A 121,896-nucleotide genomic window follows, 5' to 3' on the forward strand; every position below is an offset into this window, starting at 1 on the left:
TGCTTCTGGGGAGAGAACGGCTTTGGAAGCACATAACAAGCCTTGCAGTTCCCTCACCAGTGGCAAAGATGGAGGCAGAGGTCCAAAAAAGTCTGGAAAGAGCACTGCAAGCCGAGATGTCAGTCTCATGATGCAGAGTGCAGAGTCTGCAAAAGATCTTGCCCCAAGCAAGGCATCAAGAGATGCAAAAAAGAAGACGACAACCTCAGTGACAGCAGGGGTGGGACCTAAGCAAGTGGCCACTCAGGAGCCCCCGAAGCCACTTCCTAGGAGCCATCCCACCATACAGATGACTGAGTCCCTGAACGTCTTCGACCCACTGAGGAAGGGCAAACCCCAGCTGGTGCCAGTGAAGAAACAGCGCCCTCTGGCTCCCTCCGCTCCAGAATACCCATTCCCACTGCCAGAAACATGGGCAAGACCCCTGCCTTCCCTGCCAAGGATCCCCAAAATTTCGGCATCTCACTCAGGCCCTCAGCCACCCTCGCAGCCACCAGCAAAATCTATGGCATCGTCCATTCCGGTTCTAGCCTACAGAGCCCGCAGTCTTATCCCACCCCTGCAAACCAAAGGCCTCCTCATTCCAGCTATACGAGGCCCCTGGGTGGAGACGGGCGGCCAGCCCCAAGCCAAGAAAGACATGCCCATCTCAAGACCCTCCCAAGGGAAACCATCCGAGGCACCCGACAAGCCTAAACCCAATACCAAGTCAAAGAGGGAAAAAAGCCCAGCAAGTAAAGAGGAACCAAGCAGGAAAGTGAGGAAGACAAGCAAAAGCTCAGATCCCACCACAGCTCCAAATGCTTCTGGTGAGGGAACGGCTTTGGAGGCATATAAGAAGCCCTGCAGTTCCCTTGTCAGTGGCAAAAATGGAGCCAGAGTTGGAAAAACGTCAGCAAAGGGCCCTGCAAACCGAGAGGTCAGTCTCTCGAAGCAGAGTGCAGACTCTGTAAAAGATCTTGCTCTGAGCAAGGCATTGAAAGCCGGAAAAAAGAAGACAACAACCTCAGTGACAGCAGGGGTGGGACCTAAGCAAGTGGCCACTCAGGAGCCCCCGAAGCCCATTCCTAGGAGCCATCTGGCCATCTTCGACCCACTGAGGAAGGACAAACCCCAGCTGGTGCCAGTGAAGAAACAGCGCCCTCTGGCTCCCTCCGCTCCAGAATACCCATTCCCACTGCCAGAAACATGGGCAAGACCCCTGCCTTCCCTGCCAAGGATCCCCAAAATTTCAGCAACTCACTCAAGCCCTCAGCCACCCTCGCAGCCACCAGCAAAATCTATGGCATCCTCCATTCCAGTTGTAGCCTACAGAGCCTGCAGTCTTATCCCACCCCTGGAAAACAAAGGCCTCCTCATTCCAGCTATACGAGGCCCCTGGGTGGAGACGGGCGGCCAGCCCCAAGCCAAGAAAGACATGCCCATCCCAAGACCCTCCCAAGGGAAACCATCCGAGGCACCCGACAAGCCTAAACCCAATACGAAGTCAAAGAGGGGAAAAAGCCCAGCAAGTGAAGGGGAACCAAGCAGGAAAGTGAGGAAGACAAAGTAAAGCTCAGATCCCACCACAGCTCCAAATACTTCTGGGGAGGGAACGGCTTTTGGAGCACATAAGCCGTGAAAAAGAAGATGACGACAACCTCAGTGACCAATACCCAGACACCCTTCATCATTGTGCGGCGTCCCACGGAGCCCCCTGATTCTTCCACATTCAAAGGAGACACTTTCATCCTGTGGAGAACACCCCCTCCTGACCTGGAAGAATCAAAGCCCATCACGAAAGAGCAACGACCCATTCGGGAAATGATGAAACTTCGGGCCCAGCGGGAGAGGGAGGAGGCCGCCCACTGGACCGCAGTGGGGCGGTCGAAGTACTTTGTGGAGCGGGAAAAGGAAATGGACCTCTCCATCGCCTACGGGTACCCATGGCGCTCATAAGAAGCCGGGCAAGTTCAGGAGCATGGAAAGCAATTGACGAAATACACTTTGTCTGGCTGTAGGCCAGGACTGACCATCCAAACCGTGGTCCGTTGTTGCTGATGGGCTCGCCTGCTCTCCTAGGAAACAAAGGAATTCTAACTGGCAGGCTGCGATACGACCTAATTTTACATTCAGAAAGATCAAACAGGACCATTGAATCCATTGGTCTGAAGACTTCTTTTACTCCTGGCTGCTTGCATCAAATTATTTATGTCTCTGATCCCACAGACCTCCATCAGTCATAGGTTTTAATTTTCAATGGCAACTTCTTGTATCTATATTCAAGTTTAAGGTTTTAGTTTCAGTTCCTAGTTGAAATAAATTTGATTATCATTTGTTCACATTCAGTGTTTTATTCTGGACTCTTCCCATACCATTCTTCTGGGTTGCCTCTTTCACTGTCTCCATCTTTTCTAAATTTAGATTCAAAGTTTAGAAAGGCAAGTAACCTGTTATTTCTTATATATATGGTTCCATAGAACACTCATGACATATACATTACCAGGTCTGTTAATTTTTTTGTGCCTGGCAGAGGTGAGGAGGACAAGCATTCAGAAACTGGTGTGAGGAGTCTCTCTACAGTGAGCTAGCTATAACCATGTTTATGTCTATCTCTACCATAGCACCAAAACTGGGATACCTGGTCACCTGAAGAGTGGAGGAGGAGTAAGAATACTTTGAAGCTTGCCAGTTAGTCTTAATTTGGTTTTGGAAACCTAGATGTATTAAGATCTGCCGATAGACTGCAATACCATCTTCAGTCACTAGTAGGCGGCAGTGTTTCTTAACATTCAGGAGAGAGGACGCTGCCCCCTGTGCTGGAATATTCATTCCTCAGGGAACCTCTCAGCAGCTTCAAGTGATGCTTCTCTTGCAAGGCCCCCCAAAAACTTCAAAAGGCTAAAACAGAGAGAGAGGGAGGGAGAGAGAAGGGCTGGGTTAGCTTAAAATGAGCAGAGAAGAAGACCAGCAAGAATGAAAAAAAAACAGTGGATGAGAAAAGAAGGAGCAGAATGGGTAAGAAAAATCATTTGAGTCTATGAAGGAAGACAGTGAGAGCACCAGGGTCAGTAAATGGAAAGAGCTGGGTGAACAGGCATGTCTCCTACGGCAGATTAGTGTATGTAGCCTAGAGCAGCGGTTCTTAACCTTGGGTTACTCAGGTGTTTTTGAACTACAACTCCCAGAAACCCCAGCCAGCACAGCTGGTGGTGAAGGCTTCTGGGAGTTGCAGTCCAAAAACACCTATTAAACGCCCTGGAAGTCTTTAAAACAAGAACAACAACTATAGTCAGTTCCCTGCCAGATTTGGCTGTACGCTGCCAATATATTCAATGTGCACATTCATTGAGGTAGAGGGAGGTAATCATGCCATCATGCCATTGCACCTATTTATTTTATATTTTATTTTACTTGTTTTATTTATTTTCTTGATTTGTATCCCTACTTTTCCCCAAGAGGGACCCAAGATGTTTTCAGAGTCTCTTGCTCACACAGTCTTCAGAAAATCCAGTGGTTCCAGCTGCCGGGTCCAGGCAGAAACAAAACAAGCAGGCCTTTCCCCGCTTTTAAAACCCTCATTCAAATGCAAGAATGTTTGTTGTAAAAAAGCCCATTAGCCAAGTTATTGTGTGGTCAAATCAGAACTGACGTATAGCACCCTTAATAGGGATTTCATAGTAAGTGAGATATTAAGGAGCAGTTCGACCCTCCCCACACATCCAGTGAGTTTCCAGTGAGTGGCCAAGAGAGATGCGAACCGTGGTCTCCAGAGCCCTAAGTTCTTCATTCTACTCACTGCACTGCACTAGATATCCACCATAAACTAGGCTGCCAAATTATTTTGATGGAAACCTGAAATTATCTATTAAATGCCCTGGAAGTCTTTAAAACAACAACAACAACAACAACAACAACAACAACAACAACAACAACAACAACAACAACAACAACACTTATTATTACATTTCTTGCAGCAGATTCAATTTTAATTGTGCATCTTATGAATAAAAAATAATCCATAAATAAGCTGATGAGTTTTTAAACCATTAAGTACTGTACTATCCTTTGTCTGCCTTAAAACTACAGTATTGGCATTCATTTCAGCAGGTTCCTGTAGGATTCAGATATGAGAGATGGGAACATAGAGCATCTTTAATATTAATTATTTTTAATGAGGTTTTCCCTTGTTAATCATGATGAATTCTAACTGTTCCCTTTGCCTAAGGAGGCACAAATGGGTTTCCCCTTCATAAACACTTTTTGTCTTCACTTGGAAGTTCATTGCCACATTTCAAAACCACTGTTTCTTGTTTTCTGCACACTCCCTGTGTAAGACTTTTATTAATATTTCCTTTTGAAATATCGCTCTTGTACTGCTGCTCAAACTTCCTGCACTATCATGACTGGTTTATTTCAGTCTCTTTTTTTGTTTTATACAGTGCTTGATTGTGTTAATTTTTTTAAATCTGCAGTTGTGCCCCGCTGTTTAGTGAAATCGTCGTCATGCGAAAACCCCTTTCCCCATTGGAATGCACTGAAACCTGGTTTAATGCGTTCCAATGGGGAAAATACCTCTTCGTCCAGTGAAGATCACCCATAGGGAAGCCATTTTGCGAGTGCCGATCAGCTGTAAAAATGGCTGTCCTGCAAAGCATGGGTCTGGAAAACACAGGCAGCCATCATCGGAAAAAATTGTCGTCTTGCGAACAAACGGTTCGCGAAGCACGGACCTAATCGACGTCCAGCAAAAGTCCCCCATAGGAATGACTGTTTTGCGAATCGCTATAGTGATCGCAAAAAGTCATCGTTATGCAGATTCATCATTTAGCGGGGTCGTCGTCTTGCGAGGCACCACTGTATACCCCACCCAGAATAGTGCTATGCAATATTGGGGCTGTACATACATACATACATACATACATACATACATACATACATACATACATACATACATACATACATACATACATACATAATCAGAAACGTGTATTTCTGATTATTACATAACAAAATAATGCCTCTTATTTATTTCTTTAAATACTGTGTTCAGTGGTGTGCAGAAAATTTATCCCATTAGAAATTTCAGTCAACCTGACTTAATTCGATAGAAGATAAATTATTGTAAGCCGCCCAGAGACCTCTGGGTAGAGTGGGCGGCATATAAATAAATAAATAAATAAATAAATAAATAAATAAATAAATAAATAAATAAATAAATAAATAAATAAATTCCAGGGGTAGGAGGATTGAATGGCAGAAAACAATCAGAGAAATTCTTAGGGTTATACAAATATAAAAGTGAGTGGCACCTTTTATGGGACCACTAAAAATTTTTAAAAAATGCAGGCTATGGTAGATAAAATTCCACTTCTTCAGGCTTAGCCCAACTCCCCCATGGATAGCATGAAAAAGTCAAGAAATTGACAGTACATCTCTGTGAGAAGTGATGTAAGTCTTCTTGAGGCTGCTGTCTTGAGCAAATTTGTAGTCTGGTTGCATTTTTTACACCTCTGCTTTTAAGACCAAAAGGTTGTTGGTTTCTCTGTGATTGCTCCCCACAAACACACACTGCCTGGAGTTTCTTTTTGGCTTATGTGGGTGGATCTAGAGAGAGAAGAAAGAGGCACAGCGACACAGGAGCTCCTAGTGTAGCACAAATTAGGGGATATAATTGGATTTATCCACCAAGTAGATGCAGCCAATTGTGTCAAATTAACCAAGTTAATAGTTTTACCTGGTGAGCAGAAGGAGATGTCTCTTCAGGTTGCATTCACCTCTGGCTGATGTGAAGAAACCACCACAGGGCTGGTGTGGAGAGCCCATGCTGTCTTGTAAACGGTGCTGCACGTGGTCATTAATGGTGTTTTATATAGTCCAGAAAGAGCAAACAGGCTTCTCTTTGTTCTTTTCTGGAAATTAGCAGAAAAATGGAAGAACCTTTGTCATGAAATGAAGCTTCTAACAAATGGGAGGGCTAATTATGTCACAACATTAGTTTTGCCTTTTTCTTGGAGCTGAACACGACACTGCCCTTCCTCATGTGACAGGAATTACACAGAAACTTCTGTATTATAAGCATATATGGTAAAGATATAAATGTGCATTAAAGATAGGCACCAACTGCCGCTTTGGTGGTTAGTGCTAGTTCGACCGACAGCCCAACAGGTGTCTGCGGTTAGCTTTGTTTACCGGAGGAGGAACAAACATTCTCTCTCTCTCTCTCTCTCTCCAGTTTCAGGCTTCTGATGTCATAAGGAAGGTGATTGAGGAAGAGAGTTGAAGCCATGAATGCTCCCAGTAGAAAAAAATCTGTGTCTTTAAGGCGCCACATTAATTTTATTTTGTTTTGGTGTGGTTGTACATAGAGACAGAACCAGGGGAGGAAGTGTAGGTTGCAACCATAAAAAAAAAAACACACCAGAAACCTATATACTACTCTAAGGAGGAGAAATGTGGATCATCTGGTTATGAGGCCATCTGTCTTTTGGAAGTAGATAAGTTCTTGGCCCAATCTCCTCTGATAGGCCAGAGAGGCAGCTTTAGGCTGAAAATCCTATAAAACTTTCCTGGGAAAGGGGAAGTCATGGAAATGGGGATTTCTTCTGCTGAATTTGTATAAGTTTGCACCCAGAAAGGTTTGACAGACATTTCACAGCTGGGATCTAATGGTTGTTATGGGTTTTTCGGGCTCTTTGGCCATGTTCTGAAGGTTGTTCTTCCTAGCGTTTCACCAGTCTGTGTGGACGGCATCTTCAGAGGACAGGAGTAGCACTCTGTGCTCTGGTGCAGTTTGTTTAGGAGTTGAGTATTTATGGCTGTGGGATCAGCTTTTGTCTTTTTCAGGAGATGACTGATTATGGTGATCAGTGTGTTTTTGTTGTGGGTGTATTGTTGTGATAAGGAGGAGAGATTACTGTCACTGCCATCGCCATCATCTGCCATTTCTTCCATGTCCTGAATGTTTACAAAAGTAATGGAATTGTGATTTTTTTTTAATTTAAGGGCTCAATTAAGTTTTAAAAAATCCTTCTGTTGATTTATATGCTACTTCCATTGGCCGTCATTTAAAAAAAATTGAGTTGTAATATGTGCCAAAGTTTATAAGCATCTATTTAACTATGTCTGGTAGGCCCAGATCTCCTTTTTAAGTTTCTTGATATTTTGATTCAGTGATCATGGACTTTCTATTTAGGAAAATGAATTTGTTTGTCAGCTTTTGCCAATTAAGAAAACTTTTTATTGGGGGAAGTTGGGGAACGTTTGAATGTTACTTTTGGAAGCACATTTATTTTGATCTAAGTTATTCTCCCTACCCATGACAGAGTCATTTTATTCCTGTTTACAAAATTATTTTCTAAACTAATCCATAAAGGGATACAGCTTAATCTTCTCAGTTTATTAAGGTCTTGGGGAATTATCACACCTACGTATTTTATAAATATGAACTTTATATTTAATCCTGTAGACATATTTAGGATGTTTTTTTTCTCTGGAGTGCATATTCATCAAGAGAAGTCCTGATGTGTTATAATTAATTTGCAACACAGTACTACTGCTTTTTTAAAATTTCATTTCATTTTGTGTCATTCACAAAAAGGCTGCTTTTATGTTGACTTCCCCTACCTCCATCTCCTTTAGTACTTGGTTTTGTCTATTTTTCCCCCTCAAAGAGTTCAAGTGGAACAGTAAAATGGAAAGGGCCCAGAGGGGCCCTGTTGTATTTCCCTAGTTAATGGAGATGATTTCTGTAAGACCTATATTAATCTCTCTCTTTTTAAATTAACAACTTGGGATATGGTTAAGGGTACAGAAGGTAAAGGGGGGTATGGGGGGAAAGGAGGGGGAAGAGAACAGAAAATGTAGTGACATCCAATCTATTTGTGTTGCAATATCAAATTGACTTTCCACTTTTCTACAATTTGATTGCCCTCCAGGTTTTAACTTATACAGTAGTTACATCTTAGTTTAAATATATGTTATTTAAGCACTATGTGGTGACTCAAGCCTTTTACCGTATATGATAAATCCCATCATTCAGTTGCCTTTTGTATTGGACAGTCCTTCAACATTTCTGATAAAATATCCATTTCTGCCGCTTCCCGTATCTTCTCTATGAGTTCCTCTTGTTTCGGTGTCTCCAATATCTTCCAGTTCTTAGCATAAAGAATTCTGGCTGCAGTGACTATATATATAAAACTAAGTAGTTCTTTGCCTTATCTATATTTGTCTGGTATAATGCTCTGGTAAAAACAGTTCTGGGGTTGATGGAACATTACAAAGCAGTATTTTTTTTTGTAACAGAGTATGTACTGCTATCCAATACTGTTTCGCTACTCTACAAGTCCACCACATATGGTAAAAACTTCCCTCATGTGCTTCACACTTCCAACAAACATTTGACACCTCTGTATAAATCTTTTACAATTTTTCCAGAGTAATATGCCACCCATAAAACATCTTGTATATATTCTTCTTGAAATTAACTGATTTTGTGAGCTTTATGTTATTTTTCCATATTTGCAACCAGAGTACCGCATTCACAGAACTCCGTTACCAAACCATGCCAACGGCTGGCTTAGACGGCAGGTGCATGAATGTCCCCAAGCATCTAAGGCTGTGTATTTGCGGAGCAGGTGAGATAGAGGATTTGTCCACTATTTAATCTACGGTCAGCTCTATCAAAAACCCCAGAGAAAAATTCCTGGGTAACATTTTGGCTGATCTACAGGAGGAAAGCTCCCAGACAAAGGTGGTCAGGTTACTTTTGGATTATGACCCATATATCACATACAGTACAGCGCTGTTTGCAAAAGCAGCCAGAAACATTCCTGCTAATTTCCTGAGAGCCATCTCAATCAATTGTGCAGGAGACTCCCAGATATGAAGGGTCTCTTATTATTTTATATGTCTGTGATTTTATCATGGTTTTATTTGATTATATTTGTATTTTAAACAATTGTGACGGCTTTGAGCTAATATAATAAACTTGACTTGACTATTTGCAACCATTGATCAATATCAATATTATGTCCTATACGTATTTTGTGCCCACCTAATCATACATTCTTTGACCCTCTCGTCTTGCATTTTAATTTCAAGCAAATAATCATACATTTTCTTTATCCTTTGAGCCCAGCAGAAGTTTATCGAATATCGTTTGTTCTGGGTAAAAGCCCTCTATTTTATCTTTTCTATACCTAGATTCCATTTGTGCTCTGGACCACCAGTCTAGATATATGTTTTTTCGCTCTAACTCTTCTTTAGACCTTAACTCACAATCCCTTTTTAAGTAAATCTCGATATCTTAGAAGTTTTGCTTCCATCATGAGGTTAGGTTGTGTGAAGGCCTCTATAAGTGATACCCAGACTGGTGGTTTTTTGGTAAATCTGTTGAATGATCTTTTTCCAAGTCCCTAGTAATGCTCTTCTTATCATATGTGAGTTAAAAATTTTCTGCTGTTTATCTTTTTTGTACCATAGAAAAGCATGCCAACCGAACTGCAAATCATGTCCTTCCAAACACCTATATTAATCTTAATAATCGCTTTTGTGTCAATGTATGGATTCTGTATGATTGTGCAAACTTAATGGCCGCATTAATTTTCTCCAGTGAAAAAGAAAATTCAGTTCCAGTCTGTCAAATGCTTTGTCAGCACTGAGTGACAAAATGGCTAAAGGTGTTTGAGGTTTTTTTGCACAGTAGTTAGTGTTTTAAAAGCCACTTCACTGAATTAGTCATTTGTCTGCTTGGCATTGAAGCATCTTGCTCATTATTTATATATTGAGTACACATTTATGGAGCCTCATTGACATAATAAAGATTACTAACTTGCCATCTTTATTTGTAAGAGAAATGGGTCAAGAGTTCATTGAGTTTATAATCATGTCAGCTTCTTATGAATGAGCACAAGCAGGGCTCAGGAGAAACTGATTTTGAGATACAACCCATCCAGTTATTTAAGTTGAGATAATCACTAGTATTCCCGCATAATTTTGTGTTTCTAGGTTGGAATCTTAATACTTAGATATGCCGGCATAAGTCAAAGAACAGAAATCGTGGTGGCCCATTGCCACCAGATTGAGATGCTGACACTTGTATTTCTTTTTGCATGCCAAGCCATGCAAATGGTATGTGATGCATACAAGCCTCCATTTCTGAACTTGTAGCTCAATTGCTGTGATCTACACCATTTGACTTTCACCGGCACGCTTGTGATGTGATTCTGGCTGCTGTTTGGGAGACTTTTTGGGACAAAAACTTCCAAAAATATTTATAATTTAACATTTGTAAGGTATTCAAAATATTTATATCTTGCTCAAACCTTTCCTAAGTGTTTGAAAAACAATGCACTCATATCTTCTTCAAATGGAGGAGCAGGTTTTAATTTGCAAATCACAGAATCAAGGCATTTACAGTAAATATGAGATAAATGGACAGTGTAACAACATGCAAATGTAACAACTAGGAGAGGCATGGACAATATAACAACTGTGTAAATGTAAGTGCTTATGTGAACTTTAATCTTATTGGTGTTTTTCTTAGAATCTCTTATCCCCTTCCTTGTATTCTCACCTTGAGTCTACCCCTCCTATGAATGAAGAGGCACACTTTCCTAACATCAGGGTCTTTTCCAGGGAGTCTTCTCATGAGATGGTCAAATTATTGGAGCCTCAGCTTCAGGATCTGTCCTTCCAGTGAGCACTCAGGGTTTTGGCATGCTCTGGTCCATGGGGTCACGAAGAGTCGGACATGACTAAACGACTAAACAACAACTCCTATGAATGAGTCCAATTAACACAAGCAATTAATGACTTCCACATGATGCAAAAAAGATATTTGGGATTAGCCAGCTTCCTAGTCAAATCCAATCCATGTTTCGAGCAAAGGCCCTTCTGGATTTGCTCGTAGCATTATTCAGCTGAGCTGACCATCAGCTTCTTTTGTTGCGACTCTGCTTTCTTTTGCACATTGTCAGAAGTCTATGCTGTTGCTGGAAGGTGGCAGCAAAGCCATTTCAGGCATAGGTTGAATGTGTCATTTGATAATTACAACATTGCTTCCCAGAATTCAGCCGTTGCCACTGGACAGAACCAAACATACTTTCCAAGTGCCTGAACATCTTTCACAAACATATGAGATATATCACCTTGAACATGTGGTTCAGTCCTGTTGGTGTCAGTTTCAGGCATCAACTAAGCATTTTAAAGAGAAGACCCCCTAGATTAATTGAAATAGAATGGAAATACCACATTTTTTTCTAAGACAGGATTGCTTATTTATCTGTTTTCCAAAATGATTACAAAGTGCCTGTCTAAATTACCTTGCTGGATACAATAAATGTGGATATAAGATATTCTCAAGAATCAGTAGCCAGAATCCTATTATTTTTTTCCCTAGAACTAGTGGCTAGAATCCTATTAATGTTTGCATGAGGTTTGCTGAAGTTCTGTGGCTAGTTGCTGAGGTGGGGTGGGGCACATCTGGTTTGCACAACTAGACACATGAAATGCACCCCAGCACCTTTTCAATTAACACTGTTAGCCACAGCAAGTTATGCAAAACTTACATGAATAGGATTCTGGTCATTCAAACCAAATGCAAAATTCTTCAAAATCCATTAATGTGCTGAATGCTTATTTAGCTCTCATCTGTGAAATGTCTGTTTGGTGTACTAGAAAGCTTTTTATAGGATCATTTTCTATCTGGTCTTGCATTTAAATGCTCATAAAGGATTGTGTTATATATATGGGGAAAAGCTATCTATTTGGAGTAATATTTGCTTAAAGTACTATGGTGAATTAACTCTAATCATTCAGAGATGAAAAGACATTCTGAAACTAACAATCATGCATTGCATTACTTGGTAACTTAAGCAATTTCTTCTGATAAATCTTAATATGTTTGACCATTAACAGCAGTCATCTTCTCATCCAAGACTCCTTCATTACTTCATTGTAATACAAATAAGTAATGAATGAGATTTCAGTGTCATTCTCTTTTTCACGAGAACCACAGCTTTTTTTTCTTTTCAAACTGATTAGACCAAAAACTCCATTTTGTGTATTGTCTGCAAAATGTACTGGCCACGACACTCTGTTGGAATCCCACAAAGACTATAACATACAGAGAAAAGATAATACAAGTAACATACTCACTAGAATGTTCCATATACCTAAAAAGGTGAGACACACTAGAAATCTTAAAAGAAGCAACTATTCGTACATAGATCAGTACACAGATCAGTATGAGAAGAATTGAAGAGAAATTCTGAAGCCAATCAGATAGTTTCATCAAAGGGTCTGAGCTATGAAACTCTGTAGTTCCGTAAATTTTTTAATAGCAGATACAGGGGACAAACAATGGAGAGTGGCCATCACCTTCATGTTCTCTTTGTGAGTATCTACAATATAGACCAGCAGTCGTAAGATCGAATCCACACAACGGAGTGAGCTCCCGTCGCTTTGTCCCAGCTCCTCGCCAACCTAGCAGTTCGAAAGCATGTAAATGCGAGTCGATAAATAGGTACCGCCTCGGTGGGAAGGTAAAACGGCGTTCCCTAGTCACGCTGCCCATGTGGCAATGGAAAATGTCTTCGGACAAGCGCTGGCTCTACGGCTTGAAAAACGGGATGAGCACCGCCCCCTAGAGTCGGACACAACTGGACTAAAAATGTCAAGGGGAACCTTTACCTTTATCTTTACAATATAGGCATCTGGCTGAGTGCCCTTACATACCGCAGTAGGCTAAACGGAGCTTGGTCATATACAGGAAAGCAATCATGTTTTTATGATTCAGGCTAATCACAAATCACAATGTTGTTCTTTGTGAACCTCTCAGGTGCCTCTGCCAGTCTCTGAAGGCCTCATTGACTTTCTTATTCCTCAAAGTGAAGATGAAAGGACTTAGAAAAGGGGTCACTATTGATGTCAACAGGGCAACCAATTTGTTCACGTCACTTGAGTAGTGTTTGCTGGGCCTTACATAAATGAAGATGGTGGTGCCATAACCGATGACCACCACAGTGAGGTGCGAGGCACAGGTAGAGAAGGTCTTCTGACGGCTAGTTGCAGATGGGATCCTCAGGATGGTGGAGATGATTGCAACGTAGGAGGCCATGGTCACAAGAAAAGAGCTTAACACAAATAGGATGGCAAGAAGGAAGTCCCAGATCTCAATAAGGTGGGTGTCCGAACAGGAGAGTCTGAGCAAGGGTGCATTGTCACAGAAGAAATGGTCAATCTGATTTAAACTGCAAAACAACAGTCGAGCCCTGAAAACTGTTGGTAGAATCATGGAAGACAAGGAAATCATCCATGACCCCAAGGCCAGCTGGATGCAGACACTATTGCTTAAGATAGTGGCATAATGCAAGGGATGGCAGATGGCCACATAGCGGTCAATTGACATTACAGTCAGTAGAAGGAATGTCGTTGTCCCCAGAGAAAAGTAGAAATAAAACTGAGCCAGGCACCCTCCAAAAGAGATAGTACTCCCTTCAGTCATGAGGTCTGCCAGCATTCTGGGAACTACTGTGGATGTGACCAGCATTTCTGCCAAGGAAAAATTACACAGGAAAAAATACATAGGGGTGTGAAGTCTTGAATTCAAACAGATCAGGGAAATAATAGCAATATTCCCAGCTACCATACACAGATAAAGTACTAGGCATGGTCCAAATAGAACATTTTGCCATTTTTTCATACTTGAGAAACCTATCAAGATGAATTCTGTGTTACTAGTATAGTTGTCCATCAGCAGTGTTTTCTACATTTCCTTCTGCAGGACAAAAATAAGGAATTAGTCTCTGTTTGATGGGAGGACGGCCACATACATTTCTCTCTATTGAAATACTTAGGGCTGATCCAGATCATTTATGTAATCTTGTAATATGTAATTGGGAAACTAACAAGGCAAAACAGAAGTAACAGGAACATAGCTGATGCCAGTTAGGAAGGTATTCTGAAAATCAGTCAGTCAGTTGCTGTAAATTGAAGGCAGCTTAAGAGCACATAACAAGATTCGTTGTCCTTTTATTCTCTACGAATTTTTAGCCAGAACTTATGGCCACCAGCCTAAGTCCAAAGTGGAAAGTTGCCACTAGTTGAGAACAGCTGGATAGCTCAGCGGTTTAGACCACTGGCTGCAGAACCAGAGGTTGGGAGTTCAATTCCCACTTGTGCGTCTTTGACAGAAGCTGGACTCGATGATCCATAGGGTCCCTTCTAGCTCTGCAGTTCTCAAATTATTATTATTATTATTATTATTATTATTATTATTATTATTATTATTATTATTATTATTATTATTAGTAGTAGTAGTAGTAGTAGTAGTAGTAGTAGTAGTAGTAGTAGTAGTAGTATTAGTAGTATTGGTATTAGTATTAGTATTAGTATTAGTATTAGTATTAGTATTATTAGTATTATATTTTTTTAAATCAGTGCTTGCATTTCTTGTCACATGTCAGTCATGTGACCTGGAGTGCAATGAGAGGTACAAGAGTGGACCTTTTAAATTAGCAGAAATTCACCACTGAAATTTATGCCATTATGCTACATAAATATCCAGTTGCATTCTGGCCAATGAATTTTCTTTGAATTTGTGATAATGAGACTTCACGAGCTTTGTAACATTTTGAAAATGTTTAACTTTCAAAAAAGAAAATTGCCCAGGCTGATGAGGTCATCAACCTTATGGCAAGGAACATAAGCAAAAGGAGTTCAACTACTGCTATATTAAAATATAAGTAATATGTTTGATATATTAAAGCAACAGTTGGATTAAAGGCAGTTTTAAAGCCTGTCATTTAAAAAAAAATACAATAAGGCAGCACACCCTTGGAAGCTCTAGCTGTCAGCAGAGAGTTGCCAAAATAGGCGGGGTATAAATCAAATAAATAAATGAATAAATAAAATAAAAAGTGCAAGCCGGTGAAAGAGCAGGACAGGGGCTTCCCTTGGATTTATACATTCCTCACAGTACTGTGACAGAGGTTATACTCAGATGGATTTCTAGGAGTGACTGGTGCTAAGGGAGATGCTGTAAACACCGAGGGCCCATCAGGTTGGTTTGTTTTTTTAAATCAACTGGAACTCATTTCACTTTTGCTAGTGGCTCAGATTTCCCAGATTATTTCTCTAACTGGTTGAAAAAAGTTAGGTGAGACAGAGGATTGCAGGAAGTCAAGCCATGATCATAGAAACATGCTTCTGAAGCGCTCACTTCTCCTTCCCCGCCCTCCTCTTCAGACTTCAACATTCAGCTTTCTTTGTGAAGGCAGGTTTGACCTTAAACTAGAATTTGGGGCTGTCATTTGTTTGAATTACAGCTCCTAGAATCTCCAAGCTAGAAAGGCCAATGGCAGCCACAATTAGCTGGGGGGTTCTGTGTGCCATTGTGCAAAAAAAATTTAAAATAAATAAAATACAACTTTTTCAGGTTCCGAAGATGGGCTCCTATGACATCTAATTTGCTACGCGGGAAGGAAAAACATAAACTGCTGCCTTTGTCTGAAGAAAGAAATAAAAAAACAAAACAGAGGAAGGAAGAAAAAGGCAGCAACTTTAACTAAAAGTGGGTTAAAAAGAAAGCACCAAGTTAAATATATAGCAAAAAGGCTTTCTTGCAATTAGAAAGTGGTGTCAGCCACCAAAGTAAATGGGACTGCTGAGTAATTTGATTTGAATGCTACATCCTGCTCCAGAACATCAGGGACTATCCCTGAGGGAAAGTACAGAGTGGCCTGGCTCTTGCTTGCAATCTTCTGAGTAAATGAGCAAGACCATTTATTCAGGACTGTACTCTCCTAATAGAGGCCCTTTTCAAATGGAACATCTATGGTTTCCTGTTCTAGTGCATTCCATATTACAGGTAATGCCTGTAGCCTTGTCAGGGCTTCTCCAGAGAGGTCACTTACACCTCTTTAAGTTCCCATTAAACTCTGACCTTAACTGGCATTCTCCTGACAGCCAGCTGACATTTCCCTTACCTGTATAAACAAGGGATTTCTGTCACGTTCCCACATTTTTTTTTTGTGGTTTATTTTGTTCCCATGTGTGATGCTTCCCTTCCCAGTCCAAAGCTTACCCGTGTCAGCATTTTAATATTTTTGGCAGTTTCCAGTATTGAAAATTAGAATTTAGAAAAGGAATTTGAAAAGGAATTGTTAGACGGCAGAGGAAGAGGTGGCAGAGCTCGTGTGGAGCTCAAGGTGATTTAGAGATTGCAGCCCAGAGCTCCAGCTGCCCCATAGAAACTTTTGAGAGCCTCTGTTCCTCAAACCCAGTTTGGTTGAGAATCCTGGCAAATCCTAGTAAACCTGGATAAATCATAGGCTCAAGCAACAAAAAAGGGGGGGGGGACCCAAAGTGGCAGAAATGGAAGGAGCCCTGAGTGGGCTTTTTGCACTGGAAAAACTGAAGAGGTGGTAGTAGCCAGAATGTTGTCATAAAAGACAGTGGAACCAATTGCCTCGAGAGGCAGTGAGTGCCTCAGCACTGCAGGCATTCAACAGAAACATAGACAGATGTGGCAGATCTGCTTTGACTTGAATTCCTGCCTTGAGGAGGGGTTTGGACTGGATGGCCTTATAGGCCCCTTCCAACTTCACTATTCACGATTCTACGATCCTGTGATTCACAGTCCACTCCCAAGAACATTTTGTCATAATTAAGAAAACTTATCAAGAATAAAAAGGCCCTTTACCTCAGCATACATTCCTCACTCCTTTCTTCTACTAACTGATTGTGTGTCTGAGGTCTTCCCAGGCATGTCTGTTTGGTCCTATTTTCAGCTATTTTCATTGCTCTTTTTGACTGAAGCTCCTTCTGCTTCAGAAAGAAAAGCATGCTGCAGATTTTCTTCAAATCCTTCCATTCTGAAGAAAATACAGTAGTTTGTTGTTTTGAAAGGTGGCAGGGGAAACAAGTTGTTCCTCACTTCATAACCTTGAAAAACTCTAGCAAAGGCTTAAAAACACAATCATTATGATGTATTTATTTTGCTAAATGCATTGAACTAATAGAGGTAGAGGAGTAAACCTGAAAAACCCCTCCTTCTAAAACATCTTCTGCTTCACAATTCCTTGTTGCTCTTTTATTTACTTTGCATTTTGCTCTCATGGTTTCTCTCCTCACATACACCTTGCAATTTGTGTCATTTGAAAACTTTCAGTAAAACAAATACAGAAAAGTAAAGGCTTTTAAAAATTTTGGATTTGGATCTTGTACAACCCTGGGTATTTAGCGATTATACCCTTAGAAATGCTTTCCCCTTTGTATTTTAACTAAACGGGCAAATTCATTGATGGATCTATGAGTGCAAAAGCACAAATTCAGGTGTTTTTGCTTTAATTTTTTTAAAAAATCTGCAACAAGAGGATATAATGTTGAAAGGACAGCCTGTTTCATCACAGGTTTTAGTGCTAGAGAGCTCAGTAAATTCCTGGTGAGATAAATGTTTTAGATCTTATAAAATTACTTACAGTGCTATAAGTCTTCAAGATAGAGGTGAAAGTGAACTGCTTCATTCTTGTAGAGAAATGAGAGAAACTGTTCTTTAGGTGTGGATCTGAGCAGAAAAAGCTTTAATTTCTACACTCTGTTTACGGTAGGAAGGTAGTGAAACAGGTCATTAGAAAGGCTAACATTTCCTTTTCTCTTCTTCTGGGTCTAAATCATTTTAAAGCAAAAGCATGTAACAAATATCTTTTTCTTCTTCAAAACAAAAATGTTCCCTTGTGCTAAATTCTTCCAGATCTAAAGTAACATACGGGCATCAGTAGTTTTAGAGAAAAAGTTGTGTATCAAATCTGCTATCTACGCTCAGGAGATTGTAGAGCAACAAGATAAGGGTGGAGGTGAGTTGTGATCCCAGATATAGTACTGGATCTTGCTTTTGAAAAAGGCCCGAAGAACCACATCTGGGAATGACAGGATTCTTTCCATATCAGGTCCTACCTTGGTATCTTGGGCATGTGTTCTGCTGCTATTTGATGCTCAAGGATCAGTCCCTCAACTTCTGGGTGCAGAACACAGAGGGAACAAATGCAAGCTGAAAATTGACTGCTCTATGTGAGCTGGATGGGCAACCCATCAGCCCTATGGAGTGCAGGAAATGGGGAGAGGGAAGCTGTTGTTAATATCTGGAGACAGCCCACCTCTGCTTGATGCAGTTTATAAAGGATTAAGGTGAGGAAAACAAATCCACCCTACTTTATTGTCAACTTCCTGACTTTTCCCTCCAAGTGAATGCTTTCCATTCCTTTGGGTTTAATTTGTATCTAAACTTAGCACCTCTCTTCAGAGCCAGGGCTTAAAGGTGGATCACCAGAAGAAAGAACAGAAGGAATTATCCTTGAGCAGGTGCGGAGTGTGTAAACTAAGTAACTTCAGAGGTTTCTGTCTTGCACATATACACATACAGTGAATTAAGCATTGATTCCCCCCCCCCCCATATTCTAGTTAAAAGAAAAGAGCCCTGGGAAATCCACCAAACATGAGAAGAGACGGAGTGGGATGTAAACCTTAGGAACATCTTTGTATTGAGTCCTAACTTGTACGAAGCTAATAATTAGTAAGATGTTAAGAATGTTAAGTATGTAAACTCACGTGACTTGGGAATTTGGATCAACAGTGTTTTGCTGGGCGTTGGGGGCTAGCAACTCATGCTGGAAGTGTGTTAAGCAACCTGTGACTTTTTTTTCATATGTGGTGGACCTGCGATAAAGTAAAAAGATTTTGGAAACAGATAAAAGATATTACACAAGAAATTATACAACAAAAAATAGCCTTTAAACCAGAAATGTTTCTACTGAACATAATGCCAGAAATTGTTGATAAAAAATTAAATACTGTACATGTTGTTACACATATTCGCAGCTGCAAAGCTGACTGGAGCCCCCAAATGGAAAAATCGGGAGAACTCGAAGGTGGAGGAATTGATTAAAAATTATTAGATACTGTACTGCAGAAACTGATAGCCTTTCAGAAGTATTACATCAGAACCCGAGAATATATGTTAAAGAAAGCTGAAAAATGTTCTATGATTGGGCCTAGAAACAAGTACGAGTAGAGAATATAGCCGCCTAGAGTGGTCATGGGACCAGATAGGTGGAGTATAAATAAATAAATAAATAAATAAATAAATAAATAAATAAATAAATAAATAAATAAATAAATAAAAACATATGTTATGGATTTTAATATTGTGACACTGCCATAGAGCCAAGATTACACTGTATTATTGTAACCGCTTCCCCCTTGTTTTCCCTTTATGTTTTTTCCTTTTTTCTCTTCTTTTCCCCTATATCTGTTTTCTTATGAGTGCTGTTCATCTGTTGTTCATGGATGTTATATGATGTTGAAAAACAACCCCCACCCAAAAAAACACACCAGTGTTTTGCTGGTTTGTCAATGGAAAGGACAGATAGAAGAAAGTCATTCTCTGGACAGATGTTGTTTGTTTTCTTATGTGGTGTCAAGTCATAGCCAACTTAGAGTGACTCCAGTAGGGCTTTCATGGTATGAGATATTTATGTTTTTATCATTGTCATTTTATCTGTTGAATTTCCATTTCTGAGTGGGCATTTGGACTCCTGGGTCCTTGTTGTCATTACACCATATTGGCTCTCATTTGGACAGATCTATCCTAATTTAAGTGGCAGAAATGATCTGTCTGTCTGTCTGTCTGTCTGTCTGTCTGTCTGTCTGTCTGTCTGTCTACATGGAAGCAAGAGATCATGTCTGCCACTTAAATTAGGAGGCCATCACCTCCAAGGCCAGAAATTTTGCATATTATAAAGAGGTTGTTGCCATTGCTGCTATTGCTGCTGCGGCGGCGCCTGCTGTGCTGACAAAGAGGGAGACAAACACCTGTGGAATTTTCTGCTTCATACACCAGGATAACTTAGCAGAGTTTAAGTACTTTACGCTTGGTGGGAAAGGACACTGGCTGCTGCCTCATCACAGGCAGCAGGACATCTTGGGCTGACCCTGTAGAATATGCTGTTAACAGATTGGTGGTTCAGGAAGACTTAAGAAGTTACACTACACAAGATGCCACCAATTTATCTATGATCCATTGCCCCTGTCTCTCTTTCCCATCTTGGCTATGCTTGCTGGGAGCTTCTAGGAAATGTAGTCTAAAAAAAGTAACATTCCCAGGTTAAGCATCACCCAGTATTCTCAAGGTTGCTTGCAACCATTCCCACCACATCTCCTTGGCTGCATGATTGGCTGGCCATCTACCATTTCTGCCTATCCAGCAGGGTGTACTGCCACTGCTTTTGTATATGTTCCCTTTGTGCTGTGTCAAAGTGACCAGAGTAACCCATCCTGTGCCTGGCTCTATGGGAGAGATCCATCCTTAAAGAAGTTCAGTGTGGTTGAAGCAGCTCTGGAGAGCACCTGCACAATCCCTTTGCCTGGGCCACAGCAAGTACTGTTTCATGTTACTTTCTTCCTCAGAGGCATAACACTGAGGGACAAGAGGGCCCTGAAAAGCCAGGAATCTTCTGCACTCTTTCTGCTGCTGTTCGTTTGGGCAGTAAGAGATTTAAAATTTCAAACTGGGCAGGCCAGAGAGAGGAAGGAGGAGCAATAATGGGGCCACCTACCCACCTCAAACCATGCAGATGTTTCTGAGGAAGATTAATTTGGGACTCACAATTTGGTCATCAATTTCCACGCGAGCTCTTATCAACCAGAGCCCTTTTTAATGACTTATATATGTCCACGTTTCCCCTTTCCAAATAACCTTCAATTTAGTAGTTAAATATCAAAATCAGTGACCTAATGGGTCAATGATTTGATGGGTTATGACTGACTGAAAATTTAAATTTTAGAAGCAAAATTATTTGAACTGTATTCATTCTGCCAAAAAATAGGAAAGATGTAACCTTTCTCAACCACCTTCTCAAGGAAACCCAGTGGGAACTTCATCATTACTTTTTAAAATCTATATTATTTCTCAGCAATATATCTATGTATCTGTGTGGCGTAGATTTTCATTGTGAATCAAATTCTCAATTTCAGTGTTTTTTGATTTTTTGGCTGCTGAGACTATTTTTGTTGATGATGGTACCACATATACAAAACCAATGGCAAATGTAATTTCTTCATTGTTCACACCAAACAATGCCATTCTGTTGTAGTCATTGTTTCTATCATCTTAATGTGAATGGTGCAGTGGTTCAGCTGCAGTACTGGAATCAAGACACTGTTCATGACCTCAATTTGATCCCAAAGGGCTCAAGTAGCAGCTGAAGGTTGACTCAACCTTCCATCCTTCTGAGGTCAGTAAACTAAGTAACCAGCTTGCTGGGGGGGGGGCAGTGTGTAGCCTGCATAATTAAATTTTAAACCACCCATAAAGTGCTTTAACAGCTATGGGGTGGTATATATGCAGCATGCTTTGGTTTGGTTTAGTTGTGTTCTAATCATACACTGCCACTTTTCTTCATTCATCTTCATCAGTATTCATTTTGTCACAGCAATTTTCAGCTAGTAATATGCTGCAATCAAAAATTATCCATAGCATAATCCACACATTAAATCTATAGAGCACAAACCAATTTTCTTCTGTAGTTGAGTGAGTGCCTTAGCAATATTTATTGAGTATCTTCTTCCATTACTATTTCTTGTTTAATTTTGAATTGTCATGTCATATAGTTTTTGAGGTATACAATATACCTCAAAATCGGCTAACTCTCAGCGTTGACCCTTCTGCCTTGGTTGAGCTGGCTAGGAGTCAACAATTGCAACAGAGCCTAGCTTCCTGATAAGGCAATGTAGTAGGGCACCCATTTTAGCCTGTTGTAGTAATATATACCATAAATACTCCTGTAGCACTACAAGATTAACAAGTTTTATTTTTCATAACCTTTTGTGTGTCTAAGCACCCTTTTTTCAGATGAATGGAATGGTCTGTGGATGAAGCATATCATGGTTGTATACAATTTTTATACTCCACTCACAGACCACTCCATTCATCTGAAGAATAGTGCTTAGACACACAAAAGGTTATGAAAAATGAAATGTAGTTAGTATTACAGGTGCTACGTCTCTACTTAAAGTATAAATAGCTTCCTGATAATATTGTTCAGGTTCCTTGAGAAACTTGACTTCACCATATTTTGCTGCATATCCAAGATGCGAAAACATATTTAAAAATAAAGTGCAGTTTAAGTAGTCACCTTATTTGCAGACTGTCAAACTAACGTTGATGATTGTCAACATGGAGCCAGTTCTTTTCTCTCTGAATGTGGAGGTCAATCTAGCCCTGAAAGAGTACAGACATATATAGTATTGTGTGTTTCTCATTTCCCAAAGAAGTAGGAAGGTCAATTTACAACTGTGATCTGTAAATTGTAATCTATAGGATTTACTATTCTTGGGGTGAGAAAGCAGTGGAGTCCTATGCTGTTTGGGGCTGTTTCTACGTGGGATTTTAACCAAACTCTTACAGAATTCTACAGAAGTTCCAGACAATGATTTCTTTAAGCTGTGGCCCTCTTGTATTTCCACCCTTCATTTGTCACCCCTTTTCTTAGCACAAGCGGCACAGTGGCTAAGGTTTTGACTAGACGCACTGAAGTCTTCCATCTGAAAACACCTTCTATAATGTTTTCTTTATTTTGAAATATGTAAGTAGAACATATTGAAATCAAACAGGTACTTATATGAAAAAAGATAATCTTAAACATATATTAGGTTGAGCAAGGTTAACTTGCCCATATAATACACTGAACGATGCTACATTTTAACACAACCAATTGGATAATCTTCAGGGAGTTGCCATTAGTTCTCGAGTCATGTACTGTATACATAGGGCAAATTATGAGAAACTGGACAAGCTGAGAGTAATTAGGAAAGCTTTCTAGAAATCTCCATGGAGCTAATTATAAAGTTGACTTCAAAAAACAATGGTAAGATATACATATGGATCCAATTTACATGGATAGGTACTAAGAATGCAACTACTGTACACGGGGAAAAATGCAAATGGATCTGCTGTGAATATGCATCCAGAAAGCTGGATTAATTCGCTTCAGGAGTCAGTAGAGAGAGGGAGAAATTGGCCTTGTTTGCAGATTGTTAACCATTTGAATTCTCTCCACACCTAGCGCTTAAGTCTGCTTGTTTCCCTCTTCCTTCCCTGTTCCATTCTGTTCCCTATTCCATTCTCTTCCTTCCTTCCTTCCTTCCTTCCTTCCTTCCTTCCTTCCTTCCAAAGACTTGCTGTCCTGGCACTAGCTAGGTGACAAGAAAGAAAGAGAAAGACTGAGAGTAGGGTGGTGGCAGCCGAATCAGCAGAGAGACAGGAGGATTTCACTTCAGCCTTGTTTCCAGCTTGCTAAGGGGAAAAATGAGTAGGGACTTGGTAGAGAGAGAGGAAGAAGTTTTAAGGTAACTCTGTCCTAATCATGCAGATTTACAGGGGGCACGGGGCACTGTGTTTCCTGACCTGGAGACATCAGTGCAAAGCAGGATTCAAGGAAAGGACACAATAATAGGTATTGTGAGGGTGAAGTCAAGGCTACCAAAGTGTGCCAGGTCTTCTTAGGAGCCAGATGAGAGGGCGCCTGCCATCCCAGAATTGAAGTCTCATGTGAAGGGTGGGTGGGAGATTTGACTCTGCTGGTGTCTAAGGGATACATGTGCAGAGGTTGGCCTGTCCTGACAACATCCCTACTATGACCAGATGAGGAGATAGAATGCATTTATTTAGAATATGTTAAAGGCTTGTCCTACTTTAGGCGAATTCAGGCAGCTGATCTTAGCTGTCATGGAAGTCCGGCCACATTCTTTTTTATCACTGCAAAGCTATGGGGAGATGTTCCATCTGGTTTTTTATTTTAGGCACCAAAAACACTTTGACCTGGCCTTGGAAAACATGTATCTTTGCTACCTGCACTTATAAATTTCAATTACAATTTACAGATCACAGTTACTATACTTTACTACGGAGGTCGTCGAAAGGAATATAATCAGACACTTAAACCCAGTTTTCAAAAGCATAGCCCTGTTAAACGGCTGTGGCAAAAAGAAGACCGTAGATTCAAGCCCAAAAGGAAACACTCCCTCTTTTCATTTTCCATCAGCTGATACAAAGATCAAATCCTATGAATGTTTCTTCCTTTATTGGCCATCGCCATTGTTCCATGGATTTACATGTGTTGAAATGATTTAGAGGAGGTAGGCTTTCGAGTCAGTAATTACAGAAGTCCGAATGCCTAGATGGGATTCATCTGGGCATAGCAGGAGGAGGAGAGCATCCCAGGAATGTAGCTGTATAGAAAAGGCAGTGTAAGGCCTATTGCACTCAAGGGTCAGTCCTGTGATTTCAAGACAATGATGCATGGAATACCCGCATAGCCTCCCCAATGATAAGTAGCCTTCACATTTTAAATATTTACTGGAAAGGTATAGCCACTGTTTTATATTTACTGTTGATGCACAAGAAATCAGAAAGAAATGGCCTTTTCTCCAACCTTAGGGCCTGGTTATATTTATAGTATACCTTGGAATATGCTGCAGTGGTAACAAAATCAGTTAATAGTCATGTAGTAATCATGTGATCTTAGAATCACTGTGTGTGTCTTCTGAGGCAACTGCTCGTTTGTTTGTTTGTTTGTTTGTTTGTTTGTTTAAATGAAAGGGCTGGCACTTTAGTGCTTGGCTAACAGCAGAATACTTTACCATAGCTTCATTCAAAGCAAAACACACAAACACAGCCTGGGCAGAGGAGGAGGCCTGGGCTGAAACTGACCAGAGACATTGCTTGCCAATAAGGGAAACAAAGAGTGGACACAGCCTAGATGAAGGGAGGCCTAGTGTCATGAGTGCTTCCGAAGACCTGGACCTAGAAGGGTTAACTGTGGCTGAAGAGAATGTGGAGAGATCAGAAACACCTGAACCGCCTCCAGATTCTCCCTCCACAGCAGACAGGCTTCGGGGCAGGCTTCGGGAAAGACTTAGAACAAGAAGATCGGAGGATCGCTCAAAGGCTTTCCACAGAGACCTACGTTCATCTAGTCCTGAGTATTAGCAGGATAGAAAGCTTTCCAGCAGCTCAAGGAGCTGTTTCATTATAAAACAAGCTTCCAGTGAAGCCAGAAACTTCGTGGAAGCAAAGAGTCAAAACCTTGGCTTGCATCCACATTTTTTGCATCTTGTTCCTGTCTCTGAACTCTGGACTTTGACCCTGGACTACGCTGGTATTGGACTCTGACCTCTGGACTCTGACCCTGAACTACACTGTGTATCGGACCCTGGACTTTGACATTGGACTTCATTCTGTAAGTTTGTTTCTGGACTTTGTCTTTGCATTCTTGATATCTCTGACCCTGGACTGGTTTATCGGACTTCGGCTATTGTAACCCCTGGGAACGTGACACCTGGGCTGAAACTGAGCAGGGAAACCTTCCCTCCTTCTCCTCCTCAGAGGTCACAAGCCTTTGCAAAGGGGAGAAAGACACCCAACCTTTCTCTCTCTGCTTTCTCTCTCTGTTTCCCTCCCCTACAGCAGGAGTGAGAGAGGCTGTGGGAGGCAACCAACGCAAGGCAGTTTATACCAACAGAGGCATCCACAATGCCAAAATGCTTACAAATAAATCAATTTTACACACATCCTAAAATAAACATCCCTCTGCCGACACAGTAAAATACCATGCTTTGGATCTAAATAACATGATATAAATAAATGTGTGCTTCCCTTAATGTTATGTAGTCACCTGGTTTTAAATCATCTTTAATTATGCTAAACCAAATTCAAGAGTGGTTCTTATTGGCAATGTAACCGCGGTCTTAGTTAGACATAAAGGATGTATGTCTGTTCTTCGCATCTGTACTTCATGTAACACTTTGTCTGGTGTTTAGGAGGTGAGGCTGAGGAGCCTAACGCCGAGGGAGGACCAGAAGGAAAAATAAGAAATCGGGCCTTCTCGGCAGTGGCTCCTCGCCTTTGGAATAGCCTCCCTTCTGAGATTCGTATGGCCCCTTTGCTGGGCATTTCCAAAGGCCAACTGAAAACCTGGCTATTTAGGCAAGCCTTCCCTCCAGCCACCTCTTGATTTATTTTGTTTTTTCATCTTGAGTCCTTGTCTATTGTTGTATTGCTTGATTTATATTTTAAATGGTTTATTTTTATATGTTGTTAGCCGCCCAGAGTAGTCAGTGGACTAAATGGGCGGGGTACAAATCAGATAGATAGATAGATAGATAGATAGATAGAAGATAAGCACAGGCGACTTTCAGTTTTGGATTGGTAATATTCATATTGTGGTTGTGCCGAAGGAAATGTAGCCAACAAGATGTCAGAAATTATTGTTTTGGTGGTTCCAGTGCAAAAAAAGGTGTGTAAAATTTACCCTTGAAAATGTAAAACACAGAAGGAGAGATAAAACAACAAACACTTAATGATGACACTGAAATGGACCTGAGCACTAAAATCTTCAATATCACCACCACTCTTTCTCTGATTCTTTATGCATCTCCATAGAGAGGTGAACAAAAAAAAGTTCAAATTATGCTTATGCTGTAATTTATAAAAGGAAAAAATGGTGTGGAAAGGAAGAAAAAAAAAAGAGGAGATCACGGCAAAGCTCTTCTGGGCTGCCATTTGCTGGCTGAGTTCCTGGCACATTGTGGCACTTTATCTGTTGAAAATAAACAGGAGATGGAAGAAGCAAAAAGACTGCAAAAAAGGTATTTGATATCCCAACCATTTGGGGGGCAAGAATGTAGATCCTTGGCTTCAGCCAGAGGAAAAGTTGGTGACTTTCACACAATAGAAAACACTGAGGCATGTAGCAAAACATTGATTGGCCATGTTGAAGAAGATTCACAGAAGGTAAACAACTTCCAGGCTGTAGAAACAGTCATACATCTCTGGAAGCATATGATGCCCAAAATAATACAACACAGAAACCACCTGTGTTAGAAATCTGGAGATGCTTAAACTAGTCAAAAGAATGTCAGAAGAGGCAATTTTCCTGTTTTTGAGTCTTCAGCACCAATTCACAGCTTTCATAACCCTAAAAGGGCAGCAATTGACAGAATTTCTAAAATGCTCCCAGAAAAGATTCAAAGTGAGCAAAGTAGCTAGCCATTATTGCCACTTCATTGGAGAAATGCCTGAGAGAAGGTGTTTTTTTTTGTTTTGTTCAGTCGTTTAGTCGTGTCCGACTCTTCGTGACCCCATGGACCAGAGCACGCCAGGCCCTCCTATCTTCCACCGCCTCCCGGAGTTGTGTCAAATTCATGTTGGTTGCTTCGATGACACTGTCCAACCATCTCATCCTCGGTCGTCCCCTTCTCCTCTTGCCTTCACACTTTCCCAACATCAAAGTCTTTTCCAAGGAGTCTTCTCTTCTCATTAGATGGCCAAAGTACTGGAGCCTCAGCTTCAGGATCTGTCCTTCCAATGAGCACTCGGGGTTGATTTCCTTTAGAATTGATAGGTTTGTTCTCTTTGCAGTCCAGGGAACTCTCAAGAGTCTCCTCCAGCACCACAATTCAAAGGCATCAATTCTTCGGTGGTCAGCTTTCTTTATGGTCCAGCTCTCACTTCCATACAACATTACAGGAAAAACCATAGCTTTGACTATTCGGACTTTTGTTGGCAAGGTGATGTCTCTGCTTTTTAAGATGCTGTCAAGGTTTGTCATTGCTTTCCTCCCAAGAAGCAGGTGTCTTTTAATTTCGGGGCTGCTGTCTCCATCTGCAGTGATCATGGAGCCCAAGAAAGTAAAATCTGTCACTGCCTCCATATCTTCCCCTTCTATTTCCCAGGAGTTGATGGGACCAGTGGCCATGATCTTAGTTTTTTTTATGTTGAGTTTCAGACCGTTTTTTGCACTCTCATCTTTCACCCTCATTACAAGGTTCTTTAGTTCCTCCTCACTTTCCGCCATCAGAGTGGTATCATCTGCATATCGGAGGTTGTTGATATTTCTTCCTGCAATCTTAATTCCAGCTTGGGATTCCACCAGTCCAGCCTTCCACATGATGTATTCTGCATATAAGTTAAATAAGCAGGGTGACAATATACAGCCTTGTCGTACTCCTTTCCCAATTTTGAACCAATCCGTTGTTCCATATCCAGTTCTAACTGTTGCTTCCTGTCCCACATATAGGTTTCTCAGGAGATGGATAAGGTGGTCAGGCACGCCCATTTCTTTTAGGACTTGCCATAGTTTGCTGTGGTCCACACAGTCAAAGGCTTTTGCATAGTCAATGAAGCAGAAGTAGATGTTTTTCTGGAACTCTCTGGCTTTCTCCATAATCCAGCGCATGTTGGCAATTTGGTCTCGAGTTCCTCTGCCCCTTTGGAATCCCGCTTGTACTTCTGGGAGTTCTCGGTCCACATACCGCTGAAGCCTACCTTGTATGTTTTTGAGCATAACCTTGCTGGCGTGTGAGATGAGTGCAATTGTCCGGTAGTTGGAGCATTCTTTGGCACTGCCCTTCTTTGGGATTGGGATGTAGACTGATCTTTTCCAGTCCTCTGGCCACTGTTGAGTTTTCCAAACTTGTTGGCATATTGAATGTAGCACCTTAACAGCATAATCCTTTAAGATTTTAAATAGTTCAACTGGAATTCCATCACCTCCACTGGCCTTGTTGTTAGCCAGGCTTTCTAAGGCCCACTTGACCTCACTCTCCAGGATGTCTGGCTCTAGGTCAGCAACTATATTGTCTGGGTTGTCCGGGATATCCAAAACTTTCTGATATAATTCCTCTTTGTATTCTTGCCACCTCTTCTTGATGTTTTCTGCTTCTGTGAGGTCCCTTCCATTTTTGTCTTTTATCATGTCCATCTTTGCACAAAATTTTCCTCTAATATCTCCAATTTTCCTGAACAGATCTCTGGTTTTTCCTTTTCTGTTATTTTCCTCTATTTCTTTGCATTGTTCATTTAAGAAGACCCTCTTGTCTCTCCTTGCTATTCTTTGGAAGTCTGCATTCAATTTTCTGTAACTTTCCCTATCTCCCCTGCATTTTGTTTCCCTTCTCTTTTCTGCTATTTGTAAGGCCTCGTTGGACAGCCACTTTGCTTTCTTGCATTTCCATTTCTTTGGGATGGTTTTTGTTGCTGCCTCCTGTACAATGTTACGAGCCTCTATCCAAAGTTCTTCAGGCACTCTGTCCACCAAATCGAGTTCCTTAAATCTGTTCTTCACTTCTACTGTGTATTCGTAAGGGATTTGGTTTAGATTATACCTGAGTGGCCCAGTGGTTTTTCCTACTCTCTTCAGTTTAAGCTTGAATTTTGCTATGAGAAGCTGATGATCAGAGCCACAATCAGCTCCAGGTCTTGTTTTTGCTGACTGTATAGAGCTTCTCCATCTTTGGCTGCAGAGAATATAGTCAATCTGATTTCGATGTTGCCCATCTGGTGATTTCCATGTGTAGAGTCGCCTCTTGTGTTGTTGGAAAAGGGTGTTTGTGTTGACCAGCTTGTTCTCTTGACAAAACTCTATTAGCCTTTGCCCTGCTTCGTTTTGAACTCCAAGGCCAAACTTCCCTGTTGTTCCTTTTATCTCTTGACTCCCTACCTTAGCATTCCAGTCCCCCAGAATGAGAAGAACACCCTTCTTCGGTGTCAGTTCTAGAAGGTGTTGTAAATCTTCATAAAAGTGTTCAATTTCAGTCTCCTCAGCAATGGAGGTTGGTGCATAAACTTGGATTATTGTGATGTTGAAAGGTCTGCCTGGGATACTGTGACGTTCCTCTTTCACGTCACAATGGTCAGGACACTCTCTCATACACACTTTATTTACGCTGCCACCAACCATTCCCTCATAAAACTCTTCAGACAAAAGTATGATTTTTAAAATAAAAACTTAAGTTTATTGATAATAACAAAAGGAATGGTAAATCACTATAATACTTAAAATAAAAAGGCAATCAGTAATAATAAAGTATCCCCTCATACACACTATCACTCAGACCTTAACTCTTCATGACTCTTAACTCCAAAACTCTTAACTCCTAACTCCTAACTAACTGACTCACATCATTCACTCCCCCCCCTTATATACACAGCTCCACCTCCTGGAGTCCCACCTCCTGCTCTGCTATAGGCAGATGGGTTCCAGCATAACCATGATAGGCAGGTGACGTCATCGTAGCCGTCACAGATACGTATTGACATCATTCTATCATTTTTGAGATTATATCCCATTACGGCTTTTCCCACTCTTTTGTTGACTATGAGGGCTACTCCATTCCTCCTACGGGATTCTTGCCCACAATAGTAGACATGATAATCATCTGAGTTGAAATCACCCATTTCCATCCATTTTAGTTCACTGATGCCCAGAATGTTGATGTTTATTCTTGCCATCTCCTGTTTGACCACCTCCAGCTTCCCAAGGTTCATAGATCTTACATTCCAGGTTCCTATGCAGTATTTTTCTTTCCAGCATTGGACTTTCCTTTCACTTCCAGGCACGTCCACAGCTGAGCGTCCTTTCGGCTTTGGCCCATCCACTTCATCAGCTCTGGAGCTACTTGTACTTGTCCTCCGCTCTTCCTCAGTAGCATGTTGGACGCCTTTTGACCTGAGGGTCCCATCTTCCAGCGTCATATCTTTTAGCCTTTTGTTTCTGATCATGGGGCGTTCTTGGCAAAGATACTGGAGTGGAATTGCCGGTTCCTACCCCAGGTGGATTGCGTTTAGTCAGAACTCTCCACTATGACCTGTCCGTCTTGGGTGGCCCTGCACGGCATAGCCCATAGCTTCTCTGAGTTACTCAAGCCCCCTCGCCATGACAAGGCAGGTATCTTGTATCCTTGCCTTGCACCAAACGTCTGTTTGATGCCTAGCGGGTTTTTTTGGTAGGTGGGTGGGTGTAAAACAAAGAGAGGAATGTAAATCTCTAGAGCACTAGCAATCATACTGTAAATATACATAAGTTAGCTACTGAAACACATCAAAGAATTTCAGAAGAACAGTCTAGGACTGTCTAGACTACAGCAAAGTCTTTGACTATGTTGATCATAAAAAGCTATGGATCTTTCTATCAAAAGACTTGATTGCCCTGATGTGTAACCTATACTATCCTATTAGGATAGAATAGAGAGAATCAGAATGGTGTCCTGTAGTAAAACTGTCAGATAAGGGTGTGTTTTATCTCCTTGTCTCTTTGATTTCTATGCAGAATATATTATACAGAAAGATGGATTACTGTATATACAGATGAAAGAGGAGTAAATATTTGTGGAAGAAATATCAATAATTCAAGATTTGCAGATGATACCATTTTATGGCAGAAAGCTATAGTAACCTGAAATCACTCTCTGAAGACATTGAAAAAAGAAAGTGCAAAAGCAGGACTTCAGTTGAATGTTAAGACAAATATCATGGCTACAGAAGGACTACATGGCTTTAATACTGACAATAAAGAAACTGAAACTGTCAAAGATGTTGTATACCTTGGTTCAAGTTATCATGATATAGTGCGACACAGCAAATCAACATTCTAGAAGGCAATTCCAAAAATAAGGCACCCAATAAAGAATTGAAACTGGATTTTGGATCAGCACCAAGTTTGGCAAAGATGTAGCAGACAGCCTGATCTTGCTCTGTGCCAAATTTGGGGAAGTTTGGGCAAAGGCTGTCAAGTTATGTTTTTTTAAAAGCACTGTCACTATCCTGGGTGGTTTCCAACAATAAAATAAACATAAAGAACATATATATTAAACATATATATATTGTTTTTGTTAATTGTATGGGGGTAGATGTTATTTATGTTTATTTTATTGTTGGAAACAATATATAAAACCTAAGCAACAAGCAAACTACAAAATATGGCTAAAATTTTGACTAAATAAGGAACAGATATAGAGGGAGGGCATTCTGAAATACAGTGGTGCCTTGCAAGACAATGTTAATTCGTTCTGTGAAAATCGCTGTTTTGCTAAAACATTGTCTTGCGAAATGCGGTTCCCCATTGGAATGCATTGGAATCCATTTAAGCTTTCCAATGGGGACAAATCACTCATAGGAAAACTGTTTTGCGAAGCGCGGATCAGCTGTTAAAATCGCTGTCTTGTGAAAAACGGTCCCGAAAAAACCCATTTTGCGAAGTGCGGATCAGCTGTCAAAATCATCTTGCAAAAAACAGTCCTGAAAAAAAAAAGTCTTGCGAAGCACGGTCCGAAACATCGTCCAGCGAAAATCGCCTATAGGAAACACTGTTTTGCGAAGCAATATAGCGATCGCAAAACTCATCGTCATGCGGATTTGTCATTTTGTGAGGTAATCTTCTAGTGGGGCACCACTGTACTCCTTGAAAAGTAATGGTTTCATGTGCTTTCAGAATATTAGGAGGGAAAGGGCCTGGCACACCTTCATAGGTAGAGTGTTTCACAAGGAAAAAGCATGCCAAGCTTGACATACCAGAGGGCAGCCTGAATATTGACAACACCCATGGCAGTAGTCAAGATGGTCTACAGGATACCTTCTTGTGATCACTACTATTCACACTTGTTGAAAAACAGTACTGACAATTGCTTTGAGTCTGAGTATGAAGTGGTTAATTCATGAAAAAAAGGGCCATGTTCTCCTTTTCGTGTGGTGTCACCTTGTAAATGGTGGTCTTTATTCACCATGGTAAACTTCAATGAACTAAGTAGTAAACATCTTTTAACAGAGGAAGATGGCAACATGGCTATAAGCAAGACTTGATATTTGCTAGTGAATTTACAGCGCACAGTCAATGAAGACGTTTGTCCCCAGTTCTGCAGTTGCAGCACCAGCCAGTAATGTCCCAGTTCATGGTGGAGGTTTGACCATTAACAGTACTGTTCCCAAGAAGAGCCAGTTGATAGATTATACAATATTGGATGGAATTATATCAAATGTTTGCTTGATTCCAGAGGCCTATTACCAGTTGCTAAAAGGATCATCCAGACTGTCTTCACCCTGAGGATGCAGGAGCTACTATCTTCAAACTTTGGCATTGGAAATAGTCACTGAAATGAATAATAATTTTTCATTATTGGAATAAAATCCTTTCACTGAAGAAACTATTTTGGCATCAGTTACCTTTTTCCATCCCAGAAACAAAAAGAGATGATTGGATAACATTAATGCAAGAAACAAACATGTCAAGAAATAGCCCAAAGGCATGAAAATGATTAAGGAGGCTTAAAGACCACCCAAATAAAGGCCCTATCCAGGCAAACTTTTCAGCAAACCAGATACTTCATCAACTCACTTACGGTAGATCCAAACATAACCAGAGGAAATCAGAACTTAAACTTGAAATTAACAAGCAACTGCAGATCAGAGACCTTACAAGACTATTCTTGTAAAGTCTCTGATAAGCAAATTAGGGTGGGTGGGTGGAGGAGTGCTATTTGTAGCTGCAAAAATGGCAAAGTTTCAGGCATAGATATCATCTACATAGAACACATCAAATGTTTTGGCACAATAACAGAAAGCTGGCTCTTTAGCCTCTTTAACAAGTGTCTCGACTCTTTTAGAAATTTTAAAATTTGGCAAAAGTCAGGGATGACTGCTGTTTTGAAACCTGGCAAAGAACCCACAGATCCAAAACATTTCAGGCTGATCTCATAACTTTATCATCTTTATAAAAATGAACTGTCTAGAGGAGTAAGTGGAAGCACTCCTCATCCCATAACAAGCTAGCTTCAGACCTGGGAAGAATGGTACAACAAATCCTGTGTTTATTGCAACATATTGAGGACAGCCTTGAAACCAGGAAAGTCATGGAAGAAGCTTTTGTTGACCTCTGATACAGTTCATCGTAAAGTATAACTGCAAAGTGTTTGTAATCTAACTAAAGATTATTATAAGATTGCTACTGTAATAGCAACCCTCTTGAAAATCACAGATTTTGAGGGTTAATTTTCAAGTCCAAAGCAGCTAATGAAGGACTGAAAAGAATGCCCTACCTCAGGGCTGCATACTGGGTCCTATCTTATTTAACATCTACACCAGTGATCAACCACTTCCCCAAGGCACCAAAAGTTTTATTTACAATGATAATCTTACCCCTGTTTCTCCGTTGGACAGTTTCCACAAGGTAGAAGCATTTTGATGGTAGAATTTGATATGCATTAGGTTTGTTTCTATCATAATATACATCAGATTTTTCTAATGCATCTGTTAAGAGTTATTCTATCATCTGAAAACCCAAGCCTGCTAAGACTCAAATATGTGACCTCCAGCTAGATCATTGTTTTCCCCCAAATACCTATGTGTTAACTTTGGATCATACATAGACCTATAAGAAACACTGCCATAATACAAAGCAAAACATTTTTGCAAGTAATAATGTTCTTTGAAAGCTATAGGGAATGGGCTGAGGCATGCAGCCACAAATATTAAGAATTACAGCCTTGGCCCTATGCGGCTCAGCAGGCAAATACACCAATCCAGTGTGGTATATTTCAGTCACTACAAAACAGATAGATGCAGAAATGAAAGAAATCTGGAGAAACATTCCTGGATGCCAGAAGCCAACCCTTATTGATAAAATCAATTATCTAGCAGGCATTGATCTCATTATTAGCAAGAAGTAGCAGCTGACCGTAAAAGTCTCAAACCACCTACATCAAATGCGCATCCACTTTTTGGTTACTCTCCCACCCCACTCAGATTAAATTCAAGGAAATTGTTGTTTTGTTTTGTTTTGATTTTAAGAACACATGTGGCAAGAAATAGGAGAGAATGCCAGAATTATAATGTGGAAAGAAAGAACTAACCATCTCTTAAAACCAGTGGTTCTTAACGTGGGCAATAATGCCCCCCAGGGGGCGATTTCATTTTTCAGGGGGGCGGTAGAACGAAAAGGGGCGGTGTGGGGGCGAAAGAACAGAAGGAGGCGGTAGGGGGGCGCTGGAGTGAGCCAAACCTGTGAAGGTGACTGCAGCCACAGTGCTGGCAGTAGATCCGGTGCTTCTGCTGCTGTCAGATGATCCAGCTCTTTCTACCTGCCACGTCTCACCTTTCTCCTTTAGGGGAGCACTGAGTGTGGATCGGGTGGAAGGAAAGGGTCTCTTGGGTCCTCATCCTTGCCCCGTGAAGCGCTGCCTCGCACCCGGCTGGGGAGGGAGACTAGGTAGGTAGGTAGGTAGGTAGGTAGGTAGGTAGGTAGGTAGGTAGGTAGGTAGGTAGGTAGGTAGGTAGGTAGGTAGGTAGGTAGGTAAGATATCATCACCTCAGGGAGGGGGGCGATGATAACTTCCTCAATGGCTCAAGGGGGCGTTTCTTTCAAAAAGGTTAAGAACCACCGTCTTAAAACGAATGGAACCCCAGGAAAGTTTAGTCCTTCATCACACAGAGAATTGCATTATTTGGAAGTAATTTAATAGGGTATGGGCCAGAGTTGGCAGAACCAAAGTTAACCTAAGAAAATGGGGGTTTCACACTGTCACAGTCCTTTGGAAGTGCCAAGAAGAACAAGTAACATTACATTCATGTCAGTGTACACTATGGCCGTCAACGGGGACTATGGAAGATTTGATTTTAACTATCTTAAAAGCTTTTAATATTTCCAATTATTAGGTAAAAAATGTCTGATATATTTAGCTAAACTTTTACTATTTTATCTTTGTAAAACAGTCTGTAGTCCATGTGTGTTTATATGCAAACAGTATACAAGACTAATTTTATTTTGCTTTCTGTTAATGGTGTTGTAGTGCTTTGGATATGTCTAAAGAAAAGATTGACCACCAGACATACAAACAAGTGGGTCATAGATCAAAGCAAGTCTGAACTCTTCCTAGAAGAAAAAGACATGAGAAAACAGAAACTGTCATACTTTGGGCACATCGGGAGAAGAAAAGGCTTGCGGGAAAAGACAATCATGCTAAGAAAAGTTGAAGGCAGAATGAAAAGAGTAAAATCACATATGTGATCGATTGACTTAATAAAAGAAGCCATGGTATATTACAAAGTTACAAGAGCTGTGCAAGGCTGTTAACCATGGGCCATTTTGGAGGTCACTCATTCATAGGGTTGCCATAATTTGGAGGTGACTTGATGGCAACATAACATCAAGAGAATGATTCTTGGAGGAGATAGAAATGCAGTGTCAAATCATAATCTGGTCTGATGCTTGGCTTTCTCAAGACCATATAGAAGAGCTACAGCCATCTCAGGATTGCTAAAGAACTGTGATTTGATCAATGATTGTAGATCCCAAGTTTGCCTCTTTGTACCAAGCAGTCAGCCACCATTCCATGGCCACTGAACGTGCTCAGCCCTCACTATACAAGCATCCCAGTTAAAGAGATGATCCCTTGTGCTCTGCTGGGTTCAAGTTATATTTCAGAGTAGATCAAATTAGATTTTGACAGTTCTTGCCAACCGGAGGAGACCCATAAACACCCAACCACCTTAATAATATGGGCTTTCCCCCTCAAACTTCATAATCTTATCCATGGAAGTTAAACTATGCTGTATGTACCAAGTAGCTCCTTATCGGCAAGATTAGAGAAAATATTGAGCATTTAACGTCTTATAGCTATTACTTTTTCCTAGTTTCTGATGCATATAGAATCCTCTTGCATGTTTTTAGATGTCCTGACTTCAGTGATTAGCTCCTTTAGTTCTCTGAGAGTTTAAAGTAAACAGCAATTTTGAATTGGCCTATTTGAAAATCTGATGTCTTTCCCTAATACTGATATCCCTGCTAAGTTCAAAAGGACAAGAGTGCATTAAAGTGTGTGGTCTTGTCTTCATTGGCTTTGCTGAATAAAATTCTTGGACATTAGCAAGACGCTGTTCCAAAACCTCTATTCATAGCACGTTACCATACTCTCTTGAGACTGAAGGATGCCTACATACATACAGCAAGTATGTGGATCAGAGAATTTTGCAGTGGAAATTATGACATCTTCACTAATCAGGGGATTTAGCAGAATTGTTTAGGTTAAAAAGAGAGAAACCATGCTGTTACTCTAGATGACCATCTTGTTATTTTACATTTCCACGATTTTAATTTTCACGTACATACCTTATCTCAAGATGGTCATCTCTCTTATCTTTGCTGCTGCCCAGCATATATATATATATGTTTAAAAATCTCACTATGTTATTGTTGTTGCTAGTGTTGCTACAGTATCTTGCAGCAGCAGCAACACTAGCAACAACAATAACATAGTGACATTTTTAAAAAAACTAGACAGATTAGAGCTAAAATATGGCAGTACCATAAAATCATTATTACATGATGACAATTATAAATACTTTGGAATTAGAGATGGGTTGGTTCATCTTGGTTCATGGGTCATCAAATTTGATGAATTACCCCCCAGTGACCCGACGAAACATGAATCAATCTGTTGGTTCGTCAACTCATTTTTAAGACAGCCTGTGGAGTTATCTAAAAATAAAAAACAAGTCCTGGCCCCCACAGCCTGCCCCCACCCCTTCCCACTGCTGCTTACCTTCCCAGCTGCCTCCACCTGCTCTGCAGTGGCTTGTGCAGAAACAGTTCCAGCAACCTAGCTTTTACAAAGAGCAGAAAGGAGGGCTTCCCTTTTGTCAAGTCTGACTGAGGCAATTCCACCGTTGTCATTGTACAGACAATGGGGCAGCGGGAAGTGGGGGATTGCTTGCATCCACCTTCCCTCCTCTTCCTATGCCCACCCGGGAAACCTGATAGACAAAGGGACGAATATGAATGGGTTATATTCGTTGCTTCATATTCATTAGGGTCTCTGGACCTCAATCTCCTGCATACAAAAGTTAAAGATATGACTGAAGGAAATACATCAAAAGACTGCAGAAAACTTTAAAAACAAAATTAAATAGTGAAAATGCAGTCAAAGCCATAAATGCACAGGCAGTTCCAATAATTATTTACCCAGCTGGAATAATAGAGTGAACCCAAAATGAATTAGAAAATTAAAAAACACAGAAATTAATGAACATGCATTACACACTACATCCAAAAGGAGGACAGATTTTATTTTATTTTTTATGTGGAAAAGTGGAGGCTATGGATTACTACAAATACATAGTCATAGAGGAATTAAAAAGAAGCTAAAGTGATCATATTAATTGAGGTAGAGATGAATTACTTAAGTTGTAAAAACAGAAAACATCTTGAAAATAACAGAAAGACTGAATATAAGAAACAACAATCTGGATATAAATTGAATAGCTGGAAATAAAAAACCATTCCATGGACAATATCTGAGAAATATTGACAGAAAACAATTAGCGGTATGTAACTCGGGCATGGCTAAAATGGGACCATCAAGAAAGAAATCGAAGCCTTGATCTTTGCTGGACAAGAACAAGCACTCCAAACACCATTAACACTAAAATTCAAGGAATGAATGTAAAGAGCTAGTGTCAACTCTGCTAAGAAAACTGTGCCATGCGTCATATGTGGATCTTAAAAGACTGTGCAGGCAGACTACAAAGCCAGACACAGTAGAGTTGCTAAATTAATGCACTGGTCATTATGCAAAAAATGTATAATCTGCTAGCATCTCAGAAACTGTGAGAACATCAGGTAGAGAAGGTGTCAGAAAACAACCAAGATCTTGTGGGACGTTCAGATCCAAACAGACTAACACCTTGAGCATAATACACCAGACATAACAAAAACAGAACCAAGAAATGTCTCAATAACTGACATTGCAATTCCAGGTGATGCTAGCATTGAAGATAAATAAGGGGAAAAATTAACAAAATACAGAGACATGACAACAGAAATAACATGCTTGTGTATAAAATGCATTTCAGTGGTACAAACCATGGACCAGATGTTTCTTTACATACATGATCCAATAAGGGCAGCTGTATATGCATTCCCACCCCCACCCCACTAGCAGGCTGTCCTTTATATGTCTGCTCCAGCACTGATTGTGAAAGCTGGTTTATAACCAACCCAACTGATCATGCACCTGATCATATAAATGAGATCCCACAGGAAGGAGGACCCTGCTGCATAAATGCTGTTCTGTGCATGTATTTTCTCCAGTTGGATTTAATTCAATATTCACTTTGCTCGTGTCCCAAAATAATTACTTGGTATTAGAAGCAATACAAAATACAACACTTTTATGACAACAAAAATAACTGCAGCAAGTTTATCTGTGCCACTACAATACTGGAAAGAATGTTATGAACAATTCTATGTCTTCTTTTTTAAAAAAAAAAAAACTTTATTTTTATCTATTGAAATCAAAAAGAAAAGAAATACAAAATTTTGAGAAAAATAAACGTAACAATATCAACGTAAGAAAAAACTGAATAAACATAAATACAAAAAAACCCTACATAAAGTACGTATACAATTATACAAACAGTTCACCCCTCCACCAGCACCATTTAGAGATATATATTAAATCAGTTTTTCCTATTTATGAATCCTTGTTTCCCCTTCCAAAACTGCACTGAATCTTGCAAAGGTGCACAACCCATCCCTTTTATTAATGTGTGATCAATAACCCTCACTTGATCTATGGCCAGCTGCATTTTCCTGCCTTGCTTTTAGGTGCGGGGCCATCGCGTTCAGAGTTGGATAAAGCACAGTTTACTTGAGAAACTGGCTTTCTTGCTGTTGTTGGATGCTGACTCCTATGTGGTCCAAGAGCATAGCCAACAGTCAAGGACACTGAATGTTATAATTCAAACCAACGTCTAGAACACCTGAGGTCCACCACGCCAAGATAAAATAATTAGGAGGAAGAGGATATTGCAGGAAAAATCCACTAGGTGACAGCAAAAGCTAAGGAGAAAGGTAAGTTTCTTCTTCACATTTCCTCTTCACCCTTCCCCTTCAGGGTTATGAGAAGCTTAACATAACAGGTTTTTAGTACCAAAACCACACCACCTTCGCCACGAGTCAGTAACCTAAGTATAGATGCTCATGCTTCTAGTAAATAGGTCTAGAGGATGATCAGTGTCTCAGAGTGGCAGAGATGTATGCTGTGTCATCAAGAAAATTCAGCAGGAATATCAGTGATTGTTAAGTGTAAGGAAGAGTAATCTGTTCCTTACACAGATGCTTAGGGTGAAACCAAATAGTACTGTACATTAATCGTGCTTTTTGAAAAGTGTGGTTAACATATTCGCAAAGGCTTTCACGGCCGGGATCTAATGGTTGTTGTGAGCTATATTCCAGGGAGAATGTAGTAAATGAAGAGGCATTAAATAACATCGAGTGCCTGCCTGTCTTGGAAGAGTTGGACAGCGAACCACCTTTAGCAGAAAGAAAAGCGGTCTTGGATTCCCTCGCCTCCAGTAAGGCACCTGGGAAGGATAACATCCCTGTTGAAGTGCTGTAAGGAGACCATCACCATTGAGCTGTATGAAATCTTTTGTCTCTGCTGGAGGGAAGGTGGAGTACCACAGGACATGAAGGATGCAAACATCGTCACATTGTACAAGAGCAAAGGTGACAGGGGTGACTGCAATAACTACTGTGGCACGTCTCTTCTCCGCATTGTAGGGAAGCTGCTTGCTTTTGTCATGCTGAAGAGGCTCCAGGTGCTTGCAGACAGTCTATCTAGAATCACAGTGTGGATTTCAATCCACCATTGACATGGTATTTTCCCTCAGACAGTTGCAGGAAAAATGTAGGGAACACCGACAGCCACTCTTTGTGGCCTTCATAGATCTTACAAAGGCCTTTGATTTGGTTAGCAGGAACAGCCTTTTTAAAGTATTTCCCAAGATTGGATGTCCATCTAGACTCCTTAACATCATCAGGTCCTTTGATGAGGAAATGAATGGGAGATGTTCCAATGATTATACACCAGGTCCTTTCATGGAGCAAGATTTTGGATTAACAATCAGCCTGAAGAAAACGCAAGGCATGGGGCAAGGCATGGACTCACCTCCCTCTATTACCATCTGTACACAAGAATTGGAGGTTGTTCACAATTTTGTGTACTTCGGCTCTCTGACACACTCTCTCTAGATGTCAAGCTGGATAAACACATTGGCAAAGCAACCACCTTGTTCTCTAGACTCACAAAGAGAGTATGGCTGAGGTTTTTGATGGCTCAGCATCAGATCCCTTTGACATCCGAAGTGCAGTGAAACAGGGCTGTGTCCTTGTGCTGACTCTGTTTGGGATCTTTTTGCTGTCATGCTGAAGCACACCTTTGGTGTCTATCTCCAGACTAGATCAGATGGAAAGCTCTTTAATCTATCTAAACTGAGAGCGAAGACCAAAGTCCAGCTGAAATGCATGCGGGACTTCCTCTTTGCTGATGATGCAGATGTTGTTGCCCATTCTGCTGAAGACCTCCAACAACTTATGAATCGTTTTAGTGAGGTGTGGCAAGATTTTGTATTAACAATCAGCCTGAACAAAACACAAGTCATGGGCCAAGGCACGGACTTACCTCCCTCTATTACCATCTCTACACAAGAATTGGAGGTTGTTCACAATTTCATGTACATTGGCTCAATAATCTCTGACACCCTCTCTCTAGATGTCGAGCTGGATAAACGCATTGGCAAAGCAGCCACCTTGTTCTCTAGACTCACAAAGAGAGTATGGCTTAATAAGTATCTGATGGCATATACCAAGATCCAGGTCTATAGAGCCTGTGTCCTGAGCACACCCCTGTACTGCAGTGAGTCCTGGACCCTTTGTGCACAGCAGGAGAGGATGTTGAACATGTTCCATATACATTGTCTCTGATGAATTTTTGGTATCACTGGGCAGGACAAAGTTCCAAATAGAGTAGTCTTAGAACGAGCTGGAATTTTTAACATGTATACATTACTGAAATAGCGACGTCTACGTTAGTTTGCACATGTCATGAGAATGGCTGACAGTTGGATTCTAAAAGATCTCCTGAATGGAGAATTAGTGCAGGGAAATTGCCTCAGAGGGAGACCACAGCTGTGATACAAGAATATCTGCAGGCGAGATCTGAAGGCCTTAGGAAAGGACCTCAACAGATGGGAAACTCTGACATCTGACTGTTCAGCCTGGAGGCAGGCGGTGCAGCATGGCCTCTCCCAATCTGAAGAGATACTTGTTCAGCAGGCCGAGGCAAAGATGCAGTCCCAAAACCAGCAAAACCAGGGAGCTGAACAGGGGACAGATTGTATTTGTCTTCAGTGTGGAAGGGATTGTCACTCCCGAATTGGCCTTCTCAGCCACACTAGACGCTGTTCGAGGACCTCTATTCAGAACAGGTCACCATAGTCTCTTGAGACTGAAGGATGCCTACTACACGGAATTCTTGTAAAGTTCAAATTTGTTTAATGTTCTCGTCCTTATAACAGAAGTTACCCTTGGGTGTTAAGTTCTTTATTTTGAGTATTTGTTCTCCCTCTGGGATTGGATGATTGGTCCAAAAGCATGTGAATGAAAAAGAAATATCAAAATTCATACATCACAAGGGATAAATATAAAGCTTCTCAACCACTCCATAACAAAATCTCCTCTGTGTGCCCTTTGGAGAAGTTTCAAGCATTTGGTTCATATTGGATGTAGCTATTTATTTATACAAAGTATTTAATCTTCTTTGAATAGTTACTAGCAAATTTGAGCTTAGAGGATCATGTCTTCTGTTCCATATCCATAATACATGTGTTCATAGGCGTCACTGTGGAGGTAGTGGTTTACCACACTTCTGATACCTTTAGTAAAATATGTTACTAATTTATTTGTTTGCTTTTGTTTATTTGTTTGGGTGATTTATATTCCACCAACAAGCAAGCAAATTATTCAAAGCAATAAAACAATAAACCCATACAAATGAAAATAATAAAACAAAAGGGAACAAAAGACAACAATTATTTTAAAAGTCAAGGAGTAAAAAAAACCCTTAAAAGTAAGATGGTAGAGCTGATCGTTGGAGCAAAGCATACAGGGAAACCCAAAGGTCTGCAAAATGTTGGTGAATTAAAAAAGAACAAAAGAACCTGAAATAACACAACCAAGTGTGTCCAGTAGCCGTAAGATATAGACCTAAGTTATATCCTGCTTCTGTCTGGAGGGAACAGTTGAAAAAGTCATACTTCTGTAAGAAAGGGGGTTTCCCTCCAAAATGTGTTCCTTCTAACAGCAAACTTCAGTGTTAGGATCTGAATTAGTTTGGAAGCAAAACAAGTAAAGCCCAGGATAGGTGCAGCTTCCAGAATCCTAAGCAGCATGCCTTATCTGCGTTGCTTTGGGCATTCTGGAAGTTGTGTTTCACAAGTAATATTTCAAATCTCTGAAAGCAAGTTAGTGCTTCCACATACGGAAGACGCTGCAAATGTCCAGAAGCAGATGCTTCAAACCAAATTAAACCAGCAGAGGAAGCAAATCTGTGAGCTTATAGGAAAGCTGTTTCTTGTCTAAAATTCACCAACAACACATCCTAAACTTAAAGTCTTCTCTTAGATGTACAAATGGTCTCAGTACTTAAAAGGAGATACGTACGGTAGATTAAATGTTGAAAATAAAAGTGCTGTAGTCCCTTAAGAGTAACGCTTTGATTTCAGAATACGCTTTGAACGATGGCCTATTTTATCAGAATATAGATGTGGGGTCCAAATATTTTAGGTATGTGGTTAAGAGTGGAGTTCTGCATTTCTTTTCCCTCCACGTTGAAACTGGAGGGAAAAGAAATGCAGAAAGTGTACTGACAGTGCCAATTACATTATCAGCATTGGCCACTCTTCAGATTGTTGCTGCTCACATAAACATCCTGCCACTCGCAAAGCCAAATAATACATGTAGCATGATACGAAAGCATTACAAATCAGTAACTATAATCAATTATACCAAGATTAGTTCGAAAAACTGGCTGGGTTGCAGTTCATTAGGAATATTCTGTCCATTATGCAAGGTCTGAATTCAGATAACGACTGTAATTCTCCCTCCAGACTCATACTGTTGTGGGAATTTGGCAAGTCCCTTACTTTTAAGTTAGTAGAGCATATGGTAAAAACAAAGCAACAGCAGCAGAAAAACATGAGAAAGAAAATTAGGCCCGGTTTTCAGCATCCACCCCTTCGTAGAAACGTATTATAGTAACAATCACTCTATAAGTGTCTTAAGTAATATCTATAAAGATTGTTATTTTTCCAACAGTACTTGGTATGTTCATCGTTATAGTATCATAGGACTCTACAGATGTTTTCTGCAAAAGACCAACATAGCTATCTTTTAGAAATTAAGATATATCACTGTAATCTGTAAAAAGGGACGTGGTGGCACTGCGGGCTAAACCGCAGAAGCCTGTGCTGCAGGGTCAGAAGACCAAGCAGTCGTAAGATCGAATCCACGCGACGGAGTGAGCGCCCGTCGCTTGTCCCAGCTCCCGCCAACCTAGCGGTTCAAAAGCATGCAAATGCAAGTAGATAAATAGGGACCACTTCGGTGGGAAGGTAACAGCGTTCCGTGTCTAAGTCGCACTGGCCATGTGACCACGGAAGATTGTCTTCGGACAAACGCTGGCTCTATGGCTTGGAAATGGGGATGAGTACCGCCCCCTAGAGTCGAACACGACTGGACAAAAATTGTCAAGGGGAACCTTTACCTTTACCACTGTAATCTGAGGCCAAACAACACAAACCATGGGTGAATTTCCAAACCTTTCTATTTTTCTTTTCCTAAAACCAGCTACTGCAAGGTGGGAAATGAGCAGTGAAACAGCAGACATACACTGAAATGGATTTTCTAGTGCAAATTCTCACCTCAAAAGCTATTAGTTCAGGAAGGAAAAGCATACAGGCAGAACCTGAGTATTTCTGCATCTTCTTAATGTTTAAGCCAAAAACAGTAGCAGCAGCAGAGAGAGAATTGTGTATGGTTTTGTAGCTTTCACAGTGTTGCCCATCCCCTGTGGAGGGGAGATATGCGGGAGGTGTTCAGTGCCATAATTACTTCTTGTATTATTTTCCCACCACAAATTGTGAAGTTGATTTGTGTGCACATTTTGTGATGCTTATCCCAGGTACCAAAACCACCAGTTATGGCTCTGGCATGGCCATTCAATTTGGAAAGTTGTTTGTTGGGGATCTGTGATCTTGTTTCTAAGGCTTGCTAGTGTCCAGAGATTCAGAAGCCTTTATTATAGATTTATAAGCATTAGTAGCAGCAGCTTTCCACAGAAACTTGAGGTTTTACCTGAAGACAGACTGATTAATGTAAAGACTATTTATGATTCAACTGTACATAGTTGGCTTTTCTCCCTCCTAACACACTTTTGCATTCTGATAATTTTTCTGTCCTATTTATGTGAAAGAATCAATCCTTTTTCTTTCTTTCTTTCTTTCTTTCTTTCTTTCTTTCTTTCTTTCTTTCTTTCTTTCTTTCTTTCTTTCTTTCTTTCTTTCTTTCTTTCTTTCTTTCTTTCTACTGAAAAAAAGCTTAGTAAACCCATACATATAACAAAATAGATCTATTTTTGAATTTTTGTGGGGGGGTGTATAGTTCAGTGGTTTAAGGATCTGGCTTCAGAACCACAAGTTAGGAATTCAATTCCACACTGTATCTACTTCTGAGTACTCTCTACTAGAAAACCCTGAAAAGGTTGATGGCACTCAATTATTAATATTGAATTTTTATGCAACTGGAAAAATCAAAGCAACTAAAAGTAATTTCTAGTTTTACAATCTGTTTCCTTGTTTGTTGGAAGTGTTCAAAATAAGGGGATGACATGACTAAAGGATTGAATTTTTCTTTGTTTCTTCTTCTTCTTCCCTTTGCCCAGAGCACTCGTCCCCAACCTTGGGGAACCCCGGTGTTCTGAGACTGCAACTTCCAGAAACCTCAGCCAGCAAAGCTGGTGATGAAGGTTTCTGGGAATAGCAATATAGTTCTGTTGACCAGCCGGCTTTGGCAATATCCTGTTCTTCCCCCAATGCTAGATAGGAGTTTTCTTTCAAAGCAGGACACTTGGGCACAGCTTGGCCTAGCTAAGCCTCAAAGGCTTCTAATTTAGCCTTACTCCCAGGTGGTTCATATGCAGGTACTTGCAAGGGACCAATAAGGTAGACAGAATTATAGCATTTGTAGCTCAGAAAATAAAATTATCTCATCCCTAACATTTAGTAAACTCCCAGAATACATACATGAACTCACATAGTCTGAGTGTACATTAGACATGAAGATGAATAAAATGCCGCTATATTTGTAGAGAATTGCTGATTCGTTTAATATTCATTGCTTTGTGTTCGTCAGTTCTGGAGACCCTGATAATAAGAAGGAATGAATGTTTACCTGTTTTTTATTCATACCTGTAGGCATAGAAGGGGTAAAGGGTAGGCTGTGGGGCCAGGGGCTCAACATTTCTTTTTTTAGATAACGACAAACCAGTTTGTGGTTTCTCGGTAAAACATTAGTAAATGTGTGGTTTGTGGTGAACCAACATGATCCACCATTTGGGTGGTTTGTCCCCATCTGTAGTGTACACCTCTGTAAAGGATTGCTGAACCTCGTCACTTAATTGATCTTGGACAGACTGGTCTCATTTACCCAGATTTATACAGAACCTTTCAGAAGGGGGGATTTTATGAAATATAGAAGAATAGAAATATATACAGTGAGTGCAGTTTGGTAACAGTAGATATTATAAAAGGCAAGCAGTCAGTTAGGAAAACAAATAAGTAGACTGTAAAATACATTCGCTCCAGAATGTGGAAATATTAGCTGAAAGAAAGCAAACCTGCAAGGGCTGAGAGGAGTCTAAGATCCTGGCTATTACTGCAAGCCCTGGAGAAAGTACAGGGAACTTTATTTAGATTCCTGGAGGTAGGGATTAAGGTTGGCCCTACTAGCTGAGCAGTTGCCAACAGGAGAAGAGGGAGAGAACATGGCTCATAAGGTGGGTGTGGCGACAAGCAATCAGATAATAAATCTAAAACATGCAAACAGGATGAGAAAGACAAGAAGGGGGGGTGTCATTATTTTTAATTTTTAAATTTCTAAAAATATCATCACCCTGTGGGTAGGCTAGCAGTGCCGTCTTGTAAGAGGTAATAAATTTGCCCTCACATGTCTTGAACACGGGGCTTTCCCAGTAAACAAACGGTGTAATTTAAATCTTTCTTTGGGGGAGGGGAACAAGGAGGCAGTGGTATGCATTTTAGCCCCACTTTGCCCATGCTAATTAATGCAAAAATAGGGAGAGACGTTTTTTTGATGTTCATTGCACTACATGATGTTGCTCTAGGCTTACAGAACTTTAAACAACTAGATAAATGAATGGAAAAATCTCTTAACAGCTATGAACCGGAGTTCTTAAATGGAACTTCCATCTATGTCACTGCACACTGGTGGCTAGATATTGGTTGGCAAGGCCAGTCCTGCCCTTAGGCGGACAGAGCATTACATGTTGCACAACCTTCCCTGTGTCCCTAAGCTAGATTGCTGTTCTCCAGTTATTTTACCATGACCTCTCTGACCACTGTATAACTCTGAGCAGTTGATAGCTATTTGTGTATACTATCAAACCCTCCTACAATGGGCCTGAAAAATGATATCTCGGTTGTCAATTGGAGCAGGACTCTACTTTACAGGTCCTGACATATGGAGAGCTCCCGTGGATAGCGAAGGATCATCCTAAAGGCTGTCAATGTAGAGCAAGGGACTGTAAGCAGATGGGTACTGAGCTCCAACATTCCCCGATCTAAGTTCAAAGATCTGCAAAAGACAATAAACTGAGGTCTTCTTACGGAAGCACCAATTATTGTTTGAGATTCCTTTTCCAAAAGAAATGCTAGTTACGAAGCAGTAAAATTTTCCCGGCTCTGGAGGCAATATTGGCATCACTCATAATCCTAAATTTAACATCTACCACCCAAGAGTGTATTTTCCATTTTGTGTCTTTGTACAGTGTTTTTGTGATTGCTGCAAATTTCTTTGAATTGTGCTAGTTTCAGTGGTTTGTAGGTGTTAATTTTTTTTTAAAAAATAACTTTTACAGTTTATCTTATTTGGAACCAATTGGCTTTTGTTCCTTTAATTAAACTCCAAGGTGCTATGCTGCTGTTGAGTGTTGGCTTTGTTTGTTTATGTGGTGGCTTTCAGCTATCACAAAATGGTCAATAAATATATACAGTACTTCCTTGCCCAACGCTAATATCTGTGAGCTCCTAGATTCAAAAAGCAGATAAATTATCCACAGGAAAAACCTGTTTGGTATGTAGCACAAATATATTATTGAACCAGGTAATTCAGACAACAGATCAGCATCCCCAACTGAAAATATGGGCCCATTTTTGACCATTGGGAATTTCCCTTTTTGGTGCACAAAAAATATAGAAAGATCTGACTGGTCTCACCTTATCTCTTGGAAAAAGAAAAATGTTTAGTCCAAATGCTTCTTGTTGAAAGGGAATAAAAGCTTTCACGTGTAGTACACATTTGTCTTCCTTTGATATAGCATGGAGCTACATTTTCACAAGCCTGTCTTCAGATCATGGAAAAATAGAGGAAAGGTGGCTAACAAAGGAACAGGAAGGAAGAGGGAAGGGGCAGTCTCACGTTCTCCAAGGCTTGGAGAAAAGCATGCTCTCCATTGACATGCTCTGAACCTGCTAAAGGAAAAATGTAGAAAGATGTATTTTTCCAACTATGATTTCTACTCCAGGTAAGCATTATTAAGAGACAGGTACAAATAAAAATATAAAATATCTAGTAAGCATTTAAACATCTAAACACAAGCTGAAGGAAAAAAACAGATACAAATATCTACATCTACATACACAGTACTCCCCCACGCAATTCTTCTGCACATTGAGCATTCCAAGGCCCTCATAGTTTTAGACATGAGGTGGCTGCCAATTCTAGCTCACTTTTTCCTTGAGAATACACTCAATCATTCATGTTCTGCAAGGTTTTAACATTCCTCAGGAGAATTGTTATCAGCAAAGTCTGGAAGGAGAAGATGAATCTTCCTTTAACTAGTTCATATTACAACAGCAATCAGACTTGCTTGCTGTTGTAACGTGAACTACCAAGGAAGATTAAGTTCTGTCCATCTGTTAATTCCTGTCTAATGTGCCCTTTTAGGGAATAAAAGTGTTGACTTCTTCAGTGTTTCCGCATTAAAGCGATTGGGTATTTGGATTCTCAGGAGTTACAGATCTGGAGCATATGGTTAATCTCGGAAGTGCCTCAAGTTGTTCTTGGCCTACTGGATTCAGCAGAGCACTCTGAGGTTTCACACAATGAACCTGGAGGCTTGCCACACATCCTGGCTCTGGAATTTATGACTTGTCTCAAGTAAAGATATTCTTGGATCTCATTGAATTAGGGTATAGATAGCAGACATCCTGATGACATGAAGGATTTAACTAAGGGTAAGTCCTTTTACCTTTGGATTACTTTGTATGTCTGTTTACTGTTGTCTCCACAATGACACTGGAAATTGTTTCTGGTTTCCACTCTGTTCCATTTTGTTACAGAATGTGAGAGTGAAGACGCAAAGAGGATACACTACATCAGTGGTCCCCAACCTTTTTAACATTGCAGACTGGTTGGGGAAGGCGGGTGTAGCATTCACCCTTTGTTAGGTATAGGTCATGAATTATTCATGTATATGCAAATGTGTTGGAGAGGCGGAGCTGAGAGAGAGGTTAAAAGGCGGAGCCTGAGAGGAGGGGTCAGTTCAGTCAGAGGGAGAGTTAGTCAGAGAGAGAAGGAACAGATACTAATAGAGTTAGAGACTGGTTAAGATAAATAGAGAAGGTGGAAATTATATGGCAAGAGAATAGTATGTACATCTGAAGAACTTCTGCGATTACTAAATTGGCTTCACTTTAATAAATAAGTTTTGTTTGGAATCACAATACAAGTGTCTGATTAAACGTCATTTATTTTGTGGATTAAGGGAATCCACTGGTGGCAGTGAAAGGAAAACACGACTGAAGCCTTTGTGAGGGCACAAAATGTAGGGGCTTCAAGGAGGTGAACGTCACAGCGTGGCATTCCCCCCCTGCTCACTCGCATGTGCGAAGGGCCAGGCATGTGCTCGCGCACATGCAGGAAAGAGCGGGGAGCAAGGGTGTGTGCACACTCATGCACATGCATGAAGGGTGGGGGTGCTCTTTTGTTTCATATCAATAATTGTCTTTTGTTTGGGGAATTCAGTCCATTTATATTTACTGAAAATACTGTTGTTGTCGTCTCCATGCTTAGTTATATGTTAGGCTGACTGCGCTGGTTTTCCTCTTTTCAGCAGTTTCGTAATCGAAATCCTTTTGTATTTCTCGTTGCATTGTCTTATGGGTTGTTAGCAGTGGTGGGATTCAAATAAATTAACAACAGGTTCTATGTCCTAATGACCGTTTTAACTATACCAAAAGATATACCGAAAGATAGTTTAATAATCCACACATTAAATACTGCAATAAGAACAGTAAAAGAAGTACAGACAACTAGATTATGTTTAAAGGGAGATTTTTAATATTAAATACCTGACAAATAGTTATTGAAGATATTTCCATATTGCTGTTTGATTGGCGTCCTCACTTGCAATTTTCTTTGCTTTTATTTGAGCATCATCAGCTGTGTGATTTTCTCTTAACCATCTTTGCACTGTAGCAGTAGGATTCCATTCCTTCAGCGGTAGGCCGATTAGACTGATAATCATTGTTTGATATATTTGAAACAGTTAGGCGACTTCTCTTCTCAGAACATATAATGTTCATCCTTGAAAAACCCCTTTCTGCTTCTGCTGAACTTACAGCAATTGATCTGACAATATTTTTAGCTCTTTGAACACTTTCAGGAATTGAATAGTTCTGGTAGTTTTAAAAAACATTTTCCACAAAATCTCGATACACATTAATATCAATTTGGTACCGGTAATTGAAAAATGTATAAAATACATGCAATTGCTCTTCAGCTGCTTTCCATGGAACTATTACTTCTTCAATATTCCAGTAATTTGGCTCCAAAAAAGTGAGAAATTGTAATGTATTACTATCATTAAATTGGCTGCAACTTGCTTTTAAATGTCCACAATCCATTAATCCATTAATCTTTTTTTCAAATTTGTTACAATGCATTTTAAAAGTGTTTCCCAAGGAAGGTCAACAAATTGATGATTTTCTACAAAATCTATATTTTTGTAGCTTTCTGAAGTAATTAATTCATTAACTTTTTTTTCGCATGGACCCTTTTCTTTTTCAAGCATTTCAAATGCTTTAACAGATCGTATCACAAGTTTTTCAGCCTTTATTATGTCTGTATTGCTTGCTTGCAGTGCATTGCAAAGCAGAGAATTTTGTTTAAAATATCAATCATCAATGCCAAATCAGTGGGAAAAAAAATAAGATGGGTAGCCATACCCAAGTACTTTGCATTTGAAAAAAAAAATAGTGATGTAGGGCAGAATAAGCGTACCACACAGCTAGGGTTGACCTTAAACTACAGGCAGCCCATCTTGGTCCCAAAACTCTACCAATATTTATAATTTCAATTCCAAGTTGTTTGGATATTTTGGTAAGTTCAATCTGGTTCTTACTGGACTGATGAAAAATAGTATATATCTTATCAATGAATATTTTGAAATGATTTACTTGCTTTATTTCCTTTATTCAGTCATCTAAAACAAGTTGGTGCAATAAGTGGCACAAAACTGACCCATATTATCAAAGAGTAACAGGAATACAGCCCAGCTGTTGTAGCCAGCTTCTTGCCCTGAGAAGTGTTCTGAGCAAATACGAATACACTCCATCACTCAACATCTACAAAGAAGTATAAAACTGTTAGCTAGTTATGTGCCATCCAGGAAGAACTGACTTATAGCAACTCTAAGAAAGCTTTCAAGGTAAGTGAGATATTTAAGGAGTGGTTTTCCCAGTTCCATACCCCCAATGAGTTTCCACGGCCAACTGGGGATTCAAATCCTAGTCTCCAGAGTCCTAGTTCATCACTCTATTCACTACATCACACCGGGTATGTATCTGGATATATAGCTATGATCACATATAATATTTGGCAACCAGGTTTCCATGAGTTATTGACTGAAGGTTCATTTTCCAAAATACATTTTGTATATGAACAGTAACATGGTAAAATCGAGTTGGTCTTCTTCTGTACGTGACAGTTTTCCTCTCCCTCCAAGTAGCAGTGGGATGCAATATACTGTAAATGCACAATGAACTAAGCTCATCTACCACACACACCAGCCTATGTGTTCGTCTCCAATACCCCATTGTGCAAAGGCTGACAGACACACCCTCATCTGTGCTTTCTCATGGTGCACATGGAAGCTGGCATGTCCTTTCTCCTTGAAACTATCTTTATCCACATTCTGTTTGGATTTAGAACACACAGAGTCTGCAGGATACCCTTCATGCCCTCCTCCTTTCTTCTCCATCCTCCCACTGGCATTTCCTTCAGCACACATACCTCATGGACATATTTCCTAAAGATCCTTAGTCTCATTGGGAAAGCTATTCACTTCCATATTTTGCAGAAATACATTCTGCCCCACCCTTTACAATACAGAAGTACTGAAGTTATATAATCTTGCTAATTCTGCTTTCTCCCTATGAATAAACAATCAAGGCATTTGAAATCACCTTTTCTTCAGATCTCCTTTTTTATATTGGAATGACAAATCCCCCTCCCCACCTGCAAGAGTCAAGTATGGATAACTGGATTGTGGATTATGTAGTCCAAAGAACACCAGTGGCCACAAGCTGCATTCACTGTGCATCACAAAAAATGTAATGAAGCAGTTATACTGACATGAGCAATACTACCTTCTTCATATTCTACTCAAACCAAATACCAGTGACATACTTAAGGCTGTCAGGCAAAAAGTAAGCAAAAATAAAGAACGCAAAAATGTTGTGGCAAGACTCACTGATAAATCTTAATGTCTCCTGGCCACAGCTTCAGCACGCCAGCGGTGCGGATGCGTGTAACCTCAAGAGGATGATGGCAGGGACGAGACACGGAGCTGAGCTAAGAGGCGGGCACGGAGCTGCGGGAAAGCTCGGCCGAGCCGGCACGATCCCCATCCCGTCCCTACCCACTGCAGTAGCGCGTGACGGGGCGAAGCGAAAGGCGTGGGATGGCGGGCTTGGCGCGGCGGACACGGGGGGATGGGGGGAGGCGGAAGGCAGCCAGCTGCCGGGGGAGTGGGATGAGGGTGCTTGGCCTTGGGCCAGAGCTGGCGGACAGGGCAGGGAGGGGGGAAGCCATCTTCAGGCCACACGCCACCGGGGAGATAGCCGAGGGCTCTGCTCGCCCAGTCATGGAGCATTTCCATCTGGGGGGCGGCTGGACGTGCCGCGCTCTCTTGGTGGGCAACTGGAGGTGATGGTATCAGATGGCAGAGGGACAGGAGCTGGCACAGACAGGGTGGAAGGAGAGGTTTCGGTGAAGGCTGAAGTGGGGAGCCGCTCGCCCACCCACTGCTTTGTAGGGGCAGTGAGCCTTCCATTAAAAAGGAGGGAGAGAAGGTCGTGCTTGCCCACCCGCCCGCCTGTGGGAAGAAGCGACACCTTCAAAAGCAGGAAAGCGATTAGCATTGGGGGGTGGGGCGATGTTGCTGTTTATTTTCCTAATATTTATCAGTCTAAACAGCTCTATGCTTTGGCACCCTAGGGCAAAGCCAGTGGTGGGATTCAGCAGGCCAGCTAATGGTTCTGCAGAACCGATAGTACATTAGGTACCGGTTCTGTAGAACCGGTGTGAACCGGCTGAACCCCACCACTGGTTGTTAGGCATTCCTTGTGTTCCTACCCATTTCATATCAATAAATGCTCTTATCCATCTTTCTTCTATCTCTGTTGAGCAACTTTGTTCTTCCCCTGTGGCTATATATTTCTCATAGAAGTCTTTCGCCTTGTCAAGACTATCTAGCCTAACTCTTCTTGACTGCCAATTTACTAAAATTCCTTCTGGTATCAGCCATCTGAAATGTATTTTCTTCTCATTTAGTTTTTTTGTTAGAAAGAAGTATTGTTTTCTAATCTCTCAAATTTTCCATGGAATCTGTTTTAAAACTTCAATTTCTTTATCTAGGATCTTTAATGGGCTGCCTCCTCAAAATATCTTCTTTAATTTTCCTCCTCAGGAAGACTATATGAACATCCCTCGGGGTCTTATTCTTTTTTTGCGAAGTTTGAGTTAATTCTAAAAATGTGGTCAGTTTCTTGACTCATCTCGGATTTCTTCATATCTAAAAGTTCCGCCAAGGCTTCTTCCATTTGGTCTGAGAGTTCAATGTCTTTATTTTCAGGAACATTATGAAATCTAAGAAAAATTTTTGGAGCTCTGTCCATTTCCAATTCCAATATTGCATCTGTATATATCTTCGAAGCGTCTTAGGTTTTTTTTCCTCTCCTCTTTCAATATTGCCAATTCTTTTTTGTTTTCTATTACTTTTCCATTAGCTTCCCAATTTACAATTTATTTTCTTGGACTTTCTGATTCGTTTCCACAATTTGATTACCTAATGTGACAATCTGCTGATTAATGTCCTCCATTTTATTTTCTAATTTAGCCTTATTTATACCAATCGTTTCTTCTATACAGTGGTGCCTCGCATAGCGAGGTTAATCCGTTCCGGATTAACCTTCGCTATAGCGAAACATCGCTGAACGGGACAAAAAAAGCCATTGGAACGCATTAAACATCGTTTAATGCGTTCCAAATTGGCCCAAAACTCACCGTTCAGCGATGCTCCCGGGATCCGGCAGCCATTTTCGCGCCCTCAGTAAGCGAGGGGAGGGCGCGAAAACGCGTGCGGCCATTTCGGGCATCCGGCAACAACCGATCACCCGAGGGCAAGAGGAGGAGGAGGAAGAGGGAAAGGAGGGCAGACACACGAGCGCGCGCCACTTCCTTTCCTCCATCTGCCTGCCTGCCTGCCTGCCTGCGTTCCTCCCCAGCGGCGGCAGAAGAGGGAGGAGGAGGAAGAGGGAAAGTGTGGGGGGAGGAGGACGAAGAAGGGGGGCGGACACACGAGCGCGCGCCACTTCCCTCCCTCTGCCTGCCTGTCTCGCCGCCTGCTTTTCTCCCCGGCCAGCACGGCCCCGCATCACTCGGCGGCGGCGGCTCCTTCCAATGGGCCCCCCACATGGAAGATCGGTAAGCGAGTTTTGCCCATTGGGGCCAACGCTATGCCTCCGCATTAGCGATCCCGGAAAAGGGATCGCTATGCGGATTCGTCGTTATACGGTGCGCTCGTAATACGAGGCACCACTGTACGTTGCTGGTTCAGTTTTATATCAGAGAACATTTCCAAAATGGTTTGCATTTCTTTGCTCTGTTGTTCTTTTTAAATAATATCTCCTATATTTTTCTGTTGGGCTGGACTTGCTGTTCTGGATGATTCGATCGAGGATGCCCATGAGGAGGGTGTAGACCCCATCTGTATGGAGCCTTTAGCTATAATGGTACTCATTTTTCTAAAGCCTCTTCTAGCTTTCCCCCTTAACCTAGTATAGCTCACAATATGTTATATGACAGAGCAATAACTAAACACTTACAATGTCAGATCAAGCTTAATAGTTCTAGAAATACCAGAATAAACTCAGAGCACTTTATACTCTCTTGGTTCCTCAATAAGTCTTTTTAAGGCAATGTCCCAAGCAGATTGTGGTTTCTCTTCTGGTCTGTTCTCTTCTTCTTACCTAGAGTCTCCCTTTTTTATTCTCAAATGTGGATGCTCTTTTCCTATAATTAATCATTTTCCTATTACAGTGGTACCTTGCAAGACGGGTGCTCTGTTTAACGACGAATCCGCATTACGACGAGGTTTTTGCAATCGCAAAACGATGTTTTGAATGGAGGAATTTCGCTGCGCGATGATCGGTTCCCTGTTTCGGGAACCGATTTTTGCTTCCCGATGATCAAAACAGCTGATTGTCGGGTTTTCAAAATGGCCGCCGGGTGCTCAAAATGGCTCCCTGCTGTGTTTGGGAGCCATTTTTTGCTGCACAGGCACCCGAAAATGGCCGCCCCTATGAAGGAACTTCACTGGATGGTGAGTTCTTAGCTGATTAGAATGCATTAACCAGGTTTGAATGCATTCCAATGGCTTTTTTATTTTCGCTTTACGATGTTTTCGTTCTACAGCGATTTCGCTGGAACGAATTAACGTCGTAATGTGAGGCACCACTGTATTTCCAATGCTTGTCTCTTCTAACTGTTAATTCCAACAAATGAAATCAAAGAAGGGAGAAAGGTAATAGCCTGGATCAACAGTCACTTAACCAAATGTTACTGCTTAACCCCAACATGCCCAAAATAGTTTATATTGTAATTCCAAAACCCGGACTGGGTATTTGAGTTGTTATGTAAGTATCCTGTTAGTAACTTGTTTATTTATACTGTTCCAGAGATCTGGACTGGATCTTAGTAAGTTTCAATCCAAGGAACTTCCCAATGTCTCTAAATTGCAAAATTTATAGCCCAAGATTAGATAAAGTTATGAAAATTTTGAAAATTAAGCCAAAACACACACACAAAAGAATGTAAAAGAAAAATATCAGGAAAAGAAAGAGACAAGGCAAAAAAGGAGAAAAGAACAAAAGAGAAAAAACAGCTGCTTCAAAAAAGAAAAAGAAGAAAAAACGTCTTCTCAGAATAAAGAAAAGAAATAAAAACATAAACAAAATACAGGGATAGGAACAAATCAAACTGGTTAAACCCAGGTTGATCATTTTAGAAAACAACCTATTGGGTAGAATGGTATTAAAAGCAGAGCTATAATCCACAAACAACAGCCTTGCATAAGTTCCCTGTTGTTCTAAGTGACTTGACACAGTATGGAGAACAATGGACATAGCATCATCAGTAGATCTATTTCTCCTGTATGCGAATTGCCATAGGTCCTAAGAAGACTAGCCTTAATGTAATCCAGCACCAATCTCTCAAAACATTTCATAATAACAGATGCTAAAGCTACTGGTCTATAATCATTGAGCACAGCTGACTGCTTGGGGACTGGCACTATAATAGATGTCTTCAGGCAAGTGGGGACAGAACACTGCAACAAGGATAGATTGAAAATATTCGTAAAAACTCCAGCTAATTTTGCAGCGCAGCCCCTAACAACTCGTCCCATGATTACATCTGGTCCAGCTGCCTTTCAAACGTTAATATTCTGGAAAGTGTGTCTCACATCTGAAATCCGCAGTAGTCATTGTTGTCTGTTGATGGTAGATTTTAGTGATGTACTAGGTGCTGGAATAATAGTTGCTCCTGTTTCCACCTCAGAATGGCTGAAAAATTGATTTAACTGCTCAGCCAAAAAAAAGAAAGAAAGAAAGAAAGAAACACTGCTGCTAAACAGACTTTTGTTATTCTGCCCCATGATTTGTCTCAGGCCATGCCATACGCGACGAGTGTCAGAGCTCTCAAGATGATGCTCAATCCTCCGGCTGTACATAGCTTTGGTGTCCTTAATACCCCTTTTCAATTTAGCTCTGGCCTCTCTATACTGTAACACATCACCAGAATAAAAGCAGCATTTCTGGCTTTTAGTAAAAGGCACTTCTCTGTTAAGCCAAGGCTTGTTATTAGAAAACACTCCTACTTGTCTGGTGGTAGTAACAACATTGATGCAGCTTTTGATATAAAACAGTACTGTTGAGGTATAAGTATCAACACTGTCCTCCTCAAGCAGTGCCCTTTCAGTGCTCCTAAAGCAATCTTGAAGTTGCTCAGATGCATCTACTGTCCACACTTGTATTTCTCTAGCTGATGGTCTCATTCTGTTAAGAAGAGGTCTGTATGATGGAATCAGAAACAGAGATACTGTATGTCATCTGACTGTCCCAAACTAGGCAATGGCTTCATCTTATATCCATGCATGATGTTACTATACACCTGATCCAAGGTATTTTTCCCTCTAGTGGGACAGTCTACATACTGATAAAACTTAGGGAGGACAGTCTTTAAATTGGCTTGATTGAAATCACCTGCTACCACCAGCAGTCCATCTGGATAAGCCTGCTGCTCTTTGCTGGTAGCAGTTAACAAATAACTCATAGCTGTGGTTATGTTAGCATCAGGAGGTATATATATTGCAGTTATAACATTAAACTCATGGGGCAGGTAAAAGGGGTGGCGTTCCCTGCCAAATACTCCAGATCAGAGAACAGTGAATGTCCATTATTTCAACATCAGTTCTCCAGTTATTGTTTGTGTAGACACCAACCCCTCCACCTCTGCTCTTCCCAGATTCAGTAGTCCTCTCTGCTCAATGTACTCTGCATCCTTGTAGTTCTATTACCTCCCCTCCGATGGAACAGCCAAGCCACGTCTCTGTAAAGATCATAACACAACAGTCCCGAATATTTTTCTGCAGGGAGATAGTAAGTTCCAACTCCTCCATCTTGTTGGGTAATGATCTAACATTTGAAACAAAAAGACTCGGCAATGCAGGCTTGTGAGAAATTTTGCCTAGCCTCACTCGGGCCCTGCAACCTCTTTTCTGCTTGCATTTTCTCCGTGTTCCTTTCTTCCTGACAGGGAGAGCAGGTGGAGTAACCCACGGATATGCAGACCGTCTAAAGAGCTCAGCTGGAATGCTGTAATTCGAGACCCTCGGTTCAAAGTTGCAGCCTTCTCTACCAATAGTTAATAATTCTTGTCAACTGTAAATTACTTGTGCCTGAGCATGCAGAGTCCATAATAACGAGTACACAATAATTAAAAGATACCGATCTCTGGAGAGCCAAGCCACTGCGAGTGCCTGCGCCGCCATCTTTCCTGGAAGGGCAAGGCTTTCTACGAGGACAGAGAACTTCTGCCTTTCTCGTGGAACTGCATTATGTTTGTATTTTCAGGATGGTGATGGAAAACCTTACCACCTTGAAAAGGATAGAGATGGGATGAAAAGAACATCTATGAATGCTTTTTGGGGAAAAAGGGAGAGCCACTAGAGGAAGCTGTCTGAGTAAAGTAGCGCCTCTCTTGCTGCTTTTTCTAGCCAGCCTCCTTCTCTGTCTCCTGATTGTGGAGGAAGAAATTCCAGAGGGCTGTTTGCCAGGGCCTGCTCAGAGATTTGGCACTGTGTCTAATTTGAACACATACACTGCCGTTACTGAATTAATAGGTTCAAAGGATGTAAATGTGTTACTCGGACACTTATTTTTGGTCCACTTTTTTAAAAGAAGCATATACAGTGGTGCCTCGCTTAGCGAGTGCACCGTATAGCGATGTTTCCGTATAGCGATCCCTTTTTCGGGATCGCTATACGGAAACATACCCGATCTTCGCAATGGGAAAATCCGCATTGCGAAGATCGGGTATTGCGGCGGCTCCAAAATGGCCGCCGGAAGCCCGGAAATGGCTGCTGGCAGCCGTTTTTACGCCCTGCCCTCGCTTAGCGAAAATGGCTGCTGGCAAGGGGAATCCTCGCTGAACGGGTAAGTAAGCAAGGTATTGGAACCTTTTCCCTACCCGTTTAGCGACGATTCCGCATAGCGAGGGTTAATCCGGAACGGATTAACCTCGCTATGCGGGGCACCACTGTACACTGTATTGGGCCTCTGGAACCATAGAAAGGAATCAAGCTATGAATCTGGGAAGAGTGATCTTGCCTTCTTCTCATGTAGTGGCTAAGCAGCTGCACGTGGTGTGCTCATAATAATGAGCACAAACACAACCGTCCTCCTCTTGGATGCTGTTAGTTATGACAGAACTGACAAAAAGCTTGGATCTTTTGTTAAGTCAAGAACTTTGGTTCATGGAAATGTATTGCAGCTGTACAGATATAATTAGAAACCACAGATGTGTCTTACTATAATGAGAGACAGGAGAGGCATTTTGGCGGCAATTAATGAAGACTCTTTGAAGATTATATTTAAAGATGAGATTATTCAATAGCCTTACCAGCTATTGGAAGATCTCCAATCAAAACATCAAGAGCTTATTTTTAACATGCCCATCTATGCATATAGATTTTCAATTACTTTTAAATGATTTTTAGCTTGATGATGTGGCCAAGATTTTTGGAGAGGCGAAATCCATCACATGGATGCTGGACCCTTGCACTTCTCGGCTTATAAAAGCAGCCAGACTCGCAGAGTTGGTAAAGGAGTGGTGAATGCCTCCTTACACTAAGGGGGGTCTCCAAACTTTTCACAGCCACGTAATATATTTTTCATATTTTTGAGGGCTGAATGAATGTCCGTGTGCATGCACGCACTCTTACCCGCCTCCCCACAATTGCTGGAAGAGGTTTTCCAGTGTTTTGGGGTTCAGTGCCTTCAGTATGGTGATGACACCCAACTTTAACACCAACTCTATCTCTCCTTCCCATCTGATTCCAAGGAAGCTGTTCTGTGCTAGTGTCTGTTGTCAATGATGGACTAGATGAGAGCGAACAAACTTATTTTTCTTATTATTCTTATTTATTTAATTTATATGCCGCCCACACTACCCAAAGGTCTCTGGGCGGCTTACAGCATTTAAAATACAATAAAGATATGTACAATTAAAATACAATTAAAATATATATAAAATTGCCATCAGACCCACAGTTAATATTATTTCAGTTAAAAGCCTTCTGGAACAGGAAGGTTTTGACCTGGCGCCGAAATGTCATCAGTGTCGGCGCCAGACGAATCACAGTCGGGAGGGCATTCCATAGTCTGGGGGCAGCTGCCGAAAAGGCCCTTTGTCTGCAAGCCATCCCTCTTACCTTCTTGAGGGATGGCTCTTTCAAAAGGGCCCCCTGGCTAGATCTTAACTGCCGGGTAGGCTCATATGGAAGGAGGCGGTCCTTCAGGTATCCAGGGCCCAAGCCGAAACTTAATTCAAGCAGGACAGAGGAGCTCCTGGTAAGTCATAAGGCAAATCTGAATTCAGCCTGAACACCCCCTGAAAAGTCAGGTCCACAACTTGGGTGTGCTCTTGGACTCAACCCTAAGCTGGGATACAGACGTTTCAGTGGTGACTAAGAGTGTATTTGTATAGTTAAAGCTAGTGTGCCAGCTGCGTCCATTCCTTCAGATGTCTGATCTGGTCATAGGGACACATGCCTTAGTTACATCCCATTTGGACTACTGCAAAGCACTCTATGTGGGGCTGCCTTTGAAAAGAGTTCGGAAACTTCAGCTGGTTCAAAATGCTGCACCTAAACTGCTACTTGGCACTAATTATAGGGAGCATGTAACTCCCTTTTTACCACAGTTTCACTAGCTGTCAGTCTGTTTCCAGACCCAATTTGAAGTGATGGTTATTACCTATAAAGCTCTAGACAGTTTGGGCCCAGGCTATTTGAAGGATCATGTCACCCCATATGAGCTCACTCAGCTTTTAAGGTCTTCTGGGGAGGCCTCTCGGTTCCACCACCTTTCCAAGCTCATTTGGTGAGAACATGAGAGAAGGCCTTCTCAGCAGCTGCTCCTAGGCTTCAGAATGCATTGCCCCAAGAAGCCATGTTGGCCCCCTTCCTCTTGTCCTTCCATTGTCAGGCAAAGACCTTCCTCTTCAGGCAGGCTTTTAAGCAGCAAGTTGTCTCAGGAATGCTGGCTTTTAACTTAGAGATTTTAATTTTTTTCTCTAAGTTTCATTTTGTTTTTTTTAATCTTAATATACAATAGGACCCCTTATCTGTGGGATCAGTATTAGCTGATTCACATATCCACAGTCTGAAAATTTAAAAAATATTAACAGAAAAAAATCCAGAAAATTTTTTTTCACATGTATTCCAGAACAGCAATTAGAGGAAGCCAGAGACTGTGCTACTAATACTTCTTAGTGAAGAACAACTATAGCAGTGCTGGCGAACCTATGGCATGTGTGCCACAGCTGGCACACAGAGACCTCTCCCTGGGCATGCTCCACACACATGCCCAGTGAGTCATCTTAAGCTAAAAAAAAAAAAATCTCTACCTAGTGGTAGAGGACGGATTAACCGGTTTTGCATTAGTTCCTATTGGAGCTAATGCTTCAACTTACAACCGGCGCCTCTACATACAACCGAAAAACAGCCAGAACCAATTAATTGGCTTTCAATGCATTTCAATGGGAATGCTGATTTGACTTACGAACATTTCGACTTGCGAACATCTTCTGGGATGGATTAAGCTCGTAAATTGAGCCACCACTGTATGTTGAAATGATTGAAAATAAATCAATTTCACAAGCAGTTTAAAATAAACAACCCCCTCAATCCTTTTGCAGCTGAATGAATATTAATTTGTGCGCAAAAAACGCATTAGGGCTTATTTTCAGGGGATGTTTTATTTTTTCATGCACAACAATCTACATATATTCAAATACAGTCATGTCATCTTCTGGTTGCTGCACAATGGTGGAGGACAGGGTTTCACTTAACTGAGGCTTATTTTCAGGGAGACAGTTTGTGTGTGTGTGTATGTGTGTGTGTGTGTGTGTGTGTACACATTGTGTGTGTATATAGATATAGAGATATAGAGATATAGAGATATAGATAGAGATAGAGATATATAGATATATATAGATAGATAGACAGATACATTGTATGTACAGTATATATAGATATAGATATAGATATAGATATAGACACACACACACAAACACACACACACACACACACACACACATACATACATACATACATACATACATACATACATACATACATACATACATACATACATACATACATACATACATATATATACACATTGATATTTGAAATCAATTTGAAACACGTTAAACTTGGTTCAAAAATAGTTTTTTCACCACATGTAACCAAGCCCTTGGTCACGTATAAATACAAAATGCAGACAGAATCTGAAATTCTCCCAAGGAGACAAAGGGTCAGTGTTTCCCATGGGGGGTGGGTGGACAAAAAACTGAAATGAACTCCATTAAACAGATTTGTCTTTGGAATCAGAAGAGTACTGTACTTCAAAGACATTTGTCATTGTAATTAGCATTTAAGTCACTGCCGATATTAATATAGATGGAACGGTGGCATCACTATCACATGCGGCAAGGCTACGATATACTGGAAAAGCTCAGGAACAGAGCTTTGGAACATTCTGAAAAACAATTTGATCAGGCACAATACCCATTTGAGTGGATCACAGAGACCACAAAGAAGAATTATTTTAAAACACTTTATGGACTTTTTCCAAAAACTGAACTCAGTTGGATAGATAAATATGTCCTTCCCTTTATGTTTGGAATTTAGAATGTTGGAATGGAATGGAGAGGACACAAGATCATTCTGGTGGCTGATATTTAATACAGTTTTCTTTGCATTTGTACTAAGGCAATCAGACTTAAATTGTTGTTTTAGAAGATCTCATCAGTATCTCGCCCATCCTTGTGACAAAGTTTTTATCAGTAAAAGTGCTCTGCCACTTAAGAGGAGGCCAAGTGAAGGATCAGTGATCAAAGTTATATACGAATGCTCATATCCCCAGCCTGGGAGACTGGAGAAAGTAACTATCATCATGTATTTGACCACAGTCTTCCCTATTCAGAAGATTCTCTTTAAATGCCGCTTAAATGATAGCAATCACCAAAACAAAACAAAATCAATTTTATGCAGCAGTATCCTTTTATATGGTGATGCTATGTCCTCTTTTCGGGTGATGTATAAGTACCATAGTCACTTTATGCCAATCATGTCAACAGACACACAGTGAGGTGAACAGGCCCCAAAACAAATAATAGATTCCCTGCCATGTGGCTGGTCAACTCCAGTCCCAGTTCAGTTACAGAAAAAGAGCAATTATTAGACTGTAGTGAGAACTGCTGTCAGAGAAGTAGTTCTGGTTCTTCTCAGCCATTCTGAGTATTGGCGAAAGACATTTTGCTGCCTAGAGGGGGCCTCAAATCTCCTTCCCACTACAGCTGTTCTTGGCTGTTCTTGGGATCTGAAAAGGCCCTGAGCTTTCATGCCACACAACTGTCATCTGCAGCTCAGTGATAAGGAAGAAGTCGACTGATAAATGTCCCTGTGACGTCCTTACAACCGCCATACATGCCAACCTCCTTAGTGGTTAATAAAAATTCCCAGGGAAAAGGAGGTTCCTAATCAATGGTTTAATGTTGTACTGCATATTCTGTCACCCACTATTATCACACACAGGCTCCAGAGCAGGAAGATTTGTAATGGGAGACTCACACTCAGCAGCATCACGTAATGATCAATGGATGCATAGGCTATCAGTTCTACATCCTCTTTTAGTTAAAGCAGCAACAATAAGAAAAGATTGGTGTCCTTCCTCTTTAAAAGATATTGCTAATGCAGAAAACAAAAAGCATAAACAGTTATGTTAGTCCATTAGGGAAAAAAAACAACTTCCTGTACGATATGGCAATACCCGTTCTAGAAATAAACAGTGTCACAAATCAGGAAATGAGTTTTAAGACCTCCAGAATTCTTAATCAAATAGGGAAGTGGGAAACAAATACTGAGAGTGGTATTATTGCTACCCAGGGCCTAAATACAATTGCTTGGTTCTGTATAGTCTATACTGGTTGTTCCCAGCCTTGGGTCCCCAGATGTTCTTGTACTAAATCTCCGAGAAACCTTCACCACTAGCTGTGCTGATCAGGATTTCTGGAAGTTGTAGTCCAAGAACATCTGGGAGCCCAAGGTTGGGAACCACTGGTCTAGAGCCATTGAATCAATGTACTTTCCATACCAGTTGACTTACCACTCAGCAGGTTATTTGACTGATGCACTCTAGCTAGTACTAACAACTGGACTTTGGCCTCAGTGTCTATTTATCACTGTAGGCAGGGAAGATTTATACAGACAAAATTGGATTAATCTCGGAAGTGCAAGGCAGATTGTAAAAGGCATCCAAAACAAACTGCAAACAAGGCTGAAGTTCCCTTTTTAAGAACATATAATTGAAAAGCTATTTAGTTGAGGAACTACACAACCATACACAAAGCTATTTAGATGGGAGTCATGGAAGAAGTGCTGTTTAAAAATCCTATCTGCTACAATTTAGAGCTATTATTCTGTGGAAAAATCTACCTGCTTAAGTCTGGAATTACTCCCTTCCTGTGACTCTTTGTTTCTGCCCCATAATGAAATTGTGTCACCCCATTATAGCCAACCCTCGAATTACAAACTTAATCTGTTCCGGAAGGAAGTTTGTAAGTCGAAAAGTTTGTAAGTCGAATCAGCATTTCCCATAGGAATGCATTGAAAACCAATTAATCCGTTCTGGCTGTTTTTGGTTCTTAGGTTGAGGGGCGGTTTGTAACTCGAATCATTAATTCCCATAGGAACTAATGCAAAGCTGGTTAATCCCTACCACTAGGGGCAGAATTTTTTTCTTTTTTCCCTTTTAACCTAAGATGACTTCGGTTTTAAAAAAAGGAAAGAAAAGAGGGAGGGAAGGAGGGAAACAGACACCTTTTCAACAGAACACCTTGAAAAACATCTTTTCAGCCAAGACAAGCACCTTCTGAGAAAAGCCAAGCACCTTTCAGACAACAGATCACCTTGAAAAGCACCTTTTCAATCAAGACAAGCCAATACAAGCACCTTTTGGGGAAAAGGGGGCAGCAAAGGAGGGAGGGAACACTATGCTTTTCATTGTTAACTCATTGTTAAATCTCATCAGGAAGGAAAATGGCAAAAATATTTGAAATAAATAAAAATGTGTTAAGTGACTGTCAGGTACTGAAACACCTGAGGTACCATGGATTGATATTGATATAACACAACTACACTGATACAAAGTCATGGGACTCAGTAATGAATCAGCTGTGTCCCAAGTCTGAGAACAGTGTTTATTCAGAAATCTTGAGACAAAAATAAGAATTAAAGATGCATCCAAAATTGCAGAAGAAACTGGGCTCTATTTTTCAAAAGTGGCCTGTAGTGTACGTACTGTTCCTTTACAAGGCAACCCCAGAAAAGCTGAAGGTTACCAAGTCTTGTGGTAGGAAGATAAGAAAGTGCCTTCACTGTGGAGTAGAAGCTAATTAGTGTTTGTCCAGACTGAGCCGTTGCTTCTGTAGAAGCACTGGGTTCCGTTTTAAAGGCTTTTCTCTGTGCTATCTCTTTGCTGCTGATGGCAGAGTTCCTTTTTTGTTTTCGACTCTTTCTGGAGGCAGAGTTTAGCATGTAAATATTGAAAATATGCCACTTTTTCCCTGAAACCTTAACATATTTTCCAAAGGATTTTAAAAGTTTCATGCAGAGAAACAGGATTCAATCATCTGACTTTTGTAAGCGCTCTTTGGACAAGAATCGTGGTAAGCCCTGCTGTCTTCGTGACGAGTTGCAGTGAAGTGGAATGGAAATTTTGCCCAGTGTGGAAGAGCCCTAAGAGTCCAGGAAAACTGTGGCCGCCCCATTCAGTTAAGTTTCCTGTTCTTCTTCTCCTTTTTTTGAAAAGTCAGATGTTTTTCTGTGTTTCAGAAGAGTTAATCGTTAATAATAGGTGGGGACATTGTCTGCCATTTTCAAAAGGCTCAACATGACTTTAAGAATTAGAGCACTTTGGCTGTAAATCTTAAAAAGATTTAAAATACATTTTTCTTTTGTGATTTGTTCAGTCTCCTTCTTCTTCTTTTAGGTATCCTCTGTCCCTGCCAGCTATCTTGTTCCCTGACACTAGGAAAAGGGCATGAATTCCTGTATAGCTAGGAAGCCACTTTCTCACAACATGTTGAACGCTCCCCAAACATGGCTTTTAACGCTGAATAGCCCTGCTTCAGTCCTAGAATTTTATGACAGTCAAGACAACAGTATCTTACATTTATAGCCCATCACTTCTTCCATCTTTTGCTTAACACAGAGAGTCTGTTAAGGAAGGAAAGTGGCACGATGCATCCTGCAGAGTGTTTTTAAGAGTCATTTTTGTAGAAGCCCTTCTAGAAGTGATGTGCTCTCACTGAACTCACCATAACTTGTTCCCAATAACACTCTGTCCCTGGTAAGCAAGCTGGTATAGTTGCATAGCTTGTAACTCTTCCCACTGCTGACGTTCCTGCTCTTCTCTATGTTATGCATAGTCCTATCATCTCAATTTGCACAATGTCATATTTATTTTTCTTTAAGGGGGGGGAGCCTTTGAATTTGTGCAAAAGATCAAAAGCACCTAAAGGAAAATGTACTCTCCAGAACTCTCTGGTTTTACACTGTCTTCACACAAAGACATTCCAGGCTATTTTCTCCCCAAGAAGGACTAGCGTCATGGACCTCAGTTAACAAGGAAGGTGTGATGCAGGACTAGCTGTTGCTGCTGATGTTCAATATTCAAATTAATACTTGCTGACCTGAGGTCAAATGGAGCTATGTGTTTTGCAAATTGTGATTTAATATTTTTTCCACTTATAAGGGAACCTCCATGGGGGTGGGGTGGGGGACAGGACAGGAAAATAGCAACAAGCATACTTGGATGAGTAGCGAAACGTTTAAACCTAGTAAGAAAGAAGTCCAGTTGCCATGATTCAACTTTCACATAACCTCACCTGGATGACTGAGAATCTTCACAGATATATACAGTGACAACAAGCATAAGTGCATGAGAAAAAAGACATATAACAGCTGAAATCCTCTTCCCATAGCTATGCCTGTGGGAGGGTGATGGCATTTCATTAACAAAATGAGAGGATTTCATTAATGAACTATCCCCTTCATTCTCACAGCTTTTCGGACTTGAAAATAATCCCTTTCATTGTGTGGGAGCCATGACACAGGAGGAGGAAGACTTTCATTAAATTAGGGATGAAACATTTGTCTTTTAATCAAAGGATGAAAAAAAACCCAAAGAGGCTCTTTTTTGTGTTCTTTTGTGGATTCTCAAAAGAGCCTTTTAAATACAAATGCTTTCTGTTAATAGAACAGAGGGGTGTAAATGTGGTTCTTTTTATTTCTCCCTCTTTTTTTGTTTAACCTTCTTTCACTTCTTGTCTGTCAAATTGCCTAGGAAATTTTTGTCCAATAGTGAATTTTGTGAATGATGTAAAAGGGCCTGGATTGGAACTCAGTGAGGATGCTCTTTCTTTGTTTCAGTCATTCCTTGTGAGTGTGTAAGTTCCTGGTGCCCTCCACCTTGTGCTACCAGCCTGCTTTAGCCTCTATATTGGGCCCCTTCCTCTCTTTTTTAGGATATTTTCCCCCTCCCCATTTCTTTGGATTATTTTTACTGCTGCTAAAAGCCAGACTATTTGTACCAGCATGTTTCCTTGGGATTTTTAAATATCTTTCTGGCTCAATTTCCTTGTGAATTTCCCTCCCTCTTGGTCCTTTCCTTTCTTGAATTAATTTTGCTGCTTTCTGTTGCAATCAATGAAAAGTAGAGAAAGGGAGGCATCAAGTAGTGTGGAAAGAGATATCGCCTCATATTCTAGTCGTTTTGGTGGGAAAGAGGCTTTGATTATATTTTTTAACCTTTATTTGCTTGCTTGGCTTTCTTGGTTTTTAGCAGAGTGGGATGTGTGATTATTTTATTCTGCTATTTTTCCTCTGTGTGAGGAGTTAGCCTTTCCTGTTTGATTGTTTTTTTTAAAAAAATGTTCTTTGGTTAATTTGCTGTGTATTCATTTTGTTAAATGGGTATATTTTGGTGAAATTTGGAGGGACCCTTTTGTTCAGTGGTGGTTTTTGGTTGTACTGCTGCCTGCTTTTGGAATAGATTCATTCTCTGTTGCCTTTCCTCTGCTTTTGGTGGTAGTTTTTGTGGTTGATTGGGGATATATTGGACCAATGGCAGAAAATATAAATAGGAAAAAGCAAAATGTAATGATCAAAAAGAGGTGGGCCCTTTTGTGTTAAACAAATGGACTGATGCATGGAAAACGTGAAAATGAAAGTGGCAGCCTCCTGAAAGAATTCAAAACAAAGCAAAAATGGAAATTTTTCTGTCCACATCCTTATTGAAAACCTCTCCCTGCCGTCACATAATCTAGTGGCTGCCATTTTCAGTAATGAAAGACCCCTTACTCCTGGTTGCAGCTCCCACAGCTTCCAAATAATGAAAGGCAATATTTGCAAGTCAGAAAAGCTGCAAGAAAGAAGGGGGACCTATTTCATTACAAATTCCCCGTGCTGATGACATCATTACTCTTCCTAGCTATACCAATAGGATTTCAGACAATATGTATGAAAGATTTGCTGTATATGGGGATCCCTCAGGGCAACAGATTTACAACAGTGTAAAATAACAGTTGCTCCAACATATGTATAAAGTATCACAGTGTTAATGGAATTGGATTGCATAAATTACTACAGGTTTGTACAAGTTTTTACTTGTTAGTTGAGCAAGCTAGAGAAAGGAAATATTAAAAGGAACTTGAAGGATTCACCCCTAAGGGAACTTTATCTCATGCCAAAAAGTTGCATATAATTTGCTTTTCTCTTTTGATGTGTTATCCATACCCAGGAGCTCTTACTGCCACACAAAAACAAAGTTATTTAAATGTTGTAGCTACATTCCAGCTAAAATGAGATATTATTAAGTCTTCTTTAAAGCCATGGAACCTGAGTCAGTGATAACTAACCTGTTCGATGGATTTCAGCTGAATCTAATAATGACTAATTGTAACTAGATGGTGGTTTAGGATTGGAGACTGACTTTCAGAAGCATTTTGCTGGCAATGTCTCTAGGTAAGGGTAGAAGTATCTTAGAAATCTGATTTACTAGATAGCTTGACAACTGATTCTTGTAATCTTGGATCTTTTGGCATAGTACGATTCAGCAGCATGATGAAAGAAATCAAAGCAACATTTCTAATTGAGGAATAAAAGCTTCTGTTTGAATACTCATTAAGTAATAATGTCACTCTTTTATTGTTAGTTGTTAAGTCGTGTCCAACTCTTTGTGACCCCATGGACCAGGGCACGCCAGGCACTCCTGTCTTCCATGGCCTCCCAGAGTTGGGTCAAATTCATGTTGGTAGCTTTGATGACACTGTCCAATCATCTCATCCTCTGTCGTCCCCTTCTCCTCTTGCCTTCACACTTTCCCAACATCAGGGTCTTTTCCAGGGAGTCTTTTCTTCTCATGAGACGGCCAAAGTATTGGAGCCTCAGCTTCAGTCTCTGTCCTTCCGGTGAACACTCAGGGTTGATTGCCACTCTAGCTGGAACCAAATGAGTTGTTCAACAGAGACCTGATATCTGGGTCGCCACCAGCTATAAAAGAAGCAGCATAGATGTACAGTGGTGCCTTGAGTTATGAACTTAATTGGTTCCAGAAGATGGTCGTAACTCAAGTTGGTCGTAACTCAGAGCATGATTTCCCATAGGAATACATTGAAACACAATTCATCCATTCAAAGCATTAGTTCCCGGTGGGGATGGGAGCGGGGAGTGGAGGGAATCTGAACCCAAGACGCCCCCTGAGCCTCTGGGCGGCGGCTGCACCTGGTGCCTTGGGAGGCTGGGCATGTTCCTGACCGCTGGGTCACACAAACACATACACCCACACACTGGTGCACGCTCTGGTGGCTCGCTGCGTGGATGGCCCCGACTGTGGAAGCCTGTGCTGCGGCAGGGAAGAGGGTGGGGGTGGGACAGCCCCGCTTGGAAGAGTTGCCGCCTTGCCCGCCTCCCGGCTGGTGCCTCACCATGAGATACAGCTGCCGGAATGAAAGTGTGGAAGGGAGAGACCTGGAGCAGCTTGCCCTCCTCCTCCTCCTCCTGTGGCGAACTTTTCCAGTGGAAACTGCTCCACCCACCATCTCTGACACCCTTTCCTTCTAGAACACGTAAAATCATACACAGTCTGTGATCCCTATGATGGTCCACTAGTACATGACTTGGAGAGAGAAGTGGGTAGGTTGGGAGGAAAGTGCTTACATCTTCCATTTCCCCACCTGTTGTTCCTACAACTGCTGCCATCACAAATGAAAACGCCGACTGGGGTAAAGTGGGTGGGGGAGGAAAATACATGAGAGAAGAAGTAGAAGAGAATATATCTTCTTCATCTCTTCCGAACTACCCTTCCTTTCTTATCCTATATTCAGCAGAAACCCTATTTTCCAAATCCAGGTATGCTGTGATCAAACATATAATCTTACCACTCATAAAACCTCATCTGGAGGACATCAAAATCAGTGTTATTCTTTCTCCTCCTAGGAGCTCATAATTTTTGAATTGCTTGCTGACTGATTTTGTATGAAAATATCTGTCACATTCAAACTGAGAAAGAATGCCATAGCTGTTAATCTTGTGGGAAGCACCTATGCTGGGAACATTAATTCTAATCTGCATACTGCTTGCATTTACAGTTTTCCCAATAACTTATATGAGCCATGTTAATCTCTTTGTTAGATCTGTATGTGCATACAAACAGCTGGTGAGAACCAAGATTTAATTACCCTTTTCCACACAACATACACAATTAAAAAAGATTATTGGAACTCTTGCATGTTATAGGGTACATCAGAGTGCATACAATGCACAAATACATATTTCTTATATCTATAGCATGTGTATACACACATGTGTATGAATTCATACTGTGTTGCATTTCTTGGTAAAAAGAAATTTGGAGTGGATCGCTGGATCAGGCTTCAAATAGAGTCTGCAAATGTGTTAACACACACACACACAAATCATAATTAGGTCAGAAAGGTTCAGCTTATTTTTTTCCCCTCAGCAGCATGATACAACCATCCTTGGCAACCTAAAGCAGTAGAGAGACTGTAAAACTCAGTTTAATTGACTATATAAGCTGGCCTACATTCAGGAGCTCTGAGTAGGAAAAACAAGTACTCTATGCTACTGAAGTGGCACAAAACAGAATTGAATCAAACTTTTTGTCTGTGTGTTTAACAAAAATGTTTTAAATGTGTGGCTAAGGTGGGCGTGGAAGCCTAGTATGCACTGTTGTAGTACACCTAGGGTTGCCAGACGTCCTTAGCCTAATGTCCTCCGTCAGGCAGGCAAAGATAAAAACCTTTAAAATGTCAGGCTTTTGTATACTGTATTTCATGTTATAATTTTGGATGGGAGGGGGAGAGGTGGAAGGACCCCCTCCCCATCTTTCCCCACCCCCACCCACCTGCCCACTGTTACCTGCCACCGGCGCTGGAGCGCAGCCTTCGCCTCCTCCTGCTGCGGCCACGGCTGCTCGGTGATCCACCATGCCCGCCCAGCCCATGTGGAGCCCAGAAAGGCAGCATGAGCGGAACACCAGGACTGTGTGTGTTCAAAGTCCCTTTCAGGGACTCCCACACCCCCCAGCCTTGAATATATGACCCTCGGAGGAAGGGGAGGCTGCCTCATTCAATTTTGCCTGGCGCCGCTTTCCGCCACCTGTGCCGGAGCCTTGTTTGGGCGTCCAGATTAGCAAGGTTGCCTCTGAGCATGTGCAGAGTGTGAGCAGCCGGGGTGGGTTCGGGTACAATTGGCTGTTTAAATAATGTTTTTTGGTATTTTGAAAAAAAAAAAATTTTAACATGACTGTTTCTTGGTCGTTTCACTAAGACAGAGGGACCTCCCACCCCCCACTCCCCTCCCCGCAGCTGATTTGCGCACACGCGTGCGTGCCAACGCCAGTGTGAGCGCTCCCCCACCCCTTCACACATGCACCCAAGTACCCATGCGAAGGGGTGGGCACGCATATGTGTGTGCATGGGCTCCTGTGCATGCACCCAAGAGAGCACCTTCCTCAGAGGCTCAGCCAGTCCACGGTCCCAAAAAGGTTGGGGACCGCTGTATTAATAGACATTTATTGGCAGCTATTGTAATAAAATTGTATTAATTGTGGGTTTAATCTTGAACAATTCAAATGAAACATTCAATACGTCCGTCCTCCTCTGTTCTCTTTTTTGTCTTTCTACGTCCTCCTTTTGGTAACCATGTATCTGGCAACTCTACGTACACCTGATGTGTGGGGAGGGGTCGTCTAGGAGTTGATACTATGGTGTGAGGGCTTATATAAATAAACAATCTTACAAATAACATTGCATCAAACTAGAATTCAGAGGGAAGGCTGCGCTTGAATCAATTTCTCTGACATCTGCTTTTCTGTGTAGACCGATGGATTAAAATGGAAGTCTCCACACCCATTTTGAAGTCACATTACCCAGGCTGTTTTATCACCACAGTGAGAAGTACGCCAGAATACGCTTGGAGCGTCTGATGCCCAGTTCTGTCTGATCTTCACTGTGCTTCACAGCATTGGCTAAATTGGTTTCATTAATAAACTGAGCCTATAGGAAAGCTGACAGTATTATCTCATGAGCATAAACACACTCTCCATGTGCACTTCAGGGATAAGGACAGACGGAGCTCTTCGGCGGGGTGTGTGTGTGTGTGTGTGTCCTGCTCTGAGGAAACTTTCAGAACAGCTTCATAGTTATTTGCCTCTAGGGACTGTAATTAGAGACACAGCCTTCGTCTGACTAACCAAGTTGCATGGAGCGGGCCAACACAACTGGGCTCCTTCCTCAGGTACAAGACTGCTCAAAGTCTGGCTTCAGCAACAGGCTTTCAGGGGTAGGCCTCCTTTTGTTGCGAAATAACTGAACTGCTCTTTCGACAGGATTCAGAGCCTCCTCTCAGATGCTTTCCAAATTATCTTCAGAGAAGAGAATATGCAGAATAAGCCTTCCTGGGTGCTAAGCTGACTGTTGTTTCCAGACAAGGAGCCAGACTGCTACACGATTGGTGGTGGGCTTCTGCTCGGTGCTACTAGAAGCTGTATCCCACGATTTAGCCGGCACTCAGTCTGTGCCCTTGTTCTGTTGACTTGTAGCCTAGCACCTTGAGTAAAATCATCTGTTTCCTCAAAATTGTCTGTGAAATGCGAGGTTCAAGTTGGCTGCTCATGGCCTACATGGCACACTTTCCTCCCTAGGTTGTGATAGAAGGTTTAAGCATTGTGTGTGTTTTAATGTGGTTATCAACTTTTGTGGGACTCTACAAAGACTAGTCTGTGGATTCCCACAAAAGCTGTAAAGACCATAGAACAGATACAATGGTTTACATCTTTCATGACAAAAGGGAGAGGTCAGCATCACCTATAGGCCGGAAACAGGTATGTAGCCCCAGGCATTTCCTTGATATTTTGGGATAATTAATTTACTTTTACTTCTGTTTTTATCTCATTTTCTCTCTGCCCCTGAAAAATCTCCCAAGGTGGTTAGCAAACTTCATTGCAATTAAATACATCAAAACCGATTAAAGGATTCAAAAAAAAATCCTTGTGGTATAAAATGCTCCGGAAAGGCTGTGTTTATAGTGTGATTGCTAATCTGATGTTTTGTGGAAGGCGAACAGATCAAGGCTCCTCTCAACAAGCGTGCCTTATGTGGTTATATCTTTTTCAGGAATGGTTTCAGTTGTCAAGAGATGATCATACGATTTAGCATTGATATATTACTTTTAAATTGAATATTACAAGCACTTTATATGGAGATTATTTTACTGTAATCTGGGCTGGTCGACTTCTAACGGTCTGTGGGCAGCATGTCTTCCTCTGGACTTCAGAGGTCCGTGCTTGTGATCACTTGCTCCTCATCTTCTGATTTTAAAATACTGTATTATGCAGCTTCTAGGAAATGTGGTGGCAATTTTGTCACACACAACCCAGCCACCCCTGTAGGCCCAAATGGGTCCAAATCGCTTTGAGCCTAAAACAGGCCGTGAAGGTGGGGAACATGATGAATGTGCCTTAGATGCTGCAAGGGGTCTTTTAGCAAAAGCAAAGGCTATGGAGGAGTGCCAGGTGGCGGCGGGAGAGAGATGGGAGCTACGTTTGGGCCTTGAGACCACACATGGCCCGCAGGGACCATATAGGGTAGGTGAGTCAGGCTTCTTAACACTCTCTACTGTGTTAGTGTCAGATTTAGTATTCCAGCCAAAGTTTATAGCTAAAGTCTTTTAGCCACTTCCTGCCAGACTGAATAATAGTGGCAGAGATTATTTTTCATTTGGCCCTGGTTTTTGCTGTTTATTATTATTATTTTTTAACTAAAGGTCTGGTGAGAGCTGATGGAGACTTTTTACCCTGTTTCACCGAAAATAAGACCTAACCTGAAAATAAGCCCTAGTATGATTTTTCAGGATGCTCGTAATATAAGCCCTACCCAAAAATAAGCCCCAGTTAAGTGAAACCCCGACCTCCACCATTGTGCAGCAACCAGAAGAAGATGACATGACTGTAAAATAAAACATCCCCTGAAAATAAGCCCTAATGTGTTTTTGGAGCGAAAATTAATATAAGACCCTGTCTTATTTTTGGGGAAACATGGTAGTAATAAATAAATCATGAGAAAACTCCTTAAAGTACAAAAGAAATCAGAATCTGAATATTGGGGGGGGGCATGCTGTCTTTATTTCCAAGCTCCCCTCAACACAAAGTATTCAGGTGAGGGGACTAACCCAGTAGTATTCAGGTGAGGGGGTTGAGGCTGAACCCGGACAAGACGGAGGTCTTGAGGGTGGGTGGCCCCTCCATTGGCGGTTTGGGAAACTCCCTCTCTATTGGGGGGTGACTCTCACCACACGGAGTGGGGTTCACAGCTTGGGGATACATCTGGACCCGGCGCTTACTATGGAAACCCAGGTAGCATCCGTGGCCCGCTCTGCCTATTTTCATCTGCTGCGGATCGCTCAGCTGCAACCCTACCTTGATGGGGGGGCCCTCACCACTCTCATCCACGCTCTCGTAATCTTGAGATTAGACCACTGTAATGCGCTCTACATGGGGCTACCTTTGAGATTGATGCAGAAGCTTCAAATGGTGCAGAATGCGGTGGCCAGACTCCTTAGTGGGGTGAGAAAACACCAGCATATCTCTCCCACTCTGGCTGCCTTACACTAGCTGCCCATTCGCTTCCGCATCGACTTCAGTGTTAATAATGATGTATAAAGCCCTAAACGGTTTAGGACCTCAGTACCTGGCAGATTGCCTTCTCCCACCCAGATCTGCCCGAATTACTTGGCATAGCTAGGAGGGACGGTTGAAAGGCCTAACGCCAAGAGAGGCCTGGAAAGAAAGAACAAGAAACCAGGCCTTCTCGGCGGTGGCCCCACGACTATAGAACAGCCTTCCACCAGAGATCTGCCTGGCTCTCTCGCTGGGTGTTTTCAAGAGCCATTTAAATATGTGGCTCTTCAGGCAGGCCTTCCCTCTTGTCAATTCTTGAAATCTATCTTTGTGTTCTTTCATTCCCCATCTTGATCACATTATATTATTGTTTAAATGTTTTATGATTGTGATGTTTTATTGTATTTAATGATATTTTATGATATTTGTAAGCCGCCCCAAGTAGACGTTGTCTAGAGGGGCGGGGTAGAAATCGAATGAATGAACGAACGAACGAACGAACAAACAAACAAACAAACAAACAAACAAACAAACAAACTTTGGTTGGAACCTGAACAGCCCCACAGAGTGGTCCTTGTGTAACTCTAGCTCTGGAAGGCTTTGGTTTTATAGGCCCCTTAAAGGAGGAACACTAGGCATGTCTACCCACGAGTAAGTTGTTGCAGCCTTGGCATTATTGTAAGTCAAAACATTTCTATAAATGACTGCCTTCCAACATTTTAAAGGTAAAAATAAGGATATTCTGTGGTACTTCCTATAGATATTTGGCTGAACATATTTTCACATTTTGTTTTCCCACTTCCACTATGCTTTATTTATTTATCTTGCCCATTATTTAAAAGCCAAGAGCATGTTTCTTCTTTTAGTTACAGACACATCAAACACATTTTCCGTATCATGTAAAAAATGTTTCAGGTTCACCTCAGCAGCTCAGTGTATAAAAATGTTGGACATGCTCTCTATATGATGCTTTAGGATTTGTGTTAGCATATACATGCACACACATGCATGTAAGGGATAGGATGTACTATCTGATTAGTCTCTAGTGATTCTACAGAGAGAGTTGAAATCTTAAGGCTAATCCCTAGCAATTCATGCTGGAACTCCTTTTGCAAAATCACTGTTTAAAAGTTTGCATTTGAAAAGTCAAAATGGCAATGGTGATTACCACACACAGATAAATGACATGTGAAACAGTTGGACCACAAATCCCTTCTGACTTCCACATGTTTGGTACATGGAAAAAGCATGCCAGATATTCAGAAATTCAAAGACAACACATATTTTGCTCTAGCCATATATAGCAATAATTTGACAGCACTAGAGTGGTAAACCTTTCCCTCCCAGCCTGCTTTCTCTCTGAAATGTCCTTCCTATAGAATGTGAATATTGCTGAAGAGGGTCATGGAGGAGAGGGGGTTTCACGGGGTAAACCTGCTAAGAGGAAATATTAAATACCTGCCTTTGCCTTGCAAAACTCTTCCAAGAACACTTACTGACAAAGAAAGAGCCCATCCAGCCAACGTCAGAGTGTAATGTGTAGTTTGACTCTTGTTTACAGCTGTGAAGTTACTGCATAGAAAATAACAACAATGTGAATATGCTAATAGCAGAAACACATTTAGTTTACTGATGTTTCTGGAGGGTGAGTGAGAAGGACAACTGTTAGAATCCTCAGCTTACATTATTTTGAGCATGAATGTTAGCAGAAGCCTGAGGGCCCCACTGCAGCAGGCTGAAACAGGCGATGTGCAGAAAACATATCAGACCAAAGCAGGCATGTGGAGTAGTGGGGGTGAGATGGGCTGGAACGAGAGACGCACAGGACTGAAAGAAAACCCTGTTGAAAGCTATGAGCTGTCATGGCACAGATGTCAGTTGTGTGTGAACACAAGACATTCTGGTCTTAAAGAGGTGTGCAACAGGTAATTCAGCATGGAAGGAGAGAGAGAGAGATGGAGAAGCAAGAAGAGGCTGTAAACTCCAGACCAGTAAGAAAGTAGTGTACCATCATAGGGATCACAGACTGTGTATGATTTTACGTGTTCTAGGAGGAAAGGGTGGTGGGTGGAGCAGTTTCCAAGTTCTGTTTTCTTGAAGGATGTTATTCTGACCAAACTCTCTGCCACTCCTCCTCTTCAGCGCCTTCAGCCAGAGTAAGAAGGGAAGGCTTTGTCTCTGATCTTAAATGATACAGTTTGCAGTTCTTTGAAGAGACGGCAGAGGGGAAAAAGAACCAACAAGAAGTTTCACAGAGAACGCTACAGTGAAAATATGAGGACTCCTCCACAGGTAGTGCAAATCCTGACTGTCTCTCTTTGCTTTTTACTCATTTAATTCTACCCCATTGTATTTCCTCTCTCTTCTCAGCTGTCACATGTCCAGGCACTTGAAAACTTTAGGACAGCTTTTGCCAGGCTTCTGAGATTAGGATTGTTATGTTGCGAGTTTCAAAATGTAAACTTTGATTTAAGTGTGTGTGTGTGTGTGTGTGTGTGTGTGTGTGTGTGTGTGTGTGTGTGTGTGTGTGTGTGTGTGTTGGTAAAATTCTCCATGCTGATCGACAGGTTAAGGCTTAATGTTATGTTATCTTTTTTCAGCACCTTGCTCAGATTCAGGATATGTGAATGAATAGTTAAGATGACCATGTCTTTGAGCATCTACAGAAATACCATTCTTTTATGGATGCTTTTCTGCAACCAGAGTGAGGATTCGGGTAACAAATTATAGACTAAAGACTGTCAATTTATGGCAACACCTTAATTTTTAGAAATTTATCACTGGGTTGTCTTATAGTAGTGGTTTCATTTACATTCTCCAAGACTGAACAGATGCTTCTTAGTTTTCTATTAATCTGTCACATTTTGATTCATTTATGCAGCCTTGGTAGAGGAGACGTATGCAGAGATGCAAACCTAAACTAGCTGATGTTCCATTTTAAGCACTACTGAATGTAATTTACTTCTCAATAGATGTGTATAGGATTACACTGTAAATATCTTTACTGGGCTAATTTTCTAAGGATTTCATTTTCATAAAGCCCATATATAGCCGTATTCCACTGACTCCGTTTACCTTGTTTTCCAATGCTAGTTTCTTATTGAGTGTTGTGTAAATTTAGCTTTATAGGAAAATGGGAAGGATACCTTTTACATGTCGACATGTACACACAGGCTGCCGAGCACTTCAGGTCCTCTTTGTGCTCCCAGATTCCTTGATGTTAGATATTTGGAACAGTGGAATTATCTTTTCAGCTCATGTAACAGGGGATACTTGGCTAAAAAATTTCAGCCTATCAGTTCTATCCACTCCCAGGAATGCCTTACTTTGATAGTAAATATGGCTAATTTTATAACTCTCACCGTCCAGTCCCTTCCAGATTGCTTTAAATATTTTTAAATTAGATTGGGTCAAAGCAACATCTGAAGGACCCTTGACAATGTGCCATTGGTAATGACAGGGAAATCAGACATCGATGTTTGGTTTGAAACTAGCACTGTTAAGAGTACATAATAGTCATAATCTCTGTTTTCTCTCAAATGCCGTCGGGAGCATGTGACAGCAATGCGACAATTTTAAACTTAGTTACCCAAAATTATGTCTGGAGGGCTGAAACATATTAAAGACTGTGGCAGGGCTTCTTAACGGTTTGCAGTCAGCTGACAGCAGTCAGGTCACTGAGACTGATTTTTTTGGGGGGGGGAGCAAAATGTTGCCACAAAACAAAACTCAACCCTGATTAATCCTCCCCACTCCACCCCCTCAGCAGGTTTCTGCTTTGGCATGTAGGATTTGGCTTTGGTGACTGTGCTGGCAAATGAGCAAATTGGCATTTGGTGAATGAAAGTAATGGTTTGGCTGATGAATGAAACAAAAAAGCCACAGTAGGTTGCAGTGCTCTCTAATCTTATCAGTGGGTTGCAGTAATTTGTCTTTTCAATCAAGTGAGTGTTTATGGAGTCCTGAAATATAAAATTTGTCACACATGGATTATAGAGTTTTCACTTGTATTTCGATGCCTCATTTCCTGCCACTTTAAATCTCCTTTGCAACAGCAGCAAAATAGTGTGTGTGTGGGAAGATAACAAACAGAGAACTACCCTGTTTCCCCGAAAATAGGACCTAACCTGAAAATAAGCCCTAGTATGATTTTTCAGGGTGCTCATAATATAAGCCCTACCCCCAAAATAAGCCCCAATTAAGTGAAATTCCGCCCTCCACCATTGTGTAGCAACCAAAAGAAGATGGCATGGCTGTATTTGAATAAACGTAGATTGTTGTACATGAAAAATAATCCCCTGAAAATAAGCCCTAATGTGTTTTTTGGAGCAAAAAATAATATAAGACCCTGTCTTATTTTCGGGGAAACAGGGTACAAAGCCAGAAGAGGCCCGTTGGATCTTTGAGTCCAACTCCCGTCAAAAAAGGCACAGTGGGGAACTGAGCGCCCAACCTCCGGCTCTACAGGCAGACAGATGACTAAACTACGTACTGAGTTATCTAGCAATTACTATTTAATTTAGATTAGTTCCAAACAGTATACATTTTATATAAAATGTAAAGGCTGATAATTGAATATCAGCTCAGTTATGTTCTCCTGTGTCTATTACCATATGACTTAATAACTCTTTAAGCTTAATGTTTTACTTTAAGTGCAGAGTTGGAGAAAAGAGCTGTGTTGGTTTTAAAGTAGGATTTTGAAAAAAGAAAGAAAAATATATTCATCTCTCTACAACTCTGGAATTCTTATCCTCTGGAGTACTGCCAAAGCCCCTATTTGTGTGATTTCCAGGAGCAGTGTGTTAAGATATTTTCATTCAAACTGGATTTTAGCAAGCAGGGGTAAGGTGGAGATGGGGGGGAAGTTTTGTGTAATTGATTAATGTACCTTTCTCTGGCTGCTAGGATAGGATAGGTCATGACATGTTTATTTGGAAGTTATGCCCAATGCATTCATGAAAGCCTATTTGCAGGCAAAAGGGTGTAGCATTGCAGCCTAAGGGTGAAACTGTACATTAGTGATAACTTGTCATTGGAAGCTGAAAGCACATTGATGTTCCAGAGACAAGATTCTGGCTGTGTTTTGTGCTGGAGGATTCATACTCTCTAATGGATCCCAGTTTTACAGTGGGGTCTTGACTTGAGAACTTAATCCGTATTGGAAGGCGGTTCTCAAGTCAAAAAGTCTGTAAGTCAAGTCTCCATTGACCTACAGTGCATTGAAAACCGATTAATCCCGTAACAGGCCGTTTTTGGTCCATTTTGGTTTTTTTCTGGTCTGTAAGTCAATTCTCAGTCTGCAAGTCAAACCTAAATTTTGCGGCCAGAGAAGTCTGTAACTCAAAAAGTCTGTAAGTCAAGCCGTCTGTAAGTCAAGGGCCCACTGTACTTCTGATGACCATTCACAAAGCAAAGCAAATCCATTTGCAAGATGTGGGAAATGTGAAATGCTCCTGTTTCATAATCAGATGTCTTTTAGTGCTTAAGGAGTTCATGGTTTGGAAGCCTACCCTAATTTGGTAGTTACAAAACAGGTTCCCTCAGATTCTCCAATGTTTTGTTGTAAAACAATGTTAGTTTTACCAGCCATGCATCTTGCATTTCTGCAGCTTTGTTGCAACCATATGAGCCTGCAATCCTGCATTTCTGTTCTGGGTCAGAGAGAGAGAGAGAGAGAGAGAGAGAGAGAGAGAGAACGGAAGAGGCACCTGAACCCCCTATATTCGTTACTGTATTGTATTTTCTAAAAAAGGATGATTCTTTCATTGATACCCAGAGAGAATAAAAGTGTGTTTTGTAGAGAATGTTGGGGTGGGTGGGGGAGAAGATGGCTAAATTCAGATTCAATTCCCACCCCCACAATTCTTAGGCAGGGTACTCTTCCTGGTTGTGCCTGCAGATCCTCCATGGGTAGAAGAGTGTCAAAAGGACCCAAGAGCTCAGGCAAAGCAGTTCCAAGGCAGGATATTTTAACATACTGTAATTAGGAAACATTGATTAGCCGTTCAAAAAGGAAACAAAAGAACTTGAATTTTACCAGTTATACTTTTTTCCTGGTTCAAGGCACCACTCACCTTTGCTTGATAGTGTCTTACCTTGGTGGGGAATGTTTCCCTTTACCCTCCCTGGGCAAAGTCCTGAGTCCAATTCAGTAGCATTAATATGCACTTAGGTCTCCATCACATTAAGGTTGGGGTCCCCAGACCTTGTTTGCTACCTGGTGCAGCTGCTCCAATTGCACTGCCAACATTCCCTCTTTGTTGTAGAGGGGTAGCTCAGAGTAGCTGCTGGCTGTTGACCCTAACACCTCTGGACCAGTTGACCAAGTCATGGAGGACTTTCTTCACGAGCTCCAGATGGGGCTATTCTGGTGTCTCTGCCCAGTCCTTGACCTGTTCCTCCACCATGCCTCCCTCTTCTGTCCAGTGGTTAGGGTTTGCCTAGATTCCTTTTCCAGGCCTTTTATCCCCTCCACTTTGGCCTCCCCTCATTACCAGTGGTCTTTGTCTCCTGAACCTTGCTTAGGTGACTTCCATTAGCAGGGAGCCATTCTTCTGGAACACCTGCTTCTCTGGTGTGAGAAATGGGCCTGTTCTTGTGGAGGATAAGAAAAGGGTGGCCCCTTTCTCCTTGGGCAGTGCCCCAGATTCCAATAACAGGGTGTCACGGCCCAGGACAAAGATGTCATGGAAGGCATGGGGATCAGCTTCTCTTCTAGCGTGTTGCTACACTGGTGGACAAGGGATTGCACTGCAGGTTTTCTTTTGCAATAGTGGTTCCCAACCTTGGGTCCCCAGATGTTCTTGGACTACAACTCTCAGAAGCCTTCACCACTCTCTGTGCTGGCCAGGGTTTCTGGAGCTGTCATCCAAGAACATTTGGAGACCCAAGGTTGTGAGCCACACTGCACAGGCTTGAGTTTACAAGAGCTGAGCATAGCTGCTGAGGACAGGACATTTTGGAAATAACTCATTTATAGGGTCGGTCACCATAAGTCAGAAGCAACTGGACAACATTTAACAGCAACAAAGTATCTGTCCTGAAGGATGCTGAAGGAAATTGAGAGCCCTCATAACATTACAGGGTTATTGCTTCCAAACCCTCAGTGCGTATTGTGGGAGAGAGGGGGGCTTAGTTCTCCCCTGCATGCCTGTAAATTTGGACAAGCACAAGACCCAGAAGATGACCCAGGAACAAACCTTATTATGTTTGAGGTGAAAGGGGGGGGACCTATTAATTTCCTTTCAGTGCCTGAAGTCCAGCCATATAATTTGTGCAATGATTTTTCAGAAATTAAAAAAAAATCTGATTCTTCCTCCCCTCCCCCTGCCAGAAGGGAGAGGGGAGCTCCCTTGGGCTCCCATTTCATCATATGGGAGATGTTGGGGACTGTGGAACGAGGGAGAGAAAGTCTAATTTCAAAAAAAAATCTGTGCTTTACTTGCTCCAGAGAGTTTGCCAGTCCCCTAGAGGAGATTCTTTAGGTTTTTAAGGTCATGGGGGAATAATATACAGTAGTATATTTGAAGGAAAATAGTTAATTAATACTGTAATTTAGTTATCTTTTCACACTTAATTTTCCTACCCATCTTTCAAAGAGGAAAGGGGTGGCACATATGGGTCATCCTGCCCGATCCTCAAAGCAGACTTGTGAGGTAAGCTTGACTGGCATATAGTGATACCTTCTTTTTCATTGTGGAGTTTTTGTGTCTTTAGGAAATGCAAGTTCATGTCTTCCACTTCTTTGTCATTGCTCAGCATAGGCTAACTAAAATTGTTTATGGCATCCTAAAGAGGAAACAAATACCATATTTTTCGCTCCATAAGATGCACCTTTCCATAAGACGCACCAATTTTTTAGGAGAAGAAAACAGGAAAATATAATCTGTTTTCTTCGCTCCATAAAACGCACAGACTTTCCACCCCCCTGTTTTTTGGGGGAAAAGTGCGTCTTATGGTGCGAAAAATACGGTGTGTGACGGTATCTGTTTTTGTGAACTGTGTGCAAGATGCTGCTTTTCCAGAAAGGAAACTTAACTCTCTGGAAGTTTCCCTTATTAGACGGCTCTCAGCTTACGGGTGCATCAATTCAAGGTGATGTTATGAAAGTTCAGCTGTGAAGCTGTTAAGAAGGCTCTGCTAAGGTCTTAGACATGATGGCCCATCCCCATATTTGAAGCATATGCTCATGGATGTGCGAACTAGCTTAGCTCTATTCAGATATTATGGAAATAATCTAAACTTGTACTGGCAGGAGTGCTGCTGCCATCACTCTCCATATGTAGAGGATCGCTTTGTAAAGAGCGGAGCTTCCTCTCTCCTTGAAGTGTTTCCATATGATGAATGCAGAGAGTTCCCTTCAGGCTGGTTCCTGCTGGGACTTGCTGCAGGTGTGTTCTGATTCTTTTTTTCCCCCCTATCTGAGCAGGAAAACACCCTAATCATCTAATAATGGTATTTAACTCAACATGGGTATTTATTTATTTATTTAAATTCTTACCCCCGCTATCTAGTGAACAGGCCACTCCTTTGGGCAGCTTACAATACACAAACATGGAAGAAAACTACATTAATAATCAAATTAAGATAACAAACAGGGAAAAACCAACCTCTTTAAAAATAACTAATATTCATTCATTCATTCATTCATTCATTCATTCATTCATTCATTCATTCATTCATTCATTCATTCATTCAACTTATCTGCTGCCTACTCTAACCAAAGGTCTCTGGGCAGCTTACAACAATTAAAACACAATAAAAATACAATAAAAAGATAAAATATTAAAGATGGCGGCCAGACAGAGACAGTTAATTCCAAAATTAATGGAATATCAATAAATCACACAGTTGGCTATTTCTGAGTGTGTACAGAAATCATCTAAACATCAAGGATCGTCTCTGACTTCACACTGGACTGACTTGCAACTCTGTTCTTTCTAATTCCAGACATCTGAGTTCTCAGGAGGGGCTGCGAAGAGATGTCAACGTGGAAAAATCCTGCTCATTTTCTCGCTGCTGCTCAGTGCTGTTGTTGGCCTTGTGCTACTCATTGTCTTCACCACACGCCGCATAGGTACAAGAAGGTTGCTTCTCTTCAGCTTCCCATTTGAAGGTTCTCCCCTTCTCATTTGTTTTCCCCCTTTCAGCCATGGGCCACTAGAAATATGGAAGTTCTCCAGGATAAAGTGGAACGCTGTACCTATTCCAGTCAATTTTTGAAATATTAGATCGAGCTACAAATAAGTTGATGATCAAATAGTGCTTTGGAACAAGGGTAGAAACTACTTTCACTCCAAGAGCTGAAGTGGGCACCAGAGGCCATAAGGGATGGTGCAGTCAGCCATGTGAGTAAGGCCAGTGCAAATTGTACTCCTCCCGCCCCCCCCCAATTGGGCACATAGGCACATTCTCTGTCCCTCATGTGTGTGCATGCGCACGCAGAGTATGCTTGCCCATATCCCAGCTCCTCAAGGGAAAATGAGGCAGAGAGGGCATTTACCCTACCCAGTTAAAGGTGGACAAAAGATTCACTCCAGCTCTGTCTTAGTTTTTCTGTATGTCGACTGCCTTTTTAGTAAATGCAAATAGTTTTAAAATGTCCTTATAAGCACATCCACTAAGAGTCCCAATGTCAGAGAGGTTTGTTATGTGGTTGTTCCGATTTATATACTTCCCCATAGTGCTAAAGCATTTGTGTGGCTAATTATGCAAAAACTACTTTGCCCCCCCCCCTCCAACAAGCTGGGTATTAATTTTACTGACCTTGGAAGGATGGAAAGCTAGATCAGCTTTGAGCTGGCTACCTGAATCTGTTAGGATCGAACTCAGGCCATGAATGGGCACTTGACTGCAGTTTAACCACTGTACCATGGGGTATACCCCCATGCAAGCCCATCACACTTTTAGCCAATCTGGAGCAGACTCATGGTCTGCATAAAGCTGTAACCTGGGGTTAATGTGACAACAAAGGAACTCTCCCCCACCTGCAATGTTTAATGGGGGTGTGTAGAGAGTTGTAGAGGCAGCAGAGATGCAACAAGGCATTTATTGACTCAGAGAATTTAGGAAGGGGGAAAGTCATCACCTCTGGACACACCTCTGTAGCATAACTCCCTCCGTTCTGGCTAGCCCTATGTGGAGAGTGGACGTCTTGGATTCAGCCCTTTTTTCCCATCTTACCAGGTAGCTAGAGAGGATTGTGCTGCCTGGTTTGGAGACTTATCCTACTTCTCTGCAGCTCAGTTTTCGTGGGCTTTCGGCTAATAATCCCACTCTGCCGATTCTCTCTGTCCTCCACTCTCTTCCTTTTCCTACTTCAGTTGCCTGATTGTCCCAAGATGTAGTTTGGATCATTCATGGAACGATCCTCTTTTAAGGAGAGGGTGTCCTTGTGCAGAACAATTACATACCCCACTCAAAGATAGAGGCACCACCTCTCCGTAGGCCTTGGACTTCTTGTTAGGAAATGCAGCCAGAGGGAAACTGTTGGAAGAATGTCATCTGCTTTGAATGTGGAAGCCTTTGGGGGGAAAAGGGTTAGGGAGAAAAATGGAAAAATCCTTGGATACTTCATAATTTAAGTGAAATAATCTACTTGACAGAAATGTTGATGAAATGTCTGCCTGTCTTCACCAAGGGTCAGTATAATATTGGTGCATTTTTTTCCAGGGGGGGGGGAATATTTTTGGGAAATCAAAGGAAGAGGCAGAACAGCAGTCCACTGTTATTTCTGTGCCTCCATTAACTGCCTCCTTTCCCTTATATATTTTTTATTTTAGATTCAAGTAATTGTTATCGCAGTGGCCCAAGCAGAAACCCCAAATATGATTTATAGCACACTTGTACTTGATTTAAAGAATTCCACTTGCTTCTATTGTTAGAGGTTTCACAAAGTTTCACATGAGTCCCAGCGTGGAAGAGTGTGGAGGACGTAGAAAATCAGCAGAGAGGGATTATTAGCAGAGAGCACATGTGGTCAGCTGTAATCATTCTAAAGGTGGCCAATAGCTCAACAAAACCAAGATTTGTGCTGTGTTTCTGGGTGATGTCTTTTTTTAAATGGTGCTTTTTCTGAGGTGCCAATGTTGTCTACTCCCTGTTCATGGCTGTCTTGCATTTTTTCCCTAGAAATCTGCAATTCACCAGCTTGCCTTTTGCTCCTGGCAAGGTTGCAGCAGGCCCACAACAATGCCATAGATCCTTGTGAGGATTTCTACAGTTACACCTGTGGCAACTGGGAAGCTAACAACACACAGGGGATGAGTATGCCAGCGCTCAATATATTTGATGTACTCTTGGAGGAAAACCAGCTGATCATGAAGAGGCTGATAGGTAGGGAGAAAAGGGAGACGGTTATTGTTTTGCCAGGCCTTCTAGACACTGATCAGGGAGGAAAACATATTTGTGCAAGACTGTCATTTGTCATGCCATTGCCAAGGCATTATCGTCTATCAATTGAAATGTATCCTGCCATCCTGTCTTAAGAAGTGGAATAATGTCCACAGCATCCTGTCTGGAAGCATACATCCAAAGTTACAGAAATCACAACATGCATCCAAAGCATTTCAAGTTTAACTCTGATCTTAATTTTTAGTGTAGTGACATCACCACTAGGTAATGCTTTCCTTTTGCTTTAATGGGATGAGCCTTTCTTTTGAGTGTGTCCAAGTGAGGGGCGGGGAGAGTTTGCTCTTTTGTTAAGTGTGAACTCTTGTAACTGCAGTGGAACATCTCACTTCTTTGTTAACCTTCCTTTTCTTCTTCCTGAAGGGAGCAGGTGGGCAGGGGCTGGCAGGTGATCCAGGCTCCTCCTCTTGCCTGTGCCAAGACTCCTCTTCCTCCTCTCCATTCCCATTTCTCCCTTCTTTCTGGTAATACGCAATTTATTCCAACGGAGGGGCTTAAATATGCCAAACTAATTGAAATAATTCAGTTTGGCGTGTGATTTAAAATATATGACCCTCTGGCAGAGGAGTATTTTGCCTCACCTTCCAGCCAAAACAACAACAACAAAAAAATCCATGCTTCCATTTCTGTCATGGACATACCTTATTTTATACTGATTTTATTTCTCTTAGTCCAAATCAACAGTAGTTCTAATTGGCAGTATAATCATGCCTTTATTCCCTCGAGAATTTCTTCAAAGCCCTCCAGTCACTTCCTCTCCTCCATCAGACCCATTCTCCACATATCCTGCTTTCAGCTTTCTTTTTTCCTGTGCTGTTCCATACTCTAAAACCTTACTCGCCCTTCCTTGTCTTTGGAGGTCTTGTCACGGTCAAACTTTAGCTAACCTATATCCTGGGAAATCTTCCCACTCCTTGTCCTCTGAGTGAAATTTTAAATCCCACTTAAACTGATTTCCCTTAGCCACCAATGTTGGACTAAAAGGTTTTTATTGTCTTCTAAGGAGTTGGACTTGTCAAAACACAACACATCAATATACCCAATCAATGTAAAAGATTTATCTCCATTATCATATGTAGTGATAACAAACAATTTGTCATGCCAGAATGGTTTTTTGAACTTCAGTAGGTCTCTGTGACACATTTTGTTTACTCTTATTCATGCCATGTCTATCCCCATTCAAAAGAAAGGTTCACCATCATATTGGATGATAAGTATGAGAATCATATCTATGTTTCTGCTTTCACGATAACATGAATGAAGTCCTCTCCCTGTGTCCAGACTTCCTAAATAGTGCCGATCTCTAGAAAACTCCTGGATCCAGGCAAGAGGACCTGTGCGTGCTAATATGCCCTGTGATGCTCCTCTGGTCCTTATTTGAGCAGAATGAATGTGTCTATGAAGGTCCCTATTTTGGGTCATGGGCTGCATGCAATGAAACAGGACAAAGGGATGGATCAGGGAGAGGAGGAACCTTCCTCTAATATCAGTTCTGTCCCTTGATCAGATTTGCGGTATTGTTATGTCACTATGCATTTTATCTTCCGCCTTCTCCAAGTTACTTTGCTCTGTGATGTGGACAGTGTTGTAACTTTTCCACCATTTTATATGTTACCTGCCTTCTCTTCCTCAGAAGAGCCACAGCTTGGGGTTAACAGCTCAGCAAAGGAGAAAGCTGTACGGTTTTATACCTCTTGCATGAATACAGAACAAATTGAAGCTCGAGGTTCTCAGCCTTTGAAGGAGCTCATAAATGAGGTGACTGCTGTACATCAATGTGTGTGTGCTCCCATACATGCACAGGCATGCCCTATTCTAGGTAGACCCATTTGATTCATATCAGCATCCACATTGTAGAATATAACAAGATGTGGTCATTAATTTATGATCAGTGGCACTAAGTGACCCTAAGATCACTCTGGTGAAATGATTTGTTTGACAGGTCATTGTATCTCCATTTCTTGTGGCCAGGTAGCCATCAAGCATTGAGGTTTCATACAGCATGCCCATTATCTTTTGTCATTTCTTCCTGTTATATTTGGAATTGAGGCTAGAACATACTGCATATGTTTTGTATCTGCTTAAATCTATCACTTGTCTCTTTCTCCCTTTTCATCCCTTCCCCTCTACTGAAATAGAGACTGCAAGACATTGGGGGGCAAAAACCTATAACTTGTTTGGCTTCCTTTCATCTTTAAAGTATTGTACTATATTGCTGCTGTTGTTGTAATGCTATTTTTTTCTCTACAACTGATAAAACAAAGTTAATTTTTATGTTTCAGCTTTCCCTGACTTTCAAATATAGACAGATGTTATTGGGGGGGATTGAAAGTTTCACTTTTTAAAAGTTCTTTGAGCTTGCTTTGTCTAATACCTACTCCAGGGTTGATCGAGCAGCTGTCCCAATCCTTCTCATATTAAAAAGATGAAACACCTTTTAAAACTTGGGGGCTGAGGGAGATCGGAGAGGGATAAACTGTGGCATAGAAAAGCACCGTGTTATGTCTTGCCACTCCTCTGTTCGAAATAGCTCCCTCTCGAAATGGTTTTTCTTTTTCAAAAAAAGAAATAACATCAGCATTGAGGCTCCATTGCACGCACTTGCTCATTATACACATTAAGAACTTAATGCATTGGATTCATGAAGTATTCATTTTTTGCTTGCATCCAAAAATCATCCCACGTCTGCTAAACACATTCATGATAATGGGGATGGCACTTCAGAGTGAAGATAAATATCTGTCCTGGGGGTATGGAAAATAATTTTCTTTGAGAGCTTAGTAATTTAGGGATTTCCTTCCTGTTTCTGCCACACAGTGCAATATACTCTTCTCATGTTCTCTTAATCTTTTACTCTTCTTTATAGTCCTTAGTATGGTACTACAAAGTTTAGTGTGAAAATTCCTGCTCTGTGGTGCACCCTTTTTGCCAGTGTACAAGATGACTTTTTGGCCCTGAAAAACATGCCTCCAAGTGGGGGGGTCATCTTGTACGCCGGGTGCATGTCCAGCAAACCCTCCCTCTCTCCCAGCGAAGTCACTTACCTGGTAGTAAGACCCAGTAGAGCCCCGCTTCTAGCCTGGGAACAGCCTGACTCTAGCACCGAACAGCTGACTGTCGGAACAGCAGAGAGGCGGCAGCCATTTTGAGATGCCACCACATGGCTGCTGCCTCTCAAAATGGCTGCCGCCTCTCCAAAATGGCTGCCGCCTCTCCAAAATGGCTGCCGCCTCTCTGCTGTTCCTTCTTCCAGCAAACCCTGGCTCTCTCCAAAAAGGAACCAAAAGGAGCAAAAGAAACTCTCCCCATGATGCAGCCAAAGCAGAATCACGCATGCGGAAGAGGGGGTAGTCTTATACAGCAAGTATATAACAAACTCTACATTCTGAGTGGGAATGTTGGGGGGTAGTGTTATACGCCTAGTCGCCTTATACACCGACAAATACGGTAAATCTTTTTCCAGACCCCTTTCTAAGATTTTCACCCATGAGTGCTCATTTCTAGATGACTGAAGCATCAAATGGTGACTTACCTTCAAGGATGATCACACATCTACCATTAAGAAATTTCATAGTACCTTATGTCACCTCATAATTTTTTATTAGGGTTACATTCAGCTGCTGCCAAGCATCCAGTGGAGAGCAGTTAGAAAAATCCAGTAATGTACATGCACATATAAACTTCATAGAAACAAATTTTCAATTGTCACATGAATTTATTATAATCTCCATTTGAGATCTAGTTGCACATTAACATGGACACATAGTAAACACAGTAAACACAGTTGATAGGGAGGCAGAAATGCATGTACATTTCCTGCAATTTGTAGCATTAATGGGTTTGCATTTGTTGATTTGCATGCAGATGTGTATTGTAACCCATCCTCCTCCAATCATATTTCCATGTCTGCATCTTCTTTACTTGCTTGGAGATATAGATACTTAGAGGCAGGATATAGAGAGAAGTACAAGTAATGTCTTATTCCACCATCTCAATGCAGTGATGCTAAAGGGTAGGCAAAGACAGAACAAGAGTCCCACCTAAACCATCAGAAGTAGAGAAGGGGATGATGACTCACCATTTTGGCAAGTCTTCCTGCTTTGTGAGTCATCAAAAGTTGACAAAAAAGGCAGAATGGAAAAGCCATAGGATGGCTTTTTAAAAAAATTGTATGGGGATGAATAAAAATGGGGAAATAGTCATTGATCTGTATTCATCGGGACTTAAAATTTGATGAATACGGATCGACGAATATACAACGAATTGGCTATATTTGTCGAAAAAAATGATCCATTTTTATATTCGTCTCCATCTCTAATCTGGAGGCATGTTCTTCAAGCATAGCAACTTGTGTTAATGTAGTACAGTACCATGGTGTTCTACAAATGAATCATCATGATCCAGTGTACCAGGTTCCATGAGTGATGGGCTTTTGCTCAACATAGGCTGGCCTTGCAGATCCTCAGTTTGCATTTCGCTTTTTTGGGGGGGTCCAGGTCCTGCTAATTTTGGACTAAAACTCTCATAAGCCACAGCCAGCAGGGACAATGGTCAGTGATCGTGGAAGTTTTATTCCAAAACTACATGTGAAGTGTACCAGGCTCCTTACCCCTTGTTTGCGTTTTGTGTCTTAAAGCACATTAAACTGAAGATGAGCTTGAGTTTTGCTAACATTTTTGACTGTTGTGAAAAGTACTTTTTTCATTGGCAGGAGTATGATTAGGTAGCATTTTTTACAGGAGTGTTCTAGTGTTCATTGTTTTTCGTCTGGAGAGCAGAGAGCTCTTGCCAAGATAATGGATGCATTCTCTCAATCCATTTTGAAAACTGAATGGTAGAAGATGAAATTATATATATAATTCCAATTGTAGCTAAAATAGGGTTAGAGGGGCTTTTCAGATAACATTTCATGCTTTCTCCCTGAAAGTGCACCTTCGACTTTGAACATATATAATGAAAATGAAACAAAAATTAAAAACTGAAAACAAATATTGTGGTATCTTAAAGGCTAACAGATTTATTTTGTTGACTAAAATTCTGTTGTGTAGATGCACTGGTGGAAGGGCAATGAAGTAACTTTCAGCAGCAAATTGCTGCTAATTAATGATTGCCCACTTGGACTCCTCACTGTGTACAAGTCACATGCCTTGACATGTAACCAGGAGCTGAAATGGGGACTCATTACTGGCAATTTGCTCCATTGTCCTTCTGCCAGCGTAATTATAGAAAAGGACCTTGATGTTGTGAGTTTTTGTGGATTCTAATCCATTTTGTGAAGCACAAAGAGTGAAATAAGGTGCCACTGTTTTTTTTTTAATTAAATTGTTATACATGATGAAATAGAATTAACATGTCTGGCTCTGAAAATGAAATTCCACATAGATAATATCCTTGGCCCAAAATTTTGTATACCGTTATTTCACATAAATCATCTTTTCTCTCTCAGTGTCTTCCTTCTAAGCATTATCACACTTTGAAAATCCTGCAGGATTCTGTATGTGCTGTCATTCATCCTGATGACAACCTAGTAAAGTACATCACTTTTCTTTTGCAATATTACTAGCTCAGCTGGAGTCTGAATTTGTGGCTTCTTTAAGGAATGCCTAAAGGCCAAGTGAAAAAAAAAACCAAATTGTTTTTTAAAAGTTAAAAGCAGAGAAGGGAGCTTCATTGGAGCAACAGGAAGAGATGACATAAATTTTCCTCCTCTGCCACAATCCTTATGACTCCACTTCCATCCTGCTGCTACTATTATTGTTATCTCCAGTTTAGGCATTTTCTTCTGGAGCAGATAGCAGCCAGAGTGTAGATTTGCACTGAGAACATAATGAAAGGGGTTACTTCTCCTGGATCCATATCTACTCTTACTATCCTTTTTAGTTTGTAGACCTGCTAAGTTATATCTCAAACGTGACCCTCAGTGAGGTCATGGTTCATAAGATTTCACTGAGGCATTTCCTAGCTCAAAATGCATGCGATGATACTATTATTGTTCTCAGGGATGATGGTCAGGTCTTTCTCATTTCATCTTTCCCCAGATTGGTGGCTGGAATATCACAGGCTCCTGGAAGGAGACGGATTTTAATGAGACACTTCAGATCCTCATGGAAAGATACAACACTTTTCCTTTCTTCAAAGCCTACATTGGGCCCAGTTCCTCTGATCCAAGCACCAATATTATCCAGGTAGGAACACTGAGAATATACTGCTAGAACAGAGGGCCTCGCCTGTCCATGGAGCAGTGACTCAGAGAGGAAGAAGAACAATGTGCAGGAACAGGCAGCCAGGCAGAATATAGTGTTAATCCTAGGGTCAGTTAAAACAAACACTAGTACTGTAATATATTTTCTACAAATATTTCTAACTTGAGAACAAGTTGCAGGGAGACTTCTCAGATGAGTCAAGCAGTGCCCTTCTTGCTTGCAGAAATCCAGGAAGATAGACAGTTTACTTCAGGTAGAAGCCTCCTGCACTGTATGTTTGTTTCTATCTCATATAACTGGTCAATCAGACTCCCAAAGCAGCTTATACCAAACAACTAGTAGGTACAATTAAAAAGACCAGTGTGCGCTAACACTGCCGATGGGGCAGCCAGCAGTGGTAGACAATGAATGACTGGCATGGACAAAATCCCCGATCTCACAGGCAGCATTGACTTGGGTCCCCGAACTGTGGCCTGTGAACCCTAGTGAGTCATGAGGCAGCTGTGGAGGCTGAAGGAAAGGGTGCAAGCAGCAAAGGTCAGTTGATGGAGTGCTCTTTTGAGCTAAGCTGTCTCTTGAGAGAGGAACAGAAATTGCAGAAGCTAGAGACAGGAGACTGAAGGTAGAGGAGAGATGGAAGGAGTGACTGAACATTCAGATGGAGAGCATGGAAGAAAGGAGAATGGACTGGGTAGTGTGTGTTTGGATCGGGTGAAAGGGACAGGATAGGACATGCAGAAGATACTTGGGATGGGAAGACGGACTTTTGCAGAGGTATGTCTTTCTATGTGCCTTGTTTGCTTTGAAGGTTTACTAAGGGCACATCTACACTAGCCCTTTTGATGTGGCCTGGTGCAGTCTAAATAGAGTTGCTTGAGCCTGAGGGGAGGAGCAGTATGCCATTTGGCATGACCCTTGTATCCAAATGGCATATTGACCTCTAGCAACTCTCCAGCTCCTTCTGCTGTCAGTTGAACACTATCCCTGTTCTCTTGCTGAGGGGCAGGGGAAATGAAATTAACGTTTTTGCTTGGGCTTCACTTATATTAAATTTTTTTATTTGTCATGTGTTTTGTGCCAATCGAGAAACTGCCTGCAACTCTGGTTTTGACTGGCACATCACACAAAGACAAAGATTTTTTAAAATTAAATCTAAGCAATTCAGTGCATCAGTGATGGTCTAGTAGACTCTCTATCTATCTATCTCTCCTCATCTTCTGCCCCTCTGCAATTCAATTTGCCAATATCCTAAAGCAACTCATTTATTAAGCCACTTCATATTACTGGAGATTCAAACCAGAAGGAGCTGGTTTACAGCTGCAAGGCTTGATTTTTGTCCATGCCCAATGATTGCACATGCTGAGAATGGACTAAACTAGAGTGCACTAACCCACACCAAAAAAGCAGAAGGCTCATAAATGTGCAAGATGGGGTGCCTAGGGGGCAAACTGGACCACTCATTTGGAAGTTGAGTCATGACAACTGTCCTTCTTTCTTGTTAGGTTGAAATGTTTCGCTACTCATCCAGGCAGCTCCTTCTGATGGATGAGTAGCGAAACATTTCAGCCTAACAAGAAAGAAGTCTATTTGCCATGACTCAACTTCCAGATAACCATGCCTGGATGACTGAAGATCTTCACAGATATCTGGACCACTCCTTATGTGGTTGCAGAAAAAAGAGTGAGACAATCCACCCTGTGCAATGCACCAAATAGGGGGACAAGTGCCCATGTGAACTAGCCCTAAGCTGTGCTCTCTTCTGGTCCTCTGTCTTCTTGGTTACTGGCTAATTGTAAAATGCATTCAGCCTGCATATTATTTCAGAGAAGACATTCTCTCTCATACAAATCCCACTGCTTTTAACAAAAGGAAAAAGTAGATATCTGTGCAGCATACCAGTGTTCCTAATCTGATCTGTCCTTACCTGGTTGCTGTAGCAGCAGAATTTTCCTTGTGTTTTAGTTCTAGTTTCCTGACCTTAACTAACCCACTACTAACACAACATAACAATTCCTGGAATTATCTTTGATTTCATTCAAAGTACTGCCTGTAAAAAACAGGAAACAAGAACTGATGGGACTATGGTGTGTGGCTTCCAGAAACATTGCCAAGGCATCTTCCCTCCCTTTCCCACATGGAAATGAAATAACATTCCCTCTGCCTTTCCTTGATGTGAAATAGGAACCCACAGACTTGCTACTGCTTTGTAAAGAAGGTGGGAAGGAAATAGCCTGTGGTATGATAATCCTATGCTTGTTTGCACAGGATACAGAAACAACGCACTCCCAACACAGTCCCAACCGTGTGTTTGTTCAATGTCGTCAGTGAAATGCACTCTCAAGATTTAATCCGAGTGTATATAGGATTGCGGCCAGAAGACAATTATCAGGTGAACAACAAGTCAAGCAGCAGGTCAAGCTATGAGACCTGGAGTGTATCTACACCACCTAATTATATTAGTTTGCTACCAATTCTAACTGTTACGGCCACCTCCTACGGAATCTTCCTACAAAGAAAGGGAGGCAGTCATTGTGTTGGCAAGCATGGTTGTTATATTCACATTGTTTACTCTGGAGCGGCAAGTGCTCTAGCAGGATTTTGCAGATGTTTACAGAAAAGAGAATACAGTATAACAGTCAGTTTCTAACATGTAGAGGGTTGGAAAGAAAGTCATACAATAATCTTCTAAAGGCAAGAGACTTATTGGAGAGCAAACTATAGTGAAAAGAGAGAGGTTGTCAGACACAGCTGTGAGACATCAAAAATTAGGGTGGCCACTAATTTCTTAGAAAGAGGAGAAAAATTGCATAAAATGTGCATGGGCTGCTTTAAATTAATATGCACAAATGCACATGCAAGACTTTATCAGTAGGTATTAAGTGTCTATGTAGAAATACAAGGCAATTCTCTGTATTACGAATGACCAAGGAGTGTATCTGCTACCAGCTTCAACTGGCAGAGCTCTGTTCTGTGACATCTTGGGTGGGGTTTGCCTTTTGTTGCAATGTTTAGAATTCTTTGCTAGACGGTGCAAGAGCCCATGGGTGACTGAGGTGTTCTCTAGCCCAGAATGCTGGGTACCTCAATACACTATAAAACCAGGATTCCATGTGGAGACGTGTAAATGTAGTGTATATAGACGTGAGTAAGTGATGTACGGTATGTCCGTGCTGTCTTAAGTGCCTGTTGTCCGGAATTGTCTCGAGCTGCTGGTTCTCTCTTGTAATGGTAAAGGTAAAGATTCCCCTTGACAATTTTTGTCCAGTCGTGTTCGACTCTAGGGGGCGGTGCTCATCCCCGTTTCCAAGCCATAGAGCCAGCGTTTGTCCGAAGACAATCTTCCGTGGTCACATGGCCAGTGCGACTTAGACACGGAACGCTGTTACCTTCCCACCGAGGTGGTCCCTATTTATCTACTCGCATTTGCATGCTTTCGAACCGCTAGGTTGGCGAGGAGCTGGGACAAACGACGGGTGCTCACTCCGTCACGTGGATTCGATCTTACGACTGCTTGGTCTTCTGACCCTGCAGCACAGGCTTCTGCGGTTTAGCCCACAGCACCACCACATCCCTTCTCTTGTAATGATTACTCTAATAATCTAAGGCAGTGGTTCCCAACCTTAGGTCCCCAGATGTTCTTGGACTGCCACTCACAGAAGCCTTCACCACTAGCTGTGCTGGTAAGGGCTTCTAGGAGTTGCAATCCAAGAACACCTGGGTTACCCAGGATTGGGAACTAGTGATTAAGTACTCACCCTAGTCACCTACTATCTTTAATTCGCCCCAAACAACCTTCAAGTTGCTCTTGTACATCTTTACCAATATACTCTGCATTTATGACCAAATAAGGAATGCATATTAAAATTCCCATTCCATTGAATTTTGCTTCTTGCAAGCCCAGGATTTCTTGCTGAGAGAATCTGAATTCTTGTGACATTCCTTGGCTGGAAGTTGAGATTGAGACAGCCTGTCTCCTCCAACACCCCCAATTAGCTTCAATATTCTCTGCAAGAAAACCACGCACCATTGCAAAAAATACCAGGTTTCCACTACTAATTTTGAAACTTTTTTTTTCAACACCAAGCAGCGCTTGGGGATCTAAGTATATAGGGATGCAGATCTCTGCTTGTTTCCTCTCCCAAAGAATTTCAAAAATTTTCTCCATGCCCTGCCACAGAGAAGATTTTTTTAAAAAACATCAATCAGCAATTATAATGTAAAATGAGGTATTTTGCACAACCCACAAGTAGCTGCTGCCTTATTGTGTGGATGTTTGAGAATCAGAAGCATCCGTGGCTTCTTTACCCTTTTAAATATTGATCAGTCCATCTGTACTTGCTGTATGTTTGTGCTTTGCTTATCGCAGGGCGTGTTTACACTCTTGTTTTTTTTATCAATTTAATTTCCAGTGTATTATAAATCAAGTGTGAGTAATGTGGGCTTAAGTTGCCGTGTATTTTTACATTTCTTCCTTTAAGACAATTGATGAAGAGAGTTTCAGTGGTGCGTGTGTGTGTGCGCGCGCGCACGTATGTGCGTATGTGTTTCATCCTTAAGGCAGAGCAACTAGCACAATAAAGGACAGTGGGTACCTGGAGCGAAAGAGTCCTTAAGCATTCCTTCTCTCTTTATTGCTGTGGCGGCTGCTTAAGAATGAAGCATGCACGCACATACCCTGCGGTGAAACATTCCAGCTCTGGTCTTTTTGCCTAGAAGCAGTGGTTGTGCAGGTTCTCCTAAAAGCACTGCCCTGCTTTGGCCCTGGAAAAGACGGGGCCCAAATAGGATTAAAAAAGAAAAAGTAGGGAGTGTAAGAAATGACCTACTGGGTGGGTGCTTTGAAAAAAACCCTTCATAGAAAACGCTGCTCACTCATTCACATATACAGAATTGATTCATTGGAATCTGCCTCAAAATAAAGAGACTTGGCAGAGGAGTAAAACAATTTGTTCGCCTAATACATTACTCCGTGCGTGCACGTATCTCATGTGTATGCCAAACTTTAAATCTTTTTTTAAAAAGCAGAACCTGGAACAACAGTGGGGTCAAGCTCAAAGAGAAAGGAGACTGGATTTATGCAGATACTGAATGGACACTTCACACAAGTGATGCATGTTGAACAGATTCCATAAATTAGTCAAAACTGCACGCTCTGTGGTCTTGTGGCTTGATTGTTTTTGATAGTCAGCCAATCCTTCCGTGATTGCTCTTTACGGGCGTTGCTTTTAAGGGGGAAAGACTACTAGCTATACAGGCTCCTACAGAGGTATTGTGCACAAGTTTTAGAAATCTTGATGAAGAAGCACTCAGTGTATTCCTCTCAGTCTGGAGGCTGGAATTTAGCAAGTATTATTCACAGCTGTACTGGGCATGTTGTGTGATAGCTAACCAGCACCGGAGGCAGAAACAAGCAACAGACCAACCAACTTAGTGCTGCCAGCCTGTCTGCAGCTGCAATTTTTGTCTGTTGGTGGTGCCTGCCTGCTTTTTCTAAACAGCCTCCCCGAACCCACTTCATATATGATTGTGTTTTGCACAACAAATAGACACATCCTGCAGTTTTTACACAAGAGGTTGTGCAAAATATGAGCAAAATCCTGCACAGCTTCCCAAAGTTTTTAAAAACAATTTTTTAGTGATAAATCTTGTTGTAAGAAGGCAGAACAACTTTTTCACTTGCCTGCCAAGAGTGCATTGTAAGAAGATTTAAAACTCCATCTTATTTAATCTCATTCTGATTTACAAATCAGAAGAAAAAAGAGGGAGAAAGATCTCATCCGAGTCTGTTTCTGTGAGTTCAGTACTGTATTCGCAGAACAGGGATGACAATTTCGATTTGGACAGGACCTCGGGGATCAAATTGCAGAAATAAGCAAAGCCAAGATTATGGGGTGGAGACCGTAAAGTGGGCAATGCCATGTGATTTCTTACCTTTCAAATGCTTTTGCAATAGATATACAAAGCATAGATCATTTTTATATCTTGTATAAACAAGCTCCAGTGTCAGAACTTCCCAGGTAACAAATCAGGGCTTACTTCCACACCTGTCTACTCTATGGTAAGCCCTAATGCAGTACCTTTCTGGGCTACAAACCAAAGCTCAGATGCTTGCAAAGTTATTGACAGTTACTGACTGGAATTGCCTCTTGTTTGGAGATAATAGCAAAAGATTGGAGATAATAGCAAAGAAACTAAAGACCAAAGGGGAACTTCTAGGATGCATACTGTCGGCTGGGTTAGGGTTCCTCGGCTATAGAGGTTTCCTATCCATAATAAGCAGCTAAGTGGTCACCACAGGTCTTCCTTAGCACATTTTCCTCATTGCACATGTCAGCACACATTTCCCAATCATTGCTGTCTTTCGTTATCCCACCTCTAATGTTGCTAGAATTCAGTCTTCCTGTTTCTTCCTTTCTTAGATCGACCATCCAGAGTTTGAGTTGCCACCAGAAACACACTTCAAGACCACAAGGAATTATCCCCAGGTAAGATATCAACTTGTGCGTGAAAGAGTCCATCGATTCACTGGTTTTAAGTAAACTTCCCCCCTAGGTGTCTTCTACTGATTACTTGGTGTTGTATGGATCTGAAATAACCATTGGCTATTTATTCGAACAAACTAAGCACACTTGATGAGAAATCAAATGATAGGTATGCATGGGCAAACTAACCTTATGTAGCAATTCTGCCCATTTTGAGCCTCTGTGTATAAATTTATATATGACTATGTACTGTATATCAAGTGTGTATATAAACAGTCTTGGGTGCCTGGGTTGTGGATGGTCATGGGCAGAGCGCTAGGGTAATACGGGGTTGAGTAGCTGAATGTTACTGGTTAATGTGATTGGAAAGTTATGGAAGGGTGGTTTGGAGGTTAAATTGAGATATGATTGTTTAGGATGAAAGATCAGAAAAGTCAGAGCAGAGAACTAAGGGAGGTAGAAGCCTGTTTGAGAGCTAGTGATAGACTGTGGTATCATTTATGAAGAGATGTTTGTTGATAATAATTAGAGTGTGTATGTCAGAATGATTGATAGTCTCTAACGTAATTATTTTGAACTTTAAATACTGAAGAAATATATTTGGATCTTGCTGTTGTTTTAATATACAGCTTGTTGCACAACCGGCACAAGATGTGTGGGGCTGTGATGGCTGCTGCTCTGTGGGGTGTTTCATCTTTTTTTTAACAATCAGCTCATCCTTCTGCTCTTGCAGGATGTGTACAGTTTTGCTCCTTCAAAGGAACAGGGCACTTGTTTTGCAAAGACTGCCACACAGATATTTTGCATATATTGCTGAAAACCTTGCCAAGAAAACAAAAAGACCCTCTTTTTCTTCATTTTGTGATTTAAAGGAACCTTACAGGGACTGGACATTTCTTGATTTGGTGCCTCATTATGCTGGGCAATCTAAATCACTTAGAACAGGACATTTAGATCGCATTCTACAAAACTCTAAATAGGAAGTCCAAAAGCAAAGCTGGAGTTAGCATCTTTATAGGATTACATGGAACTATATTGGCCCTGTGTGCCATTTGGCTATTACAGCAGCATGATTAAAGATGTAAATTCTATACTGTACTCGTCTCATTCTCATTGGTAAGAAAGAGAAACTGCAAAAATTTCTCTTGTTTTCAAACAATCCTTTGTATTTCTAGGACTGATTTTTGCATAAATTGTGCAAATTTTACCAACTGCATAATTAAAAAGCAATAGCTGCTACTTTGTTGAATTGAGTTCTAAGAAACAGAAGCACAGAATTGCTATTTTTGTATTTTTCCCCCTCAATCAGCTATTCCCTCTATGTTTTCTTGATGCATATGCTTTGTTTTATAAAGGGAAAGACTTTAGTTTTGTACAGACAGATTCTGCACAGATTACTGAAACCTTAACAAAAAAAAAAGAGAATTTGTTCTCATACTGGAAATGTGAAATATCATCAGAGTTAGTGAACCTTTAGCCTGCTGGCTTGCAATGAATCAGTAATGTTGTGAGGTTTCTTGATGTTTCTAAGTACTATCCTTGGTAGCTACAGTATCAGCTTTTGGCCATTTGCTGTAGTGGGGCTGTGTTAACCTTCCTATGGCAGGTTAACACAATGGCAAAAGACTAAGATTCTGAATTCCCACTGTCAAATATTGAGACCTCGGGTCCTTATGCCTGCACAAATTGAAATTAGCAGGGGAAGGAATTATATGTGACAGTGCTGGCTGTTGAATCTTGGTTGAGAGATAAATGTACAAATATATGTGGGTGGATATTAGAAGGATTCTTTAATGGTCTGGAGAGTTTTATACTTTGATCTGATGGAACAGATGTCTCAGAACAATATCAAACAACTCTCTTTTTTTAAAACAGGTCTTGCGTTCATACTACTTGTACCTCTTGAACCTAGGATTACTGATGGGAGGGAGTACAAATGTTACCTCTACCTACATTTCTTTGGCATTCTCCTTTATCTCAAATCTCCAGAAGGCAGTTACCCCTTTGAGAAAGCGCCAGGAAAAAAGGATGCTGTTTTATCACACCACCATCAGGGAACTCCAGGTCAGTTTATCTCCAGCAATGTGATTCAGAAATGGGGGGGGGGGGGGGAGAGAGAATGATCCAGCAAATGGTTATGATGTGGAAAAACAATCTGGACTAAATAAGTAATTGTTTTGATTTAGCAAAGCTTTTAAAAATGTTTTTCCTTACTGGAAATGGAATGGTTCCACTTTTTAAAAAAATGTCATTCATTTTAAAGAGCAGTCTTGATTTTGTAGTACATGATAGGATTTTTGAAATGTCCAGCAATGGTTAAGCTTTCCTCGTATTACAGAGTGACAGGCTAAGCAGAAAGGTCTCTGATAGCTATAGATGAACGATTTTGGATACGGGCAGAAGGAAGAAAAGGGGGGAAGCCCCAGATGAAACAGGCACTTCAGAAAGGAGCAGTTGAGAGAGGGGGGGTCAAACTCGATATGCTTAACAGGTATTATGAAGCCATTCTCCCTCAAGTGGTGAAAGATGCCCATTTGTCACCGCACGGGCTTTTCCTGACCTCCATATCTTGCCTTCTAGATGTGCTTTATTTTGTGATTGGTCATTGAAGGTAAACATTGCATTTTGTTGTTCTGATTGCTGAGGTGTGCATGCCTTGTTAAAGTCTAGTTTTACCCAAGGTTTTTGAAGAAGGCAGCAGGCCAAAAGTAGGGAGAACAGACAGAGAAGATTAGAAAGAGGAATACTCTAGAGCTAGAAAACTGGAAGAGGGAAGAGGCAGGCAGGAGAGCAATATGCGTCGGTGAGCAGAGACTGAAGAGGTTAAAAAGTGCTCTCAAGATGTGTCTACGCTGGCCCATCGGACCGGAGCAATTTGGCTTTGCTGTGGCTTGATTATCATCCTATTTTACGGTTATACTCAGGTTAGATGATCATACAAAGAGCCCAGATAATTTTGGTGCCAGGAACTACACTGGCCCTCAATCTGATGCAATTTAATATGTGCCCACAGTCCATGCCCTCCCTTCCTTTGATATCACCCACCTAGCAACCCCAGATCTCCTTTCTTATCTTCTCCCCCCCCCCCTTGGAGAGGTGATCTAGTGCTAAACTAAGGTATTAATTCAGTGATAAGGTTATCTGGCACTGAGCTAGTGATAAGGTGATCTAGCACTCAGTGGTGTGGGTTTTTTAAAAAAAATCCTTTGGGATGACTCCGGAGAAAGACTGAGAGGGTGGCTGTCCCTACTCTTACATGCTTACTGCATCACCCTAACACCACCCAGATTCACTCCTTATGTAGAACGAAGCAAACGAAAACACTGTTTGAATTGTTCCAGCTTACACGAGAGAGTGTTAGAGGAAGGACAAGGATGCCCCCTTCTGACTCTTTTGCCGTTCTCTTTCTCCATGAACATTTCACCAATTCGTTGTGTTGGATGTTGTCTTTAGGAAAAGGCCCCTGCTATTGATTGGCTGTCATGTCTCCGGGCAGCTTTCCATCCGGTGAAGCTGAACGTGTCTCAACAAATTGTGGTGCACGATATAGAATATTTAAAAGGAATGTCGCAACTGATTGAAGAATGGCAGAAGAGGAGGTAAGGAATAGCCGTGTCTGCTTCCTGGAAGGATAAAGACTAGACATGTTCATCTCCTTAGACAGTACATGAGGAGAGGGACTCCAGTCACACAATTGAAGTAACAGAGGTGGCATTACAGTGGACTGTTTGATATTACTTTAACAATTTAAACAGCTAGAAAAATAATTTCAGTGGTGGACACATAGTGTTTTTGTGTCCATTTAACTGGCCCTGCAACCCTCCTTTCTCAGCAATTCTTTGCCCAGAAAGGAAAGTTGAAGCAGTTAACTCATCTATCTCCAACAGATTATTTGTTTGCATTTATATTTCAAAGGTGTAAAATACAAAACTAAACTATCATAAAAAGGCAGGTGTTTGAATGTGCAGAACGCTTCATTAGGCAGGTTTGCAGAATTTGGAATGACAGCGACGGAAAAAGGGAGGTCCAAAAAATTAGCCTGTCTTCATACTGAAGCCAGAGGCTCTCTAAAGACAGTGAAATTTCCAAGATGGACATGGCAGATTTGAAGAACAGGTTTGTAGTGTAGAAGAATCAAGCTTCTGTGCAAGGGATGTAGAATATAATTGGTTTCCTCCATCTCTAAAGGGAAAGGATGGCAGATCAGTCTGTGAATGCTCCATTACCTTTCCTCAGGGCACATCCTTTATGGTTTGTTGCTTATTTCTTAAGCAAATACAGTAGATCATTTATTTATTAATATTATTTAATAAATAAATTATATTTCTACTTAAAAGGACCTTGTGGCCATGACATGAACAAAACAATATACATAAATTGGCTACAGCAACCCAGGTTTACCACAATCACACAAGAGAATTTGTCATAAAATGCAATACACATATAACATTATATAGTATTATAACAATTTTCCAGAAGAGAGACACAGAAATCAAACTCCAACGGTAATATCATTTAGCCCAGGTCTTGCAACCCCAAAAGCTTTGTAGCCTCTCACTGCCCCCCCATGCTCCCTGCATTTTTTTTAAAAAAGTGGCGAACCACTTAATTAACTGCTTAACCTAGTAGTGCTTCTTGGAAGTCTCCCCGCCCCCACCATTTTCCCTCTGTCTCTCTTTAGCTAGAATTGATGTGAATAAAAATCTCTAATTATCATCCTCTTTCCCAGATTTGCTTACCCATTTCTCTTCCATGAGCTTCTTTGTTATTCAGAGACATTTGAGCTTTAATTGTTATTCAAAATGCCTTAATTGTTTATTTGGAAAGGGAAACGGCAATTCAAGTGCTCACAATAATTGCTAGCTGCTCTTGTGTCTTCTCATAGTAACTAAAGTTAAAGTGCATGGATTTTTAAATTCATTTAAAATTATATAATAAATTATTCTATAATGAGTTAAGTATACTCTTTAATGAATTAACATTGATCTTTAGGTCTCAGACAGTTTAGGGCAAAAATGATTTATTTATTTATTTATTTATTTATTTTATATCCCGCCTATCTAATCAATTAAGATTACTCTAGGCGGCTTGGGATTTTATTGTTATAAAATATAACAGGAACACAGTCTACTACATTCTGCTCTTTTTGAGCATATTGTCCTCAAGCAGTTGGCCAGCCTCTGTGACACTGTTGAAATTTCCTACTGCCTGAAGATGTAAAGTGATGTAATACCATAAGTGTGATCAAAGCACTTTCTGTCCACAGTCATTAATAATTATTTTCAGAAGGGAAAAAGTAGGTAAGGTAAGTTGCAGTTTAAGTAGGCCCATTTGAATCATGAATTCATGAAGGAGTTAACTCACTAAGTCCCTGTTGATTCAGTGAGCGTAGTCTAAGGTGATTTATTACACTAAGCAACAAGACTTTGATCAATATTTTTTTAATTAGTATTCAACTGTTGGTCAAACTGGACTTTAAGGGTAATGCATATTCCCTCTGATGAATTCTTCCATGGGATTTTTTCAGATATATGCCTCAGCAGTCAGGCAATAATTGCCTTCCAAAGAAACACAAAACACAGCACGCTAAATGCAAGAAACATTGTAGATGAGGAAAATCAGGTGCTGTGATAAACAGAACACTTTCAGCACTCAAGAGAGCACCTTTTAGTAAATGCTTCACCCAGCCCAGTGGTTTCCAAACTTGGTACCTCAAATGTTCTTAGAGTATATTTCCTAGAAGCTGTAGCTAACATAGTCAATGGTCAGGACTTCTGGAAGTTGTAGTCCAAGAAAAGCTCAAAGTGGGAACTTGTGGTCTAGTCTGTCCCTCTGAGGAAATGAATTGCATGTTTTCTCTTTTAAGAGATGTTCTGCAGATCTACATGATACTGTGCTTGGTGAGAAACCTTTCGCCAGCCCTAGACAGACGATTCCAAGAAGCTAATCAGAAACTGACAGACATGATAGAGAGCAGTACAACGGAATCACTTACAGTGAGTTGGCTTCTCTTTATGACCCACATGCTCCAGTGCAGGAAGAATTTACAGTGAGTTGAAAAGCTCTGAAATAGTTTCACAATGTGATGTAAAATTATTCAAAGTGATGCTATGTGGGGAAGAATCACAGTCCCCTGGACTGCAAAGAGAACAAACCTATCCATTCTGAAGGAAATCAACCCTGAGTGCTCAATGGAAGCACAGATCCTGAAGCTGAGGGTCCAATACATTGGCCATCTCATGAGAAGAGAAGACTCCCCGGAAAAGACCCTGATGTTGGGAAAGTGTGAAGGCAAGAGGAGAAGGGGGCGACAGAGGACGAGATGGTTGGACAGTGTCTTCGAAGCTACCAACATGAATTTGACCCAATTCCGGGAGGCAGTGGAAGACAGGAGGGCCTGGCATGCTCTGGTCCATGGGGTCACAAAGAGTCGGACACGACTTAACGACTAAACAATAACAACATCAGAGTCCACTGAGCTGCACACAGTAGATGGTTTTTCCTGGTGGCAGTGATCAAAATCTGTTTTGAAAAATATGATTGGGAAAACATAGACTCATAGAATCACAGAGTTGGAAGAGACCACAGGGGCCATCGAGTCAAATCCCCTGCCAGGCAGGAACTCCATCAAAGCACTCCCGACAAATGGCCATCCAGCCTCTGCTTAAAAACCTCCAAAGATGGAGACTCCACCACACTCCGAGGCAACCTATTCCACTGCCGACCAGCTCTGACTGTCAGGAAGTTCCTCCTGGGATTCAGGTGGAATCTCCTTTCCTGTCATTTGAAACCATTGCTTCTTCTCCTAATCTCTGGAGCCATGGAAAACAAACCTGTCCCTTCCTCGACATGACATCTCTTCAGATATTTAAACATGGCTATCTTTTTGTAAGGCTAAACATTCTCATCTCCCCCAGCCGCTCCTCATAGGATATGGCTTCCAGACCTTTGACCATTTTGGTCACCCTCCTCTGGACACGTTCCAGGTTGTCAACATCCTTCTTAAACTGAGGTGCCCTGAAATGGACACAATACTCCAGATGAGGTCTGACCAAAGCAGAATAGAGTGGTACTATCAATTCCCTTGATCTAGACACTATATTCCTACTGATGCAACCAAGTATTGCATTGGCTTTCTTGGCAGCCACATCACACTGCTGACTCATGTTCAGTTTGTGGTCTACCAAGACTCCTAGATCCCTTTCACAGGTACTGTTGTCTAGCCAGGTGTCTTCCATCCTATATCTGTGCAGTTCATTTTTTCTGCCTAGCTGTAGGACCTTACATTTCTCCCTGTTGAAAATCATTTTACTAGTTTTGGCCTAGGACTCTAATCTGTCAAGGTCATTTAGAATTTTAATCCTGTCCTCTGGGGAATTAGCAACCCCTCCCAATTTGGTATCATCTGCAAATTGAACCAGCCGACTCTCTATTCCTTCATCCAAGTCATTGATAAAGATGTTGAATAGCACAGGACCCAGAGCAGAACATTGCACCACCCGCTCCAAAACACTGAAATTCACAGCACTAGCTTTCAGGTTCCCCGAATATATCTTTCAATATCATAGTTTTCAGAAGGTGGGAGCATAACTTTCATTCATTTTTCGTATTTCTTCAAAATAACTTCCTAGTAAATGGTGTGCAATGTCACCTTTTGTTTTTGTCATTTCCCAGGTTAAACCGGACCGCTGGAGAAAATGCCTGAGTGAAACCAGCACTTTTTTTGGGCCTATACTTGGGAAGATGATTGTGCAGGAGATTTTCCCCCAGAAGGCCAAGGATCTCGTAGGTATTCAATTATACTAGATACTGAATCACTTTTCTGTATCCTCTTATCCTTTGTTAATATTCTTTTGAATACTGTGTATCCATTGCCTACTCCTTACTATTGGCTCATGTTGTATGAACAGATTCCACGGACCTAACTGGGGTAGGGGCTCCTACAGAGTAAGGGACTCCCTTCAGCAAGAAAACAAGATGATTAAAAAGTAGGCAGTCTGCATCTTCTTTGTCTTACTCCACACAGAGGATTGTACAGCCACTGTAGGACTGTTGCATTAAATTCCCATGCAAGCAAAGTGATAGCTGGGAATTTAATGCAACAGTCCTACAGACACAAATGAGAAGCTCCCATTGTCTAGAATAAGGACCAGCAATGGAAGAAAGAACTTTTGAGAAAGAACTGGGGAGAAAGCTCCAGCTTGATTCAAATTAACTTGTACAACATGTATGTAGTTAATAGAAAATTATGCAAACCAGGCTGTCTAAATCCCAGAGCATTCCCCATGTTATTTGTCAATGTAATCATGCCCTCTGCAAATGCTTGTACCTGTCTAAATATGGCTAAAGTGTTATCTTAATTCTGAGGTCTCTCTACTTTTCCTGGCTAGGCTGAGCTGATATTTGCTGAGATCCGCAATACCATCCATAGCCATCTGGATTCTGTAGAATGGATGGGTTACCAAGCCCGTCAAGAGGCCAAGGAGAAAGTATGTATCTGGGTTAGAGTGACTGTCAGGAGGAGAATGTGGGTGTGGATAAAGTGTACCAGAAACACAGTCTGGAGACAGTGTTTCTTAGGATCAATAGTTATGACAGGAAAGGAAAGGAAAAGGGCAAAAGAAGGGAAGGAATCAATGCTGTAGTGACAAGTCAATGGCTGAATGGCTCCTCATGTTTATATGAGGCCAACTGAGATGTATTATACTGATTACAAAGGCTTATATTGCACACTTCTTTTCCTTCAGAGGATGGCTCTGATACTATGTCTGCACAGTCCCAGATAGTTCACCAGGTTAAATCCTAATCATTAACTGTATGGTTCATATTTCAAGCCCCACAGGCCTTAACATTGATCTATAAGTATGAGAGAGACAGAGAGAGAGAGAGAGAGAGATTGCAACATTCACCTTGATAAATGAATTTGCAGGGTGCATATTAGGGCAGACCATGATCTCTGAATAATACCTGTGTATCAGGATTTAATGAGAGATGTGTGGGTTTCTATACCAAATTCCATAACATGCAGATTCTCAAAGGATAAAAGTTTTTAAATCTGTCTCAATTATTTTTAGATCTATAGTCTCCATGTGGAGATTGGATACCCAGAGAAAATCTTCCAAACAGATGAAGTGGATGATGAATATCAAGAGGTGGGTTAATCAAACACCTTTTGCCTTAAAACTTACAGTGCATTTGTAATTTAAATCACCTACTGCTTGGCATTTCCTAACAGCACAGAAAGGTGCATTTTTATTTTATGGCTCCGTGCCATGTCTAGCCTTAATAATTGTTGACCCTATGCCACTGCCTTCTCAAATACTTTTTATTGTTATGAGATACAGTTGTCCTTCTAACCTTCATTGATTTCAACCTCACAGATTAAGATGGGGTATAAATGAGTTTATGATCTGTCATTATAACATCAAAAAAAAACCTATTAGAATGTATAAGACAGCAGTCTATGAAACAAGGAGCAGTAGATGAATAAAATAAAATAAAATAAAAAGGAGCCAAGGGTCCAGAAAAAACAACCATCAGTTGGGAGCCTAACTAACTTAAGTGACTAATCAGCTAATCAACATAGATGTGTAGTATGCAGCTCTGTCATTTCTTCTTTTTTCTTAATGGAAAAGGATGGGTATGGTCAGGTAAAAAGAAAAATGTACTGTTATTGTTCTAAACTTAAAGTATCCATTTGTGATAAAACAAGAGCTGATTTCCTTGTGTTCAAGTATGTGGAAGGCTCACAGAAAATCAGTAGTCCATTGCAGATGATGGTAAGGTAAACAAAGTGGGGGGGAATATTTCCTTCAAATGTGGATGAGCTAAGGAGGAAGTGACCAGTGAATAGTTACTTTCAAAGATCAGGATGGACAAGATTCAAAAGCTAACCTAGCTGAATATTGATCTTTCCCCTCCACCTCCGTTCCTTTAATTACAACAGGAAATGATATTCATAAAGAATAGAGGTGGGCACGAATTAGAAAAATTGTGATTTGTTTTGTTTCATGATTCATCAAGGTCGATGAATCATGAATTACAAATTTACAGGTTTTTTTTCTGACAAATCAATAAAACAATTCCTCAATTCATTTTTTAATTTTGAACCCTATAAAACACCTTCCACAAGCACCCGGAGACACCAAATCCACAGGGAAGTTTCCCTGACTCTCCTCTATAAGCCCTGCAAGTTTGGTGAAGTTTGGGCTTCAGATGTCCAAGTTATACACCCACAAGGAAACCTTCCTCCCCAGGAAAGTTCTCCCCAGGGAGCGAGAGACACCAAAATCACAGATTAATTTCTCTTCTTTCCTCAGCTGGCCATTTATGAGGACAACTTTTTCCATAATGTGGTTTCTTGCCTGAAGTCTCTGAGGAAGAGGTTCTTGCTCGGACTTGTCAATCCTCATCTACAGGATAAGTATGTTTTTCTTGTAGGACGAAGGAGACATTATTTAGAAGGGAGACAAACGGTGGTGTGAGATGTGAATATCCCTCCTTCTGTTTTGTTGCTGTTCCACAAATTTGCTCTGTCTTGTCTGTGTTCTGCCATCCTTGTCTTCCAGGTTTATCTGAAGAATTCCTAAGACTTATTTCAGATTTCAAGATGTAGATTACCACTTAGTCAGACTGTCCAACAGGATGTGTGCCAAATTTTAGTAGGCATCTCTTCTTTCAAAAAAAAAAAAGCAGACTAGTATGTACATCAAATTGAATCAAGATGCCACTTCTGCATTATGATTTAAATGCTGTATGTACCAGTAGGCAGCAGTAGCCTTCAAAAGATTTTTTTAGATGCTACACGAAAATGGGCAAATTTTGTGCTCTATAGTTGAACAAGATAAAAAAAAGTTAAAAAGGGAAGAATCCCAGACTGCTACCATGTTTCCCTGAAAATAAGACAGGGTCTTATATTAATTTTTGCTCCAAAAACGCATTAGGGCTTATTTTCAGGGGAGTTTTTTTTCATGTACAACAATCTACATTTATTCAAATGCAGTCATGTCATCTTCTGGTTGCTGCACAGTGGTGGAGGGTGAGGTTTCACTTAACTAGGGCTTATTTTGGAGGTAGGGTTTATATTATGAGCATCCTGAAAAATCATACTAGGACTTACAATTTTCAGGTTAGGTCTTATTTTCGGGGAAACAGGGTAACAATTTTGTAAACCATTCCTAGTTCACACATGTTTAAAAATTACTTCATTGGCATTTAGGACTAGCAGCTGCATGTGGAAATTTAATCCACAGCGCCCCCCCCTAAAAGTTATATTCAAGTGGTACAACAACTCTGTTAGGCAAGGGGTCCCCAAACCTTTTCACCCCACGGACCGGCTGGGGAAGGCGGGGCACCCCACGCTCGTGTGCATGCACAAATCAGCATGCACATTCTCTTGCACAAATGAGCATGCACATGCATAAACAGCGGTGCAGCGCTTGTGCAGGTGCTCGTACACATGCGCAAATGGCAATGTGGCACTCACACAGGTGTGCTGGAGTGCACAAATGCACAAATCAGCTGTGCGGGGGTGAGTGCGTGCGGGGGGGGCGGGAGGTCTGTCTCCACGGCCCAGTCCAGCTCAGGCCACAGACCGGCACCAGGCCGTGGATTGGGGGTTGGTGATCTCTGTGTTAGCCTAGATCTGAGATTAACTCTCGGTCCTATTTTGAGACCCCTGTCCCACAACATCTCCTGTCCAGCAACCTGATACAAACTGGGCTGAAGGGCTGTCTCTTCCCCCACAAGGTCTAAGCCAAATACAGTTTTGATGTCACATTTGCCCCTCTAAAACTGTTTCCACGGTCTCGAATAATCTGTCGCCCTCTTTTTCTAGAAAGAAAAGGGTGAACTGCAGTTCTCTGGATCACAGGCCCTCCCGCCCACTCTTTAACAGCCCCAAACACTTCTTGTTTTCAAAACTGGAAATGAGCCTCTGGTCGTTTCTTATTTTATTTTTGCTTTTCAAGATGATCAACAGAACTGTGGATATATACCACCCACAGAGGAATGAAATAGGCCCTAGACTTCCCAGAGTTGCCCAGCCGTGCACTAGATCCATGATGACTTCTTCACATATGAAACTAATCGCTTCATATTTCAGTTTTCAAGGAATGAATGTGAATGAATGAACTGTGCTTATTGTTGTCCCTTCACTGAATATGTGGATAGAAGAGAAAAGGAATAAAAAATTTTGGTCCACGTAATTCCTTTCTTTGCCATCATATTTTTAAAACCTTTCCATTCCAGCTGGGAAGTGGTTCCTTGGTCTGTACATTCATACTACTCCCTGAGGCGCCATGCTGTCGTTTTCCCTGCTGGAATGTTCCGCAGCCCTTTCTTCCACAACGAATTTCCTAGGTAAGAAAGGTAGCAAAGCTGCCTATAGAATTATTAACCTGTTCCCTAAACTATGTCACAAGCATCATTACCAAAACAGTCAAAGTCCTTTGATCAGAAAACCTAATGAGCTGGGAAAATTGGGTGTTCGTTGCATTAGCAATGGCAGCTGTGTAACACCACTTTCAGTGGTCTGAGAAATTTGGCAGCCTTCCATGATTCCTTCCTCCAAAAGAGAACCAGACAAAGGGCTTTCCCTCATTAAGGTTTCCTGAAGCACAGACAGCAAGCGCAGAAGAAAGATGCAAGCAACCTATCCAAGACTTAAGAAGATTAAGTGTGCATGAAACAAAGCAGCAGTCAATCTGTTTTTATTTCACTTGGTTCCTATGTTGCTTTAGTGATTATTTTGAGCAAAAAAAATATATCAAAATAAACCAAAACTTTTTGTCGAAGATTTAAGGAATGATTCCAGAGTGCCGTGAAATCTGCGGCAGTCTTCGTGGGTAAGGAGAGGAATGGTGCCGCTCCTGAGCCTTGCCTGCAGGGCTTATACAAGGAAAAATTAATATCCCCAATATGGCATCTACACTGGAAGAAAACCTGTGAGCCTTGCTCATGTTCTGTAGACCCCCCACAACATCATCTCTTAGTTTACAGATTATGGAAGTTTCAAGAGTCTGGTCTTTGTGTTTTCCAGTGCTGCAAACTTTGGAGCCATGGGGTTTTTCATGGCACATGAGCTACTACACTCTTTGTACGATTTTGGTAAGTACTGCAAAAAAAAATGGGAAGTGATCTTTTGAGGCTTGTTGTTTGCAATTAATTTAATGGATATTAGGAATGTTTGAGCATGACAGTGGGAGATGTACAGACTGCCTTGTGAGCCATACCATAATTTATCAAAGTGTGGTGACTCATGATGTAAACAGCTATTTAGGATTTATTTTCATGGATTTTCCTTTTGTTTACAGTGCTGACCAAAAACTGTTCTGATTGTGACATTAAAGCAATGGAACGAGGTATAGATTGTCTCATGAGACAGTATGAAAGCTATTCCCTAGAAGGCCACGGCATCAATGGCTCCTTAACCTTATTAGAGAATGCAGCTGATACTGGTGGACTTGCCATTGCTTACCAGGTACCAAAATCAAATCATCAGAGTGCTACAGCTCCTCCTTAGTCATAATTTGCAGCCAATCCCTTTGTTCTTTGTTCCCCACATGTCCTTCCTTGTCCTTTGCACCCCACCCCTCCTTCCTTTCTCCCTTAGGTGGTGCTCAGTTTATTTAATTCCTTCCAATTGCCCACCTCTTTGCTTCTTGCAACCTTTGCTTCTCAATCCATTCACATTTTCCTTCTCTTGAGTTCCCACACATTCTTCATTGATCCCAGCTATTATGTGTCTGCACCATTTAAGTTCCCCTTTGATGTTATTGCGAGTTGTCTTAGCTTCAACTATGCCTTGCCCTCTTGTTTCCCCCTGAAATTGTTCCCCAAGGATTGGCTCCCTTCAGTGGCATTCCCTTTGGCAATGCCCCCCTCCCCTTCATAACACAGTGTTTATCCCCAAGGAAGCAGGATACCATTCCTGGGGAGTTCAGAAGCACTTTCTCCATCAAAACATGGCACCGGGGAGAATAATCAAGCCATAATCAATGAGACAGTGTGATGTCCTAGTTCTCTCTCCTTTCCCAGAGGGAGTGAAGCATCTGTCATTGAGAAGCATTGTCTTTCTTGTCTACTGCTTTTGGATAAGCCAAACCAGACAGGTGGTGCTACCTAGTTCAAATAGCAGGCATTCTTTTCATTGGTATTGGGGGACCCCTGGGTTGGTTTTCCATTTCTCAGAGGAAGAGACCTCTGCCAGTCAGCCTTTCCTTTCATGTCAGGGGTTCTCTCTTCTCCTGCCTGCTGTGAATAGTGTCTAAGTTTCAGCAGCTACAAGCTGTTTGGCGAGGAGGCTGACTAGGTAAGGACCAAAGAAGGGAATGGGTAGGAGCAATCACTGCCGTCTCCCAGCTCATCCTTAAGGCCACATTCTCTGAATGGGTTAACTTGGCATCCTAGTGAAAGGAAAACACCTCATTAGGGATTGTTCTCGGAAAGCTATGCCTGAAATTAAGAAATGCACGGTCACTTTACACTTTAATTTTTCTTTCTCCCTTTTGCTCTCAGGCCTATCAAAACTGGTTGACAAAACACAGAAGGATGAAGGAGTTACCTTGGGAAGGGATCTCGCACCACCAACTCTTTTTCATCAGCTTTGCCCATGTAATTCAACCTTTGAGTTCTTCCCCTGTTTTCTGTGGTTTGTACTGTTTGATGTTTGGCTGTATCAACCCTTCTTCGTACATTTGACATGCTTTCTCACTGCCGACCTTCCTGCTTTCTTTTCTGTAGAATTGTGAGCAACTTATACTTTCATAGAGCAATGGGGACCATTTTCTTCTTGCCTCTTTCCCGTGGTCCCAGAGCCTACACAGCTTGAAGGGTGCTGAAAATGGCATGGTTCAGACGGATCCTTGTTATGGTTTGCTGGTAGAGGTTATATGCATGACCTCCACCAGCTTTTGACTCATGTTCTTTTCCCTCTTGACTTCCTTCTGTAAAGCTTCTGTTGGTTTACAGCTACCATCATTGAAATCATATGCCCGACAGAACTTTTTAGTTTTTAAGATGCCACAAGATTCCTGTTTCCTGCTATACAGTAACACAACTGCCCTCTGGAAATTAATGAACCAGGACATTCTGGTTCTTCTACAAACCATTGTTTGTGTAATACAGTCGGGCCCCCATATCTTCTGGATCAATATCCACTGACTCAGTTAACTATGGTCTGAAAATATTAAATATTTTAAATGAAAATACCAAGATTTAGGGGTAGTTAAATGTAGTTATCAGAACTGGCCACTAGAGGGAACCAGACACGATGTTGTAAAAAGTATAGGCGAGGCAGACCAGCTTGGTTGTAAAACTCAGAGCTGGTTTGCCTGGCGAGGCTAGAAGTGGGAGTGCAAGCCTTAAGGCAAAGTTCCTCCTGGGAGAGAATTCCCACAAGCCAGCCCTTCCTGCCTTCCAGCCAGCTCCTTCCTCAAGACTCCCAGGCAAACAAGGAAATGGATTGTTGTTGTGGGTTTTTCAGGCTCTTTGGCCGTGTTCTGAAGGTTGTTCTTCCAAACCTTTCGCCAGTCTCTGTGGCCGGCATCTTCAGAGGACTGGAGTCGGAACTCTGTCTGTGCTCTGTTGGTGTTTGTTGGATAGTATTTACGTCGGGAAGAACAACCTTCAGAACACGGCCAAAGAGCCCGAAAAACCGACAACAACTATTAGATCCCGGCTGTGAAAGCCTTCGTGAATACAAGGAAATGGATTCTTAATTTTCTTCAAAGAAGAAATGCCTCATAGCCATTGTGTGTGTGTGACAGAGTGTGTGTGTGTGTGTTTCTCCATCTGCAGGAGTGGGGGCTTCGAACCAATCTCCCACAGATATAGGGGTCGTACTGTACATAACTTCACCTATTCAGAGAAAACAGGAAGCTGCACTTTGCCAGAATCCTAATGCTGATTTATGCTTGCATAAAGGACATTTTGGAGATTTTGGCGGCTAATTGCCACATCCAGGAATGCATCCAGAACCTTGTTAACGAGCGGTAATTTGCTACAAAGATTTGTTCAGTTTCCTTCAGACCAGCAAAAATTGGCAAGAGGCTTCCGGCAATGAACAGAACATTCTGCTTTGTACAGTGAAGATAAACAGAAAATACAAGTTCAGGCGCTGATCATACTTCAAAGGAAGTATGTATTTGCTTCTCTGACAATGTTTTCCTCACAGACATGCATATATTTCAGAGCTACATGCCTGAAACATCAGACATAGAAGCTAAGCAGTGCTATTTCCCAGGTGACTAATTACAAAATAAAAGGAGGTTAATTTGCCAGATGCAAATTGAGATATGATCTTACTAGAATAAATAGTCTCTCTCTTAAGGGAGTTCTCTTTGTAATGATTGTACCATTTCGTTTGGCCCTCAGTTGAACCGTTGACTAGATATGTTGGCAAACAGCTAACATCTATGAAAATTTCTTAGATTATGGCAGCTTGTTTCTAAAATTTACGCTGTTTGCGTAACTGCACAGCGGGATTTTAGTCAGTGTTTGACAAATGAAAAAACACTAGATCTATTTGATCAGAGACTCTGGAGGGCAGAAATGAAAAATAATATGTATACTGTGATGCATCTATAACATCACTCCCAAGAGTTTAGATACAGTATTACTAAGGCACTGTTTTATATGGACTCTCTTTATTGCACAGTATTGGAGTTCTGTACATAGATTTTTCTCTAACAGCAGAGAAAACTTTGAGAACTTTGCAGATCACTTCCCATAAGCACTCCAAAACTAGAAAGCTCTGTTCATAGAAGCAGTTGTACAGAGCTGCGTGAGTCTTCTCTTCTGATATTAAATGATCTCTGTGTGCAGCCACTGGTTGAAAGATGGTGAAAACAGAGTCTGAATTGGTTCCAAGTGTCTGAGGAGTTATCTGTAAGTGGCCTGGGTACTTTTTTCTGGTCTGGTGTCCTCAAATGGTTTGCACTACAACACCCACCCTTGGTCATGAGTATAGTCATTGAGGTGGATGGAACATGTAGTCCAGCTAATATGGAGGGCTCCTGATTAGAAAGTCTGGGAATATTGGCGGAACGTCATGTTTAACTCCTGGCAAAATTCACCACCTGCCTTGTGTAGTCATCTGAAAACTATTGTAAGACAAGCTGCTCAAAGCTAGAGAATAAGCTCTTCAGGTTTGAATCAGTGATAAGTATTTATTTATGTAGCTATTCTTCCATTCTTTCATTATATTGATATCCAGCCTTTCCTTCAGTGAGGTCAAAGTTCTCTCCTCTCCTTTATCCTCACAGGATCCATTTGAGATCATCTGGGCTGAGAGAGAAAGGCTAGCCCAGGGTCATCTAGTGATTGGATCAGTGTGGATCAGAAGAGGCATCTTCCCAGTCTAATATTTCTACCTTTCTACTCACAGTGCATAGTTAGGGGCTAATGATGCCTTACACAGTGATCCCTATAAACAAACCCAATGGTATTTTTAGAAAGTAAAAAAGACATTCAGGGATCAGAGCATAGCAAAGAAAGTCTTTTTCTGTCCAAATTCATTCCTGGCCCAAGCAGATTTTCCCCTCACTGTGTCCTGGAAGCATATTTGTCCTATGCACATCTGTTTCTTTTCCAAAGTTTTTTTTTTTTTTTTGTCCTTTCTTTCTCCAAGTGCCCAAAGCATCAGGTAAGCTTATGTGAGATTATGTTTAAAAAAAAGAGAGACTCCACTGTTCAATATTCACAAGCTTGTCTTTTTTGCAGGCAATGTGTGGGCGCCAGAGCCCTAAGAGACTGGAAACTTTCTTACACAGGGATCCACACAGCCCCCCAATACTCCGTGTCCTTGGGTCATTAAGCAATAGCCAGGATTTCTCCAGGCAGTTCCACTGTCCAAGTAAGTCACCCTTGAACCCACCTCTGAAGTGTCACATCTGGTAAAACAAACTGAAGAGTACACGAGACAAGTAATGTCACAGACGAAACAAAACCAGAAACTGAAGCTATGGGATCTTGTGGATTCGGTGACATTTGCCATGCCCATTGCATGCACTTTCTCGATTATTTCCTATGCAGTTTTTCTTCTTTAGTCCACTATTTCCATCCACTGGTCAAGATGGAAGAAGATGCCATCCATTGACGAAGAAGGAAAAGCACACAGAGAAGATACTACACTGTAGAAGTGTTCTACTATTTTTTTTTAACCTCCTACCCTCATTTAGGGAAGACTCGGATTGGGGAAGCGATCATTTGAAAATCTTTCATGACTGTGTCCAATGATTGTGTTCCACTCAAATACAAAAATGACAACTTTCTGACTATTATGACATTAAGGGAGAATGAGGCACTAAGACTCAATATATGCCAAAGGATGGTCTACACTGATTGTAGTTTAGAACTAAACCATAATCTCATTCTCATAGAAGTGGTAAATCAGATTCTGGGCTATATCATTTAATAATGTAGGTGTGTGTGTGTGGGTCAACTGAATTCTTTCCTATATATTAAACAAATTAAAACACTCGGCAGCTGGGAGAAGAGATATATCTTTGCCCTCTCCCTTAAATTCTAATTTTCTAGGTTTATGGATGTTGTTTCTTTTTGTCCTTCGGGGGAAGAGTATTCTGTCTTGTTAACCTCCATTTGAAGTTTACAGTGATACACTGGTTATCTCAGTGAGAATTAAGCCAATGTTCAAAGGTTTAAACCATAGTTTAGTTTTGTGAGTCTGCTTTGCTTTTCTGACATCTCAACTTTTTAAGGTTCTCTTCCATCTGAAGACAAAGCAAAGGCCATACTTACACTTAAAAAATTATACCCCAGATCAAACTCTAGTTTGCACATAACATTGTTCAGATTGTGGCTTCTGATTCTAGTTTATTGATAGATTGCACACCATGGTTTATAAGTTCAGACTTCACAACAAACCATAATTAAGTTATGACATGATATGATATTTGAATTAGGCCCAAGTTGATGGACATGGCTTATTCAATGTGTTTTTAATTTCACATGTTATACATGTGAGGAAATACGGAGATCTAGACTGCTGCCCACCCTTCACAGAGACACAGATATTTTTTCATTCTGTCATGAGGCGGCTTCACCCACAGGTGGCAAACGACAGTGTGTAGGCTGAATTCAATTTGTGAAGCAAATTTATTTGGTCCTTTGGGGATTTGCCCAATTTTAAGCAAAGTGTGATTAAAAATACACTAATCATTTCCCCTATAAAGATATCACGATGTATTGTTTGTGTAATTGTATTATATTCTTATCTCTGAGACATTTGGGGGGGGAGGGGAGAAGGATAGAACCACTCATGCTCCTGAAGAGATTTTTCAAGAGCCACATTGTTTTCTCAGCTCTAAAGCCAAAGAAGCCCCAATATCTAACACATCTGCTGTACCTGTTAGATCAGAGGGTTTCAGCCTGAATATAGGCAGGATTAGGCCGAGCCTAGTGACATCTCCATCAAAACTAATGATGCAAGAGAAGAACCTGGGTGAACTTTGTGCCCCAAGTGTGAAACCTCGTACACTCAGGGACAGAGGAAATAGCAAAATGATATTGAGAGAAGAAGTTACTTAGAACTTAGAATTATGCCCTCCAAGATTGTGCTTCTTCTTTTGAAGACTGAGAGAAGGTGGCCAATCAGTGTTCATTCTCAGAAAGTGGAAAATGGCGGGCCCAAGGAATGTAAATGTTGGCCATCCCTGATCAAACATCATGGCTACTAGAGGGGTGAGCAGCTGTACCCCTCCAGATATTTTTGGCCAGGAACTCCTAGCTGCCCTGGTCACCACAACCAATGATGAAGGTTGATGGTTTGGAAGTCTGCTGCTGCAACAGATCAAAATCTATTATTTAAAATGGTCTGTCTTACAAATAGGAGAAATATACTTCCAGTTGACTATACTTAATAGGGAGAACATGCTGATCAAATGAAAAAAGGCTGAGCTGCAGGATGAGTGAACCAAATCTTTCTTGGCCTCTGCTGTTTATAATTTAATTGCTTTTCCTCAACACCACTGGATCAACTCCTTCTTCACAATAAAAGTGGGAGTATTAAAAAAGCATGCTTAATGTAACATGTAGTTTGTCCATGTTTCCTGTGACTTGCAGACCATCCACCTCATCAACCCCAGCCTAATGAAATCCGTTATGGTTTTTAGGAGGTGAAATCAAAGAAGATACAGTACATCTGACAATACCATTTCTTAGACCAAAAAAAGGTTTGGGTGAAAAATACATGAACATCCCACCTCTTTTTCCAGATCTGTTTCTGGATGGTTTGTTGAAAGTGATATAAATACGAAAAGGTGTAAAACATCCATATACAACTCAATAACATTATTCAGTAGGACTTTTGTGCAGTATGAAGTATATAATTGTTATTGATTCACCAGGATCTAAGTCAGGGGTGTCCAACCTTTCACCTTCCCTGGGCCACATTAGAAGATGAAAATTTGGTTTGGGCCGTACATAAATTTGGTTTGGGCTGCGGGGGAGGGGCAGCCCTAGCCGCCCTCTGCAGCCCCGCTCCAAGCGCACTTACCGGCAGCCGCGATCTCAGACAGCAAAGACTGCCAGCTTCGACTCCGGTGGCTGTATGGGGCCGGGAGGGGGTCCACCTATTTATGGGGATGGCGCAATGCAGTCACGCAGCCCCCCCTCTCCCCTACCCTCCCGCTCCTTCCTTCCCTCTCTCCCCCTCTACTGTTGTGACATCCCCCGGCCACATTCCGGCCGCAAGCGCCGGCAGTGTAACTTGAAACTTTGGAATTTGTTTAAAAATAAAAAAATTGCACTGGGCCACATTATGAGCTGACCTGGGCCACATGCGGCCCTCGGGCCGCAGGTTGGACAAGCCTGATCTAAGTCATAGGGAGGCATGTGACTTCTACCATTCAGTTCTTAAAATCTGCATTTAGCAAAAGCACTGATTGCTCTTGTCAGTCTCAGTAACAGACAATGCAGTATATCTGTTGCAAGTTATGGGCATGATCCACCAGGAAATTTGCCTGCCCAACCCCTCCTAGAAGAAAGGGCTTTTTAATCACAGTTCCTGTTGCTTCAGTGGGTTTGTGTGGAAAAATTACGTTGTGGACCGTGCCTTCTTCATACATTTATACATTTCTTTATACATTTGGCTGTAATTGGCAAAAACAACCTTCCCTCCGTTTAATTCAAGAAACTATTGTATTCTTTTTGTAATTTCCTCTTTTAAAAATCACAAAATTGGGTTGTAATGGATATGAATAATTGATATTATCTTCATGTTGTGGTGAACAGCACAATCAATAAAACTAGCTAGTTTTATTTTTTGTTTCTAGTATGCACAACAAGCTTTAGTCTTCTTTTTTAACAGTGAGGTTGTTATAACGACAGAATTATAAACAACAGGCTTTGGAGAGCCAAACAAAGATGTATGTATGTCCATTTGCTTTTTAAGGTAAAGAGAAGTTTGAGTTTTATTTTTGTTCTCCACACCAGAAAACAGGAGGAAATAGTCTTACTGTGCCACAGAGGTACAAAGAATAAGCCATAGCCCAACAGGCAGAGAACACAATTGTCTTCTATGTATACTTTGAATGGCGCAGACACCACCTCCTTCTGTGGTTGCCCCAGGGGTATTCAGGCTCAAAGCAACCATGAGTGGCATCTTCTGGGCCATTGAAAAGTCCAGTGGCTGTGTTTCACTAAATGTCCTGGGGCATAGACCATAAGAGCGGAAGCATGTCCACCAGGAGTGTGCAACATCTGAGGGTCCAGGGGGCATTTCTAGCTTACCCTGGACCTTCATGGGCGGACCTCCCTCTTAAACATCTCCACCCACAAACAAAAAAAACCCCTATTAATTCCTGAAAATGGCATATTATCCCCCAGAAGCCTATGCAGGACTCGGTTTTCCCTCTGCTCAGTAATTTTTGTAGGTAAGGTGGGGTTTTTTGGGGGGGGGTAAGAGATGGCCAGCCAACCAGTCACTTCTCATTTCCAAAATAAAATGGCCAACCTTTTTGGTACCTAAAGGCCCATGATAGCAATATTACAGTAGGGAGAAAAATCATGCCCCCCCCCGATACTTTTTCAGGGCTCAGAGGGAGGGAGGTGGTCTTTAGGACTCTGAAGGAGGCCCTACTATTTGACTGGGGAGGGGGAAGGATGTGGCCCCCCTGGTCACACTTTGCCCACTCTTCTTATATATGTACCCTAACTTGTCTGAGAGGAAACA

At 41.3% G+C, this 121,896-nt stretch overlaps 2 protein-coding genes across 10 annotated transcripts; one reads left to right on the top strand and one right to left on the bottom strand.

Moving 5' to 3' along the window:
• Nucleotides 1-5,027: 5,027 nt before the first annotated feature.
• LOC110088900 (olfactory receptor 6V1) lies at nucleotides 5,028-14,197 on the bottom strand. Its single transcript, XM_072988905.2, has one exon. The coding sequence runs from the start codon at nucleotides 13,733-13,735 to the stop codon at nucleotides 12,791-12,793; it is 945 nt and encodes a 314-aa protein (XP_072845006.1). The 5' UTR covers nucleotides 13,736-14,197; the 3' UTR covers nucleotides 5,028-12,790.
• Nucleotides 14,198-65,807: 51,610 nt separating this feature from the next.
• Nucleotides 65,808-120,983, top strand: KEL (Kell metallo-endopeptidase (Kell blood group)). Of its 9 annotated transcripts, none has more exons than XM_078384770.1 (20): nucleotides 65,808-66,182; nucleotides 77,753-77,902; nucleotides 84,560-84,686; nucleotides 86,741-86,944; nucleotides 88,653-88,777; nucleotides 93,058-93,204; nucleotides 99,642-99,707; nucleotides 101,580-101,768; nucleotides 103,158-103,303; nucleotides 105,571-105,700; nucleotides 107,379-107,489; nucleotides 108,095-108,193; nucleotides 108,779-108,856; nucleotides 110,024-110,127; nucleotides 111,954-112,064; nucleotides 112,744-112,811; nucleotides 113,018-113,184; nucleotides 114,222-114,317; nucleotides 117,426-120,084; nucleotides 120,550-120,983. In XM_078384770.1, the coding sequence occupies exons 2-19, from the start codon at nucleotides 77,885-77,887 to the stop codon at nucleotides 117,600-117,602; spliced, it is 2,163 nt and encodes a 720-aa protein (XP_078240896.1). In that variant the 5' UTR covers nucleotides 65,808-66,182; nucleotides 77,753-77,884; the 3' UTR covers nucleotides 117,603-120,084; nucleotides 120,550-120,983. The 9 variants fall into 9 exon arrangements, with proteins under 9 accessions (XP_078240896.1, XP_078240901.1, XP_078240893.1 ...); XM_078384775.1 differs by having other exon boundaries at nucleotides 65,885-66,182; nucleotides 101,694-101,768; XM_078384767.1 differs by having other exon boundaries at nucleotides 65,894-66,182; nucleotides 84,560-84,725.
• Nucleotides 120,984-121,896: the final 913 nt, after the last annotated feature.

Source organism: Pogona vitticeps, chromosome 2 (genome assembly GCF_051106095.1).
Source record: "Pogona vitticeps strain Pit_001003342236 chromosome 2, PviZW2.1, whole genome shotgun sequence".
In the NCBI taxonomy this organism is placed as follows: Eukaryota; Metazoa; Chordata; class Lepidosauria; order Squamata; family Agamidae; genus Pogona; species Pogona vitticeps.

What these genes read in the sequence shown, in the direction of transcription:
- KEL (XM_078384767.1), top strand. An exon ending in CAAGCACCAATATTATCCAG is followed by an intron (nt 93,205 to 99,641) that starts GTAGGAACACTG and finishes TTCCTTTCTTAG; the next exon opens with ATCGACCATCCAGAGTTTGA. An exon ending in GAAGAATGGCAGAAGAGGAG is followed by an intron (nt 103,304 to 105,570) that starts GTAAGGAATAGC and finishes TTCTCTTTTAAG; the next exon opens with AGATGTTCTGCAGATCTACA.
- LOC110088900 (XM_072988905.2), bottom strand. Translation starts at nt 13,735, where the DNA reads ATGGACAACTATACTAGTAACACAGAATTCATCTTGATAGGTTTCTCA.